Raw genomic sequence first — 136,709 nt, forward strand, 5'->3', positions numbered from 1 at the left:
GGCCAAGAGTCCTAGCATCATCCAGACTGGTTTGGCTGGCTCCTACCCCAGACCCTCCTGCCTATTTCTAGCCCAGTGGGTACCTGGCTCCTTGACCTCCACCCAGGTCCCACCCAGTATGGCCTTAATTCTTCCTGAGGCCTGGCAGCTCCCTGCAGGCCTCCAGATGGCCCCCTGGCCTTGGTGACGGTGGGGCCCCACCCCCTTCAGCTTCCCAGCCTTCTTGGAACCCTCTTGCCCAATATCCTCTGTGGTAATCACGCCTGTTGGCCTCGCTTAGTTTTGCTGGCCACTGCCAAGTTCCCTCTGCTAGTTCTCAATGCTCTACCTCTAATAGAGCCTTCATGAAATAAAAAAGCTGCTACAAGCTTTTCCTTTCCAGTCAGAATTCCTCTTCTGGGTGGTCTGCACTCTTCAACAGAGGTGACCATGCATTCGCCTCTCCCTGTGTTGGGAGGAAGGTGAGTCTGGGGAAGGGACAGAGCTAAGATGCTCCAGGAGTAGGGATGGGGGGGGGTGTTTATGTCCAGGAAGCGGTCCTGGGTGGCCCTGCCTTCATTAACCCAAGGTCACTCAGGATCTTCACTCAGGAAGGAGCAGCTGCCTCTGTCATGGCTGGGGTGGCGGGGGGCTAGGGGCGGTGATAGCTCTATGGGGCTAGGAGAAAAGCAGGCACGAGGTTGCTGCGGAGTGAGGGTCAGAGACTGCGCGACATTGGTGAGGACAGGGGTAGAGGGCTGGCCGTACCAGCCACTGAGTGCTGGAAGAGCAGCTGACCATGTCATCTCATGTGCGCACCCCGCCACCACCCTACAGCGAAGGCCTAGTCCCATTTACTGTTTTGCAAATAAAGCCACACAGGTGTGGGCCCGCATTTCCTGAGTACTTGTCACAGGCCGGGTCACCGCTGAGGCACACCGTCTCATTGTCCCCCTCGAACAGGTTTGGGTCTTCAAGGGCACGTGGGTGTAAGCAGAAATGGCCATAGCGTGCTCTGCGACCCCTAAATCACCACTTCGGGGCTGAGGGAAGCGGGATGAACCCAGCGGCTGCTCCTTGTACAGATGGAGAAAAGCAAGGCCCGAGGAGCCCAGGTAACCCGTTCCAGGTCCCACAGCTCATGCCAGATCCCGGGGAGGTCCCAGCCACCCGGGCTCCCGGCTTCCTTCACACCACCACTTCCCCCCGCCATTCGTGTGTCTCACAGGGAGCCCCTCAGATGGACAGCAGAGTCCTGCGCCGCGGACCGGAGGGCGGGCGGGCCGCTTGCCCGTCCACTTGGCTCTGAAGTCCCGCCCTATCCACGCTAACCAAGAAATCAGTCGGGAGGCCCCGCCTCCCCCCACCTCCGGGCGACACCGAACGAGGGGGCGTGGCTTCGCCTGCGCCTCCGCCCCGCGCCCCGCGCCCCTCGCCCCTCGCCCGGGCCCCGACCGCGCGCGCGCTCCTGAGTCGGCCCCACTGCGCGCGCGCGCGCCGAGGCCGCGGTGGTCTGCGGCCTAGGGCCACGGGGGCGTCCGCGCTCCCGGGCCTGACGCGGCTCGGGTGGGGCAGGGAAGGGGCGGCCGGGCAGACTTGGCCCCGCGCCCTCCGCGCCCGTCACCCCCGGCTCCTCTCGGCGAAACCCGAGCGCGCGTCCGACGCGCGGCCGCGTGACGCGCACCTGTCGGGGTGGGCCGCGCCTGCGGAAGAGGATGCGCGGAGCCCCGGCCTGGCCCGAGCCCGGCCCGCCGCGCCGTGCGCTCCGCGCCGCCGCCGCCGTTTCCCGGCTCTGACGGGCGAGATGAAGTAAGCTGCCTCCCCCGCTCGGTCTTCGGCTCCTAAGGCGCGGGCCTTGTTGGTAGCCGGCCGGCGGCTGCGCGCTTGCGCGGGGCCGAGCCTGAGGTCGGTGGGCCCCGCTGCCCGGGAGGCTGGCCGCGCGGCGTGAGCTCCTCGGGCGTTTTGCTGGGAAGCGTCTCGCGTCTGTGCTCCGACTCCGGCGGGGGCCAGAGTCTGCCCGAGTTCCCTCCCAGCCCAGCGCCCTCAAAATAAATCGTTCACTTCCTCCCCTGCAGATCTCTTGGCTGCAGGAGGCAGCCAGGCCCCTCAAGGCTAGTTTAGAAGGGCCGGGGCGTCCTTTTTCCTAGGCTTTCTGGAAGTTAATTCAATGAGAGGAGGAACAACGGTGCTTTTTTCCTGGAATCAGCTTAATCTGTGGCATTAGCCCTCAGGTTTCAATCAAAGTTTGCAAGACACCCATCCAGTGAATAGTTTTCCAGAAGTGAACGAATCGTATCTCTGAAAACCAGCTCACTTAAACTTGAATGTAGTCGGAAATGAGAACTTCTGGAAAGATCATAAACCTAAATTCTTTGCTCACCCAACCCCCTGTCCTCCCAACAGGGCCGGTGGCTCATGAAGGGGAGCAAATCAGGGGAGACTGATGTAGAGTGGCATATTTGAAATTATTTTCTACATTCTCTGCAGTGATGGATGGTGGATAGACTTTTTGAGCTTATAAGGCTAATCTTTTGGTAAGTTTTAGGAGCACCTGAGATAAAAATGCTCCGTGTTTGGCATGAGCAGAGCTCATTCTTCGGACCGTACTTTGTGTAACTTTTCTTTGAGGTACAGGACTGCCCAGCAAATAACCACTCTAGGCGAACATTCAAGTTATTTTTATCCAAAGACTGGAGTTCACTAAGTTACTCTTACAGTCAGATGGTTTTAGGTCATCTAAAAGGGAAGCCAAGAGGCACCTTTGGTCATCAGTGGTCTAGGCTCTTCTCACTGTATTGGTGGAATTTGAACAAGGTAAGATGTCATTGATGCCAGATTTCCCGCGTGGATTCTGCCAGACCCTAACCCCGTGTCAGAGCAGGAAGTCTGGTTTTGCTCTTTGCTTCCCTGTGTTGGGAGCCAGGTGGCTGTCTGTCTGGGAGAGCTCTTAACACCATTGCCCCCTAAAGTATTTTCACAGCCATGATCTGGGTTTTTTGGCCCAATGTTGAAATGAGGTGGCTGGATTGCCGTTTCACAGCTGGAGAAGAGGCCCCGGGTAGTTAGGTGAAAGGCCTATGGCCTTTGGCCTATGGCTACAGAGTGAGGGGGTTTATGCCCCTATTCTTTGGGCCAGATTATAAATCCCTCAAGGGCTGGAGTGGAGACTTTGAACCTTTTTAGCACGATATTTCTTTGATTTTTCATCAGTATGACTGGAAGGTCATGAAGCTGTTGATGAGCTGTTGCTTGGCATTTTTTCTATTGTGGGCTGCTTAATTCATCTTGTAGCAGTTCCAAGAAGCTAGCAAGAAAAGTACCTTTACCCATGATGCTGTTGCTTTAATAATGATAGAAGCTAACATTTCTTAGGTGCTTACTCTATGCCAAGTATCCTGCCACGCGCTTTATATGGATTGCCTCATTTTGTGCTTCTTATCGACTTGTTTTCCTACTCTGTGGTTGCGACACATGAGAGAAATAGACTGTTTACGTCACTGTTGTTCCAGCCTCTTAGTGGAGCAGAATCGGTGTCCCCACCAATACAGTGTTTTAAATTTCACCACTGGGGGATGTGGTCCCGCGTTTCCTGGGAGGTGGGAGGTCGGTGCTGAAGCCAGACTGCCTGTATTCACATCCGATCACCTCTGAGCTGCCTGCCCTTTTATCAGTTATTTTCCCCTCTTCGTACCTTGGTTTCCTCTGTACTCATTCTAAAACCAGGCATAATAGTGGTACCTATCTCAGGTTGTGGCAAGAATTTAACTCCATTGATGAATGTGAACGAAGCTCTTGTATCCGGCGTATAGTGAAATACTCGTAAGTGTTTCTTTTATTATTAATAGTGTTGTTACAGTTAGGAAGCTGCTGTTAACGTGTACTGTGTCACAGCGCTTGGGGTCAGCAGTAGACAGGTCTTCCTTTGTGCCATCATTCAGATGCAGATAGCTCCTACACAGGGGACAGGGGTCTTCTGCAGATGGAATTTATTTGTTCGTTCAGCGCATACTTACAGCGCACCTGTTTTGGATCCTGAAGATAAGCACAAAACCCCCTGCCCTCATTGGCAATTACATTTTTGAGGGGAGGGGCACCAGAGAATAAACCAAACAAATACACTTTCCACAGACAGCGCATTAGAGACTGATGGGTACTGCGGAGAGAAAGCAGGGAGTGAGATGGAGGTGGGGGGTCTGCAACTTTGCAGAGTCGACTGAGAAAGCCTCACAGAGAAGGTGACATTTCAGCAAAGAATTCAAGTCAGTGTGGAAGTGAACCTTGTGGACATCGGCAGGGAAAAGTAGGTCAGGCAGAGCGAACAGCAAGTACAAAGGCCCTGAGGCAGGAGGATGGGAGGCTGATGCCTGGAGGGGGCAAGAGGCAGAAGAGATCAAAGAGGTGATGGGTGGGAAGCCATAAAAAGGCGAGTATCATGTTCAGGGAAGGACAGAAATGGGAGGTCAATTAGGTGGTTCCTACTAACCCAGACAGTGGTGATGGTGGCTAGAACCAGAGTGCGGTGGTGGAAGGTGGTGACTAGTTGTGTTCTGCATAAGCTTTGATGATAGAAATTACAGGATTTGCTAATAGATTGGGTGACTTACCCCTCCCCCCCACAAAGTTTCTGCCCTCAGCACCTGGAAGAATAGAGTTGCCATTTACTGAAGCTGGGGAAATCTGCATTTGGAGCAGGTTGGGGGAGAAGTCTGTTCAATTTTGAACATAGTAGGTCTTGTAGGCGTCCAGCTAATGGTGTCAGAGTAGCAGTTGATTGAGGCTGGAGTTGAGGGGAGAAAGCCCAGAATGGAGATGAAAGCCTGGTGGTGTATGCTGGTAAATGTGTAACAACTCTCCGGGGTGGGGGCTGGTGATGGGGAGCCTGATTCACAGCATTTGCCAATACCTGTGGTGCAGTAGTTCTGCACGGGCCGTTGCAAGCGCCCCAGTATGGAATATCTTCACCTTACGGATACAATAGATGTCAATGTCAGGAGCACAGGTGGAAAGTAAAATGCAGTCAAATAATTAGGAAATGAGCAGTAATTTATTCAGTATTAAAAGTATTTATTACTTTTATTTTTAATACAGTTTATTTTGTTATAAATTTGTGTGATTTGGTTTTTAATAATGGCTGTGTTTAACACCTGGCTTGAAAAGTTGCTGAAAATGCAGCAGTTGAATCTTGTGGGCTGGTCCAAGGTGGCTCCAGCCCACCCCTGGGGTCACAGGGACCCAAGACACCTAAAGAGGTGATGGATGTAAGGATTCAGTGAGATCAGGGACGGAAAAGGGCCCCAGAGCCTGATCTTGTAACTCTTGTCCCCAGTCTAGCGCCAAAGGGAACAAGTAGGGAAAGGGGTACAGCTCTCCTAGCAGCTGAAGGGCTTGACTTGCATGGCTGTGTTTGGTGCCAATGGTCCCGAACAAGGAGAGCGCAGGAAAAACACTTGAGTCAGTGATTGTAGAGGGGACTGGGCATGTCCCCTCCCACTGTGGTTAAAAATGATCTTCAGTTTGAACTCTTGTTTCACTCCCACACATTCTTCCAGAAATTCCAAACTCCCAGGCTGTGATTTGAAGAAAACTTCCCTTCCTCCTGCTTGGCAAATAGAAGGTAGAGATCAAAGGTGTCAGTGTGGCACTGGGAAAGGGAACAGTGCTGCAGCAGCCACTGACTTTTACCTCCCGCGCTCCTTTCTCAGCCCCTTGTCTGCCGGGAATAGAGGACCAGAGCTGTTTCCTCCTGTCCTTTACCAGAAACCACCCTGCCCCTGGAGCGCCCGCACACGCTGGGTCCATGCTAGGGCGGGTCAGGCACGGCTGCAGGGGTGCTCCCCAGAAACAAAGACTGGAACCCTGATTCTGATCCAGACCCTCTGGCTGGCCAGGTCAGCACTCACAGCTTTGGGAATGTTGGCAGAGCTGTACTTTAAAAGGTGAGTCCCCCAGGATGCCTGATGGGAACCCCTGCGGCTGGTGTGGGAGCCGTGGAGGATGCCCTGGACTGTGGCCATGTGCCCTGTCAGGCCTGTCACTAAGATGAGCCTGTCCGAAGAAGGTCTCGCCTCCTCCCCGAGGAGGCCCCCGCAGCACCGTGCTTGCGCTTCCTAGTGTAGCGTGTTTCTGGCAAGTATCTTGAATAATAATTGTAGTAAATGAAATTGCATCCTCCACACGCTGAAGTTAGAGTGTTAACTTCTGAATGACACGTAGTTATCAGCTCCTCGTTTCCTGTTGAGTCCCCTTTCCGGGGCCCTGCTGCCCGGGTCTAAGGTGCCAAGCCCCTCACTGCCCCGTGGAAAGGCGGAGCACTGGCATCTCGCTGGTAAGAGAGGGGATATCTCCTTTCCGTGGAAAACACAGGGTCTGGGGGCAGGGAAGTGCAGTCCTCCAGCGAAGTCTCTTCCTGTCGTGGACAAGGAAGGGAGGCCTAGGCTGGGCCCGCTGTCCTTCCGGTGCCAGAGCTCTTCAAACTTTTCAACAACAGTTTTCTTATTTACTTTTTTTTTTTTTTTTTTTTTTTTTTAGATTTTATGTATTTATTCGACAGAGATAGAGACAGCCAGAGAGAGAGGGAACACAAGCAGGGGCAGTGGGAGAGGAAGAAGCAGGCTCATAGTGAAGGAGCCTGATGGGGGGCTCGATCCCATAACACCGGGATCACGTCCTGAGCCAAAGGCAGACGCTTAACCGCTGTGCCACCCAGGCGCCCCTCTTATTTACTTTTTAATTAAAAATAGAAACCGTCCATGGCAGTCCCAGCTGTTGGAAGGCCACATCCATGCTTCGGGGCTCACTTCAAGTGTGTAACTTCAGGAGGTGTCCTTGGGCCTGTTCCTCTCCGCGCAGGCGCAGAGGCGGGAGGCAGTGCTGCAGAACGCCCTTGGCGGGTAGATCCTGGTGGCACGCCAGCCGTTGAGACCACCAGTGGATGGATCGGAGCCATCTGCTTTCCCTGTTGCCTCACCCCTGCTCCTGGGCTGGGGCCCCATTCTTGACTTGGGCGGGCGGCTTCTCTGAGCCTGTTTATGTCCCCGTGGGGGCAGCAGGGAGGACAGCTGTACCCGTCGCTCTCTGCCCCCTCTCAGGGCAGGGTATCGGGACGAGGCTGGGGAGTGGGACGTGAATGCCAGTGAGACGAGGGACGTGCACATGTCCCTGACAGTGGCATTGTGCCCCCGTTAGGAGCCAGGAGGGGCCTTCCGTTTAGCTAAGGCAGTTAACATCTGCATAGGGGTTTGTCACCTGTGTCACCTCAGCTCGTCGTTCCAACCCCCCATTTGGTTTGGTGGTATTCGCCCTGTTTTATAGTGAGGAAATGTGGGCCCAAGCTGAGTAGGTGACCTAAGTAGATCCCACGGCCGGAGGAGGTGGTCTCGAGCCTGGTCCTTAGACCCAAATGCCACATTCCTCCGCTTGACTGAGGAAGCTGGTGAGCACGGTGACTGGGGGCTCCGGCTTTGGGACATGCCAGTTCTGCAGTCTTCTGGGCTTGGGGTCGAGGTACTGGCCTTTGGGGCTCCTCACCTGCCTGTCCGGGCTCTCTGAGGTTCCTGAGCTCCTACTCTTGTCCCCAGCATGTCCAGGGCCCTGGCTGCCCGTGTCGGATCAGGAGCTCGGAGATGCAGCTTGCCAGCTGGAGGCTCCTGCTTCTCCAGGCTATTCTCTGGGCTTCAGATTTCTCACCGCCTCTTTCCCGCACTGACCTTGCAGCTTTTTCTTCCCTCCAGACAGGGGCGATTGCCAGTTAAGAAAGAAATGCAGGAAAGGCCAAGAACGGGGATTGGGAAGCTGAAGAAAGTAGAATGGTCCTGTGGCCCATCTGATCTGGGAGTGAGTGTGCAGGTGAAGGGAGTGGAAGGGGAAGCCTGGGAGGCCACTCAGCTGGTCCCTGGATCCTCCGGTTAAAGCCCCAGTAGTGGAAATGTCTGGTATGCAGATACTGCTGTTGGCCCCTCGCCTTGGTTTGGCTGTTGACTGAGAGAGATGAGGAAGAGGCAGAAGGAAAAGTAGGGTGGGGGGGGTGCTGCTTTTAGAGGGCCGCTCCGGTCCCTCAGGATGGAGGACAGTATAGGGATGCAGGATGGTAAGCTGGCCAGGTATCTCTTTAAACCTCAGTTTCCCTACCTGAACAACAGATTAGATCCTCATCGTTGAGGGTTGTGTTACTCCCTCGTCTGGGAGCACCTGCTGTCAGTAATCTCGAATCCTCTTTCACTGCTCCAGCGCCCCAGGCTGGGCCCCATTGCCCCGCTATTTCTGAGAGCCGAGTTGCTGACCGTGATTACTTTCCCTGTCTCCGCCTCTCCCTTTCCTTCAAAGCACTGGCCTTGCTGGGAAATTGGAACAGGAGAGCCGTGGAGTACGAGTGGAGCACATTGAGCCCCACAGCGTTGGTCAGAACAGAAGACAAGTGTACGCAAATCCTCTGGTGGCATTTGTGGCGGGTCCGCGGCCTCTGACCTTTCCTACATGTCAGCTGCTTTAAATGAGGCTGGAAACCAGCCAAGATGTGAGGCTCCCTCAGGGAGGCTGAGGCGTGTATTTGCTGGGTGGCAGCTCAGGGGCCAGAGAGGTGCCTGTCTGGCTCCCCGCTTCCTCACCCGGGCTCCCTCACCACCCGGGCCTCAGCTTTGCTCTCTGCGGAAGGGAAACTATCATAGTATCCACTCCACTGGTCTTTTTTCAGGGCTTTTCTCTGGACGCAGCGACATCTTCTGCACAGAAGGACTTGGTTCGGGGTTGCTGCTGTCAGTGGCAGACCGTAGTAACAGCTACCACTTCTGTAGTGCTTCGTAGGTGGTCGGCAGTGTCCTGAGCATTTATAACTGTTAACTCATTTGTCCTTATAATACTGTGTGACGTAGGTCACTCTCACCCCCATTTCAGATGAGGAAACTGAGGTGTGGAGGGGTGAAATAATTGCCCAAGGTCCAACAGTAAGTAGTTGAGCTGGGATTCAACCTCAGTTGGTTCCAGAGACTACATTTTTATTTTATTGCTTTATTTTATTTTAATTAATTTACTTATTTAAAGTAGGTTTCATGCCCAGTGTGGAGCCCAGTGTAGGGCCTGAACTCACGACCCTGAGATCAAGACCTGAGCTGAGACCAAGTGTCAGATGCTTACACTTAAATGACTGTGCCACCAGGCGCCCCCAGAGTCTATGTTTTTAATCACTACACTGTGGCAGTTACTAGTAATCATTTTGTGCTTGGAGCCCAGGGGACATGGGAGAAGCAAAGGGAGGAGTGGGAGGGGGTGATCATATCTTCTCGTAGTTCCAGCCATCACCTGAGGCCCTGCTACGTATTCCTGAGCTGTGCCGATGGTCCCGGTGCCCTGTGCTCGTGGACGAGACTGGCCGTGGTCAGAGAGTGGACAGCTCCAATCCTGTGGCCGCCCTGTGGGCCTCCCTGGTGCTTCCTGCAGCACAGAGGCCCGACTCTAGCAAGTGGCCTACCACCTTCCTGGGCATAGTCCCTGTTTACAGAATAGACTTCCTACCCACCAGCTTCCTGGCACAGAAGCCAAGCTGCTGTGGAGGGAGGGGCAAACTTTGGGATTTTAACATTTTTCTGAGAAAACACGTGGTGGTTTTTTGCCAGGCAGGAAATGTTTAATAGCCTAGAAATGTGTTTACCTCCACATCCCAGCCACCTGAACCATGTCTGATCCTTCCTTGTTCCTTGTCTGTCTTACCTCTGCCCAGGCGCCCTGGCTGGTGGAAGATGCTCGCGGTGGCGATGTACATGGCCCTTCTGGCTTGCCTGCAGGCCCAGGAGCTCCAGGGACATGTGTCCATCATCCTGCTGGGAGCGACTGGGGACCTGGCCAAAAAGTACTTATGGCAGGGACTGTTCCAGCTGTACCTGGATGAGGTGGGGAAGGGCTACAGTTTCAGCTTCCATGGGGCTGCTCTGACGTCCACCAAGCAGGGCCAGGAGTTCATCGCCAAGGTCCTGGAGTCCCTCTCCTGCCCTGAGGACGTGGCACCCGGGCGCTGTGCCGAACTCAGGGGCCAGTTCCAGCAGCTGAGCCAGTACCGCCACCTGAGGACGAGTGAGGACTATATGGCCCTGAGCAAGGACATTGAGGCACAGCTCCAACACAGAGGCCTCCGGGAGGCTGGCAGGATTTTCTACTTCTCAGTGCCACCCTTTGCCTATGCGGACATTGCCCGCAACATTAACAGCAGCTGCCGCCCGGGCCCAGGCGCCTGGCTGCGGGTTGTCCTGGAGAAGCCCTTTGGCCATGACCGCCTCTCAGCCCAGCAGCTGGCCACGGAACTTGGGAGTTTTTTCCAAGAGAAGGAGATGTACCGGGTGGACCATTACCTGGGCAAGCAGGTGAGTTTCAGCTGAGAGCTTGCCAGGGTTGAAGTGAGCCAGGCACGGGTAGACCCCATCAACAGAGCCGCACTGCTGCTTGTGGGATTAGGCCTGGAGCCATTGTGAAATCGGAGCTCCCATGGTTGTCCTGAAGGTGGGCAGGCGGTGAGAGGTTGAAGGAAAAGCCGATCACCAAGGGCAGGATGGGTGGCCCTCGTCCACGTGGCCAGCACTTTGTTTCTCATTGCCCTGTGTCCTCTGTGCAGGTGTCCACCTGGTTTCCAGGGGGTCATGGTGTGGGAACTAACGTATTCCACACCCATCTGCCTTTTTTCAGTATCTCTGTCTTCCTGAGTTCTGTTTTGAGCCGGAAGGCTGGAAACAAGATCTTACAGTGATCAGGGACCCTAAGTCCATGCCTTCCATCCAGGTACTGTGGCAGAGGCTGGGGCTGAGATACTGGCCAGTGAGGGCTGGCTGGCCACTTCACTCTGAGCGTGCCCTCCGAGTGCCTCCGGAACATCTCTTCTAGAAACGGCAGCAGAGAGCGCACAGCGTGGCCTTCTTTGGTACTGACCAGGCTGGTGAGCCCAGGGTCATGTATGTGGGCACCTCATAAGTCTTCCAGGACAGAGCCGTCGCCTTCTAGCCAGCCCCGTTTGGAGCTGCAACATTCCCAAAGAGTGCACCTCAGACCAGTGTCTGACCTGGTGAGGTTTTCGCTTGCTTCTGGGAAAATGAGAAAAGAGCACTTCCTGAATGTATCCAATCTAAAGTTTTTCTTGTTCCGTTTCTGGTGTTAAAATGTCTCTTTTATTAAAAGCTGATGGTAATAGAAGATAAGTAATCTTAAATACTTTTTTCCTTGCAAAATAAAAAGCTGGCAACCCTTGCGGAGGTCACTTAACAGTTTTTGGAGTCCGTCTGGAGCTGTGAAGTCCTAAGGCCCAGGGCCAATGGCTCCTGAGAGCATCTTCTCCGAGCAGGGAGTAGAGAAGTTGGGGCCCTTCCTTGGCATCAGGATTCCTTCTTCACCGTGAGAACCAGCAGCATAACCGGTCTGCTTCCCCGGCAGGCTGTGGCTCAGATCCTGCCTTTCCGGGACCAGAACCGCAAGGCCTTGGATGGCCTCTGGAACCGGCACCACGTGGAGCGGGTGGAGATCATCATGAAGGAGACCGTGGACGCAGAAGGTGCGTGAATGGTCCCCCGCTCCGCGGCGCCCACCTGCCCTGTGCCCGGTGAGGGGTTGGGTCGGGCAGGGCTGGAGGCTGTCTGCCCAGCCTCTGCGCCTTGGCTGCTGCTGCTCAGGGGGGTGTCTGCTGGCATGTGGTCTCCTTCCGGGGCCTGCTGTGGGCCCAGCTCTGGACCGTGCCAAAGCCTGGCATGCCTGCAGGCAAAGCCTGCCTGTCCTTGCTGCCTGGATGTTAACCTGAGTTTTATGTGGATGTGGTGGAGACCTCAGAGCTGCACGAGGGCTGCTCAGACTTGTGCCCGTGGCACCGTTGGCCTCGCTGCTGCTCACCTGCTCCTCGCCTCCCGTCCCTCCTGTGTGTCGGTTCCCAGCTCGGCTGCCGCGCTCTCGGGGAGCTTTGCTCAGGGCCCTTCTCGACAAGGTCCACTCCCATCAGGCTCTCAGAGCGCCACGTGTGCCTCCCTTCTCTGCCCTCCAGGCTTTTCTGGGTCTTCTCCGGGCCCGATGTGCCTCTCTCACCAGACCACGGGCGCCAGGCCCCTCCTTTCTGGCACCTGGCACACGCGTCGGATGTGCCGAATGAATACGGAATGAATGAGCAGTATTGACCTGGGAGAGTGGGACCTGTCCCTGCTGGGTGACCTCATCACTTCCCTCATCGGGGAGGTGAGGTGACGGCAGCTCCCGAGGCTCCCCGGAGCTCTGGCATTCTGTGATTTCACCACCTGTTGGGAGCACGTTGTTACGTTCAAAGCATCTGTTCTGACCCAAGACAGTAAAAGCGAATTCTTGTGTCAGTCTCCCCAGTGGCAGAATGAGGTGGGTCCTGTTATTAGCCTCCACCCACTGATGCGGTTTGGTGGTGTGGCCAAGGTCACGGGGCAGGAAGTGGTGGGGCCGGGTCCTCGGGGTGTGGTCTGCCTCTGGCATGGCTGCATCCAGTCCATCCTGCTTTCTGCGGTCTGAGCTGGAGTGTCCGAGGCCACTGTCCCCACCCCACACTGTGCCCCTGGGCAGACTGGAGGGCCCCAGACCCTTTGGGCCCAGGTGGGGGTCCGGGAGGTCTGTCTCCTGCTATTTGCCTGTTCCTCTTCTTTCTCCTTCCCTTGGTAACTCTCTGCAGCTTCCCTCCCTCCCTCTTCAAGTGTGTTTCCAGTGCCGGAGGCTCTGTGTGAGGGCTGTGGCCGTGCTGTCTGTCGGTGTGAGGCACAGCCTCCGCCCCTGATACCTCACAGGCTCACGGGGGAGAGGGTATCTTGGTACAGACTCCACAATGAATGACACAGGCAGGCAGTGGGAGGGGTGGGGGCTCCGGGAGCCAGGCCTCTGAGGGCTTTGCTGTCCTTGACGGGAGCTCGGTTTCTCCAGTCGGGAGCCCATACCAGCATGGAGGCCCTCTCCCCACTGCGTGGAGCCTTCGTGGGTCACAGGAACCCACCCTGACCCTTCCATATTTCCCTCCTGTCCTCAGCAGAGGCTCAGGCCGTGGATTTCCTCCTCGTGCCTGTGTCCTCGTGGGGGTGAGTGCTGGGCCTTGCTTCATCTGCAGAGAGATGAACCTCGGATCTGGCGCCGAGAGCATGGGGTGGGATGGTGAGGTGCTGCTGTCACCCTTCTGTAGGCCAGCACCAGTCTCTGCCGGGACTTGGCTCAGCCACCGGCAGGGCTAGGACACCAGACTCCTCCCCCGTTTCTGGCAAGTCCTTCCTGTGCCCACCCTGGGCTGGGGAAGAGCTGCGGTGTCTGGAGTTACTGGTTGCACTGTTGCCCCTTTTTCCTTCCAACCCTCCCACCGCATTGCCCTTTTGGTTTCTGATGTCAGTGTAGGTTTTTAGTGTTTTCTGTTTTGTTTTTGTTTTTTTGTGGGGTCCCTACGGAGCCAGGGGCTAGGCAAACTGCAGGCCTGCTTATCCCGGCAAAGATACTTTTGGATTTTGGAGAAAGGAAAGGAGAAGGCAAGACAGAAAGGCAGGCAGAGGCCTGGGCAGGTCTGTTCGCCCAGGCTTGGCCTGAGGCAGGGAGAATCTGAGGTTTGGATAGCAGCAGACAGCCGAGGTCAAGGAGGGAGGGCACAGTGACTCTACCTTCAAGGCTGCTGTGTGGGACCAAAGCGGAGGCCCAGCTGCCTGCAGTGTGGGTTCTGAGGGGAAGGTCTCACTGCTGCCATGCCCGCCAGCATAACGCTTTTTCACTCCAGCCCAGAGGCACAGGGAGACCCAGAGCAGGCAGGCAGCAGGGGACCCGCTAGCCCCTGAGGGGCTTGGAACTAGTAGGGGTGTGGCCAGCAGGCTGATTCAGCTGCCTGCTCTTGTCAGAGAGGGCCAGTGGGACTGCAGCTGTCCTGGGGCTTGGATCTCCTTGGTCATCCCCCTAGTAAGTAGGAACTCTGGCAACAGTGAGTTCTCCTCGTCTCCTGGGCCTTGGGGACCCAGAAGGACAAGCATTCTCTGCATGCTGAGAAAGTGGCCTTGTGTAGCCCTGGAGGCCTGAACACTGATCCTCGCTGTCCCCTCTGGGTGCTGCTTTGGAACCCATCCCTCAGGGAGCCCCTTATAGACAGACTTTAGTTCAGGCTGGAGAGAGAGGACAGGAGATGTGGGGCCCTGCAGCACCCGCCCATGGCCAGGGAGCCCTGTGACCTGCACATCAAGGCCTGGGCTATGCCTTCTGGGGTTGGGGATGGGCAGTGGGCAGGAGGAAGGACTGCCCTCCTGCTGGAGGTCATGATGGCTTGCTGTGGTTGGGTGTGCTTAGCGGGCACGCTGCTGCAGTGAGACTGAGCATGGCCTGGAAGTTTCTGAGGTGGGATTTAGAGCCCAGCAGTCTGATTTGAAGCTTCAGGAGGGCAGAGTGCAGCGTAGTCACCTAGCACCCCACCCCTGCCTGCGCAGCCCTTGCTGACTCCTGTGTGGGGAGGCTCCAGAGTGGCCCAGCTCCTGGTAGCATGCCAGGCCTGGGAAACGGAGCAGTCCTGGTCCTGAGCTGCCGCAGGCCCCGGGAAGGGGACTTCTGAGCAGCAAGGTCGTTTGGATGTCTCCCCTCACCCCCCAAACATCCGAGTGGGTGAGGCTGGCTGCCCGCCCTCCCCGGCTGTGTGAGCAGCTCTCCTCCCTGCCGCAGCCTGGGGCCCAGAGGAGTCTGCTGCAGTGTCTCGGCCACCGCACAGCAGGAGGGGAAGAGGAGGAAGGGGGGAGGAAAGGAAGAGCATCCTTCCCTGGTCCCAGGGCCCCCGCTCCTCTCAGTCTCGTCTAGGACACCAATCTCAGAGCCACAGAAACTCGGGGGGATCGGGGTCTCCTGAAGCTGCAGCACCCTGGGCTGTAGGAAGAGTGACCTTGGCTGGGCCACTCAGCCACCGTGTGGAGATGACCCCTGCTGGCCCTCATTGTGGCCACTGGGAGGCCCCGTAGGAAGGAGGGCTGCGTCACGAGTGGCCCGAGGGGCAGCCGGCCAGGCTGGGCTGCCCTCTTTTCTGGGGGTGCAGGAGTGTGATCCAAGGTCTGTGGCACCTCAGAACCCCAGCTTCGGACCACTGTGCCTGTGGCCGCAGTGTCTGTCTAGGCCCTGGGCAGTTGGCCTTCCTGCCAGGATGTGCTTGGAGCGTCTCTGCGTCTCTTTGCTGCCCTACTTTCCCCTCTGGGTGGAAGGCTTTTTGTTTGTTTGTTTTTTTGGCAGGAAGAAGGAGGGAGACTTCCCGAGGGTGGTGTAGCTGTCCCTGCCTGGGAGGGTCCCTGAGCCCACATGCGGGGGGAGGAGCGTGGTGCATGCTGACCTCTGAGGGTTGGAGTGGCTGGGTCGTGCCTCTCACACCGGGACCAAGGTAGCCCGGGTCCTCCCAGGTGCGCACCAGCTGTCCCGCTGTCCAGCCTGGTGTGTCCCCTCCTGCAGGGCTGTCTGCAAGGTGAGCTCAGGGCAGCTGCCAGGCTTCCTGACCGGAGAGAGCGCCGGCCTGCCAGCAGACCTGCTCTCTCCTTGGCCCTCACCGATTTTTATTTTTAGTTATCCCCGAAGGTATCGGGAGGAATCACAGATAGCTTTCAGTTTTGTTGTTCTTAACTCCGTGTTTTCCTGGGAAAATCTGGATCTCCCACAGTGTGGAGGCAATGGGGAGGGGGGTTCTGGTCCCAGTTCTGAAGGGTGCGCTCCTCAGCACATCTCTGTATAATGATGGTAACCCCCGTTACCTCTCTCTTGTGGTCGTTTTAAGGATTAAATGAAATAACGTACATGGAAATACTTTACAAATAGAAATGCTGTTCTTCCAAACTGGCAAGGAGAGGCAGGGGCAGCGTTCTCCGCGCTGTCCATGATGTCTCCGTGACTTGTGTTGGCTGACGTATAGACCCTAGCTGGTCTGTAACACTCCTTTATGTCCATTCTTCACCTGGTGTCATCTCTCTCTTTCTCATGTATGTGTGTGAATAGGTATTAAACTTCCACGTTTCGACAATCTGTGTAACGTGTAAGCTCAGTATTTCTGTTCAATTTTATTTGTATCACAGAAAATGAATTGCCCTATTATGAGGCATTTTGGCTGTTTTCACTTTTTGCTATTTAAATAGTACGTTGCAAGCTTTTAAAAAATTAAGATATAATTCACATATCCTAAAATTTACCCTTTTAAAGTGTACAAATCAGCAGTTTTTAACATATTCACAAAGTTGTTCAACCACTATCATTCTAGAACATTTATGAGCATTTAAAAAAATATTTTTCCTTTGAGTATGCTTCCAAAGTGGAATTACTAGGCCACACGGTGGAAATGACTTTATAGCTCTTATTACATCTTATTAGACTGTTTCTAGAACATCTGCAACAGTGTGTCCATACCTAGTTCTCCTATAGCTTTGTCTGCATTGGGTGCTGCTGTCCCTCCTGTCCTTGCCAGTTTGGTGGGTTTGTGGGAATCCTCTTTTTTTTTTTTTTTTTTAAAGATTTTATTTTTAAGTAATCTCTGCACCGACGTGGGGCTCAAACTCGTAACCCTGAGATGGAGAGTCGCATGCTCTACTGGCTGAGCCAGCCAGGAGCCCCGTGGGAGTCTTCTTCAAGCACGTGGGACACAGCTTCGCTTGTCTGCCATGAGATGCTACTCCATGAAGGTTTGAGGGGCAGCACAGCCGAGGGGCAAAGCAGTGGGTCTCCCATGCTGGTGATCTTGTGATCGTGGGTAGAGCTGGACTTGAGCCGTTCGGAAGCCAGGTTTATGGGGGATCTTGCTTCCAGGTGTCCAACCTGGTCAAGTTTTTTTCTGTTCTTGTTCATATATCAGTGGGTTTTTCACCTTCGACTTTGAATCTAGGGAAGGATACCAGGAGTCAGTATAGATCATTTTCAGGAAACATCAGTCCACGATAATTGGTGGTCACTAGGGAAAAAATGGAGCGGTTGGCATCCTCAGGAGACGCGGGCCCCTGACTTGACTTCCTGTCCTGTGGTTGGCCTCGTGGCCCCTCCCGGAGAGGTGAAAAGACAGAAGGAATCGAGAAGGGATGGAAGTCCCCGGGCTGTGCTCAACCCAGGCGCCCCCTGAAGCTTGAAATTAAGGACTAAAGGAAGCTCTCTTTCACACAGCGGGTAGTAAACCTGTGAAGTGCGTTCTCCCCATGGATTGAGGGAGGATAAAAATAGAAAGAGGGCTGCTGGGGGATTTGCTAAACTGATGAACAGCAAACAGATAACGGGGCTTTTAAAGACTCTGCTGTGTTCTCTCCCTCAACAATTCGTCTGTTCTCGAAGCTTTAACTATCCCGTTTATACTCCTAAACCTGTAATTCGCTGATTCCAGGACACACTTTTTTTTTTTTTAAACATTTGAACATCTCCGAGGTTGCGTGTACCACTGATGGGCACCGTGGTTGACGTCGGCGGCGGCTTGTCTCTTTCTTAGTGTTTGTAAAGCAGTGACGCTTTCACCGTCGGCATTTTGGATTTGATGAAATCCAGCGTATCTGTGGCATTCATTGCCTATCCAAGCTCCAGTCCTACCTCTAGCCGGCCTTCTAGAGATCGTCACTGGGTGTCACACTGCAGGCTCAGCGGACTTCGAACGTAAACCGTCATTGACGTTCTCTCAGGAAACACCAGCTACGTTTTCTGGCTTCTTTATTGCCAGATGGTGACGGTGCCCTGCGTTGCCTGGCCGGTGGCCCCTCTCTTGCAGGTCCTGTAATAACACAGATCCTAGCCGGGGTCTACCAGCGGCTCCTGTGTGCCAGGCACTGCCCAACCCCCATAGATGTGTCTACTCATTAATGCTCACGGCAGCCCTACAAGGGAGGGATGCCACTATCCCCCGTGTGTGTGAGTTAGGGCCGCTCACGTGGGGTCGCAGAGCTACAGGCGGCGGAGCGGGTGCTTGATCCCGTACATCCTGGCTCCAGAGACCACACTCAAGGTCACGACTCTGAACGGCCCCTCAGATCCAGCCACACACCACCCAGCTGTTACCCGTCCCCTGACTAATGTCTTTCTTTGCGTTTCGCTGTTACTTCCCGCGTTTGCCTGAATGCCGCCCTGCTGGTTACATCACCACGAGCCCCCTCTCCGTAAGCTCGTCTCGCCAGTAGATCGGAGATGGCCTCATTCCGAGGCATCTCTGTCGTGGTTCCCCTTCCTTCTCTAACGCTTGCTCTAAGAAGTCTTATTCGAGATACAGTTCACGTATCAGACAGTGTACCCATTTAAAGCACGCAATCCAGTGGGTTTTAGTGTATTCACAGTCGTGCACCCACCGCAGTCAATCTTAGAATGTTTTTATCATCCTCAAAAGATACCCTTACCCTCATCCGCATTCCCTCCCAGCCCCACGCAGCCGCCGACCCCTCTCTGTGTCTGTGGATCCGCCCCTGCCACAGCATCTAAGTGACCTCACGCGGCGGGTGGCCTTTGTGTTTCGCTTTTCTCGCTGAGCGCACGGTATCGGGGTGCGTCCCTGTGCCAGCGCACACCAGGACTTGTTTTATTCTTGCGAATGATATTCAACAGAACATTGGATAGAGGGCGCCTGGGTGGCTCAGTTGTTAAGCGTCTGCCTTTGGCTCAGGGCATGATCCCGGAGTCCTGGGATCGAGCCCCGCGTCGGGCTCCCTGCTCCGCCGGGAACCTGCTTCTTCCTCTCCCACTCTCCACTGTTCCCTCTCTTGCTGGCTCTCTGTCAAGTAAATAAAATAAAAATCTTTAAAAAAAAATTGGATAGACCACATTTTATTCATCCCTTCATCAGTCGGCGGATGTTTGGGTTGTTTCTACTCCTCGGCCGTCGTGACTAGCTCGTGTACCGGTGGCTGCGCACACGTATGTTTTCATTTCTCTCGGGCTGCACTTAGGCGTGCAATTGCTGGATCACACGGTAATTCCGTGTAACTGGTTGAGGTGAAGAACTTTTAATAGCCCCTCAGACCTCTCAGCCTCATTTCCAAAGCCCTTTCCATCGTTCTTGAGTTCTGCTGTTCTGAATCACAGACGGGCTGCTTCTGCCAGGCCAGGCTTACCATTGTCGGACGAACTGCGTGTTGGGGCCCCTGCCCTCTGGTTCACGATACGCACCGCAGCAAGGATACGGCCCAGGGCAGAGTCCGCTCACACATGTATTTCTTTGAGATATACAGCATTTTAAAAAAATCAGTTATTTGCACACACTTAAGTATCATGAGATTCTGGGGCACCTGAGCGGCTCAGTCAGTGAAGCATCTGGCCCTTGGTTTCGGCTCAGGTCATGATCTCACGGTCATGGGATCGAGCCCCACGTCGGGCTCTGTGCTCAGTGCGGAGTCTCCTTCAGATTCTCTCTCCCTTTCCCTCTCATTTGCTTTTTCTCTTTCAAATAAATAAACAAGTAAAATCTTAAAAATGAGATTCTACTTCATCCAAACTTTCATGTTCTCCTAAAAATTTGGAAGATTTGGTCACACTGGGCCCATCGTCCCGCGAGGCACCACCTGACCACAGCTGAGGCATATTTAATGGTCTTGAGGAGCCCCAGCCCTGCCCCATCCTCCTCCCACTTTTACTTGCCCCACTAGGCATTGGGGTCCCTGACCTTTGACCTAGATCCTCCCTCCGGAGCCCAGCTCTGCTTGCTTCTTGCAGCTACTCCTGCCAGCTAAGCGGTGCTCACGCCATTCTGCTCCACTCCCAGGTTTAATGTTCACCTGTGTTGGTGTTTAGATGGGAGTGCTGGGAAGTTAAAAGGGGGGTCTTTGGGTGGTAAGAATGGCAGGCTCTGGATTTAATCTCATTTTTACCCCTTTACCGGCTGTGTGGCCCTGGGCAAGTTACCTGACTTCTCTGAACCTCAGTTTCCTTGTATATTTAAAATTAAAATTTGTATTTTAAAAGTGAGACCTCCTTATAGATCATGATTGTGAGGAGTAAATGGACTGATAGACACTGTTACTGTGATTATTGTCCCTTCTCGACGTCTTCTCAACCATACCGTAAGAACTTTGAAGACCAGAACCCATAATTTCAGCGGCTGGCGGCGGGGGAGCTTTGGGCATGTTGGCCGGCACCATGGGGCTGGATTGTCCTGCTCTTTCAGGGTTTAGCATGGCTGGCCGAGCTGCACCCCCAGGTTCTGGCTGAGAACAAAAGAGTCAGACTCTTACCACTGAGGACAAAGGTGCCTTCCTACGAGCAGGCTCCTGGCTTCATTTCTTGTCCCACGACACGGGTGCTCCGTCGGGCAGGGCATACTGGGCTGCATTCAGGGCACGTTCTGCCAGTCATGGCTGGTCCTGCTCGCCGTCCAGCTGGCGTGAGCGAGCACCACGGGCCTGGTTGGGGCAGGTGGCTCAGGACTGGTGCCGAGTACCCTGGGTGACCCCTGCAAGGGACTGTGCGGGGCCAAGCAGGTGTGAACGAGGGGCCGCTTCTTTTTGCTTGTTTGAATTAAATATTGACTAGATAAAAAAGAATTCTTACTAGATATGTGTGGCATGAAGAAGTACAATATAACAAATACCAGCGTACCTACCAAGCCATTTTTAAAAAAGAGCTTTATTGTGTCCTTCCCCAAATTCTCTATTTTCTCTTCTTTACTATTCCAGATTTTGGGTAGGTGACTCCCTTGCTTCTCTTTATTGTTTCTGTGTCGGCCTGATTCCCTAGACAATATATTGTTTAGTTTTGAAGAAGAGGCATACCGTGTGTGTGTGAGAGAGAGAGAGAGAGAGAGAGAGTGGGTCTTTTTGTCCCTTTATCCTGCATTCAGGATCATCTCTTCAGATCTGTCTTCTAATGACTGACTCTTCTCACCTGTTTCCAATCCATAAAACCCATCCATTGAATTCCTAATTTCCAACTGCATTTTTCATTTAGCGAAGTTCTGTGTACACTGGTCATTTTAGATCCTATTTTCAAAATTAGACTTTATGTTACCAAAGCGAGCATGTTTCTTTCTCTCGACATTGCGATTTTGCGACTGTGGATGTTCCTGTTCTCTGCTGTCCCGTGTCCCGTGGCGTGGCCGTGGGCCTGCGTCAGGTGCGGGGCATGCGGCAGTGACAGACCCGTGAGCTCCTCCTCGGCTGGAGCTTCGGGTGTGGCAGGAAGAGGACAGACGGGCACCGAGTCCCTCAGCTGGGCTTGCGGAAGACAGGGCCCCCAGGAGTGCAGGCCAAGGGGTCAGTGACACTCTCTAGAAGCCGAGACCTGAAGGTCAGGTAGGAGTTAGTGGGTGAAAGAACCAGTCCTGAGTTCCAGCAAATTCACACAAGGCCTTTGACGGAGGATTGCTCCTCCTGCCGCGATGCCCGGCTCTCTCAGGGATGCTCTGAGTTGGCCTGGGTGTCGGCCCGCGGGCCGAGTATGAACCCTACCCTGTGCGCTGTTGTGCACTGAAGCCTAAGCTGTGAGCCTGTGGGGTTGCATGTGTGTGAGTCACTGGCAGTCACGCCTCACGCTGAGTTCTGGAGCATGCAGTGCAGTGTCGTGGGTGCTGGCCCAGCTCCTGACTTTGCCTGTGCTGGCCTGACACATTCGGCCCTTCCCTCCGGAGCCGGGGTCATGGTGGGAGCTGCCCCGCAGGATCCTGGGAGGGCGAGCGGGAGGGGTGTGGTGAGCACTGAGCTGCCGTCGCGGGGCTCTGTGCTCCGTGTCCTCTGTGTTATTCTCCATTCTGGTCCACCTGCCAACCTGTGTTCACCTGGATGTCTTCAGCTCAGACACACACAGAACGGAACTCGTGGTTTCCCCTCCGTCAGATGGCCCTCTCCCGGGGTCCCCCACCACTGCCCATCCTTTGCGTAGTCCCCAATTCTAGCAGTTACCTTTGGCTCCTCCCCTTGGGCTCAGGCTTGCCGCCAGCGGGCAGCAGCCCAGTCACTTCTGATTCCGCAGCAGATCGTCCACCCCCCCGGCTGTCTGCTACCCCTTCAGCTCCAGCCCAGTTGCCTTTCCTAGGGCCCACCGCATAGCCTCCTCCCCGGACCACCGCATAGCCTCCTCCTTGGGCCCATTGCTTCTGTATCCATTCTCTCCCCAGCAGGCCGGGATCTATTCTCAACATACACCAGATCTTGTCTTTTCCTGCCTCAGATTCTCCACTGGCTTCCCTGAATGTAGACCCTAGTGCCAATAGCCCCTGCTCCCCTGGCCTGTCTTGCTCACCTTCCCGTAGACCCTCACAGCCGAGCTCTTTCCTGTCTCGGGGTGTCTGCACCTGAGGGCTCCTTCAACGCAGTCTTACCCTGACTTTTTGCAGCACTGACTCCTCAGCCCTCAGAGGGCCCTCTTCTCTCTGTCTGTAATTTATTTTTTATTTTTGAAAAAAGATTTTATTTATTTATTTGACAGAGAAAGAGAAAGCACAAACAGGGGGAGAGGGAGAAGCAGACGCCCTGCTGATCAGGGAGCCCGATATGGGGCTCGATCCCAGGACTCCTGGATCATGACCTGAGTTGAAGGCAGATGCTTAAGTGACTAAGCCACCCAGGTGCCCCTCTTTTATTTTTTTAAGTAGGCCCCACATTCAGCGTGGAGCCCAATGCGGAGCTTGAACTCATGACCCTGAGATCAAGACCTGAGCTAAGACCAAAAGTCAGATACCCAACCAACTGAGCCACCCAGGCACCCCTGTAATTTCCTTACTGACTTTGTTTTCTCTCCCACCGAAAGCCGAGGGCAGGGACCTCTGCACCTGCTTGCTGCCTGCACAGTTGTGCTCTTGGTGATGGGGTGGCTGTTGTTAACAGTTCATTGAATGGCGGGGTGCAGAAACAGACCCAGACGTCAGGGAACGCCCAGGATCACACAGTACGAAGTGGCACCCAGACCCCAGACCCCGGGCCCTCGCTGTGGTGATGCCGCCGCCTCCTGCGGCACCACACCTGCTGACAGATGCCTGTGCAGGGGGGCAGGGGTCTGGCCACACATCTGCAAATAAATGCCCTCTGGCCTTTGCTGGCACCAGACCCTTCCCCATGCAGATTCCTGGCAAGGCCCAAGGAGTTTGACAGCTTCACTCAGAATGCTCAAAGACACCCTCCTTCCTTCTCTCGTTGAGGTTTGCTCTGGCATAAATCAGTTTTGTAAGCTCTCTGGCCTGGGGGATGAGGACGCCGGTGGCAGGGTTGGCGTGAAGGGCGTGGGTGCAGGGTGGGGGTCCAGGTGTGCCTCGGGGAGGTCGGGCATGTTGCCGATTCTTCAAAGCCTCTGCTTCCCTTCCTCCTCCCACGTAGGCCGCACCAGCTTCTATGAGGAGTATGGCGTCATTCGCGATGTGCTTCAGAACCACCTGACGGAGGTCCTCACCCTCGTGGCCATGGAGCTGCCCCACGACGTCAGCAGCTCAGAGGCCGTGCTGCGGCACAAGCTTCAGGCCTTCCGGGCCCTGCGGGGCCTGCAGAAGGGCAGTGCCGTCCTGGGCCAGTACCAGGCGTACAGCGAGCAGGTGCGCAGAGAGCAGCGGAAGCCAGACGGCTTCCACAGCCTGACGCCGACCTTCGCAGGTGGGCCCTGGGGCCACGCAAGGGCTGCCCCCCACTGGAAGCAGCTTTCCAAGTCCAGACACCCTTTGGTTTGGGTTGGAAGAGACCTCAGGGGGGTTATTCACAAGGGTGCTCGTCGCCAAGGAGGAAGCTCCTTCACTTCCCTGGCCTTCCACTGTCTTTCAGCAGCAGGTCACCTGTTGGGTCATTCTGGGTGAAGGGCACCCCAGTGGTGGTCTCAGCTCTGTCCGCATCCACCCATACTTCCAGAGCTCTCTTAGCCGGGTTCAGACCTGGCTCCCAATTATAACCAGCCCCCCAGTGAGGCTGCAGATCTGTCCGGCCGCAGCCCAAGGCACCTCCAGCAGGCAGTCTCACTGCTGCTCACATGTCCTCTCGAGCCACGCTGTGGACAGTTCCCCGGGCCCAGAGCGTTCCTGGAGAGGGCTGGCCCCCCAAGGCTGCAGGCGATGAACTCCACTACAAGAGCAGCGGCCGTTTACAGGGCACTTACTGTGTGCCACGCGCTTGCTGTGTGCTCCCTCGTATGACCCTCGGGGACACAAACCCGTGGTGCAGGCATGGTCACTACCCCCACTCAAAGGTCAGGAAACCAGAGGCTCCTGAAGTTCCAAAACTTGCTCCGGGTCATGTGGAGATAGTACATGGGAAAACCAGGCTTGGAACTCGAGTCAGGAGTGCACTCAGCCCCTGGCTCCTACCACCATGCCCCGCCAGCTACAGGACTCCTTACCTGCGCACCACCCTGCTGTGGGCTCCGAGCCCTGGCCTGCCCCTTCTTCGCTGTCTGGCCTTGCCGCAGGCACATCCGGGGGGATGGAAGCATCCCCCTCTCCCCCACCATGAGACTTCAGTTCTCTTTGCTCGGAGCAGGGGAAGGCCAGGACTCTAAGGCGTCTCATGGAGGTGGGTGTCTGAGCTGGCCCTGAGGCTGCATTTTGAGCACTGACTGCGGGGAGAAGATGCTAGAAAGGCTGAGCATAGCAAGGCCGGGGGTGCTCCAAAGGCAGCGGTCTGCCCAGAGGAGGGGCTCAGAGAGGAGAAGGGCTGACAGGGAGGTAGGGAAGGGGAGGCAGGTGCACTGGGAAGTCCTGGGTTCTCTGTGCCCAAGTGTCACTTCCGCTGTGCCCTGTCACCTCAGGCATCCTCGTTCACATGGACAACCTTCGCTGGGAGGGCATCCCTTTCCTCCTGATGTCTGGCAAAGCCTTGGATGAGAGAGTGGGCTACGTGCGGATCTTGTTCCGGAACCAGGCTTACTGTGCCCAGAACGAGAAGCGCTGGGTGGCGGACCAGAGCCAGTGCCTGCCTCGGCAGATCATCTTCTACATTGGACACGGTGAGCTGGGCAGCCCGGCTGTGCTGGTCAGTCAGAACCTGTTCAGGCCCTCCCTGCCCTCCAAGAGCTGGAAGGAAGTGGAGGGCCGGCCCGGACTCCACCTTTTTGGCCGCCCTCTGTCGGATTACTATGCCTACAGCCCCGTGAGGGAGCAGGACGCCTATTCTGTCCTCATATCTCATATCTTCCACGGCCGCAAGGACTCCTTCATCACCACGGAGAACTTGCTGGCCTCCTGGGTTTTCTGGACCCCCTTGCTGGACAGCCTGGCCCACGAGGTCCCGCGCCTCTACCCGGGAGGAACCGAGAACGGGCACCTGTTGGACTTTGAGTTCAGTGGCACCCAGTTGCGCTTTTCCCAGCAGCAGCTGGAGCAGCTGGTGCCCGGGCCAGGTTCCGCTCCAAAGCCCAGCGACTTCCAGGTTCTCCAGGCCAAGTACCGGGAGAGCCCGCTGATCTCGGCCTGGCCTGAGGAGCTGATCGCGAAGCTGGCTGAGGACATCGAGGCCACAGCTGTGCAGGCGGTGCAGCGCTTTGGCGAGTTCCACCTGGCGCTGTCTGGCGGCTCCAGCCCCGTGCCCCTGTTCGAGCAGCTGGCTACCCGGCACTACGGCTTCCCCTGGGCCCACACGCACCTGTGGCTGGTGGACGAGCGCTGCGTCCCACTTCGGGACCCCGAGTCGAACTTCCAGGGCCTACAGGCTCACCTGCTGCAGCACGTCAGGGTCCCCCACTACAATGTCCACCCCATGCCGGTGCACCTGCACCAGCGCCTCTGTGCCGAGGAGGACCAGGGCGCCCAGATGTACGCCAGCGAGATCTCGGCCCTGGTGACCAACAGCAGCTTTGACCTGGTGCTGCTGGGCATGGGCATGGACGGACACACGGCCTCCCTGTTCCCGCAGTCGCCCGCCGGTCTGGAGGGCACGCAGCTGGTGGTGCTGACCAGGAGCCCCTCCAAGCCGCACGAGCGCATGAGCCTGAGCCTGCCCCTCATCAACCGGGCCCGCAAGGTGGCGGTCCTGGTCATGGGCAGGATGAAGCGTGAGATCACCATGCTGGTGAGCCGCGTGGGCCATGAGCCCAAGAAGTGGCCCATTTCGGGTGTCCTGCCTAGCTCCGGCCAGCTGGTTTGGTATATGGACTATGAGGCTTTTCTGGGATGATGGTGCCTTTGGCCTTTGCTCGCTCCCCCGCTTGCTTTCCCCTGTGCTGTCCCCGTCCCCTTAGTCCTGCCACCTGCCCTGGCTCTCTGGAACCTGACACCTCAGGGTTAAGCCCCCAGAGAGGAAAGGAGGAGGCCTTATCCCAACCTCTTTGACTGTCTGTATCTAGTTATGGTGGGTAGACACAGACACAAGGAAGAAACAGAGTCTCTGCTCTTGAGAAGCTTCCAGTCCAAGTCAGGAGAGAAATATCCACCTTAACATACCAGCAGCAGTTACACAATAACACCAGCCAGCACAAAATAGGACGTTGTGCAAGCTCCCGACTTCAGTAGAATGGCTAGGGTTAATCAGAGAAGGCTTCCTGGAGGGGGCGATCCTTGAACTGGCTCCTGTGAGAAAGAAAACTATGGAGAGTAGAGAGAAGGGAGCACGGGTGTCCATCAGGTACAGAGCCCACGTGAAGTAGAATGCTAGAAACTCCGGAATCTTGAGTTGGCATTTCTTCCATCCCTCCCCTTCTTCCTGAGCCTCTGACATTTAGCCTACTGTCCTGGCCTCTTTGTGGTTGCCTCCTCGTGCTCTGTCTCTCTCGGTTCCCTTTCCTTCTGTCTCCCTGCCGTCCCCCAGACAGATGAAGGACAGTAGCAGTAACACCACAAGAAACACTAGGAAGTTCAAAGGTCCCAGAAATCTTGCAACTGTTGTTTGGAGCTCCCTTTCTCTGTAGATGAACTTCTCTGCGTGTGTGTGTGGCGGGGGGAGGGGGGGCTGCCCACTCTCCCTTCTCTAGCCGAGCCCCTTCGTGATACATAGTGGGCATGGAAGATTCGGCCATTCCAGGGATCCCTCACTCCAGAGGGTCCTTTACACCTCAGGGGACTTCCGGTGGGCGTTTCCACTCTCAGTATACCCTCTTGCTTTACCAGGAAAGATCCAGTGAAGTCTTTCTGTGATGGGGACACGTCATTTGTGGGGAGAGCTGTGATGGAAGTGGTCCAGACCATCCAGGTGCTCTGATCTGAGCACACAGGAGCCGGGCCTCCTCCTGGCTGCCCACCAGCTTCTCAGGGACTTGACCCGCTTGCAGCCCCCCGGGGCAGGCGGCAGCCCAGCCTCCTCGCACGACCTCTCGGGGGCATGGAGCCCGCCTGCTGGCCCCTCCCGCCGCCTCTCACGTCACCGCTGACACACTGACCACCTGGGAAAGCAAACGGGTAGTTCTGTTCAGAGGAGGTTGGTGCTCTGTTCCCGATTAGCGCTGGGCCAGTAATGTGTGTGGGGGGTGTCTCTGAAATTCTCTTAAAAAATATTCTCACACATTTAATTAGTATTTCAGCTGCCCACGTAGTCATGCTCCCGAGACCGGACTGTGAAGGAATGAGACTGATTTTTCCCGTGTGACTGCTCTCTTGTTCTAAAGTCGCACCTTGTGGCAGGTGTTGATGTCTCCCGGAGGGCTTTCCTTGGTGGGGGGGAGCGGTGCCAGATGTATTTCTCTGCTTTTGATTGTTTACACTTTCTTCAAGGCTATGGATTTAAAAGAATTCTGGTGCCTGAGCGGGGGTTCTCTCTGTGAAAGGCACTCGTGGTAAAAGTCCCCTGGCCTCCCATAACCCGCCTGGACAGGGCATCTCTCCTGACACCGAGAGAGCTCACTTGGCAAAGAAGAGCCCCAGTGCGGGGTCGGGCAGTCTCTCTGGGGGTCTGCGTTGTGCATTTTAGCTTTTTTTTTTTTTTTTTTTTTTGCGCTGGGGCCCGGCGCTCCTGGGGGGACGCGGGTGCTTGCGGGCCAGGTGCCGACTGTGGCCACCGGGGGGCGCCCTCGCACCATCCCTGCGCCGAGCCCCGGCCTTGAGCACTCCCCCGAGTGTTCCTGAACGTCACCGTCTGGTTGCAACACTAAGCGGGGCCTGCGCACGGCGGAGAATCACGGCAGGATGTAGGTCTAGCGGGCTCTTGATGTCACCGTTTCTGGATAAGAGTGAGTCAGTGCGGCCTGAGCTCAGGACCTCCCGTCTGAGAGGAGGGCCTTGCCTGGGAAGGCGCCGTGCGTCAGGGGCAGGGGTGGGGCAGAGCGGCCACGTGCTGTCCTGAAACCACACCACGAAACCGCGGGAGACAGGCCTCTGTTCCCCTGCGTCCGCTTGCTCCCCTGTCCGGTCCTGGAAGGATGGTGTTGCACCTTTCTGGACCCCGGCGCACGGCCGGAAGCACACCTCCTTCTGGAATCCGATCGCATTTGAGTGTGAGTCTTCCTCACGCACAGTTCCATGAAGGAATTCTCCACCTTAGAACGTGAGAGACCCTCCGGTTTCTACTTTTCATGTTTGAGAAATGCTGCTTAGAACCTACTAGATTGAGTTGATCCATCGTTTGAAAAATGCTGCCCTAAACTTCAGCCCGTCTGCGAGCCGAGGGCCCCGAGGTGCTCACGCGGGGAGCACCGGGGAGCACGTTGGGACGGGAGCCGGGGCGGGCCGTCCCGCAGCTTCCGCCCCTGTGGCCCCACGAGACGCGCTGTGCGGCTTGGTCTGCTCCACGCGGCCGAGCAGCCGGTGATGGAGGTGGAGGCGTCCTTGTTTACCGACGGCTTTGACGCTGGAACTGAAGTCTGCGGACAGCGGGCCGGCTGCCGCCCCGGGGCGCCCCCTCCCTCCCAGGGCTCTCGTCCCCGGAGGGGCGGTCACCGGCGGGGGGCCGAAGGCCGTGTGCCCTCGCAGACCTGGGAGCGGCGGGCACGCGCATCACCGTTCGTTGGGGGGAAGGAGCCGAGGGACTTTGCAGCTTGCTGTGAGCTAGACTCCGAGTTTGATCTGGGAGCACCGTTCTCTGCAACCGCAGGTTAAAATGGTCGTGTCGTGTGGACCTTTCCTGCTTCTTGCCTCCGTGCAGACAGGGCTTCATCCCCACGCGGGCCTCCGGTTAGCGCAGTGCGGCTCTGGCCGCGGCCTGGCGGTGCACAGCGCTCCCCCGGGCTCTGTCCCCCGAAGGCCGGCCGTCCCCGGGCCCAGAGCTGCTCCTGCTTGGCCTCGCTCCCTCCTTCCCCCGTTTGGACAGAGAGCTGAGGGCAGCGTGACAGAGAAAGGAGGGGAAAAGCTTCCACAAGACCTTAAGGGGTGGTTTCCTACAATTTGGTTTTTAGGAACAACAAAAACTTTTTTTTCAACAAAAGTACACGCAGTAGTCTCCCAGAAGCAAACTGTGTCAGTTTTAGACAGATTTTTATCCTGAGCAGACGGGGCCCTGCAGACGTAGTCCACTTGTGGAGAAGCTGCCTGGTGCCATGTTCGAGAACGAACAAGGCCCAGGGAAAGGCCTGTGGTGGCCAACGCCATCCGCGCCCATCTGCCCCTTGAAAGACAAACCCAGAGGGGCCGAGGGCCTTGGGAGGGCTGCTGCCGCCCAGTGTTGCCAGCTGTCCCCTGCTGTCAGCCTCTGTTGCTCGTACCTTGCCTCCCACCACCCTCTGCTGGGCCCACAGCCGCAGCCCGGGCTGGTGGCACTCGAGGGGCTGCTCGCTTCCTTCTGGTGACCTCTCTTCTCCTCGAGCAACAGGGCCCTTCCTCCAGCTGCACCAGCATGGGGCCGGTGTCGGGAACCCGAGGGGGCGTCTTGACGGATCGCAGGGAAGAACGTCTCAGTCGGTGCCCGCGGCCTCAGAGTCTCTGGGTGTATGACAGCTGTCACCTGGTTGGAAGTGTGGATTTCTTCCCCTGGGGGCCCTGCCTGCCCTCTTTTCCCTCAGCTGAGCGGGAGCCCACCTGCGCCACCGTCTCTGTCCCGCTTCCGTCTCGTGTTTCCGGCCCGGGCTGGCGTGTGCTGTGGGGTGCCCTGTGTCACACCTTGTGCAGTCTCCATCCGGTCCCTTCGTGCCCTGTCAACACTAGGGCAGAACTTCGCCCCGGTTCAGGGCAGTCTTCCCGCCACACGTGTCTTCAGCCGATGCAGCAAGTGGGAGCCCAGACCGGCCTGTGTTTCTGGGGCCGTGCGGTGGCAGATGTCTTCTTGGGGTGGGGTGTGAGCATGGCTTCCACGGCTCGTTGCTAAGTGAGGTGCCAACTCCCGAGTGCTGGTGCCAGCACGAGACAGAAACAGCAAGAGATCGGAGGCGGCACTTCCGAAATTCTAACGAGCTGGGGGAATGATCCCTTTGGGTAAAGTTCCTCCCCGGGAGGCTTCGGAGAGCTTCTGTTTGCAAAGCAGACACGTGGGGGCCGTGTCTGTGTGTGACCCGAAGGTGGGCAGGGCGGAGGTCTGGATGAATTATGCTTCTGCTTGCGTGTTGATTCCCAAGGATGGTCTCTGTCTAAACCCTTACCCTGCTCTCAGGTGCTTTACAGGAAGTCTCTGCGTCTTCTCTGTCCCTCTGGTGTGGGGCCAGGTAAACACACTTTCGTTTGCTGAGAGCCCAGGGGAGCATACTGAATGGCTAGTAGTTCGCTTTGAAAGTGGAAGTGTAAACAGACGCTACATAAATTTGTCAGTTTGGGTCTTTAGCTGTACCGCTACGGAAGTCTAGAAAGGTCAGTTATAAAATGTCATGAGATACCTAACTAGGAAAGGACAGGACCCTGGGTTAGCTCCAGGTGAAGGCTCAGAGCCCATCCAGCTCTCCGAGGTGTGACCTGTACAGTCTCCTCCTCCCGGTCCCGAAGCCAGCGGGGCCTCTGCTGGGCCTTGTCTCCAGCCGGGAAGGCCGAGCTGATCTGGTGACAGCAAGAGAGCTAGATGGGGGGGTGGGGCCAGCGTGGAAACCAGGGTGTGTTGCAATCGGGACCGTGTCCGGGCGTTCTCTGTCTGGTGCTGGGACACTCCATACTGGGCTTCTGCCTGGCGAGCAGAGAGACAGGGAAGCTCCTTTCTCAGAGGGACTGTGTCCTTTGTGCGGTGGGGAGACCGTAGGCGTGAAAACCCCTCTCTACCAAGCAGCAGGAATGTGCCTTGTCTTCTCGCACAGAGAAACTGCCCCTGGTTTTTATGGAAGCGGTGGACACTTAAAGATGTCTCAGACAGTGAGACACATTCAGAACAGAGTTTTTAAAATGACTTTTTGTATGTCAAATGTAACATTTATTTTTTAAACAATAAAGTTGTTTTGCCAGAATCCGTGCCCTCCTTCTTTCCTCTGGGAGATGGGGTGTATGGGTTATGGACCTGGTCGTTGTGCTGTGTGTGGGGCTTGGCGGAGGGGAAGGGACGGTGAGGTCCTGAAGGGAGGACCTGCGTCCGTCCCTGCTGCACACGCAGGTGTGTCTAGGCAAACCAGCCACATCCCATTGCTTGAGGCCCACAGGCCTCCCGGGAGAGACCGCCGTGGGCCAGGTGACCGGACTTCATGGGTCCCGCAGCCGTTCCTCCGGCATTGCTGGCAGCCCCCAGCTGGGGAAGCCATTGGCCAGAGGGAGACGCCACAAGGGAGCACCGCTGAAAGCCGTAGGGCCTGATGCCATTGTTGCTCTTCTCTGTGTCCTCTGCCCGATTCTCACCTCCCACCTGTGTCATGTTCCCAGGAACATAAATATTTGGGGGGGAGTCCAATAAAACTGCAGAACCCCTGGGGGTAGATGAGCCAGAGATTTGCTGGTTGTGGGACCCAAGCAGAGGTGGTGACCTCACAAGGCAGTGACAGGAGCCACAGGCTCACCCAGAAGGGGCGATGTCCCCAGGGACCAAGAGGCACGGGGGACAGACACATGCCAGAGTCCCCAGGGGAAGAAGGGAAGACTGCGGGCAGTAATGAAGGCTGGAAACCAGAGACTGCAGTCAGCTCTTGGCCATGCCTCTGCCTGGGAAGCACGTGGAGAACAGGCTTCCTGGGGGAAGCGACCCGGAGCTGGGAGAAACCAGTGTGGGTTTCCCACTCTCCGCCGGGACAGTGGTGCTGTCCTTACAGGGACCTGGGGAGGCAGGCTCTCCGCCCACTGACACTGAGACTATGGGGCCCCGCTGGCTTCTGTGAAGGCGGCCCCGGGGAGTCACGGGTACCTGCTCCCCCTCCCTCCGCCCCGGCCCGGGGAGCCTCCAGGTACTTGTGTCCAGGCGTCCTGGTGGGTCAGGACACCCAATGCCCACAGCTGCAGCGACTGGTTCGGGGGGACCTGTGGCCAAGTTGGTCAAATCGGGCTCCACCACGGGGAGCAGAGCCCAGGAGTCGTGTCCAGGCCCAGGGTCCAGTCAGGCCGGGATTCCGCCTGCTGACCATTCATTTGCAGGGGCTTCAGTGAGTGGAAACAGGGGTGTCCCCCGTGGTAGGGAATGCGCACGAGGCACCGTAGCTGGGGGCGGGGGAGGGTTGTTGGGTGTTGCAGGAGGCCCAGCAAAAACCCGGCGCTGACCTGAGAGGGGGCTGCAGCCAGTCGGGAGGGCCGATCTCTCCGTTTGGGGCCAGGCTTGTGTCAGGCCGCGGCAGCCCCGCGGGCGCTGGCTGGGCCCAGGGCTATACCGCTTCGGCTGTTGGTTATTGCTTCATCTCGACCATTTTCCTGATTGACCGACGTTTTGGCAAAGCAAGTCAGAAGGGCAGAAGGCAGGGATGTGCAGACGGTCGAAGGAGCTCTTGCTGGACAAGCTCAGAAAGCTCTGGCCTCCATGTCTTTTCCAGAGTCTGCCCCCAGCCCTGCAGAACCACAGCCAGAGCCCTGGAGGGCGTCCGCGCGCCTGCCGGGCCCCCAACAGAAGGGGCTAGTGTGGCTGTACGCCGCTGGCTGCCCTCTGTTCTCTCCCCCATCTGCCCAGCTGTCCGCTGAAGACCAAGACCGCAGAGGCTCCGCGTGTCTCCGGGCAGTAAACGGTACACGACGGGCTGGAGGCCGATCGTGAGAGCAGGGCGCGAATCGTCAGCTACGGCTGCGAGAGTTCAGGGACAGCCCCAGATGTCGCTGTTCGCAGGACGCCCAGACATTTGTGCCTCCTTCTGGGGGAGCTACTGAGTAGGGCCGTCTCAGTAACGCAGGGAGGCCACCCCAGCAGGGGCCTGGGGGTGAGTCACTGAGAGAGGTTCCCGGTCTGCTGTGGGCCCGGAGGCGGGTGTCTGTGGGCGAGGAGAGGAGAACAGGGCCGGCACCTGGGACCACTAGGCTTCCCCAGGGCACGGTTGGCAGACTTTCTCGAAGCCAGGGCAGCCGATGCGAGAGGCCTGCTGGGTAGAGGACAAGGCAGGCGTGGCTGAGGGGAGCGTGGCACGTGTCATCCCCTCCAGGGGAGACTGCATCTCTCCCATGTTCACAGCGGGCTGTGAACAGCGGGCTGGAGCGGCTGCAACAGGGCCCAGCACTCGTGTTGGGATGACAGGGATGGGGGCAGGACAGAAGCGAGGCAAGGTCTGTCCCCCACGCCTGGGCCTTTGTCGCTTACTGCAGGCGGAGAGCAAGGCCAGGAGGTCAGTGTGGCAACTGGACGTTGGCATGTGTGACACCCCTGCTAGGACTCCCCTCCCCTCTCTAGTCCCGAGCCCTGGCGGCCCTGTGGACACTGTCATCACATTTTTGTTTGAAGAGGCATCGTTGGAAATAAAAGTCCCAAAACTAGGTTCATGCTACCAGTTATGCCTTCCCTGCTGCTCCGTATGCATTTATTTTTAACTGAAAGAAAAAAATAATAGAGAAAAGCAGAGGTAAGAAGACTCATCCACGCAGATCACCTCCACTCAGCATTTACCACTGTAAGATCTTCGCATATCGGCTTTTTTTGGAGAGAAAAACAAAATCACACATGTTTTTGTAAAAATGACGCATGCTTATTATAACTGAATTCTAAAACAGCGCCCAAAAGTACACAAAGAAATGTAAAAAAACATTTTTAAGAATTCCTTGTGGTTCAGTCCCCTGGAAATGAGCAACAGTGGCACTAGGTGAACTTCTTGCAAGACATGGACACCGATAGAAGAGATAAAAATATTTTGTAAAGATAGGATCCTTCTCTTAAAGCTCGTTTCAATTTCATTAGCGCATTAATAATTTTACTTGAAATTGAAGGCATTGCTGAACTCCACATAAATGCTCCGTCACGAGACGTACTATTTCCAAAAACATCTCTTGAACACGAAAAGTTTCTGAAAACATTAAGACGCTGGAGTCCTCATTGGGTTTTAATGTGGCTTTTTAACTCCGTGCCCCAATTTCAATTTGGGGGTCTGCTGACTTCGACAGGTAGAGACACCGGCTCTCACACAGCTTCCCATCGCCTGCCCCCCGCCCCCCCCAGCTCTGGATTTTGGTAGCTCTATGATTCTTATCTTGCTATGGTCCAGGGTCTCTGTTTCTCCCAGTTGGCTCCTGTCTGATGTTGCCTCCTGTGGGCTCCTTCCCAAGCTATGCCACACTTCTGACGCCCAAACTCCCCTTCTCCCGTCCATCCGGGAATACGGAGGCATAACTGTGTCTCCTTTGTCTCCTGAATGCGCACCCTCCCTCTCTGTGCCCCCTCTCATCGAGGCCAGGGCTCCACGGTGTGCTGGCTGCATGCAACCCTCCACCTGCACTTTTGGGGGGGGGCAGGCTGACCACGCAGCCCTGCACCGCCCAGCCTCAGGGGGCCAGGCCCCTGAGAAGGGGCGCTCGGCTTAGATACTGAGCAGCTGCTGGCTCAAGGCCAGGCTCTGTTCCAGCCCAGGGCATCCCGCAGGGACCAAAGACCCTGTCTTCATGGAGCCCGTGCTCCGTGTACTCTCGAGTCTCTCCTTTATTTGCAGTTCCCACCCCATCTTCGGGAAGCGCCTTCTCCTCCTCGGTCCCCTCTGCCAGTTCCCACCATCCAAACACCGAGACTGCTGTGCACGAATGCCCTCCACTAGCAGATTCCTTAGTGGCCTCCTCGCTACGTCTGCCGGCACTGCTCCCAACTCAGACCAGATCCGAAAGAACAAGGAAGTGCCCGGCTCCTGTCCGTGGAAGGCCCCGGAGCGGGAGCAGCCTCAGCACGACCGATTCAGGGAAGCCGGGGCCGTGTCTCCCAGAAGCCCACCGAGCTCAGCTTGCTTTCATTAAGGTCGTCAGAGTTAGCAGGGACATCTACAGGACATGCAGGCCAATTGGAGTTTCAGATAAAGAACGAAAATACAGTTTTAGTAGACATGTCCCATGCAACATTTGGGACACAGTATACTAAAGCATTATCTGTTGTTTATTTGAAATTCTAAGTTACCTGGGTGTCTTGGGTCTAACCTGGCCAACCCTCCTGTGTGTGCCTGGGAGGTTGTCCTGGGAGGGCAGGTGGCTGCCTGCCTGTCACAGCATTTGGACGGCCTGCGACGCCAGAGGAAGAGAGGGTGTGGGGCTCATGGCTCTGCCTGGGGGCCCGGGGACGACTTCAGTGTGTCTAGCGTGGGTCATCGCGGTGGCCCCACCCGGAGGTGCCTGGAGAACGCTCTCACTCCCCCGACCCCATCGTCAGCCTCCCCCCTGCACCCCCTCTTGGATGTGGTGAGTTGAGACTTTCTCAGTCTTTGTCACGTCCTGCGTGGACGTAGCTTCAAGGCAAGGCCCACGCTCCCTCTCCCGGTCAGATTCCTGCCCCGTCTCTCCTAACGGGGCTTTGAGTCGGGCCCCTCTCTGAACAGCGGGCTGGATGGGGGTGGGGGGGTTGGCCCCAGACCCACATGGATCTGTCACGTGCTGGAAAGCTTTCCACGTCTCACTCAGTACCTGTCGGTCCTTAGAAATCAGGGCAGTCTGGTTAATAGAAATAATAATTTCTGCAGTTTTTCCATGTTCCAGAGAAGGAAACAGCTCCCTGAAAGGTTTTCTAATTATAAAGTTATTTCAGAAGCCGTCATCCCCCGAGAAACCCAAACCGAGGGCCGTGTCTAGAGGCCCAGTCCGCCGGGCGGCCTGCCCTGACGCCCACTGGCGCCGAGAGCAGAGTTACGGGCCGACACCCGGGAGTGGCCTCCGGTCTCCCACACAGACACGGCTCCCCCCCAGCCAACTGCTAAAATTACCCTCAGTGCCTCCAACACGCACCCCCGCTGCCTCTCCCTTCTCGGCCGCGGCTTGATCCTTGCAGACGTCGGGACCCCGTGCGCGATTTTCACAAAGCCCGAGACGCGGCGAGGGGGCCAGGACCCAGGAGGTGCAGCTGCTGTCTCTTGAACCGGGTGACATTCCCGGCTCGGACAGCCGGTCCCCTGAGGCGGGGAGCTCCCTGGGCTGGACCTCAGGGGACACGGAGGCAGCCATGGGCTGGGCTGGGGCTGCGGCCTCCCCTCTGAGGGCCACGGCCGAGGGCCGCTTGGTGGAAAGCTTCCCGAGAACCAGTGCTCAGGTGAGTCTTCCAGAAATAGGCTTCCTTCGTCCGGACAAGGGACTCCTTTGTTGCCCTCCCTCCTCTCTCAGCGGGCTCCAGGCCGTCCTGTCCTCCCGCTCCCATTCCAGAATTCACTCAGCAGCTCCTCTCCGGGAGGCAGGTCCCCCAGGTGGCTCGGCCCAGCCCAGCAGAGCGACACCGGGGCCTGCCCCACACCCTGGGGAAAGGCCTCCCACGAGGCAGCCGGACATGTCCGCGCTCAGCTCTGCCCCCGCTGCCAGGCTTTGCTGTAGCCTCGCCCACGGTGTGTTTATCTGTGCTAAAGCCCGAAGGGAGGCGGGCCACCCACAGGCCCTGACCCCAGCGGCCCAGTGTGTGCCAAGGGGCTGTGGGACTGTGGCGTCGACCTTCCCAGCGCCCCTTCCCCCGTGCTCCAGAAGGAGGGCACATGTCGGAGGCTGGGCCCAGCAGGCCCCCTTGGCAGCCCCAGGGAGGCCCCGAGGGGAGGCTGGTGCAGCAGGGTGCCTTTTGCTCCCCCACCCTCCACATGTTTGCTCCCACCTCCATTGGCTTCCTGGCCTCCTCCCACCCAATCCAGGCCCTGAGAGGTTGGTCTGCACAGGCCGCAGCTCTGGCTCCAGCCGGGTCCATTCATAGGACAAGAGCGGGGTGGGTCATTTGTCACCCCAGCTGCGAAGGGTGGCCTCGCCCTTGAAGGAAGGTCCCGGTGCTGGTGCAGCAAGGGCTCCCTGTGTGTCCCTCCCCTTCAGGCCTGGGGGGTGGGAACAGCCCTCCTCCCCCACCCACAGCCCAGGCCTGCCCCAGCCCCCGAGGTTTGAACGATGGGCCCAGACCTTCTTTCACAGCCCTGCTCAGATTACCCGAATGTGCGTGCACCCAAAGCCTGGCCCCTGGGCCGAGACACCGTCCCTGGAATTTTTCTACCTGGAGCCGGTAGAAATAGTGTTTTCTCCTGTGACTAGGAGCTGTTTGTCTGTCTGCCTGGGGAACAGGCAGCCAGGGCTGCTGGCCCAGAGAAAGAAGCCAGTTAGACAAGAGGCACAGAAGGGTCCTAACATCCCTGTTGCCCTGAGGCTTGTTCCTCCCATGCCTTCCCCAGTTTTGCGAGCCATCGGATCTCATCTTTTTTCCAGCTTGAACTACTCAGATTGGATTTTCGTCATTTGCAATGAAAGAGTCCTGGATAATACAGTGTGGACAGATAGGAACATCATCGTAAACAAGCCCAATACTAGAGGGCATTATGGAAGATACAGGCAGCACACTGAGCCCTACCTGGGGGTTGAGAGGGCTTCCTGCAGGAGGGGGTGCTGAGTTGAGACTTGAAGGATGAGTAGACATGGGCCTGGAGAGGAGGTGGGGGGCCATCCGGGGAACCCCAGGCAGGGGGCCTAAAGCAGCCTGAATTGGGTGAGGGGCCGCATGTGGTCCTGTGCTGCGGGAGAGGACCGTCCCAGTGGTGCATACGGACAGCAGAGGTGACAGAGGCCAGACCTCAGGCCTTGAAGCCAGCCAAGGAGCATGGACATTGTCCCAGATCGGTCCCAGCTTCTCCGACTGGGTCACCACCAGAGTTGGGAGGACTCGAAGACACAGGACCAACAAAGCACTGTGTCCTAGGGGACAAACAACAACAGACCTGCAGCAAGAGTTGAACAAAAATATTATTTTTACGCTAAAACAACCAACCCTGGGCAAAAAGCAAAGTCCCGTCCATTTCCAATATAAAACACAAGACTTCAAAAATATTCCCACCAGAGGTGGGTGGGAGTGGTTTGGGGGGAAAGTTTGAGCATCACTTCCCGGGCAGTGGGGCTCATCGAGGAGCTTCTCACTCGGAAGGGGTCCCGCCAGGTCTGGCTGTGGTGTGAGGGCTCAGCAAGAAGAGGGTCGGCCCAGCTGCCAAACCAGCTCACCCCCGGAGTCATTCATTCCACAAATAGCGATGGGTGTCGGGACTTGGCTGGGAAGGAGGTGGCCGGGCCTCCCTTTCCACACCAAGCTGTCATCTGTCACTTGGCTCCCTCCCCATCAGCCCAGCAAGGGCCAACTCCTCATCGCTATGGCCCCCCATGCCTGGTACACAGTTGGCGCCCAGTAGGTGCTTGTTGACTCTGTCAGTGACTGGATCGGTAGCAGGTCGTCAGGCCGTGTGGCCGTGTGTTTGTATCAGCGGTAGAGGCCAGTGTTCGCGGCTCTGTCCACACCGCCGGCTCCCGCTCTCAGAGGGGCTGCTGCCAACAACGGTTTCCTTTCAGACCCGAGGCTGCGCCTGGCAGCCAGAGAGGCTCCATGCTGCCTGCGCTCATCTCTGCCCCCTCAGTAGGATGTTGGGAGCGAGCACACGGGATTCCCACTGTCCTTGGCCAAGACGCCTGGGAGGAAGACAGCACATTGGGAGGTAAAGGATTGGCCCCTGGAGTCAGAAAGATTTGGGTTCAAATGCGGGCCCTGCTGTTCGGCTGTGGAGCCATGGGGCTAACTGGACCACTGTGAGCCCGGTGTCCTCCTCTGTTAGCCAGGACGACAAGCCCTGCTTTCCGGGAAGGAGGCGCAGAGACGGCTTTCCCCCCGTGGGGCCCTCACCACAAAAGACCCACAGTATGTCTGGGGGGCCAGAGGCACGGCCACAGGAAAGCGGGGGCCATGTGCCCACACACCAAGACTGTTCCTCTAATGCTTGCAGATCTCCCTCGTGCAGGGATTCGTCTCCCACGGGGGCGACTGGGACGTGGCCCTGCATTCAGGAGACTCGGACCCCCTGAACAGAGTGTTCTTGGGTGCTGTGGGTGGGGCAGGGGACCGCAGGGCTCCAGGGACAGGGGGCCCGGTGGCCACCAATCAGCTGTTTGGATTTCACATTACCCACAGCATGTGTTGGGCCCTTGGAGGACACAGTCTTCTCATTGTCCCCATAACGGCCACAGTAGTAGCCATGGACCCGGTTCAGCAGCAAAGTTGTCCATCCGGCAGCCCAGCCCGGGCAGGCCACTCAGCCTCTCCCCTGCCCTCGCTTTGCCCACGGGCCTTCCCTCAGCACAACTGAGGCTCTGCCTCCCTATCTGCTGTCCCAAAGCCCAGAACCTTCTGTGGGGGGGGGCACAGTGCTTCTCTCTGGGTCTTCGCTATCCCTGTGTCCTTCTCAGCTGCCCTGGGAGACAGAGCTCACCTCACCCCCCACCCCCACAAACACACATAAGCACCTTCTTGCAGCCAGCCCCGCTGGGCACGGAAAAACACAGGTTGACAATCCTACAGATGGCCCTGGATTTAGGCATCCGCTGCGGAGTGTCTCCCAGATGTGGCTTCCAGACAGGGCTCAGCCCACTCTCGCTAAGTGCCAGCCGCCTGGGTGGTCTGGTATCTGAACGAAATCCAGAGGCTAGAAGGAGCCTGGGTTCGAAATTGCCACCAATTTCCTGAAGGTTTCTTCTGGAGCTCCAGGCAAACCCACTGGTGGAGTGAGGAAAAAACAGAGCCCTCACTTAAAACCAGATGTCAGCATCTGTCCTGAACCGCTCAGGGAGACGGAAACCCCCACCCCCGCCTGCTCCCTCCCTCTCCCCCGCCAAACTCTGCAGGCTGGGTCAGCTACCACCCGGCCACGCCACAGAGGAAGACCCTGTGCAAAGGAAGCTATTTCTTAGCTGGCACCTAAAAATATTGACTTGGGTTTTTTTCTTTAAATAGAAAGGAAATTCAGCTCACTCCACCCCGGTCCTCCTCCTTCTGGGTTCTGAGTGGGCACTCTGGGGACCTTACCCAGACTTCCTGGATCCTGAGCAGATGCAGCTCCCTCGCTCTCTCCGGGGGGGATGGAGCAATGACAGGGCAGAGGACAGGGAGGGGACTCCCTCACTCCTGAGGGGAGTCCTGGGGGCGGCTGGGAGGACCAGACTGGCATTTGGCTGACCCAATATCCCAGAGCACCACTCATCCAGAGAGGCGCTGGGCATCCGTAGCACACAGAAATCCCAGGACAAGGGCAGCCAGATGACCCATAAAACAAGAAGGGGGCAGGGAAGCTCTGATGGTCAGGGACACCTGGTTTACTGACTTAGACCCCATCGTGGGCTTGTGCCAACAGTGGCCGGTGGCTGGATAGCACTCTCCCTGGGTCTGAACTCTGCCTGGGACAAAAGGCCACCGGGCTTGATGGCTCTGCTCCCGACTTGGTGGCTGACTCCATACACGTCCTCAGGCACCAGGGCCCCCTGCGGCTGGCAGACCTGGCTAGATGTGCAGCCACGACCATACAGTGGGACGCTGGAGAGACCCTGGTGCCCGGATGAGAGCCATCTCCAAGACAGACAAGGAGAGAGATGCAGGAGGGGGACCTGGGTGCGTGTGGCGTGCCGGCCCCATGTTAGCAGAAGGCAGGTCTGGAGGACACCCAGGAAGCCAGCCAGGTCTGGGCTTGTCTCTGGGGGAAGGTGGGGGAGACTGGAGGTCCCTTTTGTGCCATTTGAAGCTCCTTTTCTTGATTTCATTTGTATTTGAATCCAAATAATACATGCAAATAGTTTTTAAAATACCAGAAGGCTACAAGTAAAACCAAACACCCCAGCAATTTCCTGCCCCACCCCCCACGCCCAGTGGTAACACCCAAGAGGTGACTACTTGCAACTCTTTTTAGCCATGATTTTGAATATTTATTGCCATATTTCTCAATACCCTGCCTATACTCCTGTTTCTTTTTTTTTTTCATTTTTGACCTTAGCTAAATATCTCAAGTCTAAGAAACTACACAGAATAATGGTTAAGATGCAGACTTTTGGGCCAGATCACCGGGGTCCAAAACAGACTCCATCACTTACGACGTGCAACCCCCAACCAAGTTCTTTGCCTCAGTTTCCTTATCTGGAGTGTGGGCAGTAGTCCTCCCCCCTCCCCCGGGCCCACGTGAGCCCAGCACGTGCGTGCACTTGGGGCCTGGCACGCAGGCTCTCAGTAAGTGCTGGCCATTAATATTATAACCCCGTTCTGATGAGAACCCGCATTCTCCTCCCAGCTTCAGAATAGAGTTAAACCACAGTGTTGGAGTGAGCCAGGTAGTCATTGCCTCCAGTATTATGGTTCTCTAACCATGTTTACAGCTCAGCCCTGTAGTGTACTGTGGTTATATTTCCTTTCCGGTATTTGCATGTGTGCGTGTGTGTATTTTCTGTAGTTAAGTACTACCTTGTCTTTTCATTTCCAATTAATAATTCTTCCCTCCAAATCTCTCTCTTTTAAAAGATTTTATTTATTTGAGAGAAAGAGAGAGAGAGAGAGAGAGCATGAGCAGGGGGAGGGGCAGAGGGAGAGAGAGAAGCAGGCTCCCACTGAGCAGGGAGTCTGATGCAGGGATCCATCCAGGACCCTGAGATCATGACCTGAGCCCAAGGCAGAAACTTAACCGACCAACCCACCCAGGTGCCCCTTCCCTCCAAATCTCTTGGACAGGTCCGTTTCCCAAGACAGTTCCCTGGGGGGGGGGGCGGTCTCTTGTCTGTGGGGGGAGAGGCAGCCCTGGGAAGTGGGGAAGGGGGTGGGGTTGAGGTCTCTGTTCAAAGGGCAGACTTAGGCTGGTAGTTTTCCGGAGGCACGCCCCTCGCCCACACCCCTGCACTCTCCCTGGTGAACGGAACCCAGGACACCTGCAGTGGGTTACCGGCTTCCCCAGGGTGGGTGGGGAAACAGCCTGGCTGCTGCCCGTCAGGAGGGATTTGTGAATCCAGGTCCTTCACGTGCACTTTCAACCAGGGATCCCCCTTCTCTCCTGCCTCCTGCCGCTTGCAGAGGGAGGGACCTGATCGCAGTTCCTGAGCCCCCTGAGCCCCCAGCCCTGCAGGGTGTGGCAGCTGGCTTCTAGGTGCCCACCCTGCCCCCCCCCCCCCCGCAGGCACTGGCTCTGCTCCGCTGGCCCACCACCGTTTGCCCACTCTGAAATGCTGTGGCCATCCCCCATCAGCTGTCTTGGTGCCTATCCGCTTGAAAAACCCCATTCTGCGGGGGAGACAGAGAAGTATGAGTGTGTGGTCGGCCATGGGTCCTCAGAAGTCCCCTTCTTTAAAGTACCCCTACAATTGCATTTTAGAAACAAGGACTTCTCCTTTGGCCCCCATGTCCCATTAGGCCAAGGTTTGCCCCTACGGGCCTTGACCACCTGCTCCTCTGGGCTGTCCACACGCACACCAGCCAGCGTCCCACGGTTTCCCAAGGCCCACGCAGGAGGTCAGAGGAGCATGCAGGGTCCAGGCTAGCTTACCGCAGGGAGCCTGCCAGCGCACTGGCAGAGCAGGTTGGGTTAGTGTCCCAGGGATGCCTGGGTCTGGAGACAGAAGAGACAAAGGCGGGGGTGGGGGAGGCTCTGCTGGAACACACTCACGTGATCTCCATCATTATCCCCCTTCCACAGATGAGGAGCCCAAAGCAAAGGGATCAGGTGATTCTCCTCAAGTCGTGGTTGGGCTAGGATTCAACCCTGGTGGTTGGGGGCCTCAGTCTACTTGGCCACCCTGCCTTTCTGACTTACCTGTACAACAACAACAACAACAACTAATAATAATAATAATAATAATAATAATAATAATAATAGTCCCCTATACGGGGGACTGGGGCTAAGCTTGGGGCTCACTCTGGAGGAAGGAAGAGGGCTCCCCTAGGTGACTTCCGACTGGTACAAAGAGAGACTTAACAAATCTTTTCTCTTCCAGTTTTGGAATTTAAATCTAAAGCTCTGGGGTTAACCTCTGGCTTTTGCGCCAGCTAGTTTTGGGACTTTGAGCTCGTCATTTATGTCTGTACGCCTCAGTTTCCCCACCCAGCCATCATGGTGTTCAAGGATCTTCCCTTCCCGCCGTGCTGGCCTTGGGGGATGCTGCAAGCCAAAAGCTCCCAGCTAATTTTCCAGGTGACAAAGGAAAGCATTGACTTGCCACCCCTGCCACATGAGGTCGCTTCTGGGGAGGGGGTCTCTGAGGCGGGGAACACGGGGCTCTCTCACCACAAGGCGAGGGAAGGTAAGCAGGTCACACTGCTGGGTGCAGGTGGGGTGGGGGACAGCGGCCACAGGCTGGAGGCACGAGGGGCGGGTTACCGAGGGATGGGTTACCGAGGGATGGGCCATGGGAAGGAAGTGAGGACAGGTTCCTCTCCCAGTGCGTCCCTCGGGGCCTGGCAGGACCAGGGTTTCTCTCCCCACGGGGAAGGTGGCGGGCGCCCTGCGTTCTCCCACGGGAGCATAATGCTGACGGTTGTGGGATCTCCGGGAGACATTTTCCTGAAAGTCAGCACCAGAGCCAGGACACGGCAACGGAGCAGAGCATCCAGGACCCTCCCAAGAATTCTGGAATTCTCTGTCCCTTGTCCCTTTCTTTCTAGTGACGATCGCTTTCTTTCTGTATGACTAATCTTGCTCAAACAAATGCATTTAGTCAACGAATAGTGATTAAGGACTATAGGAGATTAAGTTATTGTTTTGTAAGTATTTACTGTCCCCCACTCCACTCACTGCAGAAGCTGCTTCCACACCCCGAGACCGGGCTCAGCCAGGTGACTAGTTTTGACCCACGGGGGTGAGCAGACACGACTCAAGCAGAGATTGCAGTGTGTTCCTTCTTGGCATCTCTGCCATTGCCAGGAGAGGTGCTTCCCCGGGGGTTTCCAGGGCCCCTGCAGCCTGAGCCCCAGGATGAACAGACAGAGCAGATCGAAGAGCCAAGCCAGGCAGCCCTAGAGTCCGAAGCAGCATCACCCGATCAGGTCCAGCAGGACCCGCCCAAGAAATGTGAGTGAGCATAAATGATCGCGGTTGGAGGCCACTGAGTTCTGGGCTGGTTTGTTATGCAGCGATGGCTGACTGTTGCAAGGGCCCACTGTATGCCCTTGGTCGGAGATAAGTAAGTGTAAAATTCTCCCTGTGACAAGTGCAGGGTTGGGGGCGGTGCATGCATGGGGGAGTATGCAGTAGGAGGCAATGACCAGGTCGGGTAGCATGGGAGCTGGGAGCAGAAGGAGGAGCCAGGAAAGGGACAGAACTCCAGGCGCAGAGGCTGCAGGGCAATGCTTCTCAGCAGGAGAGAGCACGGGACTCCGAGGAAAGCAGCGGAGCCAGGAGAGGTGGGACAGAGTGCCAGGCAGGGCTGGCTGGTGGGGCCGCAGAAGCCAGACCACCTAGAGCCTGGGGGCGCGGCAAGAATCCTGGACGCTGTTTGAAGAGTGTGAGTGGGGTCCATGTGCCATAGGCATCTTGCAAAGATCACTTTCACTGCTGAGTGGGAAACGGATTGGAGGAGCCGTGGGTGCCAGCAGGAAGGTGGGTGAGGAGACCGTGGCAGCCATCCAGGGGACAGGGGATGGGGACAGGTGATGAGGGCATGTGCGTCAGTTCCCAAGGGCAGCTTCAACAAAATCCCACAAACCGAGCGGCTTAAAACAACAGGAATGTATTCTCTCACAGTTCTGGAGGCTGGAAGTTCAAGATCGGGGTGTCAGCTGGGCCATGCTCCCTCGGAAAGCTCTAGGAGAGAATCCTTCTTGGCCTCTGCTGCTTGTTGTGGCTGTCAGCAATCCTTGGCTTGTAGATGGATCCCTCTGATCCCGGACATCACATCATGTTCTTGTCAGGACACTTGCCATTGATTAGGACCTGCTCTCATCCAGGATGACCTCATCTTCACTGGACGACATTCCGGACCTCTTTCCAAGTAAGGTCATGTTCACAATATGTGGCTGAGCAAGGATTTGGGGGACAAGCCCTTCAACCCAGTGCACATGGCATAGGGTGGGTGTGTTGAGGAGGGGACAAGGAACAGACGGTCTGGGGAGTCACTTAGGGGGTAAAATGAATGGACTGTGGAGCTGGGCCCACTGCTGGCCATCTGGGCCTTCACTCTTCTCTCGATCACCCTGCCGACCCTCCACCTGGCTGCAGAGCCCCCCCTGGAGGTGCTGTCCACTCACTTGGCTGTTGTTCTGTACCTGACCCTTCCGCAGGCTGACAGGGCAGCACTTACCCTTCTCTCGGCCACGTGGTGCTCCTGGCGCCCTGGATTCACAGACATCGATCTGACCTGGGCCAACATACACCTGGGGCTTTGGAGGTCACTCCAGGTTCATGTCCCGGCTCTGCCACTTACTGGCCAGGCAACTCTGGGTGATCTGCTTAAGCACTTTGCTTCCCGGCTTCCCCCTTTGTAAAATGTAGGCAATCATAGCGCCTACCTCATAGGAGGGTCATAGCAAATGATCCCTAGGAGATGTAGAGCACAGGGCACGGTTCCTGGCATAGTGTAAGCATTCAATAAATGTTTACTTTTGTAAATAGATACAAAAATACAATATATATATATATATATTCATGTATATTATACATATGGCCATCGTATGGGTTTGGATACCTTCATTTTTCCTTCTTCCAACCTGATGTCCCCTGGAGAGAAAGATTCAGGACTTCCCTGATGAGGAAACAGCCCAGCCAGAGCAGGCATCACCAATCCCAGCCAGAACGTGCGGGGCTCTGTGCAGAAGGGTGGCAGGACCAATGTTCCAAGCTCTTGGAGATGCTTTTCTAGGAGCGACGCATAATGGAAACTGGTCTTCATACTGGTCCCCGTGGGATCAAGGCGAACTTCACAAGCTCCTGGCACAGAGCAGCACACAGCTCCTTCCGCATAAGTGCTTGCTGAGGGAGTGAGGCGGCTGAGCCCCTGGCTGGGGACTGGGGCACCCTGACATGAGGATGGAACAGATAGCCTGGACCAGGGGGTTTGGACTCATTCCCAAGGTGTCTACCAAACACAGCAAGCCCTGCTGTGGGGGACAGGAAGAAAAAACGACTCCTTGACTATTGGAGGCCTCTGCTCTGTCATTTGGGAACAGAAGAATGACCTTTCTAGAATCTTTAGGTAGAGTCTGAAAGTATGAACTGAGGTCACTGAATACAGATCTCAGTCTAAAGAAAAACAGACCACGGAGCAAATTTACCAAAAGTGGTTATTGATTATCACTTCTTACTATCCGAAATGATCTCACTTACTGTTTATTGTCTGTCTCTCCCCCTTACCTTGAAATTCTCTGAGGTCGGGAACCTGGTCTGTTTTGTCTACTCTTCTCCCTCCAGCAAGCAGAAGAGCGCTGCGCTGCACAGCGTCTGTTCATTCAGTCCCTCCCTCACTGTTTCAGTCCAAAAAAAATACTGAAGGACCAGATGAATAAACACTTGGAGGGGCGCTTCACTTCTCTTGTGGAGTTTTATAATTCTTTAATATTGAGGATGTTGTCCCACAGGAAAAAAATACACTGATAGACTCTGGTAAAGAGTTCAGACAGGCTGGGGCACCCGGCGTGATCCTGGCATTCTGGGATCGAGCCCCACATCAGGCTCCTCTGCTATGAGCCTGCTTCTTCCTCTCCCACTCCCCCTGCTTCTGTTCCCTCTCTCGCTGGCTGTCTCTATCTCTTCAAATAAATAAAAAATAAAATCTTAAAAAAAAAAAAAAGAGTTCAGACAAGCCAAGACCACAGCGGGCTCACTTATACTTCTCTTTTTGAAGGTGTTCTCGAAGAACTTTGCAATGATTAGTGGCACAAGCCCAAGATCATCTCTTCTCGAGGTCACAGAGAGTCTCTTCAATCTTGGTTATCACCTAGTGTCTCATTTAAAGCTACAGAACCTCAGCTCTGCATCTTTCCCTTTATTCTGATGATTGATAATGTCTGATAGAGCTACACTGCAATATCACATTCTGCCAGCAGGTGTCGCTGTCTAACAATACATGACCTTGGGTGCCACCCACAGTCTTTTAAGGCCAAGAGTCTAAGAAATGAACCAGTGTACTAATTCACGGAGGCTGTAAGATAAAATTCTGTAAGATAAGGTCCCCTCTATTTCAATTTCACTTCATGAGGTACGTATATCTTATGTTAGGGGTGCAGAATGGGCCCCTAATTAATTTTATTAATATGCTTCAGTGTTCTCCCAGTTCTGGTGGATCTTGCCACACTTGCATGTTATGGATCTCATGCTTTTACCAGGAAAGCTTTTTTTTTTTTTTTAATTGCCAATAATAATAATACCTAAAATGCATCTATTATTTTGAAATTCCTCAAAATTTTGAAATTCCTCTGATTTCAGTCTAACACATTGCCCCACACCTGTTGTGCTCAGTATTTGTTGGATTGCCCCTCCCCCCCAGCAAATCCTGGGGGACACATAGAGCTGTCCTGCAGATGGAGAAACTGAGTCTCAGAAAGGTTAAGTCACTTGCTCAAGGTCCTACAGGCAGTGAATGACAGGGCTGGGGTTTGTCTTATTCCAAATCCCTTGTCCGTCCATTCACTCCATGCAGCAAAAGGGACCCAGAGAAGATGGGTGCCCCGGGAGACAAGAGCTTGGAGGGCTCAAAGGTGTCCAAGCCGTCTCTGGACGGATCTTCCATCATCAGAAAAAGCAGCCGATGTTAATTGGCTCTCTACTAATTACTTCCCGTCATTTTCCTGAAACAGATTACAGAAGGGAACAAATTGTGTGTGCCGATGCTAGTGATGAAATGTGTGTGGGGAGTGTAGGGGGGTGGAGTCGGGTGATGGCATCACCAGGAGCCCTGAGCCAACCCCCCCCTCCCTACTCACCCCTGTGGAGCAGAGATACTTAGTTTAAGACTTGAGACAGTCTTTAAATTCCTGGATGTTTATCAGCTGACGTCACAATATTTCAAAGATTTTGTATCTTTGTAGCAAACAATAGTATCAGCATTGATAGGGTGAGTACACGCCCCTTTCTCACAATCTGGTCTCCACGATTGCTCAACAATGCTCCATGCTGCAGTGGGTCCCTGCTGGATGACCAGCTGTCCAGCATGGTCCTGCCTACCTGCCCAGAGTCCTGGTGGAGAGGAAGGCTCACTCCCCAGAGATTCCTTTGGGAAATTTAGGTCAGCAGGATCTAATTACCCAACTGGCTCAGAGCTGTGATTTCAAGATTAATGCTGAAGGAGGGTGGAGTGGGAGTGCTGAGGACTTCTAATTGGGAACCATCTGTTTCAGGGCCCTCACATCAAAGGTGGGGTCTCTGGCCCTCAGTGAACAGACGCCGCCACTTGAATTACACGCAGTCGGCCCCAGTCTGCCCCAGAAGGTCTCCTCCAGGATAAGAGGTGAAGCCTGGAGGAGTCCCACTCAGGAGGCTGACTGCAGCCCCAGCCCCAGGAGAGGACAGCACGCGGGGAGGGGCATACACTTCCTGCATACCACACCCCACCACGCTTACTCCTCCAAGGGAGAGGTCCAACGCACAGAAGTGGCTGTACTTTTTAGGAATTAGACGACTCCGAGGTATACCAGTCACTTGGAAAGATCCCCTTGCCATCCTGGATGTTTTCTTCATAGCTCTCCCATGCACTATTACATTCTGGGACAACTAACAGTTCTCACATTGCAAAGTGGCTGAAGGGAGCCCTGGGCTCTCTCTAAATCCCAGCCACCCCTGCGTTGCTGACAATGGCTGCCCACCTGAGCAGCCTGGGTTCCTAGACAACTGGCATCAGGGGTACTAACCGAGCCACCAGAACGTCCACTGAGGCAGCCAGTCCCATGGCAGCCAGTGAGCCTCAGTAATTTTTTTTTCTTTTAGATTTTATGTATTTATTTGACAGAAAGAGAGCGAGCAAGCGTAAGCAGGGGGGAGCAACAGAGGGAGAGGCAGAAGCAGGCTCTCCACTGAGCAAGGAGCCCAACGTGGGGCTCGATCCCAGGACCCCAAGATCATGACCTGAGCCAAAGGCAGATGCCCAACTGACTGAGCCACCCGGGCGCCCCAGCCTTAGCAAGTTTTTAATTCAAAACAAAACAAAACTAATTTTCAGGGCAGGGAAGTGAGAAAGTGGAAACCATATCAGAGTCCAGAGGCTCTGATCCAGCAGCCCACAGGTAGGGCTCTCTCACTTTAGGAGTGTAACAACAGTCCTGCCCCATAGAGTCATGGTAAAGATGAAATAACAGGAAACCACTTTACGTGTTACAGCTCTAATAATGCTAATTCCCCACCCCCTTCAATGGACACTACACACAGAGGTGGAGAAGTACAGGGAGATTTTGCTCTTAAAACACTAATTTCTTTTTTTTTAATTTATTTTTATTAAACATTTTATTTATTTGAGAGAGGGAACTCGAGCAGAGGGGTCCGGGAGAGGGAGAGGGTGAAGCAGACTCCCCACTGGGCAGGGAGCCCAGGGATCATGACCTGAGCTGAAGGCAGAGGCTTAACCCACCGAGCCACCCAGGCGCCTCAACACTAATTTCTTTAAAACGTTCCGTTTCTAGGGCTGCGGAGGAAAATTCCTTTGGGGAGCCAAGAGCCACAAGACACTCTGTAAGAAGTCCTGGTGGTGGAGGACCGACCAGGCAATCGCTCGCTCATTCATTCAACAAACATTCATGGAGCCTCGCCTGCTGTGTGCTCTGAGCTGAGGAGCCCGGGGCCAGGGGGTCTGGGAGTTCAGAGACCCCCGCCAGTCCCTGTGGGTACCGAAAGGGAAACGCATGGGGGCAGGGGCGGGGCGGAGAGTCCCTGGATTATCTTGCTGGCCTACATCCTCCTCTCCTGCGCCTTCGAATTACGGAACTTTACACCGCTGGGAATTTCAGATGAGGCAAGCAAGGCCTTGCTCCCAAGGTTATTGAAACAACCCCCACCCTCCCAAGAGATTTTAAAAATTATTATTAGTAAGCCCCCCTCCCCCGCACGGCCGTGGCCCTCCGGGTGTTGCAACCTAGGCCTCTCGCCCAACGGAGGCTGCCCGGCGTTTCCCAAAGACGCCTCCGGAGGGACCGAAGCTCCGGTGCCGCCCCGCGGGCTCCGGCTGCCTCCGGGTGGGGCGGCGGCGCGGGCGGAGGAGGGGGCGGCCGAGGGAACGCCCGGCACCGTGGACGCCCTCGCCGCCCCGCGCCCCGCGGCCGCCCTTGGGGCGCACACACCCTGCGCGCGGGAGCGGGAGGCGCTGCGGGAGCGGGAGCCCTGGGCGAGGGGGCGGGGCGGGGCGGGGCACACGGGCCCCGCCCCCCGGCGCTTGCTCTCCCCGCACTTTAAAGCCTTCGCCTGCTTTTTCTTTGCACAGAAGTTGCGCTCGGGCTGCCCGCGCGCTCGCAGCAGGAACCAGGCTCCAGGCGCTGGCGCCGGGGCCGCGGGAGGAGGCGAGTTCGCTCCCTGCGGCGGGCGCGGCCCGGGCGCCCCGGCCTCCTCGGCCCCGGAGAGCGGCGGCGGCGGCGGCGGCGGCCTCCCTGACGCGGTAGGCAGCGCCGGGCACGGGCACAGGGCGGGTGGGAGTCCGGGCGGGGATCGCGGTACTCGGGGATCGAGTGGGGGGCGCGGGGCTGGGCGCTGGGGACCCGGTGGGTGAGGGTCCCGCCGGGGACCCGCTAGGGGGCCGCGGGGAACCCTTCTTTCGCCCCAGGTCCCGGCCGAGGGGTCCAGGGCGCCGCCCAGCGCCGCTGCGGCTGTGGGCGCCTGCGGGTCGCGGCGGCCCGCGGTCCCACCTGCGGGGGCGAGACAGGGCGGGGGTCCCGGCAGCCGCCACCGCCGTCGCGCCCGGGGTTGAGCCTCGGCTGCTGCAGACCCGGGGAAGGGACCCCGGGCGCGCGGCGGCCCCCACCGGCTTCCAGGTGCCCGGGCGCTCCCGGCCTCCGTTCCCGAGACCGTCCCAGAGGCCGAGGCGGGGGCACTGACCTGCCCCTCCCACACGGGGGCAGAGCGACCCCGCTCCGCGAAGTTACTTTCGCTTTTCCCGCCAGTCGGGACCCGGATCTGCAGCGCGGCCCTACTGGCCCCCTCGGGAGTCCCCCGCCCTGCCCGCCGCGCCTCCCCCGGGGAGCCCGCCGGGCCGACACGCCGGGCGGCGCCTCCCTCTCCGCCGTCCCGGAGCCGCCGCAGCTTCTCCCGGCAACCAGGGGGGAGCCGAGTGTTGTGTCAGCCGATCGATTAAAACAGAGAAACCAGAGTAGTGTGGGTCGGTCGGTGGCACCGCGGGATGGGTCGGCCCGAGGCCGGGGTGTGTGGGGACTTCGTGATTGTCCTGTTCGAGTCCAAGGCAAAGGCTCCTGGAATCCTAACTGGCCCCTGGCGAGGTGGCTTGCCCTGATGGGAGACCGCAAGTGTGTGTGATTGAGTGTGCGTCTGTGTGTGAGAGGTCTGGTGACCGTGTGTTTGTGTGTCTCTGAGCCTGCCTGTGTGGGTGTGTCTGAGCGAGCCAAGGTGGTATGTCTGAGTGTGTGCCTGTGTGAGATTGTGCGTGCAGAGTGTGTTTCCGTGTCTTTGAGTAGCTCTGAGTGTTTCTGTGTGTCTGTGGGCATCAGTGAGTGTGTGTCTGGGGTGAGTGTGTGTGTGAGAGAGAGTGTGTGTCTGTCGGTGAGTTAGTGTGTGTGTCTCTGAATGTGTGCCTGGGGGGTGTGTGTGAGTGTGTCTGGGGTGAGTATGCATCTCTGGGAGAGTGTGTGTGTGTGTGTGTGTGCCCGCGCCACCTATGGTAACCCGGTAGTGGGGTTGCTGGCGCCCCAGAGCTGCTTAACTTGACTTCCCTTGCTCGGTTCTTTCTCCAAAGTGGGCCGTGCAGACTGATTGCCCTGCCAGTGCCAGCTGAGAACACAGTCTCCTTCTCCTTCCCTCTCTTTTTCTCTGAAAATGAACCGGAGGGTTTGGGGGTGAGTTGGCAGGGGCTGCTTCCTGAGTGAGTAATATTTAATTAAACACTCCAGCCAGTAGCATCACAAACTGGTCATGAGCTGACTTTTAACAGGTGGTGATGGTAAAAACGCCGTCCCTGGTGACTACAGTTTGGTGTCCTTGGCAGAATTCTCTCCTGGGGCAGGACAGCTGGGGAGGGGGCCCAGAACTTCATCCCTGGTTGCTGGTGTGAGGACAGCAAACATCCCTTCTCTCCCCTAGTCCTTTCTGATACTCCCCCCTGGGTGGTAGAAGGTGCTAGATTTGGCATGAGGGGCGTAGACAGGCTTGCCTCTGCTGAGGTATCGTGGAGCTAGGGAAGCCCTATCTTACTCACAGGGCATCTGTGTAGGCCAACCTTTCCCTTCCCGGCAGAGGCCGGGAGAGTGTGGCTGACTTGCACACGACGGGGAGCCAGGGCTGTGGACCGTCTCCAGAGCCCTGGCTGTTGCCCTGCGTTACTGCTTCTGGTGCTGAGGTCATGGACAGGCACCTCATGTCTCCCCAGCTGTAAGGTGATGGACTGGATTAGATCATTTTAAGCACTTCTTGTTCTCTTATTACTTTTTCTCCTGCAGAGAGTGCTTTACCCAGGAGAGGGAGAGAGAGTTTGCCAGTGGAGAGGTGTGGAGAGGCCCAAAGCAATAACTTTACAAATCCTTTTCTTTCCCAGCCTGGCTACCTCCAGGGAAGCAGAAAGACTCAAAGCAGCGGCGCCCAGATCACAGTGGTCCTGACAGGCACCAGCCGAGGGGGGGGGCAGACCCGGCTTCAGGGAGGTTGGGGCTATGGGGAGATCGTGAGTTCTGGGGGTTGTGCGGCTCTTAGGAAGGAGTGGTCCCACCAGGGGCCCTGGGTGATGTCATTTTGTCGCTGGGTGAGGCTGCATTCCTTGGGCTGTTCTAGCAAGGCCCAAATCACCCTTCCGGGGGCTCCTGGGGCTGCCTCCTGAAGCGCTGTGAGCCCCTGGGCCATCAGCGAACAGGCCGGGGGGGCTAGCTGGTGGAGGCCCTCGCTGGCCCTGCTCACTAGGACAACAGAGACTGTGCTCCCCTGGCTGGGCCTGGTCCCCTTCCTGGACCTTCCCGCTCCTCGGGTGAGCAGAAACTTGCCTACTGCTGCGTTTTCCCATTTAGCAAAACCTCCGGTTCTATGGTGTTGGGGGTTTTGTCCAGGAATTTCACAGCAGCTCTTTCCAAGAAATAGGCTGTGGCTCGTGGGCATAATCAGTTTATATTTTGGTGCCTGACGAGTTTGAGAAGGAGGATCTTTAGCAGACAAAAGCACAGGGCAGGTGTAGCTGTGCTCTGTCTGCCTAGGGATGTGCAAGCCTGTCCCTCCCCCACGAGCCTGACTGATGAAATCCAGACTTCGTGTTGGACTTCCCACCTAGCGCTTTCCCTTTTCCCAGGTAGCTGATCGAGTGAGTCCCTCCTCCTCTGAGACTAAAAGGCCAGCTCATAGCCAGGTGTCAGGCCTGTCCTGCTCCGTGCTTCCCAGGCGTGACATTGTTGGATGACGATGATGGTGGTGGTGGCGGTAGGAGATGGTTTTAGAGCCCGTACCAGTGCCAGGCTCGGATCTGAGTCCTTGACACATTAACCCTTGTACTTCTCCTAAGAACACAGGGCAGCGAGCAGTTTCTCCTTCCATCCTCCTCCTCCTGGGGTTGGAAGGGCGGCCACACGGCTTGGCCAGAGTCCTGCTGCTACCGGGGGGCGGAGCAAAACTCTGACCCTAATTTTGGTGCTTAAGCTCTCTCAATCAGTACAGTATGCCCCCTCTTTCCCCTTGACCTTTTCTTCAAGAAGCACGTGCTAATTTTTTTAATGAAAAATGTTTATTATTATGGAAAATTGCAAATGTATACCAGAGCTGGGAGAAGGGTATAAGGTTCCCCCACCAGCTTTAAGTGTCAACACATACACACGCAGCCACGCTCACATGCACCCACACACGTGCACACACTCATGCTGGACTCTTCAGAAGCAAATCTCAGACGTGGTATCAGGTCATCTGTACGTACTTGCTAAGCATTTAAGCGGAATCTCACGTCTCAAAGACATAGACTGAGTCCACGGGGGCGGATTGGGGTAAGTGCACTCTGCCTGACTTGGACTTGAGGGTCCCTCCTGGCTGTGGCAAGGGGAGGACGGCTCATTGGCAGATCTCTCTTGCTGCTGCCACCACCACGCCCCCCCCCCCAAGTCTTCGGGAAGCTTCTTGCTTGTTTTGTGTTCTAAAGTCCTGTTCATTGCTCAACGTTACAAATAAGTGAGTCCACTGGTCATGAGACAGACCACATCAAGAACAGACCCAGGCTCCCTGTGGGCCTCCCTTGGAGATGGGGGGAGGACCCGAAAGGCGCAGCCCTGCTTTGCCCCCCATCGAGGCTGGGCCTTGGGTGGCATGGGCATTCGAGATAGGGCCTGGGCGGCCGGGGATGTGGAAGTGGTTTGTTAACAAGGTGGTCCCCAACCCAAGGTTAAACCCAAGCTTAACCGTCTTGATTGAAGTCCCAACGGTGTAGGTAATGGATGGAGGAATGTGGGGGCACCTGCCACCCTCGGGATGCCTCTGGGAAAATGAGGGAGCCGGTGGGTGATTTGGGCCCAAGAGTCTGGGCATGTGGGATGTAAATGCCATGGGGGGAGGGATCCGGGATCTACCTGGTGACAAGGTCTTGACAGCTGCCCCAGCTGTGAACGGCGCTTGCCAGACAGGCTGCTCGGGGTTCCACGGCTGCTGGCTCTGCTGTCGGGCCCGTGATTCTTAAAAACGTTGCCTGCGTCCTGCTGCGTCTCTTTCCCGCTGGTTGGGACGGAGGCTGGTGGCATTTTCAAGGCCGAATTGGGACACAGGGTGTGCACAAGGGTGAAGAGAATTGTAAATGTCTTGAGCCTCCTGGCCAGTTCGGGGGTCAGAGTGGATGGCGACCCTAGGGAGGGGGCCGGGGGCCAGACGCCTGGAGGTGCCTGGAGCCTCTCCCAGGTAGAAATGGTCTATGGTTGTGTCCAGATGGCAGCTAGGCTTGGGGCGCTAGAGAGAAGCCTGGGCTGGAGACAGAAACTGTGGACCCTTCTTTCCAAGGGGGTTCTCAGAAGAGCATCTGGCATGAGACGAGGCATGCCCGGGAATAGAACCCTGGTTCTGGCATTTTCATCTAGAATGGGGGGAGAGACTCTTGTACCTCAGGGCCCAGTTGCTCCTGCATGTTCCGGAAGGTCTGCCTCTGACAGCAGGGGTGTGTGTGGGGTCCCCACAGTGGGTGCCAGGCCGCCCCAGAGCCACATGGGAAGGCCTCTCTCGGTTTAGGGGTTTCATACTTACCTCTCATTTTATTGTAAAATGCATGTGACATCACATTTCCCATCGTAGCCGTCGCTAAGCGTGCCGCAGTGAGAAGCACGTTCGCACTGGGGTGCGGCCGCCACGTCCATCTCCCGGACTCTTTCCAGGCTGCAAAACTCAAACTCTGTCTCCATTAGACGCTAACTCCCCATTCTCCTTCCCCAGCCCCTGGCACCCTCCGTTCCGCTTCTGTCTCTATGGGGTTGACTCCTCTAGGTCCCTAGATGCGTGGGGTCCTACTCATTGTCCTTCTGTGACTGGCTCACCTCACCCCGCAGGACGTCCTTAGGTTCGTGCACGTTGTAGACTGTGTCCGAATCCCCTTCCTTTTTAAAGCTGAATCCTAGTGCGTTGTATGGGTCGACCACATTTTATTTATCCATTCTTACGTGGAGGTACCCTTAGTCTCTTTTTATGGCACTCCCTGAGAGCACAGGCTCCCGGGAGGGGAATCGCTGTGGGCCTTCGGGGTGCTGGGGGGGAGTGTGGATAATGGGGTCGCCGATGCTAGGCTGCTTGGGCCCCCGCCCCACCCTGATGCGACTGGCCCAGCCCCGCAGGCTGCTGCCCCCTCCTGTTGGTTGGATATAAGGTGAGGCTGCCTGTGGGAGCTCGCAGGGTCCGGGGAGCCTAGGTCATGGGGTAGAGGGAGCCCCAGGGCTCTGGCTACCCTTGGTCGCTTAGCCCCCAGAGCTGCCCTCAGGGCAAAAGGAGCAGCTTCTCCAGCTTCTGCCTGCCATCCTGCCTCCCACTCGCAGGTCAATACAACTGGACTCCACTTCCTCACTTCCCTGGCACTTCTAGATCTTTCCAGGAGCTCCCGGATGTCACTGGCCCAACTGCCAATACTCACTGACCCTGCTGCTTTGGTGCCATCACTCCTCCTTCCTGCTTAGAGAATTCTCTGCACCTGCCCTGCCCTCCCAGCAACCCCCTCTCCCCTGCTCCCCACTTCCCCACCTCCCCTTCCCCGTCCCTGTCCTTACAGCTCTCCCACCCACCCACCTCCTGATGTCCCTCATAGCCTCCGTCCCCTGCATCTATGTCTCGCTGACCCCCAACTCTGCCCTCCCACCCCCACCCTGCCCCATGTTCCATGCTGACCAGCCCAGCACATTCCTACCTGGGTGCTCTGCAAGCCCGTCTCACTGAACTTTTACAACCTGAGTAACACATGTCTCCCTCCTCCCTGGCCCCCTGGCTCACATGGCGTGTCTGCGGCGGGCAGCCGGGCCTCCACCTTCCACCCAGAAACCCAAGCCAGACACACACTCCCCCGCCTCGAGGCACCACAGAGAGCCTGGCCGGTGTCCCACTGGACTGTGGGCTGTGGGGTGGGCAGGGCCAGGCCACGTGGGTCTCGCTCATCCCTCTGCCCCCAGTGTTCAGCACACACAGTAGGCTCCTACCAGGTACCTGTTGGATAGATGGGTGTGGGTAGGGCGGGTAGTGCTTCTGAGCAGGGGGCTTGGAGAGACCTGAATCTGGGCTCAGGGCTGTAGCCCAGACCCAGGCTTTCCCTCAGAGCCTCTGCTGCTCTGACCGTGCAGTGTGACAACCACTTTGTGGGGTGGCCGTGAGGTCTCAGGGAGGTGACGTGCTCCAGTGCTGGCCGCGGTGCCTAGTCCCGACGTGCTGGGGGTGGTGGCATTGCTCCCCACAGACCCGCCCGTCAGAGAACCCGACTGCCCCGTGACCCTGTGGGAGGTCCAGAAGTCCAAAACAGGCCTCCCCTCCTGAGCTATTTTTGGACTGCTCGGCGTTCATTCTTCCATTCACGCATGTATTGAGCCCCTACAGTATGCAGCCAGTCTGCTGGGCTGAGGATACGAAGGATGAAGTGGGGGGGGGGGTGTCACTCTCAGAGACCTCTCTGCCTAGTGGGGGAGATCAGCCCATTTCCAGGGATGACCTTCCCAGCCTGTCGTGGAGAGCCTGACAAGGAGAGGGTGGGGGGAGGTCGGTGGGCATTCCAGGTGGAAGCTTGGCAGGTGTGGGAGGGGAGCGTGGGGCGTGGGGCTGGGTGGGGGCGGAGTGAGGGCAGAGGGGCAGGGGGACACTGGGAGGGGGCCTGTGGGGAGAGGAGCCGGGGCACAGGATGTTCCGGGAGGCTGAGCTCTGAGGTGGGCTCCTGGAAGCAATGGCTGAGGGGCGACTCTGGGGCGACTGCACGTTTGGGTCTGTCGTCTTTACCCTCTCGGCCGCGGGTCCCTACAGCGGGATGGCTGCCTCCTGCAGTAGTTTGCCCAGCATGTGTTTGCTATAAATAGCCAGGTTTTGACCAGGGAGAGCATTCTGGGCACAGCCGAGCTGGAGTGGGGTGGGGTGGGGTAGTTGGGGGGCTGGGAAGATCTCATTTTCCTGCAGGATGCCCCTCACGCTCCGGCCCAGACGGGGGAGGTGGAGCGGGATGGAGTATTGGGGACCCGGGTTCAGGCAGTCGGGCTGGGCTTAGGGGCCCTGAAAAGCCAAGCGGGACGGTTTGGATGTAATGGAGGAAGAGGGGCACGTGCAGAGCTCAGGTGGAGACGAGGCAGCTTCGAAGGGTCGGTTGCAGAAATGCAGGCACGGTGCTGGGCTTGGAGCCTGGTGACAACGGTTACGGCTCGGTGGCTGGCGGTCTGGGTGAACTTCCAGGCGCTACACGCCCATGACGTCAGTCTTCATATTGTGTGCGAGGCCTGGAGGGCGGTGCTGCCCCATTTTACAGCCGAGAAGACAGAGGTTCGGGGCCACTGGGCCATAATGGGGGGAGCTCGGATCCCAGTCCTGCAGCCTGGCTCCCGGGGCTACACCCTTACCCACCAAGCTCTGCCACGAAGAAGGGGAGCAGCGGAAATGAGTGGTGTTGAGAGGCTAGAAGACCAGTCATCGCGGTGGCCTGATACGTTGGATGTGGGGGGGGGTGTCAGTGAGAGTCAGAAGGGGCCCTGGTTTGTGGGGATACAATGGCACCCCCAGCAGAAACGGAATTGGTGGCTCGGTGGAGAGGCCTCTTACTGTGCTCTGTGCTCCTGACCACCTCTCGTCTATGCTGAATTCCGGAGAGCCTGAAACGGACCATCCTGAAGTGAGCGGTGCAGTTGCTTAGTACGTTCACAATGCTGTGTGACCACCTGCTTCCCAGCGTTTCCGTCGCCCAAGCTGAAACCTCGCACCCGCTAGCCGCCACTCTGCATGCCCCCTCCCCCAGCCCCTGGCAGCCACCAGTCTGCCTTCTGTCTCTATGGGTTTGCCTGTTCCGGACATTTCCTATAAATGGAATCATCCACTCTGGGACCTTTTGTGTCTGGCTTCTGGCTAATTACGTTTGGCGTGGAAGATTGTAGTGTTTCCTGAATAGAAGCTGGATTTCCCTTCCTGGCTCACTTGGGGGCCACTTGGAGGTGGGGACAGCTCCGTTCAGACGGCTCGTCTAGAAGGCTCATCTGGAGCTGTAAACACCTGTCTTCCTCTCCGTATCCATCGCCACCGAGGACCCGGCCACTGTCCTGCTGCCCGGCCATCGTTTTCATTGTTTTAAACTTTTTCCAGTGGTCTTTTTAAAATGAACACCTGATGATGTCTACTCCCTTCTTGAAGCCCACCAACAGTGATGCTGCTCTTAGTGGCCTTCGGGACATGACCTCGTCTCAGGCTCAGGTGGTGCCTCCATCCCCCATCTTGAGCAGGAATGCTACACGTGTCCCTACGCAGACCGGCTCTGGGGCTGGGGGTCAGTAACTCATGGAGCTTCTTCCCCCCCAGGCCACCCGGAGCTGGCCACTGTCTCCAGGAGAGGTCAGGGGATGTCGGCTCTTTTGTTGTTGGAGCCCCTGATGACAGTTCCCCTGCCTTTTCTCGACCATTCTCTGGCTCACGTTTCATCGAGGCTGTCTGGACTCCTGTCTGCTTGGAGTATGATTCTTTCAGAAATAGTGTGAACCGTTAGGAGATGCTTGCTGTGGGTCAGGCCCTGTGCTCATCGCTGTCAATGGGTTTCTAAGGCTTCAAACAACCTGAGGAGTCAGCTCTGACCTCCCCCTTTCCAAATGAGGGGAGTGAGCTTCCGAGTCGTTTTCTGAGTCGCTGAAGGAGACACGGCCGCGTGGATGATAAAAGGCTGGCCTGATGCCACAGTCTGTGCTCTCCCAACCGTGACTGCTGCACACCCGGGGGTCACTTAGCCCTTCTGATCGCCGGGCCTCACACCGGCGGTGGGCGAAGCAGCCTGAGGCCCTCAGGGGTCTGTGATGGAGCAGGTGGAGCTGACAGGTGTGTGATGAAACACGAGCCAGCTGTCAGGTGTGCCGGGCGGGCACGGCAAGCCTCCTGTGACTGGTCAGGAGGATTTATGCTAGGCTGGGGGTGGGGGTCTCGTGGTGGGGGGCAGGGAGGTAAAGTGACCCCACAGAGGAGGCACTGGCCATTAGGAGGATCACAGGAAGGCTGCTGTGTAGCGGGGAGGCCTCGAAGGTCAGGCCTGGGGGTGGGTAGGAGGTGTCCTTGCATCCCTTCCCCACCCCATTCACCCCAAAAGCTGTTCCTAAGAGGCACGGCTAAACTAGAGATTTTTGTCTCCATCTGCCTCCTCCTCCTTCATGGAACAGTCTGGCCAGGTCCTCTTAGGAGTCCAGATCAAGCCCTAGTCCTTTTCCTGGATGCTCTGGGGGCTCTCCCGGCAGACCATTAACCATCGGCAATTAGGCTGCAGGTCTGAGCAAGGCTGGGGTTTTTGGCTCCTGTGGGGCTGCACCCGTGAGCTGAGCTTCTCCTGGGGTGAGAGAATGGGGAGGCTCTTCGAGGCTCCTGCACCCGCCGTCGGAAGGCCACACAGGCAACGGGCCACGTTGGTGGGATCTGCCTGCTAGGTTGGCCCCCCGGAGCCTCATGAGATCCTGACATCAAACACAGGATTCAGAGGGTGGCATTTTTTATGCAGGGTGAGGGGCCCCGTGCCACGTTCTTGGGGCACCTACGTGGATTTCTGGGGGATAAGCCCCTGGGCAGATCTGGAAGACCTGGGAATCAGAGGCCCTTTGCATAATTACTCTGAAGTTGGGGGGCAGGGGGAGACCTGTGAGGGTTTTTGCTTGTCCGAGGGTCTTTGCAATTTGGAGATTTTGAGAAGCTCTAATGAGAAAGGTCACCTTGCCTTTGTGAAGCTTGGAAGAATCATCCTAAGGGGCAACACCACCGTAAAATGTGTTTAATTATGTATAAAGTATGTATAAATGTCAAGGTCTCTTTGAACCAAATTTCTTCATCTTTGGAGAAATGTGGTGTTCAGAAAGATAGGGATGTCCTCCTTCCAGCTCTATCCTATTGGGCCAGATTTGAGCTGTTTTGTATTTTGTGTGTTTTTCCCCCCTCCCTTCACCTGTACCCCCCCCCCAGGGTTCAGCAAGCTGTCTTCCTCACCACTGTGTCACGCTTGGGGGTGTCTAGACAGCTCAGGATAAAGGCATGCTGAAAAAAGTTGGATTCTGCGTATTACAGTGGGATACTGTCTCTTCAAGGCTCTGAGTGTATACAGCAGGAGCTAATGCAGGATTCTTATTGAGATGAAATTGACATGCCATGCACTTCACCCATTGTAAACGTCCACTCTGATGATTTTTAGTGACTGTAGTCGGGCAGCCAGCAGCACCGTCCGGAAATTCATGACGTCTCACTCCGCGAGCATGCTCTGCGGGTGGGAGCCGGGGTCGGGGGCTCGAGGTTTCGAGTCCTGTGAGTCCGGCACCAGTAGAAGCAGTACCGTCACGGAGGGTTCTCGGGTAAGCAGCTCCTGAACTGCCTTTTGTGAGGATCGGACTGTCTCGTGCCTTGTCGTCTCCCTGAGCAGCACTGTCCTGGAAAGCACCTGTTGAAGGCTGCCCCGGCAGAGTTTGGGGCTCTTGGGAGGAAATAAAGGGGAGGGGGCTGGCAGTAGTGCGTGCCGATTGCCCAAAGCCGGGCCAAGGCTATAAGTGTGTTTCCCCGGTGGACGGTGCACACTGAGCGCCTTTTCCTCCTGGGTTTAGACCAGTTTGCTGACTGTTGATTGAGCGCTTACTGTGTGCCAGGCACCATGCTCGGCACTTCCCAAGCATGAACTCATGTACTGCTCCCAAGAGCCCTGTTGAGAGGCATTGGTTATGCCCATTTTACAGATGGGAAAACTGAAGCCCCAAAAAGTCAAACAACTTGCCTGGGATCACATAGCCAAGAAGCCAGGCTGGATGCAGGCCCGTCTGTGCTCTGAATCACTGCCCCACGAGGCCTTTGCGCATGTAGGGGCCCGTGATCTGGTGGGATGGGCAGTGGGTCAAAAGGCAGGAGTCACTGGATTGCCACACCGTGTTAAATTATGTGATAAGGGTGTGCCTGGGGTGCTCCAGGGGGATGAGAACTTTCTGGAGGAGAGAAGGCTTAGCCAGGCAAAGGAGAGGGTGCAGGAGGAGTCCCCAAGTGGAGGAGGTGCCAGAGCACAGCCTGGGTGAGAACCGGTCCCCATCGGCCTGTCCCCGCTGCGTCTCACTGGCCAGCCCTTAGCAGGTGCTCAGCGGAGGCTGAACGGAGATGTTATTGGAGAGGCAAGAAACTGGAGATCCTGGATCTTGTGTTTTCCTCTTCAGGAGTGACCAAGACAACTTGAAAATGCCCTCCAGTGCTCACTTGACTTTTTCAACTTCTCGGCTGGGCTGCGAGTAGATGCGGCTGTGTCCACTGAATCCTACCTCCCCTGCCCCCTCAAATAAACAAAATGAGCTGGCCAGCTGGGACAGCTGGGGGGCTTCCGGTTCTGCGCCGTCCTGGAGCCCCTCCGGAAGGGCCCTCGCCTCAGCATCTTGACCCCCACCGCCCATCTTCTGCACGCCCAGGGGGGTAAGAAGCAGAGTGAGGCCCTTTTGGTTCATAAGCAGAAAAAGAGGGAAGAAATTAGGGAAGTAAGGGCAGGACCCCGGACACTTGCTTCTGCTCGCTGTCTAGTAAATCACGGAAAGAATTTCAGAACATCTATATCTCATTCCCAAGCTGCCCTCGGCTAGACTGGGGCGGAGGTCTTCTTACAGCGTCTTGTTTTTCTCTAAGAAAAATCAGCCCACAGCATCAGACTTTAATTACCTTCCCAAGGGACACTTCCTGTGGATATTTCTAGTGACAAGTGGCTGAGGTCGTGCTCCTACATAAAATTAGGGTTTTAAACTGGGTCACAAACTCAGATGCCCCCAAGGGCCGGGAAGGAGGCGCGGACGAAGCACCCACGCCCCCGCCTGGTGGAAGGCTATAGGGAGGGGGGAGGAGTGTGGCAAAGCAAGGTGCATGTGTCGAATCAGGGAGTGGCCTCTCCTACCCAGGGCAGTGGAGTCCAGTGCACTACGGTGTGTGTGTTTCTTTGTCCCCCTAAGAGAAGCCAGGAATCCAGGCATTTTTTTTTTAATGTAGGCAAATAACTTAGTGGAGTTTTTGTTTTTTAAAGAAACAATACAGAATACAATGTCTCAGCCCTCCCTGTACAGGTGAGGAGGACAAGGCCAAGGAGCCCAGTGGGTCACGGAGCTTCGGGGCTCAGAAATTTGGTACTGGACTTGTGGGCGCCTGGCCTGGCCCCTCTCTTCCTCCCTGGGCCGCCTCCTGGGTAAGGCAGCAGGGCTGGGAACCAAGTCAGCCAGTTCCACTGCAGCAAGAGGGACAGAACCCGGAGGCACAGAGGCCTAAGCAGTCCTCCACCCTCCGTAGCTGCCGGTGAAAGGCGCCTACTGCCAGGTCAGCTCGCGTTGCTGCCCCAGACCCAACTCCTGACACATAGATCGTCTCTGTGATCCTGACAGTGCTCCTGGTAGGTTCTGTCGCCCCCATTTCACAGAAGAGGGAACTGAGAGCCGCAGGGGCTCAGCTAACTGGATGGGTGGGATCTGATTCCTGAGCCAGGGCTTGCCATCGCCCAGTTTCACGAAGTGGGACTGGCACAGAGTGAGGAGCGTATCGCACCCTCGACCCGGCGCGAGCAGACTCGCCCTCGCGTTCGGCCGCGGCCGGGCATCACCTGCAGCGTGGGGGACATCGGGCCACCCGCTCCCCTCCTGGACGGGAACCTCGAGAGCACGGGGGCCCCGCCCACAGAGGGACCTTGCAGCAGTGCTCGCGAGCTTGCTGACTAATTCCCTTTGCAAACGGTTCAGTTTCACATGCTTGAGTTTCCAGTAACTACGTGGGTGGATTTGTTTCATTTAAGGGGAAAACAAAACAAAACAAAACATGGAGGGGGTTTTCTTTCCCAAGAAGAGGGCTCGCCAATTATGGGTTTAGTGCGTGCGGCCCTGGGCGGCCCGGTGCGGTTCCACAGCCCGCGGGGCCTCTTGGCAGGCCGACTCGGAGGGAGAAATTGCTTAGTCATGTGCAAGGGGGGAACCAGGTGCGGGAGGTCAGAGGGGTGCAGCGGCCCTGGGCTCTTCCCCACTCAGCCCTGCAGGCAGGGGAGGGGGAGGGAGGAGAGGACGGTGCCAGGTGGGACAGCCGGCCTCGCCCACCGTGGGGCTCCCCCGGGGGGACCTGACCTGGGAAGGAGACGCTCCCCAGCTGGCCAGGCCACCTACTTCAGGTAAGTTGGAGAGGGCGGTGTGCCCTGGCACGTTAGGGGTGAGAGGCGGTCCCCAGAGGACAAAGGAGGGGTGGGTGTGGGCGGGTGTGGGTGTGTCTTCCCGCACGGGCTTGACCAGATAATATGAGCTTGCTGGTTTGGCCTGGGCACTGGCCACGCAGGGCAGACGTTTGCATCCGCCTTGGGCCAGATCCTGGGGCCTCAGCTGTGCCAAGCATGACCCCTTCAGCTGCTGGAGGGTGAGGGGGTGAAGGTTGTGGCAAAGGGGCTGATTGACGGAGGGGGTACCTGGGGGTTCGGGGCAGTCGCTGTTTACCAAGAGCTCAGGGACTTTTTGGGCATCTTGGAGCCCATATGCGTCCTACTGCCCCAGGGCACCAACGCAGCCCTGTGTGATGTCTCTGGTTCACGGGTTTCTTCTCTGGAGGAAACTACCTCGGGAAACCGTGTATAGTCGGGGGGTGGGGGCTGGAGCAGTCAGGAGCCTGGCTTGGGAGTCAGGTGGAGGTGGCTGGAGTCCTGCTCTGATACCTGCCTCTGTGATCTGGGCCGCGGTTTCCCATCTGTGAAATGGGGGTCTAAGAGTACCCCATGGATGGAGTGCATTGACATGGGTGAACTTAGGTGCTGTCCTTCTCATAACTGGGATTCAAGGCCTGACATGGGGCGGGGCCTTACCTCCCATGTGCCTCCCTGTTCCCAGGGAACATGCCTTGGAATTTATAATCTTTAGTCCCGGCCTTTGAGAACTTGCTTGATGTGCTTTCTAGAAGGAAAGAGGGCAAAAATACAGTTAACTCTCAAGCAATATCATGTTAGGCAGAGGATCATAAAGGCAATGAGAGGCAAGCAGAGTTCTGGAGTACTTAGACGGTTTCAGAATTTACTCTCAGCAGGCAAATCCAGGAAGGCTTCCTGGAGGAGGTAATGTTAAAGCTGAACCTTAGGATGTGTAAGAACTGGAGAGAGAGGAGGAAGGGAAGAGATCTATCACTGGTGGAAGAGGCTGTCCATAGCCCACACCTCCAGGAGCACAGATAGTATCCAGTATGTAGTAAATGATTAATAAATATTCTCAAAATTAAGGACTCCGGGATTTTTAGTTTAGGTATCTGAGAACCTATTTTTATAGTTCTATCTGTTTTTATAGATGTGGAAACTGAGGCTCCAGGAGGCCAAGTAATTTGTCTAGGGTCCAGGCTGGAAGCTAGAATCAACACTCACGGCCTTCCCAGGGTGAGGGGGGGGGGTGTACGTACATGGGAGGGAGATCTTCGCATCACCAGGTGGGACAAGACCGTTTCAAAGCCACATGCAGCTGATTTCCTGTGGCGAGGGAGCCCCTGCAGCTCCACAGCCTTCTTGGATGGGTGCTTTTTCTTCTTCTCCCACCGTCCCCTCATCCCACGTATTGGCCGAAGGCCTCTGCGTGTCGGGCCCTGTCCTGCCCTGGTTTGCCGAGTGGGGCATGCAGACAGCAAATACGGACGCAGGCCAAGACCGAAGGGGAGTCCCGACCCTGTGTCATTGTCCTCGTTGGGTTTTTAAGCCCGTGCTCTTCTGGAACTTCCCAGTAACCTGGGCCTGTCCTGGAGAGCCCAGGTGGGGTGAGATGGGGTGACTGGGCATCCCGCGGGAGCCAGGGGATGCGGGGTGGCTGGGCTCGGCCCCTGGCAGCCAGGTGGGGACCACAGGAAGCCGGTGCACTCACTCCCTTTCTGGGCAGGTTGGGGAGATGTGGCGTTTGTTCTGGGAAGCTGCGGCATGGGGAGGAATGGCGTTTCCTGTGGCCTGGTGAGGGAGGGGCTGTGGGCCTGGGCTGCCGGGGGGGCGAGGGGTGAAGGTGGGCGAGGGTACCAGGGCCGCGGCTGCCATGCAGAGCCGTGGCTCAGCCACCCCTACTCTGGTCCCTCCCTCGCTGCGGGGCCTGAGGTCTTCGCAGCACCTCCAGGCTGCCGCAGGGGTGGGGGTCGGGGCAGGAACGAGGGCAGGGTCCTGCACCTGTGGCCCATGCGCACTCCTGCCACATTCTTCTTTGTTCCTGAGCGCCACCCTTCCAACCTCCGCTTTCAGGCTCCCCGTGTCCTGGGAAGACCATGAGGCTGGATTCTGGCTTCTGACCTGGATCCCAGACAAGTTAGCCTTTTTGAGTCTCACGTTCCGCTTCTCCAAAAATGGGCACGAGACTCACCTTGCAGAATCGTCGTGTGGTTGCTGCCCCGTGGACAGTTGTTTGCTTCATTGGGAGAATTGTTCCCTAGCACGTGCAGCCATCCGGTCGCTCACCCCGTTCAGCGTGGGCTGGGGACACAGCCGGACAAGGCAGGCACCTGCCCCGGAGGATTTGCCCTCTGTGGTGGGGACAGTCACTCGAGCTGGAATTAGAACACAGTGTGACCGGTGCAGGGAAAGCTAAGAGGCCTTGGGGAGGGTCGTCCTGCAGCAAGCCCTAAAGAGTAGGTAGGGACTGCAGAGGTGGGAGCCAGGGGACAGCGCGGGGAGCCCAGGAATACCACGCAGGCAGCAGGTTGGTGTGTGGACCCGGCGGGCTGGCCAGAGAGGGGGCGGGAGGAGGCCAGGCCTCATGTCGTTCACCTTGCCCGTGGAACACGCCCCCCTCCCCCACCAGATCAGGGCTTCACCTCACATGCCACCCCCCATTTGGAGCCTTGAAGTGCAAAGACAGGAGGAGAGGCCAACAGGAAGGAGGAAAACAGTCCTGGGGGCCCTCCTGCTCCACCCCCTCCCTGGGACCCCACTGAATTGAGTTGAGGAGGAAACGGAGACCGTCTTGGGTTAGAGGCTGGGTAAGGCCGCCTGGCCTGCATGGGTCGTGTGCAGTGGGGAGATGGGGCAGAGGGGAATTGGATTGGGATGGCAGGGGGTGTTGGGTTTTGTGTGGCTTTGAAGTGTGGGATCCTTCCAGTCCCAGGTGTGGCTGGTGTGGTTTGGGTGGGGGTGATGTGGGTAGGGCCACCTCTCAAAGGGTGGGGCTTCAAAAATACTGTCCAGCCTGGTGGATAGAGACAAGATAGCCCATTTTGAGAGGGCTCCAGATTCCATACCTGCTGGTTCTGTGGTTGCTTGAACTGCTGGCCTTGGGTGGGAAGCCTGTCCCCAAGCCTCCAGCCCCAAACTTCTTGGGAGGACCCTGACTGGGTCTGGCTGTGGGCTGGCCACCTGCCTGCCTGGTCCTGGGGTCAGAGGCAGGACACTCTCCTTTTCCAAAATGTGGAGGGGAATCGTACTTTCAGTCCCACTGGGTCAAGTGACTTCCGTTGTGGCAGCTAGACTCACGTGCTCAGGACAGGGCCAAGCCCCCTGCCGGGGATCCCAGGTGTCCAGGCTGGTGCCTTCTTCTCGCTGTTTCTGGGCACCTCCCACCCCCCACTTTGGTTTTTCTTTGCCTCCCTCTTAAATTTTCATAGCAGAAACTCCCTTCTGCAAATATTTACTGAGCACCCGCTTTGTGCCTGCCATTGATTTGGGGGGGGGGGGGGCTTACAGAAGAAACAAGACAGACCCGAAAGTGATAATTAACTACTGTCTCTGGGGCGAGGCCTGCCCTCTGTGGGGAGCATCTCTGTCTTGTGGGTCTACCTGCAACACCTCCTCCCTCCCCTGCTGGGCTTTAAGCTCCTCTCGCCTGTCCTCCCCACTGCCCTTTACGGATGCAGGCGTCCCTGCTCCCTTGTTCAGCAGGCCGTGGAAGGTCCTAGAGAGCCAGGAGACCCCTTTGCATCTTGTTGTCCCAGAGAACTCGATTGATGGGGCATCTTATACCCACAGTGGGTTTGCTCGGGGTTCCTAATTTATTTCTTGACACTTGGAGGAAGCCTGTACCCACCTCCTTCCGCTCTGCAAGGATTTCAGGCAGTGGAGCAGGAGAAATGGTTCACCCCACATTGTTGAGGGAGCTGGTGATATGGAGCTGGGGCTGGTCTCCATGCTCAGGGCCTGTCCCCGGGCTTGTGAGGAAGCCAGGCAGTGGGGTCACTGAAACACCCTCCAGGGCAGACCTTGGTCCTCTCTGTCGGGTCTTGTGCCCACCTAGCACCGTGGCTGGGATACCATGAGGGCTCAGTGGGAACTCGGCGAATGAATGAATGAATGAATGAATGAGCCCATTGATCTTTTCACCAACAATGGAAAAGTTAGCAGCTTTGATCCAATCAGCTCATCTTCTGAGGTTGCCTGTGGATGTCCGTCCGTGTCCATGAGGATAGGGGTCCATCTACCTTGTTTGGCGGCCCAGGTGCCTGAGACAGGGCCTGGCACACGCAGGACTGAATGGGCCGATTGAGTTTCAGACTTGGCTCGATCCCAGCTCCAGTGGGGCTGACCACATCCCCAGGTGGCCGCCCTCCCTCCAACTCCGGCTGATCATGACCTTCCTTTTGAAGGTATCCTGGAGGATGGGCTCTGTGCCTCTTATTTCTTCATGGGGGGGATTTTTCATTTCTGTCGCTGGCCGCTGGCCGTTTTGAGGCCATGCCTGCTCTTGGGGCTGGTTGAGGTGGGATGGAATTATGGGGTGCTCTGCTCATGAAAGGTTGGTGTGACTGGGAGGGGTCCCCCCCGGGCTCCAATGGAAGACCCTCTCCCCCTTTAAAACAGGCATCTTCTCCTCTGCTCCATTCACATCTCAGACTCCCTGAGTCTCTGACCCACTCCCCAGGCCAAGGCAAGTGACACACTTTGGCTGAAAAAGGCATCCGTGTGCTGACAGGTGCTAGAAACAGTCCTGTCCCCCTTTGAACCTTCTCCTCCGGGGCCCCTGCCCCCACACCTGACAAAAGCCCTTAAACCTTTCTAGCTTAGTCTGCGGAGGCATCCCAGGCGGTGTGCCTGAAACGTTTGCATTCCTAGGGCTTAGCCGATGCTTTTGAGTGTCAAGTTTCTGGGTTAGTGGTACAGGGAGCGGGAAGCCAGAGCTCTTTACAAAGAAAGCATGTGTGTGGTGGAATTCCAAATATCCTGGATGGCATGGGGTGGCCTCCAAGCCCCAGGGCGCATTCTTGGGGGAAGAGCAGACCCTGCGTGACGTTTACATGCGTGCCCTTTTGGCCATCACCTTGGTACCTGCTGGGGCGGTGTCTGGGCAGCTCGGCTCTTCAGACCTTTAGGGAACACTGGGTAAGAGTGCCACTGGGGCAGCTGAGGCAGCGGTGAGGGAGGCAGAGTGGTAGCCCATTAGTGCTGTACTTGGTCACCTCTGAGACCCACAGAGAGGAAGGGTCACCTTTTTTTTTTAAATAAGCTGCTGATGGTCGCTGGACCGTGTCGTGGGCTCCAGGACCAGCCTGATCTCGGCGATGTTAAACGTGAGTCATCCTGAGTCATGAGAGACAGGACGGGGCCATTGGACTGGCCAGAGACACGGTCAGGTTCGTGGGGGAGGTTCGTTCAGCGGTGGTGGGTGTCTCAGGTGGCGGTTCCGGGCAGAGTGGGGCCGGGGAGTGAACAGCAGCGGCAGCAAGGTCACAGCTGGGCTCTGCAGCCTCCAACCCAATCAGGGAGCAGCCTCGATGCGTCTGTTGTGCAGAAGGGCAGAGGCCGTCCCAGGTAACGCACACCTGGGCATGGCAACGGGCAGGGGCTTTCACACTCCCCTGAGCTCCCATCCTATGTGGAGGGATGCGGTGGCTCTTTAGTAATGACCCACATCCCTGGGGCTTAGTCCCTGGTGCCTGAGCTCCTTCTTTGCCTCGGACCCGTCTCTGTGGCGGGTACTCAGTACGGAGTACTGGAGCACTTAGTACGGACCAGGCTCCGGGAAGCATGTGCACCGGCGTCGCCTAACCCTGAAACCGCCCCTGTGACACAGTTACGGTTCTTGTCCTCGTTTTGCAGATGGGGAAACGGTGGACCAGAAAATCTCAGGTCCTCGCTGGGGAAGGGTCAGAGCTGGGATTTGAACCGATCTCTGATGTTTACGGGTTTTCAATAGATTTGTGTTGGTTATTCCTCCCCAGTTCGTATGGTGACCTGACCAAGTCCTGACCAATGGTTGACTGAGAGCAGGTGTGTATGAATAAGGCCCAGGGTGACGAGTGTTCCTCAAAGCTGTATGAGAAACAGTGTTTCTTGGGGAGAGGTGTGCTTACGGGCTCCTGGGCACATTCTGGGGAGGCCAGGACCACCCCTGGTTCCACCAAGGCTGAACATTGGTAGAATGTTCCAGAGGGCCAGGAGAACCAGAGCAGGGTGGCAAGTTGTTTTGATCGGCCCTGCTGTGGCCACTCCGATGGTCAGCAGAAGGTGGAGGTGCAGCTGTGGGGGCCCCCGTGATGGGGGGAGTGCCGTGTCGGACACCTCCAGCCCCCCGCCCCAGCCCCCCTTTCCTTTGTCGTCTGGCTGCGTCAGACGTCTGGGCTTGCAGGGAGGTTCCTGAATGGGCCTTGGAAATAGGTCACTCCCTTCCCGTGCTGCCGGCACTGACCCACATGTGACCTTCCCCGTGGTGACAGTGTCTGGCTGTCACTCTTTGATGCTGTCTGTGGAGGGGCTGCGAATGTCTGGGGGCAAGGTGCCCCGCCCCGCCCCACCCTGCTCTGGCCGCCGAGGACCTCACCACCTCAGCAGCCCGGCCGGACGCTCCGCCGGCAGCCCCTCCTCCCCTCTGCCGTTCTGGAAAGGGGAAATCCACACTCCTGACCCTCCGTCTGAGCGTCCGACCTTTTCCTCTCCATGCAGTGCCCCGGCTGGGCTGGCGGCTCTGACCGTCTAGATGGAACAGACTAGTTCCTGCTGGGCCGGAGCCGAGGGGGACGGACGGCTCCACCAGGCCCCTCTCTGGCCCTCCAGCTCCTCAGCTAGTGCTCAGCGGTGGACGTTCCTTCCGAAAAATCACTGGGGTTTTTCCGTTTCTCCCCCTGGCTGGCCTGGGGAGCCGTCCCTCAGGGCCTGCAGGCGGAGATGACGGTGACTCCTGGAAGATGCACGTAGCCCGGGCGCCAAGGATGACCCCAGAGGTCCCCTCTCGACGTCTCCGGATGCCCTGAAGGCAGTGCTCGGCCGCGTTGCCCCCTCACCTGGGCCTGGAGCCCTGTCGGCCGTGGAGCTTCATTTGGGCTTAACTTTTAGGCTTGGGATCCAGATGTGCCCAAAGCAGAGAATGGAGAGCACCAGACCCTTCTTCTTCCCTCAGGGAGGTGGTTTCTTCTCACAGCTGGCTGCCTCTCTATCTTTGGGCGCCTGAGCCCCCCTGGGCAGATTCTGGGGAAGTGGCCTTTGCAGATCCCTAAGGGCTCCCCGGCCTCCGTGAGACAAGGCCGTGTCCACACCGCCGACGCTCCTGCTGGGCGTCCAGGGGACGAGGAGTCAGGGTCTGCCGCGAGGCTCACAGACTGTGCAACACGGGGCCTTGGAGCCGTGGGCTATGGGCCTCCTCCCTTCCTTCCTCCCTGTGGCCGGTGGGAAGTTCGGGGGGACTTTTCCTGCAGGAAGGAGAACCAGGATACAGACCCAAGGCGGCAGGGGGGTCACGTGCAGGCTCGATGCGCACCAGCGGGGGCGGGGGGCGCACCTGAAATCCAGCTCCAGAATCCCTCCTTGGTGCACCCTGGTTGCTCCATTCAGTCACAGTTCCTGGGTTTTGTGGGCTTTTTTTTTTTTTTTCCTGTTTCTTTTTCCTGTGTTTTTTAGGGCATATCTTTCATGCGTGCCAAAGTAGGGGACCAATCCGGGTGGATAACCACGCGTTCATGCCTCTCTTAGCAAGTTGCAAGCTGGTGTGTTCAGTGCAGCTGGAATGGGCTCGGGTGGGCAGCACTTTGTTCTTTTCACCGTGCGGACCCACTGTGGGCACAGTGCCAGCACACAGTGGGGCTGCACATTTCCTCACGTCAATGAGTTGTGTCCCGGTTAGCCGTGGTCACATCTGCCACCCTCCTCTGTGGCGCGTTCCACCACGACCCCATTGCTCACTGCGTAGTAGGTCCTCAGTGAGGTCTTGGTAGGGAACGTGGATTGTGTTCGGTGCTGTTTGCACGTCCCCTGCCGTCCTCTGTGGTGTCTCTGGGCCCAGCCTCAGAAGGGTCCGCTTGGAAGGGCTTGGGTCCTGGTGTCCCCGACAGGGAGGCCAGCCGGGCGGGAATGGGGCAAAGTCAAGACAAAGGCCTGGTTGTGCCCTCAGAGAAAACCCAAACCTGGTTTCCCTGAGGCTGAAACTGCCAGCGCCCAGCCCGCCGTGCTCCCATAAAGGGAACTTTGTGTACGGCTCCGTGGGAGGAGGGGGTGGCCCGCGCCTCCCAGCACCCAGCCTCTCCCCGGGAACGGGTGTGACCGCCTGGGAGCCACAGCCCACTGTGATGATAACTCCTGTGATCCTTGACCTCTCTGAGCCGACACTGGCGAGACGGCGTGTTTGGGACAATCAGTCTGTTCTCTGTGTCACGGGGCCAGCATTGTCAGATCCAGACCAGACACATTCTTTCTTGGAAACCCAAGTGGGTGGGGGCGGTAGGGACGAGGCTGGGGTGGGCGGTGCCCTGTGAGCGGGTCTGTGCCAGGCGGGCAGTGGGGGGCGGCGGGAGTCCTGTCTGGAAGCCCGGCCACCTGCCAGCTGCTACCCCTGAATGCAGGACTTGTGTGGATCCTTGAAGTTGGGACCCCAGGGCTCAGTGTGTGGCAGCTGACGGAGCCTGCTTCTGCTCCCACTGCTGACTCGGAGTTTTCCAGGAAAGAGCAGCCAGTGCAGGCAGAGAAAAGGGGCCAAGATTGCCTCCTGTTGTCTGGGCACTCGCCCGCCCTGCACACTAGGGATGGTTTGGGCTCTTTAGGGATGAGCTCTTGCCGTGGATTCTCAAGGATTGAGGGGCCTGGAAGGCAAGTGGGGGCAGGGAAGCTGCAGATCCTTTGGGGGAAAGTTCCAGAGCAGATAGGGGACAAAGAGGGGGTTGCCTGATGCCACATTCCGGAAGGCGGTCCGTGGAGGTGGCATTTCTGTGGAGCCTGGCAGTGTGGGAGGTGGCACCATGGAATGGAAGGAGCTACTCACTCATTCTACAGGTATTTATTGAGCACCTACTGTGTACCAGGCACTGTTCCAGGCCCTGGAACATAGAGGTGAACAGACACCTGCCCTTAGGAAGCAAGTACTCTTGTTGGGGAACAGGTCTTAAGCAGTTAACCAAATGAATGTCGTCGGAAAGTGCTATGGGGAAGAGCCGAGCGGGAGACAGGGACAGGAGTGCTGGGGACAGAGAATGTTTGCCGTGTAAAGTAGGGTAGCTAGGAAAGCCCTCTGCGATGAGGCACTCTTTGAGCAGAGGTCTGGTGGCAGTGAGGGAATAGCCACCCGGGTACCCAGGCCCAGTGCACCTGGTCCTATGCAGAGGGCTTGGGAAGTGCAAAGGCCCAGAGGTAGGGGCTTATCCTGTGCCAGAAACAGCCAGAAGGCCAGGGAGGCAGGACAGAGTGTGGAAGGGGAGAGGCTGGAGGCTGCGCTGTGGGGACCTGCGGGCCACTGTGAGACACCTGCTTTTCAGTGGGAGGAACCCCTGGAGAGTGGGAGCGGAGGAGGCTGGGGCTGAGGCCCGGGAGGAGGGCAGTGAGGTGGTGAGGATAGCTGCGTTCTGGACGGTTTGAAGGCAGGCCGGACAGGGTTTGCTCCCGGACAAGCTTGGATTTCAGGGTTGCTCCGTCCTCCTTCAGCAGACATTTATCTGGCACCTGCTGTGTGCCAGGCTCTGGGCTGGGTGCTAGAGCAGCCTGGTCCCTACTTCAAGGAGGAGGAGACAGGAAAGAAAACCAGCCACAGTGTCTCCCCCTGGAGCGTGCCGACCAGGGGAGAGGCTCCGGGGCTCAGCACGTGTTTGAGAAACCGGTGAATGAAGAGAAAGCACACACAGGTACCGAGAGGCACACAGTAAGGGCATCTACGTGACATGGCGGGGGGGGGGGGGGTCAGAAGGCCTTCCAGAGGGAACGGAGTCTGGTTTCAAAGTCTCCATGAAAAGAGGCCTGGTAACCCCAGGATGCTTGGGTGGAAGAAACAGTATGAGCAAAAAAGTGGTCTCAAAAAGCTTGACTTGGGAGTCGATTAGGACTTTCCCAGTTGCAAAGGGCAGACAGCCCAGTCCAAACAGCCTTAAGCCAAAAAGCAGCTGGTTTGCTGAACTGGATGACTAGCTAAAAGTCAGCGGGCTTCAGGCACAGCTGGATCCAGAGGCTCAGACCCTGGCATCAACGAGTCCCTTTCTCTCTAAGCATCTGCCTTCTTTCTTTTGGGCCTGGTTCTCAGAAGGTCATTGAAGCCAAGGTCCCAGGATTGGTTCTGACTGGTCTCACTGTCACAGGGGTGGGTGGTGCCCTGACGCAGTCACCTGAGCCTGGGTGCCCACCCCTAGAGCCTGGAGTAGAGCAGGACCTACCCAGGCCGGGGCCGGGAGCGGGAGGGGGAGCCCTCCTAGACAGAAGTGAGGTGCATCACCGGAACGAGAAGGTGGGTGTGGGCAGAGGAGTCAGACCCCCACCCTAACTTATTAGGGACCCTGTGCCTCTTTTCAACGGGTGGTTGTGTTTGTTTCATGGGTGGGCTGGTGGCAGGGAAGGATTGGGAATGAGGCCAGAAAGGTAGTCGGAACCAGGTCATGAAACGCTCTTATATGTGAGAGTTTGACCGTTGTTTTTGAGGTGGCCCTGTGCCTGGTACACCGTGGTCACTCAGTAAACTCCCTCCGATGACCTGTCTGTTCTGTGGACGCCTCCAGAGGGTTCTAAGCAGGGAAGCAGCACAGTGAGAGGAGTGTTCGAGGACGCACGGTGCAGGGCCTGGGCTGGGCTGCTGGCCGGCTGGGAGGGCGCGGGCAGTCAGGACCTCAGGCGTGGGCTCCGTGCGCGGCCGGGGAGGCCCGTCCCTGCTCCTGCGTGCTCGGTGGCGGGTCCCCACGCTTGCTCTCATGCTCCTCTCCCTGGGAGGCCATCTGGACTCGTTCGGGTGGCAGAGTTGAAGCCCAGCATCCTCACGGCCTCCTCTTACGGGGAAACCGTAGCCTCCGCTTCCTTCTTAGCTGCAGGCTGATGTTTGTGGCGCATGAGCGGGGCGTGTTTCTCGAAAAGCAGCCAGTTGCCCTGTGAGGCCAGGCCGCCTTTTCACTTGGGTGGCCCTGCTTCCTGGGCTGGTGCTAAGCTCCCTGCGGTTGAACTTTTTCCTTCATAAAACTCGAGGGAAGACGTATTTTTGTCCCTGCGTCTGCCCTGCGTCTTCCCTGCCTCCTCCCAGGAGACAGAAGATGCTACAAGGGGTCTGGGGGTCCCTGAGGTCAGAGTGCATTCTGTGTGTCCCCAGGGGTGTGGCTGGGCTGACCCCTGGCATTGGAGAGGTCACGAGGAATGTTCTCCGTGGGGGTGAGTTTGTCCTTCCCTGCCTTTGGTCGGGGGGACTGTTGGCCCTCCTGAGGTTTCCTGGGGAATGAGGCGTTTTCCCCGGGCCTGCTGGGGAAGACCTGGGTTTGGTCCCAGCACTCCCCAAGGGCTGCTCAGGTCACTTTTCTAAGCCTGTGCCAAGGAGGCCACCAGACGACCCTACGGGAGCCCCCGGAGCCCCCTGAAGTGTCCGTGGAAGGTCAGTGGGTGGCATCCAAGTGGGCATCCCAGACCACCCCTTGAGCAGTGGTTAAGGCCGAGAAGGGGAGTGGGGGGACTGGAGCGGGGGCTGCTGGAGGCCCAGTGTGGGAACAGGGGGGTAGGTCTGAGAACCCCTTGGAGCTGCTGTGCCAGAGAAACCACCTCCGAGGATGGAGCCCCAGCTTGCTCCCCGCCCCCACTCACCCGCCATCTTCCCTCCCAGGCCTGGCAGAAGCGCGAACCCCAAGCCGGCTGTGTCCAAGGGGCTTTCCTCATTACTGCAGTTCAGTCTGCGTTGGCTTAGTTTGAAAGACTTACTGCCTCTGAGTCAAAACACAAAAATCCCCCTGGATGGGCCACAGTGTTTGCTATTGAGGGAGGAGCTGGTGCCTTCTCTGGGTTGAGGGGGTGGTCCCAATCCTTTGCTTCCTGCCTGCAGCCAGGTAGCTCCTGGGTTCGGAGACCCTGAGCCTGCGCCAGCCCAGGGGTCCTCTGGGACAGGTGCTCAGGCTGGGTGGGCAGCAGGACGATTGCTCGTCCTCGGATCAAGCTGCTGCCCTTGTTGGGAAAGCAGCCTAGGCCCCCGACCTCGAGGCCCAAGCACCTGCGGGCACCAGCTGATGCTGGGAACCCGCAGCCTCCAGAGCACCTCTCCTGAGACGGTCTGCCAGGGTGGGGGAAGAAGTTCGTAGCTTGATTTTTTTTTAACCTCTTCCTGTTTAATTTCTGTGTTTTTGATGTGTGTTTCATAATGTATGTTATCTGTCGATACAGAAACAGGTGAGGATCGTGTGTGCATAATATATCTTTTGGGGGGTATATAGTTAACAGTTTGCTGATCCAGTGCATAACCAAAAAAGGCTGGTATGGGGTGCTGTGAACGGGGCTCTGGTTTGTGAAGGGAGGGGGCATCTCCGGGGCCCAGGGAAGGCTGTGGTGGGGAAGCGCTCCTGGGACGCCAGAGCAGGTGCCCGGGGAAGGAGGGCGTGGGAAGGCACAGTGCGGCAGACAGCAGCATCCTGGCACCGCTCTGTGCTTGGGTATCGTGTCATCCCGTGCACGTGGACGCGGGGGCCTGGACCTAGAGGAACGGGCCCTTGGAGGAGTTTGGGGGAGAGGTTTGGCCTGTTTCTTCCACGGTAGACGACGTTTCCTTAGGTCTAGGCCAAGGGTCATCAAACTCTAAGAGCCAGATGTAAATATTTAGGCTTTGTGGACCACGTGATTGCTCCTTTGCAACTACTGGTAGCGAGGAGGAAAGTAGCCAGAGATGGTATGTCAACAAAAGGGCATGGCTGTGTACTAATAAAACTTTATTGACAAAAACCGACAGCAGTCCAGACTGGCCCATGGGTCATCGTTGGCCAAACCCCGGTCTGGGTTAAGGGCATGGGTCCCAACGCGGCTCAGAACTAGCTGCTATCACCCACCAAAAAGCGAGCCCCTGACCTTGCATTCACAAACGAGCGTTCCAGTGACATACACTATGGGGTTGGGGGGTAGGGTGTGGACCCTGCCGAGAGTTTGCAGAGCGGGAGCAGGTCCGCGTCCCTTTCCCTGACGGAGCAGAGCATCCCCAACTCCAGCACGTTCTTGCACCGACTCCTCAAGCCAGATGGTCAGGGCAGTGGGAGGAGGCGGGGCTCCTGCTCATCGTAGGCTCACAGAGCAGCGGCGCCGTAAGGCTCAGAGGCCCTGCCAACCGGAGTGCCTCACAGTGTTGTGGGGAAATGTGCTGCAGGAAGAATGTCCCCTTCTGTCGGGTGTGGGAACCCCAGAGTTAAACAACACCTGCCATTGTCCGTCCTGTAGGACTGTCTCCAAGCCATGAGGATGCTGATGGGCTTTGTGACTCTGGGAGGCCGTATCCTATTTCCCCCAACTCAGAAACGAGTTTTCCAGGGCTTCAGGAATCTGCCCAGCCCCATTTGCTGAAGAGCCAATCTCCTTCGACACTTTACTTTATAGCCGAGGAAACCTAAGGCCCACGGCGGTCAAATGTCTCAATCAGGGCGACACAGAGGGCTGGGGATGGGGTCGGGATGCAGTTTCAACGTGCTCGGGAGAGCCATGGAGTTGGGGTGCCACTCCCCGCCCTGATAGAGTCACAGATGCGGGTGTCCTGGGCTATGCCTGTGCCCACAGTGACACGAAGGTGGTTTTGTCCCAGGGCACACCACGTCCGTTCCTCTCTGGCTTTCCAGCTGGGGCACTGGTGACATTATGGGCAGGATAATTTTTTGATGTGGGGGCTATCCTTGCTCTGGAGGATAGTTAGGGTACCAGTGGCATCTCCCAGCCCTGGTCCTAGCCACCGAAAATGTCCGTAGACGTGGCCAGATGTCCCCTGAGGGGTAAAATCACTCCAGTCGAGAACCACTGCTCTGTCTTCGTTAAGCTAGTAAGTGTGGGCCCTGCATTTTCTGGGATCGCTGATCACGGGGAAAACTTGTGCTGGCGCTCCGACCGGTATAGCAGAATCCCCGGGGGGCGCGGGGCAGCGACGGAGGCATCCCAGGCAGGAGGCTTGAAGAGTCCCGAAGATACCAGAAGGTACACGGGTGTTTCCTGCTGCATTAGGGCTGGGTGCTGCCAGTTGAGGGGTTCCTGGATGGGGAGGCACAGTTGAAGAGCGGGGCAGAGGTGAAATCCGGAGTGGATGGAGGGCATGTTCCCTGGGCAGAGGACTTCACGCCAGGGCAGGAGGGGAATGAGTTTGCAGGCAGGGAGTGATGGAGTGTTCAGGAACGGCGATGTGGGACGGGGTGGGATGTACGAGGAGGGCACGAAACAGTGGGGCGGAGAGTGTGCTGGAAGGTGAGCCCCACAGCCGACCAGAAGGCCGTGCTGGAGTCTGGGAGACTGTGATGAACAGCTGGAAAGACAGTGAGCTTGGGTGTGGATGGGAGGGCTGTGGACAACATTCCGTGGGTAGTGTCATTCTACAGGCATTGTCTTCTCGAAACTTCGATGGTATGAAGCTTTTGGAGCCTTTTCCAGGACTGATTCCCAGAGTCTAGGGAGGAAGGTTGCCCTGAGCGACAGACGGCTGGTCCAGAGTGGCCCACGAGCAGGTGGCCACATTTGTGCCGAGAAAGAGAAACCAGACAGTCTGCATGGGTCTCACACCACCGTTCTGGGTAGGCAGGTGTCCTTCTCACCAAAGCTTGTTGAACAGTTGCTAGGTGTCTGAGTTAGGCCGGGGCAGACCAGGGTTTCTTCACAGGCTAATGAGCTCGTGGAGAAGAACGGGACTGCGCCCTTGTAGTTGGGGGGTTGGCGGGCTGGTTCGTTAGTTGTCGTTGAAGGTGATGTGGAACTTGTAGGCGATTCCGGAGGGTCTCCTGGTTCTGTAGTGACAGCCTCCCAGGTAGGTGAGTGGGTTGACTTGACACTGGCACGTGTGTGAGCCGAATGGGGGGCGGCAGGGGTGGGAGTAGCTGGTCAGAGCAAGCCAAGGAGTGGAGCGAGCCTTTCTGTGACAAACTGGGCTCAGGTGAGTGTGGGAACAGCCCGTGGTCCCCAGCTCGGGAGTTTGGGCCTGATCCTATAGGCAGGACGGAGCCACTGAAGGCTTTAGAGTGAGGACATCATGACAGACATCGTGCACGTTTGAACGAGAGGGCATGTGCGTATTGCTGGGGCTTTTCTCACAAGACGTTCCCGGGAGACACCGCTTGATCTGAATCAGCGTCGCTTACGGTCGTCAGTTCTGCACAGAAAAAAAGATGGGGTTTGGTGCTTTCAACCCCCGTGCTTTCTGTATGTAATGTTTTCCATCATGAAAATAGCTTCATCGTGCCCGCTTATTACAGCGTGCACTCATTGCGAAGACCCTGAGGGATACGTCATATGTAAATACAAAGAAGTTCGAATCACCTCCTCCCGGGGTCCCCACGCGAACCTTCCGACACGCGAACCTTCCGACGCCCGACCCTGCCGGGCTGATGAGACGCGCACATTCGTATCTTCAGGCAGACACGTTGGGGAGCGTGTTTCGCGTTTGCCTACGACCCGCTTCCCTTTTGTCCCTCTCATCCCCGCCCCAAAGTAACGGTAACCCCTGAGCATGTCTTCCCAGCCTTCTATTTTTTCACGTTGCGGTGAAATCCGCATACTAGACTTTACCATCTGTCTTAGTCATCCCGGCTTGCTACGAGAGAGCAGGCAGGCGGGGGCTTCACCAGCAGACACGGGTGTCTCACGGTTCGCGAGGCTGGACCCCCCCCACCCCGAGATCAGGGTGCTGGCAGGTGTGGTGTGCAGCGAGACCCTCTTCCTGGCGGGTGCACAGCTGTCTTACCGTATACTCACCTGGCAGAGAGAGAGAGAAATCATCTCTCTGGGGGTTCTTCTTAGAAGGGCACTAACCCCATTCGTGGGGCTCTGCCCTCTGGATCTCAGCACCTCCCAAACGCCTGATCTCCTCATATGATCACATTGGGGGTTAGGATGTCAACATACGCATTTCTGGGGGACACAGCCTGGGAGTCCACGGCACATCTTAACCATTTTTAAATGTACGGTTGAGTAGCGTTAGGCACGTTTACGGGGTTTTACATCTATTGCTAACATCTGTCTCTAGAACGCCTCAGCGTGTAAAACTGAAACTCTGTCCTCATTAAAAAACGACTCCCTCTCCCTCACACACACACCCCCAAACTCGGGCAGCCACCGTTCTAATTTCTTTTTTTTCCTTTAAAAATTCTATTTTATTTCTCATTTTTAAAATGATTTATTTATTTATTTGAGAGCGAGAGAGTGAGTGGGGGGAGGAGCTGAGGGAGAGAATCTTCAAGCAGGCTGCCCACCGAGCGTGGAGTCCAACCTGGGGCTCGATCTCATGACCCGTGAGATCATGACCTGAGCTAAAACCAAGAATTGGACGCTTCACCTACGTGGGCCACCCAGGTGCCCCTATTTCTAATTTTTAATATAAACAAAAATAGTAACACTTTTAACTGTTTGTAGGGTTCAAAATTCCAAAGGTATAGTACAGCAGATAGGGAAAAGCCTCCCCCAGTCGACTCCTGTTCCACAGACACCCTGGTCCCCTCCATAGAGTGTCAAATATAGTCATTTTCTTGGGGAGGGGTCTATCCGGATCTGCTGTGCTTATGTAACCATGCATGTAATACACTGTTTCTCTTTCTCCCTGGAATGGTGACACACTATATTTGTACTTTGCTTTAAAGAAATAGTCCTGGGGCTTATGTTGGGGGCTCCCACACCCTTCAGATCACTCCCTGCCGCGCCCCATGCTGGCTTCCGACTGGGCTCAGGGGAAGGGAGGGAGAAGAGGGAAGTCGAGTTGGACTGTCTCGGTCCCCGTGAACAGGGTCACTCGCACTGGCCATGTCCATCTGCAGGCCTCTGGTGCCTTCCAGCATACCACCAGGTTCTTCTGGGGTACCTGTGCTGGGGTTGAACTTTGTCCTTTGGGCGTGAGGTGGGTGAGAACCCGCTGCCCTGACCCCCGGTGGCAGCAGTCTCCCCTTCCGGGCTCCTTCGTACCTGTCGACACTTTTTTTTTTTTTTTTTTTTTGGTATAGAACAGCATTTTAAAAAGTAATTTTTAGAATGTATTTATTTTTCATCATGGTAAGTGTACTGTTTTATCGCCATCGCCCCACCCCAGTGCCATTCTCCTTTCTGTCCCTAAGAATCCGACTCCTCGCGAAACCTCGGGTAAGTGGAATCACACGGCACTCGTCTTCTTATGACTGGTTTATTTCACTAAGCATCATGTCCTCAAGCGCCCTACGCGCTGCGGCGTGTGACGGGTTGTCCTTCCTGTTGAAGACTGAATAGTACTGCGTTGTGTGCGTGTCCCACGTCTCGCTTATCCCAAGTTCATCTGTCGAGGGACGCTTATGTTGCTTCCACTTTTTGGCTCTGTGAACAATGCTGCCGTTAACACAGGTGTGTAAATATCTGCTTTAGACCCTGCTGTCAATTCTTTTGGGGGTATAACCAGAAGTGGAGTTGCTGGGTCGTCCGGTAAATCTATTTTTAATTTTCTGGAGGAACCGCCATACTGTTTTCTGCAACAGCTACACCATGTTTACGTTCCCACCAAGACAGTACAGGGGTTCCAATTCTCCACATCCTTTCCAACATCTGTTATACTCTGGTTGTTTTTACTTTAACGTAACCCTTTTACTGAAGGTTAATATGCCCCAAATAGCTCCATATACCTTCCTGCCTGCTTAGTGATACACATGCATGTATCTTTGGGGACGGCATTCTTTTACTAAAACTGGCTCGCCTTTTGTATCCCCATTGCTCTACTCTCTAAATGCACGTGGAAATGCCTCCAGGATCACTGGTGTGGTTCTACCTTGGTTTTTTTTAAATTTTTATTTTTATTAAAATTCCATTTAGTTAACATATAGTGTATTATTAGTTTCAGAGGTAGAATTCAGTGACTCATCAGTTGCATATAACACCCAGTACTCATTACATCACGTGCCCTCCTTAATTCCCATCCCCCAGTTATCCCCTCCCTCCCCTCCCTCCCCTCCAGCAACCCTCAGTTTGTTTCCTATGGTTTGTCTCCCTCTCTATTTCCATCTTATTTTATTTTTCCTTCCCTTCTCCTATGTTGATTTGTTTGTTTCTTAAATTCCACACATGAATGAAATCATATGGTAATTGTCTTTCTCTGATTGACTTACTTCGCTTAGCATAATACCCTCGAGTTCCATCTATGTCATTGCAAATGGCAAGAGTCCATTCTTTTTGATGGCTGAGTAATATTCCATTATAGATATAGACCACATCTTCTTTATCCATTCATCTGTCGATGCATATCTGAGCTCTTTCCATAGTTTGGCTATTGTGGACGTTGCTGCTATGAACATTGGGGTATAGGTACCCCTTCGGATCACTATTTTTGTATCCTTTGGATAAAGGCCTAGTGGTGCAATTGCTGGGTTGTAAGGTGAACCCTGTTTTTACATTGCTGTGTAAGGTTCATGGTACAGACGTGCCAGAGTTGTCCACTGGATGACTCTTCCATCCGTGACGATACACTTAACTGGAGATGCAGACAGTGGCAGTGTCTCTGTAATAAACACCCACACGGATGCCCCAAGGACGGGCGCTTTTGTTCTTGTGGGCCCAGGAGTGCAATTGCTGGGATGACTTCTGTGTCGATTTTGTCTCCCCAAAGCTGCGTCAATTCAGATGGCGCCGGCCACGTGGGCGTGCGCTCCTCTCCCCCCACCAGCAGTGGGCGTGATTTCTGCACTGACTATATAGAAACCTGGGGGTACTAACTGATCACTCATTATTAGTTCAGTTCTGTGTCTCTCTGTCTACAAGGGAGGTCGGGCATCTCTTCATACAAGTGTATTTGCCATTTGCATTTACCTCCCCCCCCCCCCCCCGCCGAATTGCCTATTCAAGTCCTCTGGCCATTTGACCGTTGTGCAGGAAAAGGACCAGAAGCAAACGTGACAAACTGTTGACAGCTGTTCATTTGAGGTGTTGAAAATATCTGTCCCTTGTATAGATTTTTGAATAACAAATTTTCAAAATGAAGAAAGCCGTCGAAATGAGTGTTTTAGGGAGCTGGGTTGTGTGGGCTGGGTCGGAGAGTTGCTGCGGGCAAGGAGGCCAGTCTGGGGACTCTTGCGGTCGCCTTGCCGGTGATGGTGACTCAAACATGAGAGTGGGGACAGATTGGAGCAATTATGGGGGGAAGGAGTTTACACCATTTGGTGCCAACGTGGGAAGCCAAGAAGAAGAGGAGTCCAGGGAAGTGAGGGGTTTGAATCTGGGTGACTGGGAGGATGAGGACAGAAATTGGCAGAGATGTGGAGGCTGGGAGGGACCCGCGTTTGAGTCGGGGTGGGGTGGGGGCAGCTGCGTGTGAGTTGGGGGCAGGGTTGCCTTTAGAGTGATGCTATTTGCTGGATGTGTCAAGGTCAAGGGGAGATGCTCCTGAGAGCCAGGAGAGGAGAGGACCCCAGGGAGGGTGGGCTGGTCAAGAACATCTGTGTTTAAGGGGTAGGAGGAAGAGCCGGCAGTGGAGCTGGGGTGGGAGCCTTGCCGAGCAGGAAACCAATGATTCAAGGTCAAGGTCGTGGTCGGTATTTTCATGCACGGTTGAGAGATGGAGAAGATGCTCTTTGGGGCTGTTCGATTTATTGATGAGGAGGTTGTGACTTCAGAAGAGCACTTTCCTGAAGCGGCTGGGACCCCAAGTCAGCTCATTGGATTCTGTAGCCTGAGCGTGCGGAGGGTTACGGAGGCCACAGGAAGTGTGGGTGGTGGCAGCAGAGGGCAACGAGTCCACAAGGCACCCTGGGCCGGTGGCCCTTCAGCGAGGCTTCCGTGCTCTTGGGCCGTGAGCAAGGACCAAGCCGCCCTCGCAGGCCATGCGGGGCACCAGCCGCCCCAGGTGTCTCGCAGGTCCCTAGTCCAGGGCAGAATCTGCCAGAAGCCGCCTTCCTGTGAGAACCTTGAGAACCTCCGTCTCCTTGTTGCAGTGTCTGTTCCCAGAGCAGCCCCGAGGGACCAGGGGAGACATGAGTCATTTCCTGGACAGCAACCTGTCCCAGCTTCCTAGCCATTTTGGGCTCAGCCTTCCATAAATTATCTTCCTTTTCAAGCCCACTTGTAGCTCCTGCCAGTCCTGCCTCCCTGTCAGGTGTGTGAGGCACCCACGGTATGAAATAGCAAGTGAGACCCCCCACCCCCGGCCCCCCGCTCCCCGCACAGACTGGGCCCTGCCAGTAGCCAAGCCCTTCTTTTCCCTATTCTAACTGAGAGGAAGAGAGGTTGGCAAGAGGTCTGAGGAGACTGTGAGCCAAATAAATGGTGACATTCTATCTCTGCTTGGGCTGATTTCCCCCTCAGCTTGGCTCCTGGGAAGACAGCTCCATGTGCGGACAACCTCGGCCACGGCTGGCAGAGGGAGGCGGGCGGGGCAAGCCAGGGGTGGCTGGCCACGCGCCTTTGCCTTGTTCAGCGTGTGTCGTGGTAGCTTGGGGTGGAGGGACCCCACATTCCTCACTTAATTTTTCTATGCCTCAGGGTTTTTCATCCTTATTTTCGTATAAAATGAAGCATTGTTTAAAAGATTTCTTTTAGAGAGAGAGAGAGAGCACATGCACAGGTGGGGGGGGGCAGAGGAAGAGGGAGAGAGAGAATCCCAAGCAGACGCCTCACCCAGCATGGAGCCCGAAGTGGGGTTCGATCCCAGGACCCCGAGATCATGACCTGAGCCAAAATTAAGAGTCGGACGCTTAAACAACTGAGAAAAACAGAGTATTTCTTATGTAAAATACACATAACATAAAATTTACTGTTTTTACTACTTTTCAGCGTCCAGTTCAGTGGCACCTTCGCACTGCTCTGCAGCCTCCCCGCCCGCCACCCGCAGAACTGTCTGGTGCTCCCCAACTGAAAGTCTGTCCCCATGAAACACTAGCGCCCCTCCCCATTCTGCAGCCCTTGGCGTCACCGTGGCCCTTCCCGTCTATGTATCTGGCTACTCGAGGCCTCATAGAAGTGGAGTCATCAGTAGTTGTCTTTTGGGGACTGGATTCTTTCCCTGGACGTCATGTCCTCCAGGTTCACGCGTGTTACGGCACGTGGCAGAACGTCCTTCCTTTTCAAGGCTCAATGCCGTTCCTTGTGTGGCTCTGCCCCACTTTGCTGCTCCGTCCGTTTGTCCGCGGACACTTGGCTTGCTTCCACCGTGTAGCTGTCGTGAATAATGAGCGTGGGTGGACAAATGCCTGCTCAAGACTCTGCTTTCGATTCTTTCGAGTGTATGCCCAGCGGTGAGTTGCTGGATCATTTGTTCCTGGTAATTTTGTTTCAGTTTTTGCCGGTGCGCCGTCCTTCCCACCACAGCAGCCGCACCTTTTCCAAAGCAAAGCGTTTTAAGAAGCTTTAAAAGAAGGTGGTGGTTCTCTGGTTCTGTGCTCAGTGGCTGGAAGATGACCTTTGGAGTTGAGATTTGACCACCGGAAGATCATGTGAGCAATAATTATGATGCCACCTAATGCATTAATACGTGTCAGGTGCAAAATGCCCCAAAGTGTCCCCCTCGTGGGGAGGTCCATGTGAGCATCCGGTACTCTTTGAGTTGAGGACCCACTACGCGCTGGGAAATGTTGGCCTCATCACATAGATTATTATCTTTGCTTCTCTCTGCTCTCTTGCAGACTCCGTATTCATTACTCTCTCCTTGCTTTCCTGGGTTCAAGGCCCTGGCCATCCTGCTCCAGACCCTGTCTCACGCACATGCTTACTAGTTTTTGCACTAAATGCCCCTGCCGCTGTAATCACTTGACCTCCCTTGGGTTCCCAAATACGCCATCACCGCTGGCCGGGTTCTCTGCCCAGAGTGTCTCTCCTGCCCGCCTCCCGCGGCTCATCTCTGTTATTAACGCCTCAGCCCTGTGTCAGGACCCCTCGAAGGGCACAGCCCTTCCTCCACCCACAGCCTGCCCACCCCCCACCTGTCTCCGCAGCCCCCACAGGTCGTGCACCTGCTTCTGCTGTGACTGTCCTGTGAGGCTGCAGACCCCGTGGCTTGTGGCCTCAGTCTCCCCACCCCAAGCCCTGCCCAGGCAGGCTGTTGAATTTGCTGGATGGATCATTAGTAGTTAGAAAGGAGCAAGGCTGCGTTAAGAAGCTTCTTTACTTTTTCCTGATGGTTTACGTTTTTCCTTCACCATGTGAGGGGAAAGACTACAATGAGAAAGCCAGTTTATGGGTTTTTAAACAGAGGACACCGCTCAGTACAGCTTCCCTAGCTGCGCTCCTGCTGGGGAAAGCAGCCGTGGTGCCTTGCCCAGGCGGAGAATCCTCAAGGGAGAAAGGGGAAGGGAGGCTCCAAGGAGGGTCTGGGGTCTTAGTCCAGTGATTCTTGGCCCCTTTACTTCCCCCTCTCGGAATAAAGTCCATACCTGAGGGTCTGGAAGAAACTACATTAACTCAAGTGATTGGGGGGGAGCTTTCTGGTAGTTTCTGTCTGGTTGTCCTAGAAATGCTCCATTTCAATTCCCAGCATGTCAGAGTGGGGATCTGAGACTCACCCCTGCCATTCAGCCCTGCCCCCTGAAAAGAGCAGCTCTGTGACAGGGGCGGGGTGGGGGCGGAAGTTGGCCCCTGGTCCCTCTAAGACAAGCAGGGACTTGGCCAGGTGGGGCAGGGAGACTGGGAGGTTGGCTCCTGATACCCAGGGGAGCCAGGGCTTCACCTCCAAAGGTACTGGGTTCTTTTCAAAGGGTGGGGGTACACCTCAAGACACCGGGCCCTCCCCACGGAGCTGCCACAGCCTCTGGTACCGCCTCTCTGCCCAGAGCACGGCCCAGGCGGGAACCTTGCACCTGGCCAGGAGACCCCTCTGTGGCCCTGGAGACACTGGCCTGCCTGGTCCCTGAGGTTTTAACTTCAAGACCTCCCTGGTTTGGGGACGGAAAACCCTCTACTGCGGGTGAGAGAGCAGGGCAAGGGGGTGGGCAGACGTGCACCCTAGCGCTCTGCTACCCTTCTCCCCTCCAGGCACGAGCGCTCACCCTCCCGTCTGGCTTGGGAAAGGGTCCCCTGGTCAGCAGCCACTCTGTGGGCAGCTCCCACTCCCATTCTCAGCCCTGCCCTCCTGATGGGGACACGCTGGCCACTTGGGTCCCCGTGTGGACATTTGTTAAGGGTTCAGGGCCTCCAGCCTCCCACCTCCTGTTCCTTGTGCCTCCTTTCCTACATCATCCTGTCTCTCTCTCTTTCTGTTCCTCAGTCTCTGTCTGTTTGTGTCTCTGTCTCTGTGTCTCTGTGTCTTCTGTCTCTGTGTCCCAGGAGGCCCCCAAAGCCAGGGTGGGCTCTTCTAGTCTGAGACCACCATGACTAAACTAAGACTGGGGAAAACTTGTCCCGAGTGTCTGGTGGGGTGGTGTGGGGTGGAGGGGGTAATTCCAGAAGGTAAGACAGATATTCTAGTGGCCCTTCCTTTTGCCGGGGGCTCAGACCTGCTGGCACATTCCCTGTCCAGAGTTAGCAGTCTGTCCCCTGGGGGGAAACGGAGGGAAGCCCCCACCTTCTCGGTGTGGAAATAGGAGAGAGAAAGCATGGCTTGAATCAGTGCTGGAAAATATTAAAGTCTCAGGTATAAATCCGAGGCGGGGGATGGTGGGGGACAGAAAACCTCTCCTTGCATGTGCCCTTCCCCCCGCCACCTGGGGGACACCTAGAGACAGGGGCCGAGGAGTGTCCCTCAGCTCTCTCCCTACCCTGTTCCCACGGGAATGCCCCTTCAGTTTCTGCTCATGGGGACGTGGGACACAGCTGAGGCCCTGGCCGTGAGGTGCCTCCGCCTGGGGGAGACCCAACTGCCAAGGATTGCGAGACCCAACTGGGGTTCCAGGTCTGCTCTAACAGGAAGCAGATGGGGATCAGTGCCCACACTGGGCTTGAAGCACCCCCTGAGGACAGCCTTGGGGGGGAATGGCCGTGGCCTGGGTGTGATCCTGGCCCATTGCCCGCCGGCTCCACCTGGAGCCCAGGAAGCTGGTGAGTTTCTGTTCATTTCATGACAAGTTGTCTGGGGACAGGAGAGCTGGTCATTGCTGGAAGGGGGCTGGGAAAGCAGCAAAGGGAACGGTGCTGTCATGAGGCTGCCCCCACGGGCCGGGCTGGGGTCTACGGGGACGTCACCTCCACCGCTGCCAAGCTGGGCCCACCTGTCGTTTTGAAACCTCGACTTACTGGCTGTTGAAATGGGTACAGCGTCTGCGTGGGGTTCTGCCTTTATCCCATTTCCTCTGTGACTTCCAGCCTTGCTTTTCTGGGCTTCCCTGAAGGGGCTGGAGGGAGGGTGGCCCGGTCTTGGAGGGTGCCGCAGCAGCAGGAGGAAGGGAACGGGTTACAAAGTGGCCTCCCCTTGGGCCCACAGCCTCCCTTCTGGAGGGCTTTTAAAAACTGGCCTGTTACCTTGTAATTGTTCCCAGCAGCGGGGAGCGGGCCTATGGAGGAGCGGCTTCGGTGTTTGTTTTGCCTTCTGTGTTCTCCAGGCTGCTGGTAACCAAGGGCCGCTTCCCCTTGGTGACGGTGGAGCTCACTCAGGCCAGGGCTGATCCAGCCCCGGCAAGGGAGGCCCCGGGGACCCGCGGGCCTGGCCGCTGGCAGGGAGGGCACCCTGCTCCCGGGGCTCCAGGGGCTGCTTCCACTCCTCAGTTCTGCCCCCAGCCTGAGGGCCCGTGGGCTTCTCTCCTGACGCTTTCCCCAGGCACTGGCCCGGAACATTCCAGAACTCTGGATCTGCTGGTAGGTGTCCGGGAGACCATGAGGCCACTTGCTGGCGGGCCGTGTGGGGCGGCTCTTGGGCAGGGCTGTGGGCTTCAGCCAGGGTGCTCCTTGGGGCCACAAGGGACCCGCATTCTAGGTTCCAGCAGGACCCAGGGTCCGGAGGTGACCCCGGGGGAGGTTTTTGTGGGAGAAGGAGATGTGTGTGTGAGGCTGGCCGGGAAAGGCTCTGTGACTGAGAGTGCCAGGACAGACAGAGGGACGGGGTTCCAGCGGGTGGGGTTGTTTGAAGTGAAAGGGTCAGCATCACAACAGGTGTGGCCACAAGAACGCGTGAGGCCCCCGGAGAGTAGTAAGGCTGGCGTGGCTAGCTGGGGAGGCAAGGCTATCGGGAGAGCTGAGGAGGCCTTGGAGGGCGGGCAGAAGGGAGTCCCTGATGAACTGTGAGCAGAGGAGGGGTCTGGAGTGGTGTCACCAAAACCTTGGTCTTCCCAGACCCCGAGTGACTGGGGGCTTCTAGAAGGTGTGGGCCAGGGAGTCTACAGCCTGTTTCGTGTGCCCCTGCTCTGGTGGGGCCGGCAGAAGGACGGGGCCTTGACAGGCTCTGCCCGTTACTCCTGTGAGACTTGTCAGCTTCTGGATTCGGTCTGGTAGATGCCAGTGATGTTTCAAGACTGCTTCCTGGAGAGGGCTGGGCGCCCCTCCGTTTTCTTTCTGATGCGTGTTCCCTCCAGGCCTCTGCCTCCACAGCCTGCCCGAGACCTGGGCACAGGTCACCCGGGGAGGGCCCGAGACTCTGCATTTCCAGCCAGCGCCAGGCGTAACCAGATGCGGGGCCCAGGGGGATCTGTTCCCTGGCCCCGAAAGGGACTGTGTTCTCGGGGAAGGAGTTGGACGGCTCCCCGTGCAGGACTGCAGTCCTGTCTGGTTTTCCGTTTGGGGGCCCCGGAGAGGGGGTGCTGTCAATCAAGAGAGGAGGGATATGTGGCTGGGGGCTGGGGCAGGGTGCGCGGGGACCGGCCGAGCTGCGCCGTCCGCGTTCACACGGATTCCTTCCACCGGCCCAGCTGCCGATACTATTAAACCTCCGTGATTCACTCCAGCGCGTTTCAAGGGAAGGCGTTGTGTTACGAAAACGTGGGTCCCGGCCGCTTGTTTTGCTGGCAGGTCTCGCTGCCTCAGCAGAAAAGAGGCGCTCTTGATATGGGAACGGAAACTTGGGACGGCCTTAGAAATATCCAGTGTGTTCGGCGGGAGAGAAAAGCTGTGGTCTTCCTCCAGCTGTGGAAACTCGCTGCCCGGCCAGGCAGGCAGTCCCGGGGCCAGCCGCAGCGGGAGGGGGCCGGCAGAGAGGTCCCCACACCTGGGTCTGTGGTCTGAGCTGCCCGTGGCTGTGACGTTGGGGGGTGTGGGGTGCGTCCTCTGCCCCCCATTTCCCTGTGAAGGTACCCTGCTGCCGGTTGTATTTTATGACAAGTCCGGCTTGCAGAGGAAGTAACTTTCTGAACGCGGTCTGTCTGATGGTGCCGAGGCGAGCACATGTGGCGTGCACCTGCACCCCTCATGGGGACCTAGGACCGGGGGGACCTGGCCCAGCCCAAATGGCCGATGCTGGGCTTGCTTACGTTTCCAAAGTTGTGCTGACAAGCTTGCTGGAGAAGCAAACACAGTCACTCTGGCTTCTTCTTCCCTCTGCCCTGATTTGCCATCTGGGACTAGCCCGTTAAATGGGTATCAGGCCAATTTCCCTTTTTCCCTTTTGTGTTCTCAAATGTGATAGGTGGCTCAGCCCAGATCGAAGTTGTTTTAAGTGGGATAGACTCAGCCCAGGTCCAAGTTGCTTTCCCAAGAAACTTCTCCAGATGTGTGTGTCCCGGCCACCTGGCCTCAGCAGAGCCCAGGACCCCCAGGACCCCCCCCCCCCCGCAGCTGCCACTGCGTCCTGGGGCAGTCTCCATGGGGGACGTGGGGAGGCACCAGGCAGTGTCGGGAGAGGCAGGCAAACCCTCCGCTGGCCTTGCCACTTCAGCACCTGAGGGCTTCCTGAGGAGGCCTCTCCCGTCATTAATGAGCCTGAGATGGTGAGAGGCAGCACGGAGCTGAGTCACCGACACCTCGGGGCGGCTGTTCTCTGTGGCTGTTCTGTGGCTGCATTCCACCACTGGAAAGCTACCAGAGACGCTCTCTCCAGAAACCCTCCCGGCTTCCCTCCCTCTCTGCCTTCCTTCCCTCTCCTCAAAGCCCTGAATGACAAATGCATCACCCGTGTTGGGTCGTTAAGTGCCAGGCTCTCTACGGGCTCCTCATTTTATCTTCAAAGCAAACCCATGACATTGAGCAGTCATCCCCCGATTCCGGTAGAAGAGGAATCTGGGGCTCAGAAAGGGTACAGAACTTGCCCAGGGTCTCCCAGCTCATGGAGCTGAAGCTGAAGCCCGAGTGGCCCACTTCAGACTGCCTGTGTCTTCTCCCTCTTCGTAGGCGCTTGGTAAACAAGTTGTCCTTGACTGATCCTGTTTCAGTCCCAAGAAGCCTTGGATGGAGGCAGTGGGGCTACTCAGATGATGATCCCAAGGGGGCCAGCTGGGCTCTTGGGGTCATTGTGGTTCACCCACATTTTGTAGATTCAGGAACTGGATTATTTTCCCCCAGCATCTCCAATTTTGATACAGTTTAGAGATAGCTACCAAACTCACAAGAGACTGAGGTATAAACCTGAGGTACTTTGTTCCCATACAGTAAGGAGTAGGACAGTCGAGTGTGCTGAAGATTGGTGTTTGCCTCTACAAATGGGAAGCCCAGACCCAGAGCTCAGGGAAACCGGCTGAATGGCCCTCCTGTTTCATAACCTGGTATCTTGGCCGTGACCATAAGGGCAGATGTGACAAGGGCTGGAGTCCTTGGGTCCGTAGGTTAGGCCGCCCTCTTCCCGGGCTCTGGGTCCGTGTGCTCGCTCACCGCTAGCTGTTCTAAACAAGCCCTTTCTTCAATAAGCCCTTTCATTAGACAGGCCTAACGTCACCTATTGGGTGATAGTTCATTTTGGTGACGTTCTGGATCCTACTGCTTCTACTACCCTTAGGTTCAAGCTGCATCCTTGCATTGATGCCCCAGCTGGGCTCCCTGCTTCCACTCTGGCCGCCAGCAGCCTCTTCTGAACACAGCAGCCTAAAACGATCCTGTTAGAGCCGAAGTCACACCTGTCCTCTGCCTGCTCAAAGCTCTCTGCTGGTTTCTCATCACACTGAAGACAGAGCCCAGAGTCCTGACTCTGGCCCGCAAGGCCCGTGTGCCTGCTCTCTGCGTAGCTCTTACCGTTCCTCCTCCCACAGCCTCCCCTCCCTGTGCTCCAGCCCTAGGGCCCCTCTGTGATTCTCCCAGCATGCCAATCGTGCTGCCACCTCAGGGCCTTTGCACCTCCTGCTCCCTCTGCCCAGAACACTCTTCCCCTGGAGCAGGCGCGTGCTCTTCTCCTCTCCTTCATCCAGGTCTCTGTCCACATCTCACGGTATCAGAGAAACCCTCCCTTACCACCTGCTCCCATCTCTTGCTGTGTCCTCACTACTCGGCCTTATTTTTCTTTGACACAGATTAGTTGACCCTGCGTTAGATATCTGTTCATTCAACTCTTGTTTATTGAGCACCTCCTATGCCGCAGTGAACACGACAGATAAAAATCTCTGCCCTCAAAGTTTGCATTCATTGTCCAAAGGATTGCTATCTAGCTCCCGCACTAGACTAAGCTCCACAGAGGCAAGCATTTCTACCTGTATGTACATAGTAGGTGCCTAATAAATAGTTTTGGGATGACTGCCAACCCTAAGGCAGCTTATTTGGACTTGGGGGTTTTCCAAGTGCTCATCAGCTGAAGATGTCCGGACCGCCTCTGAGGTTGGATCACTTCTGCAGGCGACTGTCTTGCTGATTTTGCCCGTTCTCACCACTTTCCACCTGGGGAGGGTGCTCTGTGCCCGCGCAGGCGGGACGCCACCCTTCTCTCCTAAACGCCGACCATGTGTAGCCCACACTTTTGAACGATCCGCTTAGTTGGGGTCCTCAGGGACTAGGGAACAAAGGAAGGTCTTGGGAAGCCCGTGCCCCCCACCAGGGCTCTGCAGGTCCTTGTGGGAGGGGGTGAGTATGCAACCCGGATGTTTCGTAAGCACCTGCCGTATCCGCATAGGCCTTGCGCGTGGTCCTGTTTTTCCCAACTTCCCATGTTTTCCATGAGTGAGTCCAGCCAGAGAGGGTCAGTGGAGGACGGTAGCACCAGCCCGAGAGGCTTAGGTCTCTCCAGGTCTGTGAGCGATAATCCTCATGAGAACCCAGAAACTCAACCCACGAGAGCAGGTTTTCATGTGGCGACAGGTCCAGTCCAACCGCGCGCCAGCCTGGGCCAAAGCCCCGTGCCGCGGCTTCGCGGCTGACAGCGGTGTGAGCAGGACCTGCGCCGTGAGGACGGTCTCCTGGTATCGCAAAGTAGGGCTTCTGCCAACTTGGAGTGGCCTCTGTGCAAAAGTAGGGGCCTGGGAGTTCTAGCGTGGCCCTCCTCACCCAACCTCGGTCGCCAAGCGGGGAGTGTGCAGACGGTGATCGCCGGGACGTGGGGGTCCTTCCGTGGCCTCGTCCTCAGCCCGGGGCGCTCCTGCGTGTGTTGTCCACCACATTTTGGGCGCAGGCTCAGAAATGCAGGCACGCACTCCAGATCCCGCCAGAGAAACTCCATCTGCAGGTGCCGTGTCCAGGCGCCGGGGGTGCCAAACCACAGCTCTGCACTTTTTCTTGTGGAGGAAAGAAAGGGGGGTTGGGGTGGGGAGCCCTGAGCGCCAGCGGCCCAGCTCTAGAAGACTCCTTACTCCCCACATATGAGTGTTGTTGGCCGTGTCCCTGCATGGAAGCCTGGCTGACAGGCCTGCTTCCGCCAGCCAGACCTTTTCGAGCTCCGGGCCTCGCTCTGCTCTCCAGCCCCTTCCGCACCCACCTCCTGCCATGTAGATTTTGGACAGGTGGACGTTTTTCTCCCACGTGTGGTTTTTTTGTTTGTCGAGGTGAAATGCACATAATATAACAACGGTTTGAAAGAGTACCATTCAGCAGCATTTAGAACGTTCATGATGCCATGCAGCCAGCACCTCTGGCTAGTTCCAGAGCATTCTTATCCCCCCCCCCCAAAAGAGGCCCTGACTTGTTAGCAGTCACTCCCACTTCCCCCCACCTTCCCTGGCCCCTGGCAGCCACCAATATGCTTTCTGTCTCTGTGGAGTCAACATAGTCTGGCTCTATCGTATCAGTGGGCTCATACCACCTGTGGCCCTTGATCCGGTTCTTTCCGTCGGCATCGATATTTCATTTGAGATTCGTCCAGGTTGTAGCATGTGTCAATCCTCTATTCTTTATTGCTGAATAACGTCCCTTGTAGGTACGATCCGCCGTTGGTTTACCCACCCGTCCACCGATGGACATGGGCGTTCAGCCACGTATGTTCTTGCAACAGTAATAAAACAACGGTAAGGAAATCTGAAAGAGAGGGAAATTCATAAGCACATCACCCGAAACACAGACACATTTTCAATTTTCTGGTTTCCTTTTCCTCTCTCTTCCCGTACATGCCAGTATGGTATGTTCTAGATTTCACTCTTAGGGCTGATACAGTTGGTGTCCTCCATTTCACTTGCCATCGCAAACCTTTTTCCTTGCATCTCCTACAGTGGTCCTTCCAGCCAGCATCTTTGACGGCTGCGTAGTACTCCTAGGAGCCCCAGCTGGGGAGGCCACTTCCTGCCTCCTTGCCTTACCCCCCGCCCCGTGACAAGCTGGTGCCGTGAGCATCTGGCACCTGGACCCTTCGGCAGACTGGAAGTTCAGGATCGATTGAGTCTCTGCCTTTGGACTTGCTTTGGACAAGAGACCCCTCTTGTCCAGTTGGTGGCCCAGGGTGTTCAGGACTTCCCAGGCGGGCAGAAGAGGAGGAGGAGGTCCAGCAACCTAGAGCAGGAAGTCTGTGAGCCACCGTGGCTTTAGAAGTCGGGCTAAGTCCTTTTGTGGGCCGGCCCGTGAGGCGTGGGGATTTACCTCTGCCTCGGCATCCTGTTCAGTTCCGTGAAATCGCACCCAGGGAACGGTGATTAGGTTGCACAAGGAGACACAAGGCCTGATTCCTTTTAGAATCCTTTCCAAGTTCCTTGGCTGCGGTCCAGCTGAGGTCCAGGTGACAAGCCTTCCGTCCAGCTAGCCGTGCAGAAATCTGAGCACCTTTCGGCCCCCGGGGCCAGTTCAAAGACCAGGAAGTCCAGTGGGAGGTTGCTTGGACATTTGATCTTCTGCTAGAAATGGGCAGCGGGGTGTGGGCTCTGAGGTCCAACACTTTGAGAGTGATGAGGGAAGCCGGGGCCACAAACTCATGAGAGGAAGCCGTTCTCAGGCCACCCTGCTGTGGAGAGATCCCTAACCCCACAGGGGACCATCGCTGCAAGCAACCTCCACGTTCGTCTCTACAGACGAATGACAGAGATGGTCATAGTGAACAGTACGCTTCCTAACACATAAAATGGACACGGGAGCTACTCTGTGATGACTCGGAAAAAGCACACTGGGGAGTGGTATGCGGGTGTGAGCCTTTGCTCTAAGTGGACTACCCCCAGTGGAAGGGGAACCCTTTAATTTCTACTTTATATGTTTCTGGATTGCGATTTCTTACGAGCCTGTATAACATTTGAAATATTTCAAATCAAGATAGGACAAGCAGTTCTTTACAAATTGTTGTAAATCCGAGCCCAGTAGTTCTTCTTTCATATGGGTTCCAGATTCCAAAACATTGAGCTGTAAAGCCTTTGAACCCCCAGCGTCCTAATCTTGCGGTGGGCTCCCTGGAATGCAGACCGCTGCCCCCCCACCCAGGGTTTCTGATTCAGTAGGTCAGGGGTGGGGCCCAAGCAGTTGCTTCTCCAGCAGGTGATGCTGACCTCCTGGTCCGGGGACCCCCACTTTGAGAACTCCTCCTGTGAGCATAATCATTGGAGAACATCCCTACAGCCTCTTCCTCCCGGAGAAAGTTCTTGGGACTTCTGCCCCTGCTCTTGACCTAAGGAGCCCCCATTATTTCATTTGCAGGTCTTGAGGTGGTTCCCCCTCACGTGGGGCTTCCTGCCTCCTCACCTTCTTTCTGCAGCGTGGTGGCGGGTGCCTGCGCGTCTGGCTGCCCTCAAGACGCCCCCTTGGCGGGGCTGGGCTCCTCGGGCCGCCGGTTAAGGCCGTGACTGGTATTGGCATTGGCATTCCCTGCTCACTGCTCTTTTGCACTAGACATTCAAGATTCTATCAGTGTCCCCCGGTGTTAAAAGGGGGCAGGAGAAAGCAGGGAGTGGCATATATTAAGCACCTACTGTGCACACCCAATGCCATGACGAGCGTTCTGGCTTCTCAATTCCACACTGAAATCCTTGGCGCTCCTTTCCCCTCCTTCTCCCCCCGTCCCCCGGGTGGTTTGAGAGCATCACCTGGGTCTGTAGGGCGGGATAGGCAGACCGGCCTTCTAACTCCCCTGGCAGCCAGCCCATCGAGTCTCAAGGGATCACTCTCAGAGGTGACCTTTCCCAGCTGGCACATCCCACCGGAGGAGGCTGGGGTGTAACCCGCTCCCACTCAGGCCTCCGGGCCTAAAAGCCTGGGCTTGGTCAGACTTCTGTTCCTGCGGCCTCCCTGATGGAGGCAGGTGGCTGGGGGAATCACTGCAGGCCAGCGGGCTCTGGAGCGAGCTGGCCAGCGGCTGTCTTGCAGGTGCGCCAGGGCTCCTGCAAGAGCCCTTATTTCCCTGCGGAGACGCCTCTGGGCACCTGCCTCAGGGAGGGGAGGCTTCACCGCTGGGCCACCCAGTTCCCCCGGGGCTCGTAGGCTTCTGCCCCCAGCCAGGTGGAGGCAAGAAGGGCCCGGCGCACCCGAGCCTTTCCCCCTGGGCTCCCGTGGGCTGCTGCCGCGGAGCTGGCCGGGTGCAGCTCTCTGCCCCGCCTTCCCGTGCCCTGTCTCTGGGGTACCAGGCAGGCCCAGCCGGATGGACGCCCAGCCCCCAGTGTAGGCTCCCCTGCCGCTCTCCCTCTCAGTACACTGCTGGTTAGGTCCCCGTGTGTCACTCGGTGTCACTGTGTGTCACTGAGGGCCCTCCGAGAACTGGGCTTCTCATCCGAACGAGGCACAGGTAGATGGCGTCACAGCCTTGCCTGGGGCCGCAGCCGTGACTCTTTATTTTAATTTTTAGTCTCTGTATGAATGTAACGCTGATTTCCCAGGGGCAGGGTTCAACTGATTTGAGCCCTTTCTGAAAGTGCCGTGAGTAATTTGGGTCCTTCCGTAGGTGTTTACAGCAGGTGCGTTCTTGGTCTTTTGAGGTCAGAGGCTAGAGCTCTGGACCGTGCGGGATTTTCTCTCCAAAATCACTTGTCAGAACTTCCCGGAAGGGACCGATGCTTTTCATGGGTTCTAGGGGCACAGACTTACTTTTACTCCCTGTTTGAGAGGAATGCAGCCCTCCTGGGTCTCCCCAGGCATCTCTCCTCAAGCGGGCAGATAGGATGGGGTGGGGGGGGCGCGTCCTGCTGGCAGTGGCACCATCTGCCGGGGGCTCCGTGGCCAGGCTCGCAGGGAGCACGCCCCGAGCACGCTCCCTGCCAAAGCGTGTTCCCGAGTCCTGGCTCCCAGGAGCCCGGAGCCCTAATTAGCGGGCAGAGCGGGGCAGCCACTCAGCCAGGCGCAGAGGCTGGGTTCTGATATAATAACAGCCCGCTCCGGGCATGCTTCTCTTGCAAAATTCTGGGCTGCAACCGCCGATGTGTGAGGTGGGGAGCCGGAGGGAGGGGAGTTTATTTGATCTTCAGGTGAAAGGAGGCTTTATAAATAGGTCACCTTGTTCCACATCCTGAATTTCATTCTTTCCCCATCTTGGGTCAAAACAATGGTTTTACTGTTCTGGGGTCAATCGGACACACTGAGGGGGACTTGAGCTAAAAGGAGGTGAGTGTGTGTCTGCCACTCTCCGGTGGCCCCCCCTCAGCGTGTGCCCACCCCCCCCCGCATCCATCTGTCACCGGTCACCTTGGATATGTCTCCGTCAGAGAGGACTGCCCCTTCGACAGACTTTTTCTTAAACAACAAAATAGGAGGATACCTTTGAGTAGAGGTGGGCTCCAGGGTCAGTGGATCCCAAAGTGCTTCTGTGGAAGAAGGCTTTAACTGATGGCTGCTGTCCTGTCTGCACCAAGGCTTGAAATGCTTGCCCCTCCCCAGTCCCTGCCCGTTGAGGTCCTTCCTCCTTCCTCGCCTGACCTTCACCGAGCACAGAACCGCTCTCCAGCCGCCGTGGGCTTCAGGGTTCGGGTTAGAGCAGTTCTGTTCTTGTTTGGGGCCAGGGGAGACCGTAGCTACCCTATTTTTACTGGGCAAAATAAAATGGTGAATTAGAAACAGTGTAATTGAAAGTCTTGGGAGAAATCATTGTAGAAATAATGTTCCTCTTTGGGATGGTCCCAGGGCTGCACCCAGGAATTCTCATCCTTTATTTAAAATGTCCTCCTGCCAACTCTGGATCCCTCCTGTCTCTCCCCGGGTAAATCAAACATTTATCTGCGCTTGCTTTAAAGAAGTGACACGAGTGGGGAGCCTTTAGGAATTGCTTTGGGAACAGCTTGTTTGTGGAAGTGTAAAGTCAGTATTTTTTCAGTGTGCTTTTTTGTGTGTGCTTAGAAATCATTTCATGACCAAAGACATGCATTTAAAAAAATTCAATTCAAAAAAACGTTCAAAGTCGGGGCACCTGGGTGGTTCAGTTGGTTAAGCGTCTGACTCTTCATCTCAGCTCAGGTCTTGATCTCAGGGTCGTGAGTTCAAGCCCCACATTGGGCTCCACGCTGGGTGTGGAGCCTCCTTAAAAAAAAAAAAAGTTCAAAGTGAACACATCTTTCCTCCCACCCCACCCCCCAGGATTAACCATTGTGAAAGGTTTGCTGTTTATTCATTTAGACCTTTCTCTGTGCCTACAAACAGATACATGTGCACCGATAGAATCTTCTTAAATTCTGTTCTTACAGAAATGAGATCACGTTTTGCATAATGTTCTCCACTTTACTTTTCAAAATGTAACAGCATCAGGTTACATTTTACAAGTCAGCAGTCTGAGGGGCTCCCTCCTTCTCTTTAAGGCTGTGGGGTCTTAGGGCAGTGAGCGCGTCGCTGTGCAGGCCACTTGGGTTTCCTAGACAAGCTCCTGGAGGAGCAGCTGGTGGGAGATTGCTGGGTGTTTTACACCTGGGTGGGGGCTGCCACGTGGCGTGTCCTGGACACACCCCCACACCTGTGTGAGTGGCTTTCCACCACATTCTCTCTAGTTCCCCCCAACCTTTTTAGCCCTGTGCGTCCCACAGGGCTCCCTGTCCCCCCTCACAGATGGTACTCGGCCAGCGTCCCCTGACTCTGTGACGCATAGAGTGAGATGAGAACACAGCACATCCGACAACCTGCTCTCTGTAGCAGCCGTGGGAGCACGAGGCTTTGGGAAGCTCGCCTACTTCGAGCCCAGGGGTCCACCTGGAATTCCATCATAGACAGATGGCTATGATGGGTCCTGGGGCCACAGGCCACCCCATCCCATGGCGGCTGTGGGGTACACTAGGTGGGATGCTTTTGCCCATTAGAGGGTCTGAGAGGCACACCCTTTTGCAGTGGCCCATGAACTGACTTTCGACCCCTTGGAGGTGATGCGTGTGTGGCATTAGGGAGAGATGAGGGGTGTTCAGTCGAGGGAAAGGGGTCCCACCGAGTCAAAACCATAGGGCTTAGTGACATCTGGCCTGACAGTAGACACTCTGTCTGAGTCCCCCACCCGCAACCACCACCCTGGTCCCAGAGCTTTTAACCTTATCCACAGGACTGTGAGTAAATACAAAATCTTGAAGCTTCTAGAACATGTTTGCTCCTGTCCCTCTGTGTCCCTCTTCAGGATAAAACAAGTCCATTTGCAGGGCCAGGGTGTGAAGCGCGGGCGTCCCTGCCCTGTGGCTGCGAGTCTCGCTTCCCTTGCACCATGTGCTCCCCCCGCCCCCACCCAGCCCTCCCGTGCCCGAGACGCACACTCACGACCTCGTGCTTGGCTTTGATCTTGGGGGCGGGTCCTCCTCTCTTTGTCCCTGTGGCACAGCGGGGCCGGCGCTGTGCCAGGCTTGGGGGAGTGGTGAGTGGGAGGCGGGACCCGGCGGAGTGGAGAGCCGAGGAGCAGAGGGAAGTGGAGTGTGAAGCGTGGCGTCTGGGGAGCACGCTCAGTCTCAGTGCCCCCACCCCAGCCGCTCTTCCCCGGGGGCAGGCGACCGCGGCCCAGCTGTCAAGGGAGAAGCCAGGGCTGTGCAGCGGGGCGCGCAGCTCGCCTGCCACTCCGGGTGAGGACGCCATCCACGCGGCATTTCCGGAACCACCTCGGCAACTTTGAGCGCACAGAGCCCCGCGCCAGCCCTGGCTCTAGGACCTGACCCCAAACAAGGCGCGGTTCTGCGTTAGGACTCCAGTGCTTTCGGACAGTTGGGTTAAGAGTGTCCTTCTCTCAGGCACTTTCCAGCCCACCCTTTATGGTTCTTTTTCTCCTTCGATGCTTTTTGGTCTTTAATCTGATTTTACCCGTAGGAAAGTGTTGCTAGGAGCTCCCAACCCAGAATGACGCGTTGACTCCCCGTAACATGCAAGAGGAACAGTCCTACGGTTAGAGCTCCTTTGAACATACTTCACTTTCACTTCAGTGCCTGTGCACACAGGTGTGTGTGTGTGTGTGTTTGTACGTACACAGTGCGTTCTTACTGGTCGCGATACCCATCCTGCTGCCTTTGTGTCTGTTGAGGCGGCCAACGATCCACCCACCCCCCCCAGTCCGCAGATCCCTGCCTCCCCCGCCCCCATCTCCAGCCTCGGGTCACACTGGGGTCCTTCTCACCCCTGCTCCAGGTGTGGCTTTGGTCCTTGGGAAGCACCGGGGACTGGGGACAGTGGAAACAGCGTATATTTGGGCATTCAGAGGTTGGCGGGGTGGGAGGGGTACACCCCCAGAATTCGTCTTGAGGGCTGGCTTGGGACGGCCGTGAGCAGGAACAGGCGCGTGTGACCTCGGGGGCCCCGTGGCTGGTGTGTGTCTGAGCTTTCGGAACGAGAGCTCCCGCAGAGGGAAGGAGGGAGCCACAGCCCGGCCCTGCCTGGACTTGGACGCTCCTCCTGCCGCCACCGCTGGGGCTCTGAGCGAACATGTGGCTGCGTGTGACTGGTGGGAGGTGGTGGTGGTGGCAGCAGGGCCATCTCTGTCCTCCGCCTCTCCTTGCTAGCCCCATAGGTCACTCCATGGACACACCCTCTGCAGCTCTGTTTCTCCCGGAGGGACAAGGTCTGGGTCCTCCCGATTCGTGGAGACTCACTAAGGACTTTCTGAGCCATCCCAGGCCCCGACATTCCCGGGACAATCCTAGGCCCTGAAAGGCCTGGACGTTGGCATTTGCCTCTCAGAAGGCAAGAAAGGGGACTGGTCCCAGAGCTGGGGCCCATGCTGCTTCTTCCTGTTCCTCCCCAAAGTTGGGTACCCACTGGGGACTCTGTCGTCGGCCCAGTGTTGACAGGAGCCGCACAGATCAAACCGGTGATTCTGTGACTCCACACCTGGGGGACGGCGCAACATATCCAGGCATTTTGGAGATCGTGTGGGCCGTTTTGCCTGGGTTTAGAACAGGGATCAGCAAACTGTGGCCCTGGGCCAAATCTGGTCCACTGTCTGTTTTTGGTAAATAAAGCTTTATTGGAACATAGCCATGCCCATTCATTTCTATATTGGAAAAACCTAGAATATTGACTGTCTGGCCCCTGATAGAACACGTTTGCCAACCCCTAGCTTGGAAGGGACCTTAAATTTGATCTGTGTGTCTTGGCTCAAAGATGGCATCCATCATAGGGCCAAGTGCAGTTATCACGAAATGGATGACTGTGAACTTCGTTCAGTGTACGGAACGCAGCCTAGAAAATAAACATCAAAACAACAGGGAAAATGCCAGTTGTACTAGGTCTTCTCTGGAACATTGTCTCAGTTGGGCCTTAGGAAGCATGGGACCCCCATCTAAATGGAGGAGCAGAGAGAGCCCCAGGGAAGTTAGGGTAGAGTCCTCGGCGGTGGCCCGAGGCACTGTTTGGCTGAGCAAGTTTCCCCCCAGGACTAGAAACCCCAGGAGCGGTGCTGGTGGAGGAGAACAAAGTAGGGAGGTACAAACGGGGGGGGGGGAGGAACCCTACTAGCCATCCCCAAGATGGGGCTAGCGGAGCTCCGGGAGACCCACAGAAGGGTGGAGCTCTGTGGCCACATTTGAAAATAGAAGGAAGGAAGGGGGTAGCTGGATGGCTTCAGTGGCCTCGCATGGCAAGAGGTGGCTAGGTGTGGACGGCAGGAGGTCTACGAGAAGGAAGTGTCAGCTTTGACCGTAGCCTGCACGCAGGGTGGGAACAGGCAGGTGACAGGTGAGTCAAGAGTGACTCCAGGGTGGCTACGGTGGTTGACCACGTGGGGGTGACTCTGAAGGTGGGATGGCCCAGAAGCAGCAGAGTGGGTGGGCCACGGCCCCTGGCCAGGCTCTGGGGTGCCCTTGCGTGGAAGCCCCCACAGGGCTGCACACACTTTTGCCTGTCCCCCTTCCTTCCGTAGACTCCCGCTGCTCAAGGTCACATGGTTCAGGGGCCAGAAAGGATCGTCCCTCTTGGACAGTTCCCTGGGTCTCAGGCCCAGGAAGGTGGGAGCTTGGCACAAGGGACTTATCTGGAGACCGTGGAGCGGGGAGAGCTTGTGGAACAGACCTGAACAGCCAGCCGGAGTGCCCCTGTGGGGTGATGCTGTCTTTTCTGATGGCTTGCTCTGGGGCTGGGCTGACCTTGCGACCACCAGATTCCTTCCCACATCCATCTTCCGCCCGCCCGCTGTAACACTTCGTTGTCAGCGGAGATGATGTGCGGGGCCCCTCGTCTAGCTCAGGGGTTGGCCGACAAGGGAGCAACCTGTTCTTATAAAGTTTTATTGGAACTCAGCCGTGCTCCTTGATTTATGCACCGTCGGGGCTGCTTTCACACCCCCGGGCAGAGCTGGGTGGTTGTGCAGAGGCTGCCTGGCCACAGAACCTGAAACATTGTCCAGCCCCGTACACGAGACGTTTGCTGATCCCTGGTCCAGCTGATGCGGGAGTCACACGTGTACAGGTCCCCAGCTCAGGGGCCTGAGGGCTCCCTCCCTCTCTCCCTTTCTCGCTCCCATCGCCCTTCCCCTGCTCCACTTGACTCATCCTGGCTCTCCCCACCTTCCCTGTTCTTCTCCATTCCCACCCCTTTCTCTCCAAGTAGATAAATTAATGTGTTGGAAGGACTTCTCCCCACCACCTTCCTCTCCCACATGTCCTGCCTGCCCAGTGTCTTCCCCGACTCCCAGCCGCCTTCTCACTCCTCACCTGTGCCCAGGGTGGGGGTGGGATCTCCTACGCTGAGATGCTGGGATAGAGCTCACAGAAGGGCAATGGCCACTGTGTTCCAGAAAGTAGTAAAATGAGCTGTCTTAGGAAGTAAGCTCCGTGTTTGTCCTCCAGAGAGCTCCCCACAGGGTCCTGCACAGGGAAGTCACTGGGTACTAGCCAGAGCCCTGGAGGTTTCGATGGCTCTCAGGAGTCAGTGGGCCTGAAGACTTGAATTGGGATTGTCCTGGGGGATCCAGAACGTAAGGTCATAATATCCTCAGAACTTTCCAGAACCAGGTTGGTCCTCTAGCCGCAGAGGACCGCAGAGGATACTAGCTTTGCGTACATTTGACACAAGGGGTCCTAGCCTGTCTCTGAAGAAATGACCATGCCTCAGGGAGCGAGCCTTCTATTCCATGGCAGAAAGGGGAAGACGAGAAGCTTGATGTGCTCAATGAGGTGGGGGGGGGGGGTGCGTGCAAGTGTTCCCACACAGGGACATTTATCCTGCCGAGAGCCACCCTCCTCGAGGCCTGGCCTCCCTGAAGATGTGGTCCCAGGCGAAGGAGGCAGTTTGGGGTCAGCTAGAAGACCGACGACAAGAGACAGCAAGCCCATTGCAGATCCCTTCCCTCATCCTGGCCCCATTGGCCCCCCTCTCCCAGATTCCCCTGCACATCCCGCCCTCCTCTCCCAGCAGGTGCTCTCTCCCTGCCACCTGCAGAGGGGAGTCCTGCAGCACCCCCACAGCGGGCTCCTTTGGACTCTCTTCAAGGAGGCACCTCAGTGCTCCTTGGAACAAGGGACCCATGTGTTGCTTTTCCCAGCAGCCAGGCGCCCGTGGCCTCTTGCCCAGGCTCCCCCACGTGCTCATTCAGTTACATTTACTTAGCCAGGAGCCTGCCTTCTCTCTTGTCTGGTCGGTCCCAGGAGCCCGTCCCCCAAACCAGGCAGCCAAGAGTCCCTTCCACAGGCCAAGGAGGTTTGTGATGGCAGAGAGAAGCGTTTCTCCAGTGAGGCTCAGGGAACCCAATGGCATGTTTTTTTCCCTGATCCCAGGCTGGACACTGAGGATGGGGTGGCCAGCCCAGGGGCCATGAGCAGAGTGTCCCTGGTGGCCCTGGCCCAGGAGGGACATAGGACTTGCTAGAGAGGTCGCTGCAGCCTCGGGGACCAGCAAGCCAGGAGACCCCTAGGGCCTCCCAGCTGAATGCACATGCAGACCCCCAAGCAAGCTTTCCGCCTGTACCGGGGTCCCCTTCCCTGGCATGAACCCCTGGAAGCAGTTGTGCTGGAAAAGAAGAGGGGCTGTGAAAGGGGGTCTGGCCGATTCTGCGGCCTCTCACGGCTTCACTTTCCCCCCCAGACTGCAGGCAAGGGAGATAAGCTGCCCGTTGGCTTGACCGGGGAGGAGACCCACTGCCTTGGGGCTCGTTTGGGAACCATCCAACCTGGCCTTCTGCCCTGAGCAACTGTGATTAGGTATTCGGTGAGCGTGCAGCCGACGCCCTCGAGCATGGTGCCCGGCCCCCAAGCCCCCTCTCCGTGCCGACTCCTTCCTAGCAGTGTACTCTGGGGGACAGAGCCACGGCTGCGGTCTGCCCCGCATCGGGTGTGCTGGGACATGTCCAGGTGGGCGGCCTCATACTCCTAATCACTGTGTTCCCCTTCTTCCCGCACCCGCTGCTCACCCGGCCTCCTGTTTCTCTTTCCATCAGGCAACACTGAGGGCTCCGCAGTCTCCAGAGGCCACCTGCCACCTTCCTTGGGACTTCTGTCTTGGCCTCATCGGGAACCTGGACGGGAGGCCCCACGATTGATGAGTTTGCCCCGGGAGTCCGTGCAGAGGTGAAACCAAAGGCCAACATGGGTCAGAAGGTCACCGGAGGGATCAAGACTGTGGACATGGGGGACCCCACGTACCGGCCCCTGAAGCAGGAGCTCCAGGGCCTGGACTACTGCAAGCCCACCCGCCTGGACCTGCTGCTGGACATGCCCCCCGTGTCCTACGACATCCAGCTGCTCCATTCATGGAACGACAATGACCGATCGCTCAACGTCTTTGTGAAGGAGGACGACAAGCTGATCTTTCACCGGCATCCGGTGGCCCAGAGCACAGACGCCATCAGGGGCAAAGTCGGGTACACGCGCGGGCTGCACGTGTGGCAGATCACGTGGGCCATGAGGCAGCGGGGCACACACGCCGTGGTGGGCGTGGCGACAGCAGACGCCCCCCTGCACTCCGTCGGGTACACGACCCTCGTGGGGAATAACCACGAGTCTTGGGGCTGGGACTTGGGGCGCAACCGGCTCTATCACGATGGCAAAAACCAACCGAGCAAAACCTACCCGGCCTTTTTGGAGCCGGATGAGACATTTATTGTCCCCGACTCCTTCCTCGTGGCCCTGGACATGGATGACGGGACTCTGAGCTTCATTGTGGATGGACAGTACATGGGAGTGGCTTTTCGAGGACTCAAGGGCAAAAAACTGTATCCTGTAGTGAGCGCCGTCTGGGGCCACTGTGAGATCCGCATGCGTTACTTGAATGGACTCGACCGTAAGTGTCCTGTGTTCTGTCCAGTGTGGCAGTGTTCCCGGACTCCCTGTGGTCCCGGGGTCCTGGCTGTGCCTGACCAAAAATGTACATCATTGGAACTAAAATGTCTCTAAGTAGTTATCCCAGCGCATTCAGATCCTCAGAGGCTGTTCCTGCCTGCCTCTGCTTAAATGAAGAGTTCTAGCTGGAGTCTGCCAGATTACCTGATGGCACCTCATGCGTGGATGGATGAGTGGATGGATGGATGGACGGACGGATGGATGAGTGGATGGATGGATGGATGGATGGATGGATGGATGGATAGATGGATGAGTGGATGGATGGATGGATGGATGGATGGATGGATGGATGGATGGATGAGTGGATGGATGGATGGACGGATGGACGAATGGACAGAAGGATGGATGGATGAGTGGATGGATGGATGGATGGATGGATGGATGAGTGGATGGATGGATGGACGGATGGACGAATGGACAGAAGGATGGATGAGTGGATGGATGGATGGATGGATGGATGGATGGATGGATGGATGGATGGATAGATGGATAGATGGATGAGTGGATGGATGGATGGACGGATGGACGAATGGACAGAAGGATGGATGGATGAGTGGATGGATGGATGGATGGATGGATGGATGGATGGATGAGTGGATGGATGGATGGACGAATGGACAGAAGGATGGATGGATGAGTGGATGGATGGATGGATGGATGGATGGATGGATGGATGGATGAGTGGATGGATGGATGGACGGATGGACGAATGGACAGAAGGATGGATGGATGAGTGGATGGATGGATGGATGAGTGGATGGATGGATGGACGGATGGACGAATGGACAGAAGGATGGATGGATGAGTGGATGGATGGATGGATGGATGGATGGATGGATGGATGGATGGATAGATGGATGAGTGGATGGATGGATGGACGGATGGACGAATGGACAGAAGGATGGATGGATGAGTGGAGGGATGGATGGATGGATGGATGGATGGATGGATAGATGGATGAGTGGATGGATGGATGGACGGATGGACGAATGGACAGAAGGATGGATGGATGAGTGGATGGATGGATGGATGGATGGATGGATGGTTAGATGCTCTTTGTTTCTGGTTGACCTCTCTCCAGTTTTGATCTGCAGTTGACCAAATTCTAGCACAGTAGCCAGCATATTATTGAGCTAGGGTTTGCAGTCTTGGGGGTGTGAGGGCCTCTTACATAAATGAAAGCCAATAGCCTCTCTTACTCGTTAGACAGGCTTAGGGTCTCTCTCTTCTGGTGCTGGAGGCTTCTGAGTTGGTTCCTTTAGACCATGGTTCCCTAGGAGGGGCTTGTTCAGCCATGATGTCAGAGGCCTTTGGAGAAGAGCATGTGGATTAGAAACAGGCTGAATCAGCAGCAATTTCCACCTGTCCTTTGGAAAAGGGGGTGGCCTTTCTCAGACCACGTGTTAAAAAAGCCCCCATGTGGGGACACTGTCCTAGCTTAGGAGGTGGAGGACTCTGTGGCTTCGTGGCTGGGACCCCACGGTGGCAGGAGGTCTCAGGGTTCCAGAACTATCCATCCTCGTGCTTCCTTACTCTTTCTTGGTCCTTTCTACCATCTATAGACCCCACCACGGAAAGGGGGTGGGGCAGAAAGCTTTGCCCGCCTAAGTGTTGACCATCCCTATGGGGAAGGTTTGGCCTGCCCCTCCCCCCCAATAGGCCCGGTGAGAGGTCGGGGAAGCCCCTGCTGGGGTCAGAAGCACAGAAGCTTACTCTGGTCTTTAAGCCTCCAAACCGTCCGCTTCTCCCATGTCTCATCCCTGTTTCACCTTTGGAAGATACCAGAGAAGATATCCAGGGACATGAGGCAGAGGGAACTCTTAAACACTTCTCTTTGGAAGCCTCCACCACCCGCCCCCCCTTTCCCTCGCTCCTTGCCTCTGGCTTTGGCCTGGTGATGGCCATGACCTCACCTGTGCAGCCCAGTACCCCTAGGTCATGGGACTCACGGCAGGGGTGGCCAGGTGTGCGTCCAGCAGGTAGCCTCCCCTGGGAAGTAAGCTCAGACCCCGTCTCAGGAGCCCACAGAGCAGATTCTGTGAGTCTGTCTCCCCGGTGATGGTAGTAGAAAGTCCACAGCCAAATTTGCCCTAGGCTGGGATGGGCAGGGATTGGGAGAACCAGGCACATCCTGCCCAGGACCCAGGATCTCAGGAGCCCTGACCCTGGCAGAGGAGTGACCATGGCCCCAGGTAGTTTCCTGCCCGTTCTGTGCAGACAGAGGAATTGCTGGGCTCCCTGCGTTGTCGCCAGTCACCGAGACTGCTGGTGTCACAAGAGCCACGCAGCCGCTATCCCCTCCAGGAACAGGTCCATCAGCGTTCACGGTTCACGTAGCCAGCTGTCCTACAGAGCACAGTCCCCAGAGGGGCACTAGCCTGTTCACCGTGGCAAGCCAGGGCACACTCAAGCAGAATTATCCCTCTGCTGCGTCAGGGCAAGGCCGGGCGAAGGTTCTGCCGGAACAGTCCCGGAGGCCCGGACAGGCGCCTTGTAAATAATAGATGCCCTGTCAGCTCTGCATCGGATGGGAGGTGGGAAGCGCTTGTAATTTTTCTCGTGGGGGGGAATGGAAAGGGATTAAGGGGAGTGGGAACGCGTTGCAGAGAGTTGCATCTCTGAGCTGGGTCTTGGGTGGAGACTCCAAGTGCCAGGTGGCTCGAACCCACGTTGGATTCTCTTGATTCATAATGAGGACCCCTCCGTCCCCAGAAATGTCATGCTATAGCCCAAGCCGAGTCTGCCTCCCCGCCGGGCGGCAAAGACAGTCGCTGGGACGCAGCAAGGAGAGGATTTCTCGAGAGGCAGTCAGACGCGGAGACAGGAGGGCAAGCCTCAAATCCTCCTCCCCGAAGGGAGAGTCGGGGAAATCGAAAGGCAAAAGGGAAAGGTCTGGGTAAAGAGTTGCGCTGTTAGTCTGCGGCTGCGATCAGTTCCCATGAACTCCTCGGTTACTGGTTTCGATGCCAGGGAATACCCGGGCGCTCCCTTGCCGTCTCGACTTCTCTAGTCCGGGTCAGACCGAAATGGGCCCCATTCTGCACAGCCAGTTGGCTTTGGAGGGTCCATATAGGAAAACCCATGAGGGTGACCCAGTGTCCTCAGCCCGGTGCACGTGCGGAGAGTGGGATGTAAACGCCAGCTCACCCACACCTGCTTACCCACACCTCGGTTCTGTACTGAGAGCACCTCATGCCCTAGAAGGATCGCTCTGGCTGCTGTGTAGAAATGAACGGTGGGGGCGAGAGTGGCCGCTGGGAAGCCAGGGAGGAGCCCTGACAGTTGTCCAGGGGAGAGGTGACCTGACCCGGGCTTGGGCCAGGGTGGGGGACGTAAGTTTGAGATGCGCACTCCACACATTTAGGTGGCTCTGCAGATCTGGAGATAAGATCAGTGGGGTAGCCACCGATGGCTGAGCCCCTGGGCGAGATCACCTAGGGAGGGAGGGGACAGAGCTGAGGCTGAGCGCCGGGGCATGTCCACGTTTCGGGGTCAGGCGGATGAAGGGGAGAAGAGGCAGAGTGGCTGTGGGGCTTTGGGGGGAGAGTCGTGGCCTGGACAACAAATGAAGAGAGGACTTCCAGAAGGACAAGGCGATGCCAGGTCAAGCACGGTGAGGGCTGAGAGTTGTCCATCAACTTTGGCAACAAGGCCATCACTGGTGACCTTGACAGAAGTCGTCAGGGTTGGGTGGGGTCAGAAGCCTGACAGAGCAGTGGGTTTACAGAGGAACAGAAGGGTGTGTGTGTTCGATTCCTGGGCTGCTGGAACAGATGACAGAAGCTGGGTGCTTAAAACAGAGTGCATTCTCTCACCGTCCCGGAGGCCAGATGTCCAAAATCGGGGTGTCAGCAGGGTTGGTTCCTCCTGAGGGCTCTGAGGGGAATCCTCCCCAGGCCTCCCTCCTGGCTCCCGCTGGTGGCCAGCAGTTCTAGCTGGTGGATACATTACCCTGTCTCTGCCTCCATCACCACATGGCCACCTGTGTCTGTCCTCATCTGATTGGGACACCAGCCATTGGATTCAGGGCCCACCCTCCTCCAGCATGACCTCATCTTAAGTAATTACATCTGCAAAGATGCTATTTCCAAGAGGGCCACGTTCTGAGGATCCAGGCGGTTCTGAATTTAGACGGGGGGACACAACCCCCCCCCCGTTATAGAGGTGGAGACAGTGACTCTAGACCATTCCCACGAGACCCCCAAACCAGCCCCTGAGGGGAAGGTGAGACGGCAGTCAGATGGGGTACCCATCGAGTGAGGTCGAAGGGCGCCTAAGTCTTCTGCCCAGGAGGGTTTATCTTACCTTCCAAGGTAGCTGAGGAAGGGGGAATGTCCGGGCAAGACCAGGTTCGTGGTCCACCCGGGGAGCAGTGTGACAGGCAGAGAGTCTGGCCAGGGCTGGCTAGAGACATCGTCTCGGCGCCACAGCCTTGGAGACGGTCTGACCTGTGAGCCCTCCCTGGGCTGTCTGGGAAGTCGTCTGCGCCCTCCTCCCACCCCCACCCCCAGCCCACCCCAGCCACCAGGTCCTGACCTCAGCAGGGAGCAGCGGTTTGCAGAGCTGCTCAGCCGAGGTCGCTGAGCGCGGCACTCCCCGGGTGCTACAGTGCTCACCACAGGGAGCAGTTTGCTCCCCTGCCCCCTTCCCGGTGCGCCGGGCAGCCCCTCCCCAGCAGAGCCCCTTCCCCCCCCCCACCCCCGTGCAGAGCAGAGCGTGATCAGTGTGTCCCTGTGTGACCCCACCACCACCACCGTCCAGCCAGCTCTGACCACAGGCCACTTGCTCTGACTCCTCAGGCCTTGAGACCTTCTGGGGCTGAAGCTGCAGCTGGAGGGACTGTGGTGTCACCTTCCTCTTTCCCAGGGTAAAGGGGTGGAGACGGCTGTGGTGGGGGGAGACAGGGCCCAGTGTGGCCCCCAGGCCTGCCTGCTCCCGCCCTGGAGATGCAAAAAGAAAAAAACCTACTTGCAAGCTGCAGACTGGCCGTCACAGAAGGGAGAGTCCCTGCCCCATGGGTCCTCCCTGCCGCCCCCCCCACCCCCGCTTGTGACTGCGTCTCCCACGAAGCAAGGCTTTTCTCTGCATCCCTCCGTTTTCACATTCTCCCTTTTACGGATCCCAGATCAATTTGGTGAGGTTTTTCCTGATTGTGGGATAGGAAAGGGCTCAGCTGTTTTCCTCAGGAGACTTTCGACGTGATGACCCCTCCTGGTGTCACCCTGGCCTCCCTGGATGCCCTCCCAAGGCGCCTCACCCGGTGGCTCCTACCTGCACCTCCGTTCCAGCCGGGCTCCAGGGAAGCGTCTAGGCAGGGACACTAATCACCCCAACCTGCAAGGGCTTCCTTCCGGGGAGAGAGAGGCCACTTAGGAGGGAAGGGGTCATTCTAGACCCCCATCCCCCAAAAGGCTGATCATATGAAGACAACAGGCTCTCAGAGTCGGGGGGACAGGGAGCCAGAGGTTCAGTGGGTGTCAGGCATCTTTCCCTGGTTGCCGAGGACAAGGGGTCGGTGTTTCCTTTTGTTCTTTTTTGTAAGAATCGCTTCATGTCAAGGGGGAAACGCACACGTATCCTGATGGTCCTCCAAAATGGCTCTCTTCCGCCCAGGACTTTCTAGAATCCATTTCATAGAGCATTTTCACTGTAAGCTACTTGCAGGAGTAAGCGTGAGGTCAGGCTCAGGACCCGTGTGGGCAGTGGGTGAGACTGGGAACGTGGCTGATCAGGGGCACTTATGACGTGAGACATCTGTCCTTGACCTCACAGACCCAAGTTCCTTCCCTGAGCCCGTCAACTAGCACAGCATCAGGCTCTGGAGGCATGAGCTGGGTTGTCGTCTCTCTGAGAAGTGCGGGACAGCCAAGGTGGCGAGCTGGGCCGTGCATGGTGAGACAGGCCACCAGGCAATCAGTCCTCCTAGAAATGTGGAAGTTAGCGCACAGACCCATGCAGTCCCGCGTCCCTCAGCTCCCATGAATAGCACCTGATTCACTTCCCAATTTCTGTGCTGGACTCCATGTCTTTCCCCCCCATCTCCCATTCATATAAACTATGTAAAGTTTAGGACGAGCACCCCAGCTTCCTGGAGGCAGGTCTAGCGGCCGACGCGCCTCTCATGGGTCATCAAATCAACTTTGGCCTTCCCTGTTTGGGAACTTCTTCAGCGGAACTTCAGTGGGGACCTGGCTTTGTGGGTGGTGCTGGATACAGAGCCTTCGGGTGCCTGTCAAAAGCGTTGAGGTGGGGAGGCCTTCTTGGGTTCTGTTAGTGACTAATGGAAATCAGCACAGACATCGTCCAAGGCCCGGTGCCCACGTCCAGTTCCGTGGCCAGTGCACTCTTGGTCTCTGCCCAGCCTTTGGAAAGCAGGCAGACCACGACCCTGTGCATCATCGTTTGCCCCCTACAAGATCCAGGGGGAGCATGACCTATTTGTGTCTTTGCGGCCCCCAAGAACAGACCCATCCACGGGAGGCTCACGTGACTGGTCGTATCTTCGGCTCATGGTGCATCACTGCTTCTGCTGGCTGCTGCTTCTGCAGCTGGTTCTGGCCCATCTGGGATGTCTGAAGGACACGTTTGGGTTCCCACCCGCTCCCTAACTGGATTATTCAGTGTGGCCCAAAGATGGTCAGACAGAGGAAACTCCCCCCCCCCCTTACACAGCTGCTTTCAGCGGGGGTGGAAGGAGGTAGCCACAGGTCCTCGTCCCTTGGGGTAAACTGCAGGGGGCTTCCTCCTCATGTTGGCATAGAAAGAGCCAGACTATGGAATTGGCTGCCCCCGGGTGTATATCCGTGTTCTAGCCCCATCTGTAGATTGCAGGGGGGCCACAGTCCCCTCTAAGCACACGATTCGTGCTCCATGAGCTGCTGCCGGTGCTGTGATGTTAATTTCAGGTCGGCTGTCACCCAAAATACGGGGGTTGGAGTGGCAGGGTGTGCAGGGCTCTGCCGTTCAGAAACATTTCTTAGTGAGGGTCCCCATGGGATGCCTGGGAAACCATTAAGCTAAGAGGGTGTGATGGGAACGCCCTCGTAACCTTCCCTCCGCAGCCCTGCATGGCACTCTGGCCACATTCAATGACTCTTGGTACTTTCTCAAGTGTCCCCAGCCACCAGGGGAAGCCCCTCTGCCTCCCCGTGGGGCCGAGCCACATTCTGGAGGGAGAAGGGGCTGGCCCAGTGTGGCAGATGGAGAGAGCTCCTGAGTGGAGGAGAGGAAGGGCCACCGAAACCCCCACTTGATCCGCTGAAGGGCCACTCAGCGTGTCCAGGCCGAGAGCCACTGGGAGGCATTTCTGGCCTTCAGGATCTCAGCGGGAGGAGACTGAAGCATCTGGTCCGGATTCCTCATCTTACAGAGGGGGAAACTGAGGCCCAGGCAGAGGGAGGGGGCTGCTCGAGGTCAGGCTGCTGTGCAGGGAGGAAGTGAGGAGCCAGATGTGGGGCCGCGCGTGCAGGGCGCTTTGCGATGAGGGAGACCCAAGGCTCTGTGGGCTTGCAGGCGGAGAAACCCGTCCCTGCTCACCAGGAGTCCGGAATGCTTGGCCCCCAAAGGGCAGAAGGTCATTTAGCTCATCCTCCTGCCTCCAGGCAGGGCTCCCCTTCATCGTCCTGCGCTGTCCAGGAACGGCCCCGTTTCAAAGCTTTTCATGAAACACATCGACCATTTCGGTTCCCTTTCCCGTCTCTCTGTGGCTAACTGCCCGTGGGAGATGAAGAGCGGTTGCTTGCCTTCTTTTCAAGCCAGGAATTTAGTAAATGTGTTACTATTTATTCCTCTAATAACAGCTCTGTTGAGATGTAATTCACAGGCCGCTAGTTCCGCATTTAAAGCGCATGACGGCTGTGCTGCCATCACCACGATCGGTTTTAGGACACTTTCATGCTCCCCAAAGAAACCTGCACTCCTCAGCAGTCTCCCCCCCCCCCCCACGCCTCCAGCTGTAGCGTTTGCTCATCAATAATTGAGGTTTTTTTAATGTTATTTTTAATATTCGGAGACACACTTTGATCCACTTCTCATTGGGGGAATGGGGTCTTGAGGGAAATGCTGGGGTTGGTTTTTTCCTCGGTTTTTTGGTCACAGGAGAGTCTCCGTGTCAAAGGGAGATCCTGGCTGAAGCCACAGATGTGCTCCCTTCAGCTCTTTGCAGACCCGTGATGCCGTGGGGCGGCCCCGAGCAGCTCCGGGCGTGCTCACCGGCACCTTGCTTCTGGGAAGACAGCCAGGAAGAGTCAGTTGCAGGGAGGCAGGGAGGGCGAGGCCCACTCTGCCCGCCGGCCTCCAGGGCCTGGCAGGGTCTATCTGAGACTCGGGCTGCCTGGAACCTCCCTTGGGGGAAGACAGGTCCGCGCCGTCTGGGGACATAAGGACAGAAGCGTTCTTGCAGGCTGCGGCTGGAAGTCCCTCTCACATTCAGGTGTCCGAGGCAGCCCCGCCGTGAGCCCTGGCCTCCGTTTCCCTGGCTGTGAGATGCTCTGGCAGTGGCTGGGGCAGCCTCGAGGGTCCCGGCTGCGGAGGCTGGGCTGGCATTTCCACTTTCCCTTGTCTGGCCCCCTCAGCTTCGCTCTGTCAGGTGGGAAGAAGCCCAAGGACCTAGGCTTTCTCTAGACACTATGCCTTCAGGCCACGGGGTGGCTGGGCCTGCCTCCTACAGAGTGTGTCTCTGGACCAGCATTTCTTCCATCTTCATTGGTGGCTAAGGATGTGGTTGCTGAGCCCGGGCTGCCTGGATTCAGACCCTAGCGTGTAACCTTGACCCATCAGGCCCCGTTGGCTTTAGCGCCCTCACCAGTGAGGGGGGGACGGCTGCAGGACCCACGAACACTGAATGCCGGCGTGGGGCCTGTGCTGGGACGGGCTGGCTTCCACGCGCCCGGTCAGACGCGCAGTGAAGGCTTGTGCGGTGGGTGAGAGCAGGGACGGCCTGGGTTCAGATCCAGCTCCTTCTCCTTCTGTGACCGTGGGCAAGACATTTGGACTCTCCGTCCCTCAGCGTCCTCATCTGTAAAATGTGGATGATAATAAGGATGCCTCCCTGGGATTAAGTCCCTCAGAACAAACCATAACGAACTGTCAAAGGAGTTTGCGTCTCCGGAGGGCTCACAGAGGTGCCCGGCCCAGAGCGGGTTCTCCGTGCTAGGTATTCACAGTTGACTTAAAACGTCAAGTTGCCTCACTGCTGATTGTGTGTTGACATGACAATACATTATAATTCCGCTACGACGGCTGTTGTTAGCGTTGTCCGTTCTCGAGCCGTCCCGAGCTGTGCTAACCTGTCCTCGCTCTCCCCTCTGCCCCCAGCCGAGCCCCTGCCGCTCATGGATCTCTGCCGCCGCTCCGTGCGCCTGGCCCTGGGGAAGGAGCGTCTGGGTGACATCCACACGCTGCCGCTGCCGGCCTCCCTCAAGGCCTACCTCCTCTACCAGTGACTCCACCCCTGCATCACCAGCTCGCCAGCCACCTGGTGCCACCTCACCAGCCTGTCGCCGCGCCCTGCGCCTCGGACTGGCATCCGGCCACGGGGGGGAAGTCCCTGCTCTTCCTCCCCGTCCTCCCCGCTGCCCCTGCCGGCCTCCGACCGCGCGACACAGGCTCCTCTGTTCCGCGTCCCGACATTGGCAGAAGCCCCCCCGCATACCGCGTCCCAGTCCCTCTTTGGAAAAACACATGGAGGACAGACTCCTGGGAAGCCCTATACTGAGCTCCGATCTGCCCTCGGGGTGGCGTGGGGATCCCCCCGACCTGCCAGGTCCCGGGAGGTGGTGCCCCGGCACCAAGAGCAGACCCCAGGGGCGCTAAGAGGTGCTCGGATGAGGGCCGGTGCTGAGGCCAGTGGGGCCCCGCCACAGCAGCCAACACTCAGGGCGTCAGAAACTCATCACGGACACCGAGGCAGAAGCCAAGATGGGACCTTCCACAGGCACATGGGCGCCCAGCATCAGCCCCAGCTGTCAGCCCCCCCGGTACCCTGTATTTATTCTTTTAACAATAACAAAAGCCATTTATTTATTCCATGTAGAAAGGAAACCTCGTTTCATCCCCCGCTCTCTGGAGCATTCTGTGGCTTGGCTTCCACCTGCCCCTCCCGTTGGGCTGTGGCTGTGGTGTGTCCTCACGTGAGCACAAGGAGGTCTCTGTGTGGGTCCCTGGACCTGCCGTTTCCAGGGGGCTCTGCTCTGGGTTCCTGAGCACAGGCAATATGAGAGTCTTGGGGGACCCGCCTGCAAGGGCTGCGGCGTTCCCCGTGTCTCCAGGCAGGAGACGTACGTCTATCTTTGCACGTGGTTTTCCTTCTTTAGTCTTCTGTGGGGGGTTTGCTTTTGCTTTCCTAGCTGAGATCTCCCATGTGCATCCTCAGAAGCTCTGGCTTCTTAGAGCCTCAACTAAGAAGGGAGGACGAGTGGGTCTCCAGCCCCAGGGAAGCCAGGGGCGCGGCGGGGTGGGGAGACCAGAGTGAGGTCGTGCCCCTAGGAAGCCAGCTCAGGCCTCCACTTGGTGCCCTCGTCCAGGCTCTGAGCCCAGGGGGAGCAGCCTCGGCTCATCACGACCCCCCAGAGCCACACAAGGAGCAGGGCGGGGTGGGGCGGGGCGGCCGGCAGAAGAGGGCCCCTCGCGCCCTGCCGCAGCCCCCCCACGTAGCAGACCCCAGCCCCTGCCGCCGCACTCACCACTTCTTTGATCTTGAAGTCAACTCACTTAGAATCTGACTTCTGTTCATTTCTGTACAGGTACAATAGATGACTTTATTTGTTTAAATGTTTAATATATATACATATATATTTGTCCGTAAGAATTATGTTTTAAACAGCTGCTGTAGGGTACCTTTAAAAAAAAAAGTCTTCCAGTGGAGTATATTTTTTAAAGCACAAAATTGGTGCCAAGTCTGGGTGAGGAATGTAAATTACCCCCTTATTATTTTGAGTTTTTTTCCAAGGAGGGGGGAGAAACCTTACCTGTAAGACTTTTAAAGACTTTTCCTCACTCCTGTTTCAGGGTGGGTCATGTTCTCATGAATGTTGCACACGAGACAGTTTTACTTCCACAGATCCCAGCCTTACCGCCTTGACCCAGCGTTCTCCCACCGACGCTGGATGGATGGATTGTGGGCTCTTGCTCGTCTCTCTGCACCTCTGTCCCTGGCTTCCCAAACCTCAGCCCCACCCTTCTTTCCTCTCCCCCCAGAACCTTGTGACCTGTACAGTTTTGAAACTCCCGTTCTATTTTATGATGGTTAATAATAGTCAGTAACCTAATAAAGGAAAGTTTATTAAAATACAAAACCTCTTTGAGTCCCTCTCTGTGCCTTGGGGGGAAGGGAAATGGGTGTGGCCAAGCCCTCCCTGGGTCCAGTTTTCACTAGATAATGCGGTGCTCCCCTGGGAGCCCGTGGCAGCGGGTGGGAGGCCAGCCAGAGCCCTAGTGAGGAGCAGAATCCTAGAGAGAGGAGATCCGAGAATGTCCCCATCCCTTTACAGAAGTTCGTGAGCCTGCAGCCCAGACTAAGACTTTCTGAGCCCAATAGAAAGGGTTCCGCACATCGGTGAAAGCCTTCGGCTCATCGGTGTCCTACAGCTTCAGTTGACCTTCGGCTTTTTAGAGGCAGGGGAGAAGCCCGTTGGAGCACACTCAGAGTCCAGGCTCTGCACACTCGGTGGAAGGAGCTGGTCCTTCACTCACCTCCGTGTTCCCAGTGCCAAGCGTGCAGTGATGCGGGTGAGCCTTCCCGGGGAACCCGTTCTGCCCGCTGCTGTGGGCAGGGTTCCCCCCATCCCCTAGCAGAGGAGACAGGAAAATCAGGCTTATTCAGAGGAACGGTGAGTGATACGTGACTAGTCAAGACATTTACTAGATACGATCGCGTGTCATGACTAGTTTCCAAAGAATCGGCAAGAATGCGGTTCAGCTCCCTGTGGGCCCATCAGGATCTCACGGTGCTGCGAAAAGTGCCCTGGTCTCAGGGCCCAAGACCCCTCGGACCAAAGTCCCGTGTCCCTTGCTCTGCCCGCCTCCTAGCCAGCTTTCCTCAGGCCACCTGCTCTGACATCCCATGAGAGGTATGGGCTAAAATGGACGTTTTTTCAGAGGCCTGCCTGACATGAACCGAATCAACGTTTCTGGGGCCAGGCCAGGGATCTGCAGTTTTCTCAAACTCCCCGAGTGACCTTGCCTAAGAGAGTTTGGAGACCACTGTTTGCGACTGTGTCAGCTCTTTTTCCGGACAAGTTGCTGAGGAAAGGGAAATTCTTTCAGTGTGTTGGTGGGTTGGCCCAGCGACGAGCACAGGGACTCTTGAGTCAGACCTGGGTTCAAATATTGGCTCTGACCCCCTGTGTGCTCTGGGACGAGCCTCCATCAAATGGCGATCCTCGCTGTGCCCATCTCTCGGGAGGGCAGCAAGGGTGAAATGAGGCTTTAGAACAGGGCCCGGCATACAAGGAAGTGTGCAAACGAATGCTTTTAAAGCTCATGCACTTCTGTTCTGGAAAACAGCCGCTCCGGTCCTGGAATTGGTCTTTGAGAATGGTCCAAACACCCCTAAACCAACTTCCCGACAAATGTTCTTTCTTCTTGGGTAAAGTCTCCAAAGATCAAGGTGGGTAGGGGGGAAAAGGGAGCCCTGGATGCCTTCCCCAGATGCGTTGGGAGGAAAGGGGTGGCCTGAAATTATTTTTCGGTTGGAGTTCATGTCTGGGTTGCAGCGGGAACTCTGCTGGCTTTGAAAGAGGTGGCAGGGGGAGGAAGGGGGTCAGGCGGGGGGTGGGGGGGCGGTGTGGAAACCGAAGGCCCTTTGTACTGCCCGGAGACTTCTCGGGGAGCGGGCTTTCGCGTTGAAGGGAGCAGTCTTAATAAAACCATCTTGCAGACCGGCCCATGTGGCTGTAATTAATACCCTGCCTTCGAGCAGGTAGCCGGCCTGGGGCTTGGCCATAGATGGGAAGAGCCCTCCCTCCTTCTCCTGCACCAGGCTTCACTCCCAGCCTTCCTCCCGCGCCTCCTCGGCGGCGAGATGAGGAATGTGGACTTTACTGAACCATAAAGTATGCCGGGGGAGCTGGGGAGGGGGCCGAAGACAGAGCAATTAGTTCATGCTCCAACCCAGACACCCAAACATGGTTGGAGTCCAGCTGCAAGGGATATTTGAAATAAACGAGCTGCCCGGGGCCAGGAGTTTGCTGTGTTTTCTGTACGGGGCCATGGCAACCAGGGAGGAAATCATGAGCTAGGGATTGGGCTCTAGAATCAACAAATGATGTCCTGGCCTAGCAAGCCCGGAGGAAGCCGCTCATGGCTCTCCGAGGGCTTCTTAGGGCTCAGCCGCTGGCAGGCGGGCTGGCCTTACGGTCCTCCTGGTGCGCTCAGCGCAGTCCTGCCCCAGCCTCGGACCTCCGTGTCCTCTGCGGGGCTCTGACCTTTCTCTGTTTCTCTTTGGTTTTTTTCTCTTCTCTTCTCTTCTTTTCTTTCTTTTCTTTTCTTTTCTTTTTTTCTTCTTTCTTTCTTCCTTCCTTCCTTTTTCTTTCTTTTCTTTCTTCTTTCTTTCTTTCTTTCTTTCTTTTTTCTTTCTTTCTTTTTTTTCTTTAAAAAAACCAAAAGCTAACACTTCTTTGGAACCTTTCTTCCTGGCCCAGAGCACAGCTGCTGCTGCCGGTCTGATAATGATTTTGCTGAGCAGAGGAAATGTTCCTGGTGGAAAAGCCGGGGCCAAGGGCAGCTGGCTAGATGGAAGGTGGCATTGACTTACCCTGGGCCTGTCTTCCCACCCGACCCAGCTGCAGCCCCTTCAGGGTCTCCTTTGTAGGCAGGAAAGGCAAAGGCCTTGTTTATCCCTCCCCTGACTCTAATGAGGGTGGGCCTTACAGCCGCCCCTGAGATTGTATCTTACAGAAGCACACGGAGAGCAGGAGCTGCCATGGGGACCCTAGGCTGAAGTTCACAGGTACCTCCTGCATCGGAGTCACTAGGGCACGTTGGGGACAAAGCAAAATCCCAGAAACTTCGATGCAGTAGGTAGAGCCCAGGAACCTGCTTCGTGCAACACTGGAGGGGGCCTGCTGCATGGCCCTGGGGTGGACACAGAGTTGGACCCATGCAGACCCCTGGCCTTTCCCATTCCCTTCGGAGGCTCATGGGGGCCATGACTCAGACAAGCCTGGAGATTCCCTGGAAATTAGCTCTCGCTACCCTGCGTTTCAGAGCGCATGCCGACGTCCTGCGGAGCGGGGGCTGCACCCCCAGCACCTTCCCCGGGCCAGGAAGCGCTTGTCTTAGAAGAGTGAGCCAGGCAGTCTGAGAAAAATACCAGAGTGGGGGCGCCTGGGTTGTTCATTCGGTGAAGCGTCTGCCTTCAGCTCAGGTCACAATCTCAGGGTCCTGGGATCCAGCCCCGCGTTGGGCTCCCTGCTCAGCAAGGAGTCTGCTTCTCCCTCTCCCTCTGCCCCTCCCCTCACTTGTGCTCCCTCTCTCTGCGTCTCTCAAAAAAATATAAATAAATAAAAAATAAAAATACCAGAGTGGAGTCAGGAAACCTCAGCCTTGGAATCGTCCCCTGAGCCTCAGTTTCCCCAAGGAAATGAGTGCTGGGAAACTGACCCAGCGGCTCAGAGCCACCATTCAGGTCTTGAAGCCACGGCGCCGTCCGGCAGGGCTTCCACCGGGAGGGGCCCCGGATAGTCCCACGACCTCAGCACCACCCAGGACCATGTCTCTCCCCCGCCGTGTCTCCCCTCTTTATGGCGTGAGGAGCAGACGAACCATTCTCCATTCCACCCGTACCCCAGGCCCCACTTTTTGATAGACTTTTCAACCAAAGCACTTTGGAAAGTTCCTTCCCACTGATCCTGTTAAAGCCACCATCGGGGTTGTGATAACCACAGGGAGAACAAACTTCAGCTGAACAGCAAAGACCTTCACCCCGGAGCTGGTCTGTGGGACCCCGGAGAGCGTCCGGGCTCTGGAGCCAGGACAGCCTGGGGGTCCGCCCAGCTCCCCAGCCCACCCAGGACGGTAATTTCCAGCAAGGATCTCAGGAGCCTTGCTGTGCCCGTCTGTGACAAGGCAGCCCCACTGGCCTCCCCGGGGCCGCTGAGACACTAGAAGCTTACAGCGGGGTGCATCGAGGCACTCGGTGCAGGCCCTCCTATCTCACCCTTTTCCGACCGGCTTTTTAAAAAATCGCGGTCAAACTCAAATAACATCACAGTCACCATTAGCACATTCACGATATCGGGCAACCACCCCTCTATCTGCTTCCAGAACATTTTTATCCCCCCAGGGGAGAGGCTGTGTCCGTTGGCAGTCCCTCTCCACTCCTCCCGCCCCAGCCCCTGGCAGCCGCCAATCTGCCCTCGGACTGTGGACTCGCAGGTCGTGCGCTGTTCACATCGGGGCGTCATACGCCATGCGACCTCCCATGACCCTCTTCTCTCACTTCCGATTGGCTTTCCAAGGGGGTGTTCCCGACGCCCTCCCCCGTGGCTTCCCTTTGCCTTGCTTCCCTCGTTTGTAAAACGGAGAGAGATGTCCTCCCTGAGGTTACCGTGAAGATTCAGGGAGCCCATGTCCGGGAAGAGCTTAGATCGAAGCCTGGCCCAGAGTGAGCGGTCAGGGACAGCAGCTAGTGGGACACCTACCACACTGCCCGGGGCTCCCCCAGACCCTTGTGTGCTCAGGGGTCGGTGAACAAGCCTTTCCCAGGAAGGCATCTTGCAGGGAAATGGCCTGGGCCCCGGCGCCTCTGTCCCGCTGCATGGAAAGGAGGTCAGTGTTCTAAAACCCAGCCTCGTCATCAGGGAGGCAGAGTAGGAAGCAGGGAAGAGCTATGTGCACTCGCTCCGGCTCTCTGACCCCCAGTTTCCACATTGCATGGGGTTCCTATGGCTGCTTAATAAAACACCAGGCACGGGGTGGCTTCAAACAACACACATTTATTTTCTTCTAGTTCTGGGGCTCGGAAGCCCAAAATCAAGGTGTGGACAGAGCCATCCTCCCTCCAGACACTCCAGGGTGAGAATCCTTCCTGCCCCTTCCAGCTTCTGGCGGCCCCTGGCGGTGCTTGGCTTGCGATCACGTCACTCCAACCTCTGCATCTGTGGTCCCTTCTGTGTCTCTGTGTCTGTCCTGTAAGGACACTCACCATTGGGTTTAGGGCCCGCCCAGGACGAAGTCCTCTTGAGATCCTTAACTCAATGGCATCTGCGAAGACCCTTTATTCAAATAAGGTCATACTCTCAAGTTCTGGGGTTAGGATGTGGACTATATCTTTCCGAGGCCCATCGTCCGACCCTCTACACAAATCTTTAGAACAGGGCTCATAGGGGCGCCTGGCCAGCTCAGTCGGTGGGACGTGCGACTCTTGATCTGGGGATTGTGGGTTCGAGCCCCGCGGTGGGTGTAGAGATTACATAAAAAATAAAAAGTCTTAAAAAAAAAAAAAAGAACAGGGCTCATAAGAGTACGCGCTGTTAGACCGACCATGCGGATGTAGGAAATGAGGAGTATGGAGAACATACCCCAGTGCTCTGGTGGGTGCTGGCCACAAGGGAAGGCTTGCCCATGTCATTAGCTAACCCAGCATTTCCCTTCTGCCCCCCCTCTCACGGCCAGTCCCACCAGAGCAGATCTGCTCTAGGACTAGTGGCCGTTCTTCCACGGGGTGGGCACCCAGGCTGCACATGGAAGCCGCGGGGCCAGGCTCAGGCCAGGGTGTGAGGAGAACGTGAAACTGGTCAGTGGCTGGAGCTCTTGGGCGCTCCCTGGGTCTCCCTCTGGCCAGCCACAGTGAGGGGTGCCAGGGTCGAGGAAGAGGCGGGCAGTGCTCAGAGGTCATCAGGGACAGAGGCTGAGCCCCAGGGTAGGATGGAGTCGCGGTGCCATCTCCCTCCATCTCTCTTTGGGACCGAGGGTGCTAGCTCGCGTCCTGCAGCCTCTCCCGCCGGGCCAGCTCCGAATTGATCGTACAAGGAAATGGAATGTGAACCCCAGGCTATTTAAAGAGCGAGAGGGACTGGAGGCACGGCTGGGGCCCCGGCCAAGCAGGGTGCTTCAGGTCGGCGGGCTCCTCTTTGCACATGGTTTGATTTACTGGAGGGCCGCGAGCAACTCCAGCTTCAGACAGAGAACTATTTGAAGCAGCTGCCAGATGTTGTGTCTGAGCTGGGTTTTTACAGCTTGCTTACTGGTTAGCAGCCTGCCTCCCGCCGGAGTTCAGCTTGCCCCAGCGGGTTCAGGGCCCTGGCAGCGGCCCACGGGCCTTTGCAGAGCGGCGCGGCCACTCCCTCCCGCGCAGCCCGAGCCTGTTCTCCCTCAAGCAGAGCCAGGGTAGGAGCCTGATTTCCCAAGCATCAGGCCTTCCTGGGGTGGCAGTGAGGCCCCGACTTCGGGGTGTCTTGCCAGCACCCTGAGCTTGTGGAATGTTCCATCTGATGTTTACTTCTGGGCCCTCTGGGAGAGAGGCAGGGTCTAAAACAGACCTTGAGACTTTGAGAACAGCTTTGCAATGAGGCATCCCCTGGAGCAGGCCCTCTAAGCCAGGGCTGTCCCCCGAGCCCTGGGCGTGGCCTGGGAGGACTGGTCACGGACCTCTCCTTTCTCGCCTGATCTTCCGTCCTGGTCCCACCCACTGATTTCACTGCGGCCGCTTGAGGCCAGCCTTTCTCAATGGAGCATGGAAGGACACGGGGGACCAGGGTTGGGACCACAGTTCATCCAGGGGGTTCTGGAAGGTTCTCAAGCCTCTGGAAATTCAAATGAATCAGGCACGTTCCAGGGAGGCACCAGTAGGACCAACCTTTGGATCCAGGCCAGTGTCAGGTCAGAGGCCAGCCCTGCCAGTTGCGATGGGATGTGCCCAACGTGACACGGTTGGGGTTCACAGGGTTCAGGGCGGGGGGGGGGGTGCTCCTCAGCCCCTCCCCCCATCGAGGAGGCCTGTGGCGGGAGACACATGATTCAAGTGTTCACTTCCTGAGGCCACTTGGAATGACTTCTCAGAAGTTTGCTCTGGAGCGGAGCGGTGACAAGGGAAGGGGCGGGGCAGGTGAGGAGCCGGGAGGGAGGGAGGGTGTGTGATTAATCTTGTTGCATGTGAAACACACTTGTGTCCGTCCAGGAACCCCGAACGCCGCCAAAGTGGACAGAGTGTTCAGTCCCCAACTGAAAGCGCCAGAAATGTTTTGTCCACTGGGCAGGAAAACATCCTTTGCTAACGCGCTGGATTTGGCTCTGCCTCCAAGGAGCTGCCTCCGGGGACCGCGCCGGGAGGAGCCGGGCCTGAGGCTGCGGCCCAGAAGGAACAGCGCGCGGGCCCCAGGACCCTGCCCCCCGGGGAGCAAGGGGACGCCTCCAGCCCGCCTTTCCCAACCTCCGACGGAGCCCGACTCCTCCCTGCCACCCAGCCCCAGCCCCTGCGCCCCCTCTCACCTCTGAGTGCTCCAGAGAACTGGAAAGAGCAAAGATCACAGGCTGGGAGCCCTCACCCCTGAACCAGAAATGGTGGTGGAATTTAGGAAGGTCCCCGGCCGGCCCGCTGCAGGGTGAAGCCGGCAGTCGTCTGCAGAAGGGCCGACAGACCCAGGCGAGGGGACAGGAGGGCTGGGGTTTGAACTTCAGAATACCGGTCACTGGTCTGTGACTCTGGATATCACCTTGGGGAGCCTCGATTTCCCCTTCTGTGAAGTGGGAATAACAATACCTTCCAGCCAGGTTCCTGGTGTTGCAAAGGCTGAATGAGGGCTGGGTATGGGGCCAACGCCTCCAAAGATGGCAAAGGCCACACATGCCAAAGGTCCTGTAACATCCGCACAGGAGGAAGTGGGAAAGAGAAGCATCTTGGATATGCTTGCCCCTCCAAGGGAACACCCCTCCCTCCGGTCCCATGGCTTCTCCTCGGGCATCCTGCAGCCGTCCCTGGAAGCTGGGGGCCCCCTCCGGGGATCACCCACCCTTAGCTTCCTGGAAAGATGAGCTGGGGATGAGCTGGGGCCGTAGACCAGCCCAGACGCACCGTGGGAAGACAGGCTCTTTAGGGCATCCTGGCCACCTGTGAGGGAGACAAGCAACCTTTTCCTCCAGGAGGGCCTGTGGGAATGAAGAGAAGAGGGACCACAGTCCCTGTTGTCTCATTTGTCCGTATCTTGACCCCCTGTCTGTGCCAGACACATGGAGACGCCAGGGATTCAGGCTCAGAAAAGCAGGCTTCTGGGGTGCCTGAGGGGCTCAGTCAGTTGAGCGACCCACCCTTGATTTCAGCTCAGGTCATGATCTCGGGGTCATAAGATCGAGTCCCACATCGGGCTCCAAGCTCAGTGTGGAGTCTGCTTGCGATCATTTCCTTCTCCCTCTGTCCCTCCCCCTGCTGGGGTTCCTCTCTCTCTCTCTCTCTCTCTCTCTCTCAAATAAATGAATAAATAGGGACACCTGGGTGGCTTCATCGCTTAAGTGGCTGCCTTCAGTTCAGGTCATGATCCCAGGGTCCTGGGATCGAGCCCCGCATCTGGCTCCCTGTTCAGTGGGGAGTCTGCCTCTCTCTCTGCCTCTCACCCTGCTCATGCGCTCTCTCTCTTAAATAAATAAAATCTTTCAAAAAAATAAATGAATAAATAAATCTTAAAAGAAAAAAGAAAAGCAGGCTTCTGAGCAAGGAGCACGGTGGACGGGCACGGAGCAGCAGGGGCAGAAAAGAGGGTTCCAGGTGATGCAGGTGAGGCCTGGACGGACCCCACCGGGAGATCAGGGTAGGGATGCCTGACCAGGGTTTTGAAAGAAAAGTGGGAGTTTTCCAGCGGAGGGGAGGGAATTGAGCCCATTTGTGTTGGTTCCTCTGTGAAATGGAGCTGGGGATAGAACTTGCTCGTTGAGTGGGTCTTTATAAGGTGCTAGAAACAGTGTCTGGCACACAGTGAGAACCCTTAAGGGACTGGGTGGATATAGTCACAGTGACCATAGTACCATCTGACCTCACAGCCTCAGTGCCTCCCCCAGGTTGCCCCATGAAGGAGCCTTAAACCCAGAACTTCGAGTACCCGACTCGTGTATTCTGCTCACATCCAGAAGTTCTTTCATCTCTAGGTAGCTCCTGGTCCAGGCTGCGGTTCTGAATTCCCCGGGGCTCCATCCTTGAAACCCACCAGCAGTCCCTGCGCTGGAGAAGGGTCTGAGCTGGTCCCTGGGGCTCCTTGAGCCCCGCCCTCTGGTGTCTACTCCGCGCCCACCGTGCACGGTGGCGGGTCCCTCAGGCACTCCACGGTGTCAGCCGGTCAGCCTGGTGACGCTGCGGCCAGGCCGAGGGGCCTGCTGGGGCATGCACAGAACCCCAGCGCATCCCGGGAAATCGAGGCTGCCTTCCTCCTCAGTTATTCCTGGGCGGGAGCCCAGCAGGAGCTGGGGCCTCTTCCTCCTGGGGACAGTAGATTCGAAAAAAGACTCGGGGTAAAAGATCCGGGCTCCAGCTGCAGCTCTGAGACTCATTAGTGGTCCTGGGAGAAGGAAACCACCTCCGTGAGCCTCCACGGCCACCCTCCAAAGTGGGCATGATCTTAAAGTCTACCTCGAGTCAACACCCCAGGCCTGAGAACTCTCCACGTCCCAGCCGAAGCACCCACCGTGCGCACGTTCATGCGAGCTAGGCCCTCGGCGGCCCTCCGTGGGGGGCACCGCCGGTTGCTCAGACCACCCCCCACCCCACCCCCCGACACACAAGGTCACACAGCTGAAGTGGGGAAGTTGGAACTCAAAGCCCCTCGCCGGCACCACACCTCGGGCTCTGACGCCCTGCTGGCTGTCTTCAGGTGGTTGCGGGCTTTGCAGAACTTGGTTCTCAGTCGTGTAGTGGGCCCTGGGTGTGGCCCCTGGGGACAGGGTGGCCCCGGCCCAGATGTTCTTCTGCCACAGGAACGGGGGAGGCGGGGCAAGCACCGTGTCTGACTCCCTCCTTGATCCCGGCGCATAGGAGCCGCTCGATAGACACGTGTGGGCTGAGCAAAGAAGAGGCTGGGCCGGAGGCTCCGCTCTTGAAGGTCGGGGTGCCCACTAAGTTCAAAGGGTGAGCAGGAGAAACAGTGGGCTTTCTGAAGCTGAAGGAAAGGAGGACAGGCCTCTCTGACCAGACAGGCTCCAGGCGCAGGGAGAGGCCTTGATGTCAAATGGCCGGGGACTCCGGAGCGACGCAAGAGAGCAAACATGTACTTTCCCCAGAGCCAGGGTGGGAGCGGGAGGGTGGGACATGCTTGGGACGCAGCAGACGGCAGGAGAAGCTCCCTTGCTTTCTGCCCCCACCCAAAGGACCCCACATGCAGGGTTTACCTGGTGTGCGCTCTGTCGGTACCTGGCCCTCTGTTCACACGAGAAGCCAGGTGTCCACAAGCGACCATGGCTCCCCGAGCACTGGGCACGCTCCGTCCCAGGCAAGCCTGCAAGGGACCCACTAGCTCCCCCATTTCTCAAAAGCAGAAACCGAGGCTCAGAGGGTGCTGGGATCGTACGCTGGGGCAGAGCTGGGTCCCTGCCTTTTTCGTCTGCACTGGAGCTCTCTCCCGCCCAGGCCTGGGCCCCTCCAGCTCGGCCCCACCGTGTCCACATCAGAGCCTCAACCACAGCTGCCTTGCCCCTTCGGAAGGGCTGGGTCAAGGCCACTCTTGCTGCCTTCCCTTCCCTTTTCCAGGAACTGACATTTCTGTTTGGAGCTTAGGCATAGATCCCCACGATGATAACAGAGAGGGGAGCTCCCCAGGCAGCCTCGTGGCCGGGCTCCACGCGTGAAGGGAAAAGTGGTTACAACTGAGCTAAAGACGCAGGGACCTGGCGAAGCTTTCACCTCCTAAGCTCTCTCTCCCCCTGATCCACGTAGTCCTCGTCCTGAGATGGAGATTCCGTGTTCATCCCCATTTTATTTTATTATTATTTTTTTAAATTGTATTTATTTATGTGACAGAGAGACAGCCAGCGAGAGAGGGAACACAGCAGGGGAGTGGGAGAGGAAGAAGCAGGCTCCCAGCGGAGGAGCCTGATGTGGGACTTGATCCCGGAACACCGGGATCACGCCCTGAGCCGAAGGCAGACGCTTAACGACTGTGCCACCCAGGCGCCCCTCATCTCCATTTTACAGATGAGGACACTGAGGCCGGGGCAGCTAGGTGCGCCATCCAGAGGGGACCGGTAGGTTCAGGCCATGTCCACCGGGCTCACACGCACCCTGTGCTCAGCTCCCAGATGCTGCCTCTGGGAACCTCCCAGGACGCCCGAGGGCTGAGGGAGGGGTTGAGGCTTTACCGCCCACAGATGCAGCTGTGAGGACCCTTGCCTGGGTGGTGGTGGGGGGGAGTACCAGGGCTTCTCCAAGGTGGGGGCATCTGAAATGGGTTTTCCTAGGTGGGGACCAAGGAACCACCTTCCAGTACAGAGCAAGCAGCCCAAAGAGAGGCTCCGAGGCAAAGCGGGCCCCTGGGGAGGGTGGACATCGTCACTGGGCAGGAGGGTACACACAGACAGGACCAGGCTTGGGACTGGCAAGCGATGAGGCCGGGCTGCCGCCTCCCACAGAGGCAGAGTCGGTGGTCCTTTAACCGAGGTAGTGATAGGATCAGATCATGTGAGTCCCCAGCACAGAACTCCAGGATGTGAGGCTGTGTTTTCGTGTCTGTCTCCCCCATGCCTGTCTGGACACCTCCTGAACACAAGACCTGAGTCACTGCCTGGCACCTTGTAAGCGCCCAGGACATATCTGGATGGATCGAGCCCAGGAACCAATGAAGTGGTAAACAGGTGAGCGCGAGTGAGCGAGTGGCCAGCCTGGCATCAGCACACGTGTCCCCTCCATCAGTCACCCAGGGCTTGGCTCCCCGTGAAGGTGGATAACTGGGGGACCAGCACTGTCCTCTGGGCTGAGGCCAGAAGCCCCAGCGGAGGGGGGGTCTGGGTGTTTGGTGGCCCTGGGGAGGCTGACAGAGTCCCAGCTGTCCCAGAAGGCCTGTCCTGAGCGAGACGGCTTCTCCTTCATCCCTGCCTGCCAGCCAGCTCCTCGGGGGGACTCCGGAGACCCCGCAGCCTCCCCGTGTGTATCTCTGCTGAGGGACATCAGCAGAGCCTGCTGGCTCCCCCGAGGCCACATCAAGGCTTGTTTGCTCTGAAAACATCCCAGGGTCCAAAACCAACGTGGACAGTTGACCTAGCCGGTTACCTTGGTTTGCCCGGCCCAGTGTCAGTTCCTCGCTTATTTTTATGAGCTGTTTAATCTGCACACTGTCTTCTGTTCTCAATAAATGGGGCTGAGCATTCCAGGATGGCCTCGAATGATAACACCAGCTGTCTAGACGGAGGCCAGCCCACTGACACTATCATAAATAAAAATAGCTTTGTGTTCCAGTCTCTCACCAGAGCCCAGGGAGGGGCCAGCAGACTCCCCGAGGGCTGGCTGGGACAGAGCTCACCCGGCTCCCTGCCCCCAGTCCCCAGCCCCATTCCCAGGGGGGCCAGCGAGCCCATGCTGCATGTGGGAGGGAGAAAGGAGGCCCACTGGGGCCCTGGTAAAGCATCTACCCTTTTGTGGGGGCTGCCCTTTCTCCGTGGCTCACCGTCGCTGCTGCAGGACCATGGACACCCAGGTGGCCAGGGGATTTTCACTTCAGACTCCAAGGGCAGTGCTCCACCCACCGGTCCCAAGGCCTGGGTCTGGTCTGGGAGAGGCTGCAGACCCAGGCCCAGAGCTGCTTGGGGTTAAGCTGGCAGAAAGTCTGTCCCTGAACCCAGCATAGAGCCTGACGCTGGCCAGGGGCCAGAGCGCGGTTCAACCCAGGAAGGAAAGGCACATGCGCACACGCTTAGCGGCTTGTCCTCTCCTTTTTCTCCCTGTCACTCGTCCCTTCCTTCATTCATGCATTTATTTGGCCTCTACTTATTCCTTGAACCCTGTCTCCGGACTGCCCCCGAGGAGCCCAGTGAGGGTGTGGATTGGGTGCGAGAGCAGCAAGCAGGTGGAGGGAGCTCAAGGCATCCTCCGAGCTCAGCAGGGGACAGCACAGCTGCACACACACACGTGTGTGTGTGTGTATTTGTGTATGTGTGCGCACACGCCAGAAGTATACAGATGCCTCCCTGAGTGTGTCCAGGAAAATGCGGGGTTCACATAAAGGAGGCTTGCCTCAGCTACCCAGAAACACAGGCCTGCATGCCCACACTTACCCACACACCTCATATAGGTCAGTTTATGTGTACACTGACAACAGTGTCCTCATAGGTTGAGGCCCCCTTGTGCAGTACACAGCCTGAACACCTGTACAAGGCAGCCCTGTGTCACCTCCCCTCCCTTCCCCCAGGCCCAGCTGGATTGAGTCTCTGGAACAGAAAACCTGGCCCCTCCTTGATCAGTAAAATCTTCATTTCACCCTCTAGTATGGGCTGGAGAATCCCAGGGGGTCAGTGGTCAAGCAAAAGAAGGAGATTTACACAGAACCAAGAGGCTGATACTTTGAGATGGACCTCTCAGAAGAGGAAGAGTCAAAGAGAGGTGTTGGGGCGGGGATGGGCCCCACTGGGGTCAAACAAATGACACAGGAAGTGAAAGGTTGTCCTTTCTAATCGTACACCCAGGGAGGGAGTCTGGGATCAAGGGTGCATCTCACCAGGGACAGGAGCAGAGGGCAAGGATGGGGGAGATGATGCCCCTCCCCTCCCCCGCCAAGGTTCCAAAGAGAGACAGCAGGGACCAGGGCGATCGAAGCCATACACCTCGACCCCTACCCAACACACAGGAAGAGCAAAGCCAGGGCAGAGGGGAGAGTGAAGAGAGAGACCAGAGAATCAGAACACCCAGGCCTCTGCTTGTTAAAACTGAAAGTGAAGGAAATTCTGTAAGTCAAGGAAAGAACAGTTTGACAGCACAGCTGGGGACCAAGTGACTGGAGCAGAGTCAAACCACACCGGCTGCTCGATCAGCTAGCCACCACGCCTCCGACCTAGTGACCGGGCCCCGCGCAAGGCGCACACACGCCCCACCTCCCTCAGCTCTGGACACGCTGCCCTGGGATTGGTAGTTTGTCCTCCCTTCAGAGGCCGAGACGGAGGCACCGCAGGGACAGGCTGGCCCCAAGTGTGACTCTGGCTGGGAGGAGGCAGGGCCTGGGTTCAGCTAGAGATGCTCTGAGTCCCTTCTCCTCTGTGGCCTGTGCTGGCCTGCCACCAAGTTGGCACCAGACCTGGTCCTCACGGGCGGCCTGGAGGAGGCGGAGCCCCCCGCCCCCCCCGCCCCGTGCCTCTCGTGACTCACGTCAGTCTTTGGCGAGCGGTGACTGAGGAGACGGAGGGCAATAAGGACAGCAGGCCACCAGCGGCCAGCCTCTGTGGGCCCCCAAGCTGCCTGGCCACAAGATGACCAGACGGGACATGAAGGGGACCCGGAAAACACACTAAGGCGCGCTGGCCTCACTGCCGGGCCTGAAGATGAGACTCGGAGGTCAGGCTCCTAGATCCACACAGGACGCTTGTCAGATGCCTGCGCGTCCTCCTTTGGTCCTCTCGACAAGGGGGAACAGGCCCCCTTTTTACAGCAGGGAAACAGAGGCCCAGAGGGCAATGGTGCTGGTCCAAGGTCACACAGCAAGGATGTGGCAGGTGGGGCTCCATCCTGCTCATTCACTCTATCGGAGCCTTCCTGGAGAGCGGCTGGGGACAGCCAAGCCCAGGCAGACCGAGGCAGCAGCCCCCGCCCTAGGGAGGGCTTATGGTGTGAAGTCCTGGGGCCAGGTAGGGTGCCCTTCCGCACCCAAGTGTCTTCATCCCCCTCCCCAGACAGACTACCCACCTCTTCCTTCCCAATCTCTGGCTAGAGACGAGGCCTCTGCTAAGGCGAAAGAAGCCCCAGTCCCACACCTGCCGCCCCTCCTTTCTGCCACCGCTGCAGGGGACAGATAAGACCTCCGCGCACCTTCCCCATCTGCCCGACATGTGACCCAATCCACCAGGGTCTTCCCTGGGACGTCTGCAGGCATCACTGAGACGGAAGCTCCCTTTCTGCCGGTAACCTGAAGCTGGGAGGTCAGGAGCCATCCTGTCCCCCACCCTGCCCAGGCAGAGCCACCCAAGAATGGAGCTGGCACAGAGACACGGAGCTGACAGGAGGGACACGTGCCTTCTTCAGCCATCGTTTACACACCCGAATCCAGAGGTGCCTCGGGCGAGGCCGCCACCCCAGACTTTTCATGCACATGAGCCAATAGTTTCTCTCTTTTGCTTGAAGCCAGCTGGAGTGGGGTTTCCATTCACCTGCAGCGACAAGACTGTCCCCACCTCGCCACGCCCCAAAGGACGCCTCTCAGAGGCAGAACTGGCTGCTCGGGGGATCCTGAGAGAAGGAGGGCATTACTCGGGGCAGGGAGTAATGGTTGTGAGCAGAGGTCTGGAGTCAGACCTGAGCCCCATCTCAACTTCGGGCGGGAACTCAGCCTCACCGTCCCTCTCTTCATTCGGGAGGGAGTGACACTATCCTGACGATGGAAGGAGATGGCCCGAGTGCCCAGCGCTGGTCGGTCTGCCCATCAGCATCCCACCCGGAGGCAGCTGGCACTTCAAGGTCGTTCAAGGAGAGTCCATTTCATTTGCTAGCGGGGTGTAGGGGGACCTGGAGTAAAGAGAACGTGGGACCCCAGGGCTGGTGCCACAGCACAGCAGTTACCACCAAAGGCACTGAAGGACCCGAGCCCAGAATAAAAGAGTCAAGCACATCAGGACACCTTGAGGGGGACAGTGACCTTCGATCAGAGGACACAGCCAGTCCCAGAGGGCCTTGCAGCGGGTTGAACAGTGTCCTCCAAAATTCACGTCCATCTGGGACCTCGGAATGTGACCTTATTTGGAAATAAGTCCTTTTCGGGTAGAATTATTTAAGGATCCTGAACTGAAGAGATCACCCTGGATTTAGGGTGGTTCCTAACTGACTGGTGACCCTGTAAGAGAAGGAGAGGAGACAGAGAGACACAGAGAGGAAGGCCAAGTGAGTGGTCCTAAGCGGCCCGGAACCGGGAGAGGCCCGGAAGGATGCTCCCAGAGCCTCCAGGGAGGCGTGGCCTTGCCCATGTCTTGATTTCGGACTTGATGACCCCCAAACTGTGAGAGAACAAATTTATGTGTTTAAGCCCCCAGTCTCGGGTGCTTTGTGATGGCTACCCCAGGACACTCACACAGGCTCAGAATGGAAAGAGCCAGGAAGAGTGGATCCCCTGCCCTTAGCCTCCTCCCTCTCTCTAGCCTGCTGTGGGGCTTCCCAGCCAGAAGGTGGAGGGCACGGAGCCCCTTGTGCACACAGGGCAGCCTCGAGGCGGGAAGCGGGGGAAAGTGGAGCCAAGATCTGAGGGGCCCGTGGAAGATACTAAATAATAGTGTAACGGTGGCCTCACACCCAGACCCCAAAGCAAAAGCGGTGACTCTTCTGTCCCAAGGCTGTGAGAACGGAAGCCACGGAGACCTCGACAGAGCCCAGCCCGCCCCGTTTCTGTGCTGCCACTGATAGTGATCGCCCTGGCCTGCGTGCACATTTACTCCGCCCATCGTCACACGTGCACCCACGAGTTTTCTCCAGAGTCACATGCGCTTTCTTCCCCACACCCCATGTACTCTGTTCTAGACTGTCATGGAATAAAACACTGGAAAAGGGGGTGCCTGGGTGGCTCCATCGGTTAAGCGTCCGACTCCTGATCTCAGCTCAGGTCTTGAGCTCTGGGTCATCAGTTCAAGCCCTGAGTTGGGCTCCGCACTGGGTGTGGAGCCTTCACATAAATAAGTGAATGAATGAATGAATGAATGAATGAATGAATGAATAACAAAAAAACATTGGAACAGAGGGTTCCGTGTGCAGTGGGGCGCCCAGGATAACGGAAGCAGGTGCTCCCCTGGGGAGAGGCTGCTCCCCCACCCCGACCCGTGCAATACCATGACGAGTAGAAGACATTCAAGCAGGCAGGACTCAGGTTTTCATAGAAGCCGAATGAAATTGTTCAAGGACCAGCGTGGTAGTTCGTAATTACCCCCCACAAACACTAACGTGGTCGCGGTTGAGATAAGCACACCCGAGTGGGGATGATTCCCACGGGGCTGGCTGTGATTCCAGCCCTTTCTGTCCCAGCTGAGAAAAGAGAGCTCCTTTTGGATGGTGGGGAGTGAGTGACATGATTATCGGATGCTTCAGGTTGCAAGGGACAGAATGCCACCTGTTTACGCCAAACAGGGCATCTAGTGGTTCCTATGTCAGAAGGTCCAAGTCACTCGGGGCTTGACTAGGGTGTCCTCCCTCCGTTCTGCGTTCCCGATTTCCGGTGTGGCCTCCACCGCAGTGGCTGGACGGCAGACAATGGCTTCAGGCTCACGTTCGTATGACCTCAGCCACCTCGGTGGAAAGAGCCGTTCTCTCTTGCGCCCGTGGTGTCCCTAAGAGTCCCGGGCTCCAGGCCACCTGCCCTGCGGCCTGGGAGAGAAACGGTTCTGACATTTCCCTGCTCCGGTCACCAGCTGCACCCAAACACCAAACTCAGGGATGGGCTGGGAGCAGGGTGGGAGGTTCCCGGGGGAAGGGCCGGGGGCTGTCACTAGGGGAAGGGGTAGGGGAAGCCAGGCCAGACAGGGCAGGCCAGACCTCACGGCCCCTGTGTTCGCGTCCTGCCGCTCCTGTCCCAAACTACCACAAAATGGCTGAAAACAACACACATTTATTATCTTACAGTTCTGGGGGCCAGAGGTCTTACAATCAGGGTGTCGGCAGGGCTGACTTCTGGAGGCTCTAGGGAAGAATCCAATTCCTGGCCTTTTCCAGCTCCTAGAAGCTGCCTGCATTCTCTGGTTCATGGTTCATGGGCCCTTTTCCATCCCGCCCCGCACCTCCCCCTCTCTTGTCCTCAGGCTGCCGTACAAAATATCATTCACTGGATGACTGAAACGACAGCATTTTATTTCTCACAGTTCTGGAGGCTGGGAAGTCCAAGATCAAGGACTGAGCTGGCCCATTCAGTTCCTGGTAACAGCCCTGGGGGGGGGGGGGTGGAGAAGGGGAAGAGGAGGGAGGGAGAGGGAAGCAGGGAGGGAGAGGGAAGGAGGGAGGGAGGGAGAGAGGGAGAGAGGGAAGGAGGGAGAGAGGGAGAGAGAACAGCTTCCCTAGTGTCCCTTCTTATAAAGACACAAACTGGGGGTTTGGGTGGCTCAGTCGGTGAAGCGTCTGCCTTCAGCTCTGGTCATGATCTCAGGGTGCCGGGATCGAGCCCCGCGTCAGACTCTTTGCTCAGTGGGGAGTCTGTTTCTCCCTCTCCCTCTGCCCCACTCCCCTGCTCATGCACTGTCTCTCTCTCTCTCAAATTAATGAATAAAATCTTAAAAAAAAAAAAAAAAAGGACATGGACTCCACAGGATCAGGGCCCCACCCCATGACCTCATTTCACCTTCGTTATGTCCTTAGCGGCCCCATCTCCAAATACAGCCACACTGGGGCTTCAACGCAGGGGTTTTGAAGGGACACACACATTCATATCATTTCGGCCCTTTCTGACCCTCCTGCCTCCCTCTTGGAAGGACCCTTGTGATAATCCAGGATAATCTCCCCACCTCGAGGTCCTTGATTTAATCACATCCGTAAAGTCCCTTTGGCTACGCTAAGTGTCATAGTCACAGGCTCTGGGGGGCAGAGGCGTCCATTTAGCACATCCCCTACACGGATTCGCCTTCATCCTAACGCCCTTACCTTCCCACCCTAACTTACAGCAGACTCGGCCAGCCTAGTAGGTCCTGCAGTTGACCATGCTGCCCCTGACCTTTGACCTCTGCACCCAGGCCCAGCGCTCAGCCCCGTGCCCACGGAGAGCTTTCTCCAAAAAACACCCGGGGCGGGGGCGGGGGGGTTGCAGAGAAGCAAAAGCCTAGTGGGTGGTGAGAGTCAAGTGACCTGGAGTGTCACTGTCCCTCCTCTCCGGAAGTCCCCGCAAGGAGGGAGAGAACTCAGGCACTTTCTACACTTTCTCATAGCCACCTACGCAGGGAAGAACTTCAGACCCAATAAAGACCTCCTCTGAGATTTATAAAAAGAAAAGAGGTAAATGATTTACGAAGGGGCGGGAGGGGTGGGTTCCAGCTTTTTTCCCCTGGCTTGGCACCTATAGGGCTGCCTGGTATAATAGGAGAATCCCGGAGGCCCCCGCATGGCCTGGAGGGCCTAGCCGTGGTCTTGTTGGCGAGGAGCTGACCTCACCGGCCATGTCCTGGGAGGGTCTTAGCCATCCCCGGCGGTGGGGGGAGCAGAGAAGGAAAGGAAGGTGCTTCTCTACAGTGTCCGCCCGTCCCAGTGCCCCGAGGCCCAGGGCTGTGCGACCTTCTGCCATCCTTGAGGGCCACGCCATACGAGCCCAGGGCCTCCCTGAGTGCCGTCACACTGGACAGCAGGGGATGGAAGCATCCAGCAAGCCTCATCACCAGGCTTGGCCAGGGCCTGTCCCACTCCTATCCTCTGGGAGGAACAGGTTCCGGGGCAGGGAGGCCAGGAGCTAGAGGATGTCTCCTGAGCCCTGCAGGCCTGGCCCCTGGACGGATTCCAGAGCCTGGAATCCTCCATCCAGGCCTCAGTGACCCAGCAACTGGAGAGGTTTTATTGTATTTATTTTATTTTTTTTAAGATTTTATTTTTAAATTAAAAAAATAATAGTAATCCCCACACCCAGCCTGGGGCTGGAACCCACAACACCGAGATCAAGAGTCGCTCGCCCCCCCCGACAGAGCCAGCCGGGCGCCCCTGGAGAGATTTTAAATGACTTTTCGGTTAAGTCAGCGCGGCCGAGCAGCAGTCCCTTTGGGGGTGCATGAGCCCGGGCACTGGAGCTCAGCGGGCACGGGCCCCTGGCCAAGGCCAGCTGGCCACACCCATGGACAAGCCAGGTTTTTCCTGAGTGGAA

At 57.0% G+C, this 136,709-nt stretch overlaps 2 protein-coding genes across 10 annotated transcripts; both read left to right on the forward strand.

Moving 5' to 3' along the window:
• Positions 1 to 390: 390 nt before the first annotated feature.
• On the forward strand, positions 391 to 31,068 carry H6PD (hexose-6-phosphate dehydrogenase/glucose 1-dehydrogenase). Of its 5 annotated transcripts, none has more exons than XM_044391504.3 (6): positions 391 to 461; positions 943 to 1,094; positions 9,692 to 10,328; positions 11,386 to 11,503; positions 23,187 to 23,456; positions 24,598 to 31,068. In XM_044391504.3, the coding sequence occupies exons 3-6, from the start codon at positions 9,711 to 9,713 to the stop codon at positions 25,959 to 25,961; spliced, it is 2,370 nt and encodes a 789-aa protein (XP_044247439.1). In that variant the 5' UTR covers positions 391 to 461; positions 943 to 1,094; positions 9,692 to 9,710; the 3' UTR covers positions 25,962 to 31,068. The 5 variants fall into 5 exon arrangements, with proteins under 5 accessions (XP_044247439.1, XP_044247436.1, XP_044247437.1 ...); XM_044391505.3 differs by lacking the exons at positions 391 to 461; positions 943 to 1,094 and adding exons at positions 1,889 to 3,798; positions 5,682 to 5,915; XM_044391501.3 differs by lacking the exon at positions 943 to 1,094 and having other exon boundaries at positions 415 to 461.
• A 19,224-nt stretch (positions 31,069 to 50,292) lies between these two features.
• SPSB1 (splA/ryanodine receptor domain and SOCS box containing 1) lies at positions 50,293 to 117,083 on the forward strand. 5 transcript variants are annotated; one of them, XM_044391386.3, is made up of 3 exons: positions 50,293 to 50,497; positions 104,889 to 105,730; positions 115,105 to 117,083. In XM_044391386.3, exons 2-3 carry the CDS (start codon positions 105,037 to 105,039, stop codon positions 115,230 to 115,232), a joined length of 822 nt encoding a protein of 273 aa, XP_044247321.1. In that variant the 5' UTR covers positions 50,293 to 50,497; positions 104,889 to 105,036; the 3' UTR covers positions 115,233 to 117,083. The 5 variants fall into 5 exon arrangements, with proteins under 5 accessions (XP_044247321.1, XP_057161146.1, XP_026375684.1 ...); XM_057305163.1 differs by lacking the exon at positions 50,293 to 50,497 and adding an exon at positions 63,695 to 63,844; XM_026519899.4 differs by lacking the exon at positions 50,293 to 50,497 and adding an exon at positions 88,459 to 88,696.
• Positions 117,084 to 136,709: the final 19,626 nt, after the last annotated feature.

Source organism: Ursus arctos, unplaced genomic scaffold (assembly GCF_023065955.2).
Source record: "Ursus arctos isolate Adak ecotype North America unplaced genomic scaffold, UrsArc2.0 scaffold_32, whole genome shotgun sequence".
NCBI lineage: Eukaryota > Metazoa > Chordata > Mammalia > Carnivora > Ursidae > Ursus > Ursus arctos.

Excerpts from the sequence above, each read along its gene's own strand:
- H6PD (XM_044391501.3), top strand. The coding sequence starts at position 430 with ATGCATTCGCCTCTCCCTGTGTTGGGAGGAAG. Across the intron at positions 10,329-11,385 it reads ACCATTACCTGGGCAAGCAG|GCTGTGGCTCAGATCCTGCC; the intron begins GTGAGTTTCAGC and ends CTTCCCCGGCAG. Across the intron at positions 23,457-24,597 it reads CCTGACGCCGACCTTCGCAG|GCATCCTCGTTCACATGGAC; the intron begins GTGGGCCCTGGG and ends CTGTCACCTCAG.
- SPSB1 (XM_044391386.3), top strand. The coding sequence starts at position 105,037 with ATGGGTCAGAAGGTCACCGGAGGGATCAAGACTGTGGACATGGGGGAC. Across the intron at positions 105,731-115,104 it reads TTACTTGAATGGACTCGACC|CCGAGCCCCTGCCGCTCATG; the intron begins GTAAGTGTCCTG and ends CTCTGCCCCCAG.